At 37.7% G+C, this 107,150-nt stretch overlaps 3 protein-coding genes across 5 annotated transcripts; 1 reads left to right on the forward strand and 2 right to left on the reverse strand.

The window, feature by feature from the left end:
• Positions 1-1,231: 1,231 nt before the first annotated feature.
• On the reverse strand, positions 1,232-5,188 carry ATP5MJ (ATP synthase membrane subunit j). The gene is made up of 4 exons (XM_052783328.1): positions 5,071-5,188; positions 3,323-3,446; positions 2,316-2,336; positions 1,232-1,431 (listed from the first exon to the last, which is right to left on the reverse strand). The coding sequence occupies exons 2-4, from the start codon at positions 3,444-3,446 to the stop codon at positions 1,406-1,408; spliced, it is 171 nt and encodes a 56-aa protein (XP_052639288.1). The 5' UTR covers positions 5,071-5,188; the 3' UTR covers positions 1,232-1,405.
• Positions 5,189-6,563: 1,375 nt separating this feature from the next.
• On the forward strand, positions 6,564-100,154 carry TDRD9 (tudor domain containing 9). 3 transcript variants are annotated; one of them, XM_052783330.1, is made up of 36 exons: positions 6,564-6,772; positions 28,779-28,885; positions 35,799-35,896; positions 36,315-36,536; positions 39,015-39,137; positions 50,044-50,124; positions 54,096-54,260; positions 59,132-59,235; positions 60,599-60,657; positions 64,991-65,045; positions 65,193-65,277; positions 65,962-66,019; positions 66,647-66,751; positions 69,177-69,274; positions 69,658-69,789; positions 70,491-70,653; positions 70,737-70,800; positions 71,284-71,347; positions 73,934-73,978; positions 74,917-74,970; positions 77,081-77,197; positions 78,172-78,279; positions 80,133-80,233; positions 80,967-81,140; positions 82,413-82,524; positions 83,961-84,173; positions 85,932-86,021; positions 87,983-88,243; positions 88,706-88,855; positions 89,932-90,002; positions 90,392-90,501; positions 90,651-90,747; positions 91,415-91,553; positions 92,669-92,778; positions 95,693-95,765; positions 99,336-100,154. In XM_052783330.1, the coding sequence occupies exons 1-36, from the start codon at positions 6,606-6,608 to the stop codon at positions 99,429-99,431; spliced, it is 4,071 nt and encodes a 1,356-aa protein (XP_052639290.1). In that variant the 5' UTR covers positions 6,564-6,605; the 3' UTR covers positions 99,432-100,154. The 3 variants fall into 3 exon arrangements, with proteins under 3 accessions (XP_052639290.1, XP_052639292.1, XP_052639291.1); XM_052783332.1 differs by having other exon boundaries at positions 87,983-88,081; XM_052783331.1 differs by having other exon boundaries at positions 70,491-70,539.
• On the reverse strand, positions 12,202-16,588 carry RD3L (RD3 like). Its single transcript, XM_052783333.1, is given in 5 exon segments — positions 12,202-13,435; positions 14,316-14,674; positions 14,676-14,706; positions 15,301-15,390; positions 16,289-16,588. Coding segments are annotated over 5 exon segments (885 nt in total). The 5' UTR covers positions 16,396-16,588; the 3' UTR covers positions 12,202-13,137.
• Positions 100,155-107,150: the final 6,996 nt, after the last annotated feature.

Below are 107,150 nucleotides of genomic sequence, written 5' to 3' on the forward strand. Positions count from 1 at the left end.
TACTCACAGTAGGTATAGCTATTAAGCTTAAGCAGAAGTATAAATTTTGAAGAAATTAAAGGCAACACAGTGTTTGGCATGTTTGCCATCAGCAGGTAAGGTTCTCAAGTTCCTGAGTATTCAAATACAAGATTTAAGTTATGGCCAGATACTGCAGTCAGAGAGATTGAAAAGCAAAACTTTAATCAAGCTGAAAGATTTAAGATGTTTCAGTGAAGTAGTTAAAAAGATGTACGTAAGCATCAAGTCATTAAAATGACTTAAACCTCTTAAATCTTCTCAAAAGCAGATTAGGCTAAATTTAAACAAAACATGACATGAAGTCCAGTTTTGGTTTTATACCCTATGTATCCTTGGTACTGAATTCAGTACGTACAGTTCCAAAAACTGATTTTTGTAAGATAGTATAGGTTCCCAGAGTCTCCAAAGTACAATACTAGCTATGGAGTTATTTTAACAGCTATCTGCAAAAACCACTAATGACCCATCCTAGTAATACATATATTACTTCTAATTTATCAGGAAGAGGAAAATTCTTTGAAGTCAGTTAAATGTTTGTTTATGCTCGTATTAACTGCTGCCACAGTGCGTGATTTTGTTATTCCCTTTAAATTCTGAGATTTTCATAAGCTCAAATGGCAGATGAGGGCCCATGTACTATCAATTTTCTCATACAATATGCACGTTATTACTTACTCCTTTGCAAAATTTGTGACTAAAGGAAGAGCCTTTCAGAATAATTCTTTAGCTCTACTGAATATGAAGGACAAAAAAAGATAGTTGCCAATAATGTACTTTTTAAAAACCTCTGTAAATATTTTGCATTGTGTTTTAATAACAATACAGCTTTTGCTTTTAAACCTTGCAGAACTAAGAACTCTTCAAAAAAAGTAAGGCTTTAAAAACAACTTTTTGTACCCTTAATTATTGCACTGCAAGTTGACAAAAAGCTGAGAATTAAGTCCTCACACTTGGCATACTATTAAATGACATTTTAGAAGGAAATGGAGTATTTCAAAAGTTCTAGCCAAAAAAAGATATAATTGGGGAAAAAAAAAAAAGAGGCTTAATGCTATTGTAAGAAATACTGGCTAATTCTATTAAGAAGTTTAGTTACAGAAAGTTGGTCTTTTTGAAAGTACTATTGAAAAAGTTTAACATGGAACTTGGAAGAACTGTAGAAAACAAAATATCTGTGTTCTAAAAATTAGGTTAACAATACACTCCAGCATACTTTGTCCAACATGTTTAATTCCTTGTTGCTCACTCGATTTATTCTTTCTCTAATTACAGCAGATGGATCAGGTACAGTTTTAGAATTGACTTCCCTATGGTTATAACTTGCTTCATTTACAGTAAAGATGACGAACCACCAAATTCATACTCCCAAGAAGAGAAGGTGTCTTTAATGATGGCCAGCACCAGAGGACTCTGAAACAAAGACACAATTTAGACTGTTCAAACAGTAGAGCAAATCAACTCAGGAACATAGCTCAGAACCTAGTACAGACAACTGTATCTACACCTGAGCAAAAGAACTGGCAGATTCAGCTCCCCTGTCAAATAAAACAAAACCCTGAAACTACATACATAAACTTGGCCAATACTAAAAATCCTCTTTCGCAAGTTTTAAAAGCACTATCATAGGCAAACATCCATTCTTCCTCAGTTTTGGTATGGTTCTTTCTAAATTAAAGTTTATGCTATTATCCTTAGGTCTACTGGGCAGTATTTTCACTAATTACACATTTTAAAATGTAAATAATGTTTGCATATACAAAGTCAACTGGGAGCAAATGGGCTATCATGGTGCAGAAAGTTAACTGAGATTGAGCAGCTCATGATAAACTAAATTCCAATGTGATGTCAGAAGAAACTGTCCATAGATATCTGAACACTACTTTATAGAGGATATAAAAATACAAATTCAAAATACAAGTTTAAACTTCTTAGTTTCTTAACAGCTAAAATAGAAGCTACTCTTGAGATCATGCTGATTTTAGTAATTCCATTAAATGATTGTTACTATTATTTAAAAGAATTCCTCCCCTCCACAATCAAGGCACACAACTTCCATTCTACTCCTGAAACCTATGCAAAGGACAACTTAAGACAAGAGGTAGCATCTGTGCAGATTCACAGATGTTTCTAGGTTATAAAACCATCAATACAACGCAAACTACATATTTTGAAGTAGTCTTTAAACATTTTCTAAATCCATAACTTAAACCCCAAACTTACGTAAAATATGCTGAGCTCATTTTTATGGCACTCATTTAAAAAATACAACAGATTATTAGATATTTAATACTTACTATCTGCCACTGCTTTTTTGCCTGGGAAAAAAAAAAAAAGAAAAAACAAGCTGAACAATGACAGTGTAAAAAAATACTTCCTATTTATTTTTTGCAGATAAACTTCAATTAGATTATAATACTTGTGATTTACTAACTTAGCTTGAACAAGGTTTAAAAACTGTACAATATGTACTTTCCATGGTACATGTCAGTAAATGTTGTCTTGATTTTTTAAAAGTTGTTTGTTTTTAATTAACCAAGACTCCAAGCATTTAGAAATTGTACCCATCAAGACTCCTACTGTAATTCAAAAGAAACATATAAAGAATGGTACTGTTTTACGTAATATATGGATATACATACATACAACATACAGATGTAAACTGAAGCGCTAAGAATACAGTTTGCTTTAAAATCTTCCCTTGTAAGTAAAACAGCTTATTTTATATTCCCATTGTAATTGTTCTCTTAAAATACTGATTCACAGTGATCAGACAAAAATAGATGGAAAACATTCTTCACAAGGAAGACAGTCATAAGAGGTTGTGCAATCTACACCCTTGGAAATATTTATTTGAATTATGAAAAAGCTTTTAAAAACCTGTATTTTTTTGCACACCTTGAGCAAAAACTCAAAAATATAAGGATTCTAAAAAAACTTCTAATCAAAATATGTTCTAGTTCAGAACAGTCTTAATTCCCCTTCAGGACAAATCTACAGGAGAAGCCTCTGGCTATACGTTGCAAGTTAGATGCGTGTTTTTAAAACCAATTCCTATGTTACCTAATCTTCATAATGTAGGCAGAATTACACTGGTATTTGAGTATTTTTGTTAGTATAACCTTCTACACTGAGCATATTAAAACTTGTAAATTTTATGGCAAAGACCTGGCCTTAAGTAAGAGTGTTCATTTCTTATTTGCTCGATGTTTTCAATGACTGATTTCTAACCATTAAGGATATTCTTACCTATAAACCTTATCTATAAAGTAACAGCTAATGAAGACTATAATGTGTAACTTACCACCATATGAAATTTTGTAATAGACATAAGCTGTTAATGCTACACCAACCCATATTTCTTGATACACAGTTGTGAAGTAGAATTTCATGGCTCTCAATGACTTTGGAAGCATGGTCTGCACCATCTGAAAAGTATAAGAAGTTTTACAATGGTTAGTTTTGGAACTGTATTCTTACCTGCTATGTTTTTAATATATATACACAGATATATGTATTTATATATATACACACTCCTGATATATATCAGCAGCAGTTTACAGGTTAAAAAAAAAATCCCCAAACATGCAGAAGTACTTATTCCAAAGCAAAGCAATAAAAATTCAGAGTTAAGGTTACTATTTATGGGCTAAGACAATAAAAAATAATAAATTACAGCTGATAAAAGGGTTCAAAGATGACTCAATAGAGCATTTACGGAGCAGCAATAGCTAGGCTCCTCTCTCCCTATCAGTGACAGCTCTTTTTAATGTTTCCAAATTGTCTCAGGAGGAAAGTCTCATTCCAGACAAGCTAGAGAGGCTCCTTCCTTGCACTACCAAGTTAGTTTCCCTCCCTTCCCCACAGCTAAGATGTCTCTCCCAACATGGTAATTTCTACTCAAAATAGCAAAATAAATGATGTTAAGCTACTGACTTCATAATTTATTATGAATATTTTACTTTCAAAGTATGCCCCAAGAGCAAGAAGCCTGTCGATGTTTTTCTCTTTTCTATACAGCTTTGTTAGACAAACAGAGAACTGCAAGATGTTTTAAAATAAAGCTTACCCTACCTCCCATACAACGTTAGTACAAATCTGCACCACATTGCACTGAAATACTACGTGTTATACTGTCTTACATACAGCGCTTCACCCCAATAAAGTCACTATTTACACTTATTACAACCCAATAAAGTCAACTATGTACACACATAGATGGTATATGGTAAATCAGAGTCCCAGGAAACAAAAGCAGATTTAAACTTCTATGAGGTGATGCTTACTCACTTATTTGCCATTACTAAATGTAAAGCATCCTTTGGCAAGCATCAAAGAGAAAAGGATGCATGGGTAGCCAATGCCAAAACAACTGGAAAAATCTAGGTAATTCTTGAAAAATGAAAGCATTTTCATGGTAATTAATGTGTAATTATAGACAAACCCACATGTATCTTTGTTTATGGACAGACATTTCAATCAAATTTATTATTGTGGACATTTCCTGAAACAGTGTTGTGCTTTCACCAGTACTATTAAAAACACTGCAACTGCCCCAAAATTTCCAGTATTTGTAGTTTCAGATGAACAGTACCATAATAGCAGTCATTCTGCTATAACAGAATATCAAGACATACTAACAAACAAGGAGATTGAGCAGAAAGGAAGGAAAGGATTTTCCCACCGCTACGCAGAGAACAAGCAATATTATTTCCAATTAACACCCTGCTAAAACCCGGCCGAGGCCTTTCCCCAAGGCTTCGGCGGGGACGACGTCGTTGTGGCCTTTTTTCCGAAATCTAGCCGGAACAACGCCGGATTTGCTTTCTCACAGACCTCCCCGCCACGACCCCACCTCAGCCCTGGGTACCTGACCACAGCCCCATCCGCACTGGGCGGGGGGGGAGGGTAGGTAACGGCAGAGCTCGAGCGCCGATGGCCGACGCCTTCCCCCGTCCCCCCTTTTCCCCAGGCTGAACCAAACTGCCTCCCCGAGACACCTCGAGCGATGCCTGCCAACAACCGGCGGGGCTCGCTTGGGCCGAAACCCACCGTTACAGACGGGAGCGCGCGGCCCGTCAGCGAAGGTCACCGAGCAGGGAGGGACTCCGCTACCGCCGCGGGGGATGCTGGGAAAGGAGGCGCCACCGAGGGAAGACAGCGCACCAAGAGAGGCGCCGCCGCCTAGCGCCCCCTACGGCGGCGGAGGACGAGAGCGCCTTCCCCTGCCCCGCGGCCGCGCCCGACGCCCTGGAGCGCGCGGGGGAAGCACCGGCAGCCGCCGCCGCCGCCTCGCTCCACGTACCGAGTCCCGTCGTTACCGAAATCCGGAATAAAACTCCTTAACACCAATGTGAAGTTAAGAAGCAGGCACTTCGTTTCTTGCAGCGCTGGGGACACGGGGGATCGCTCCTCCAAAGGCGTGTCCGACTTAGTATCAAAATCCATCCGTTTTTATAGACTTTTTCTGTCAGGTCATTGTTACGCAAGTTCTTTACATAAAAATGCATACTATGCTCGCTCTTAAATTTAACCTTTATAATGATTGGTCCTTTGATTAGATAACCTTATCAATATTCTTATTTAAAAACAATCCTTGGTCAATTTCACTTAGCTCTACTGATTGGAATCTTCGATACTCAGATCAAGATGGGAAGGGTAAGGGGGTTTCCAAGCAGCATAAGTCCGTGACAGTTTCCTTACTTTCTTAAACCAAAACATAGAAAAACCAGTAACTTCCTGGTAAGGTTTCCATGGTTAGCTATTTCAAACTTTAATATTAAGGTTCCTATAGTCACACATAACACAGTTCCTGAAGTTTCTATGGCTACATTTCAAACTTAACAATCCTATACATTATGCTTCACAATTTTACTTCTTAATCACACCTAACTCTTCTTTGTGATTAAATTTTGATTTATCAGAATATTTGCAACACCGTCATGTCCCTGCGCCCCCTCAGCCGCTCCGGGGCCGTGCCGGGCCCTCACAGAGTTCATGTAGAAATCCAGACGCAGTCCCAGGGTCCCTCTCACCCCAGCGTTTCGCCGTATCTGCACCTCACTCCTCCTACCCGAGAAGGGAACACGGCAAGTCCAACGCCAGGACAATACCAGGAAGAGCCTGCCGAGTATTTCTGTACTGTGTCCCTTATAGAATACCTTGTCCTGGCGGACCGGCAGGCACCCGCTGTGCCAGGTTCAGGAGGGCTGAGGCATCTACGTGCCTGTAGGCCACTTCCTCCAGGTGACACCAAGGCCTGGGATTCCAGAGCAGCTCGGCCATTGTTCTGTGGGTGTGAGGGGGGGAAACTGACTACCCCACGCCCCTCCTGGCCGAGGACGGAGGGAGCCTTATCCTGGCAAGAGCACAGGAGGGAGCCGGCGGGGCGGGTGGCCCAGCTCGCCGCTCGGGCGCCCACCCGCCAACGAGAGCGGTGGCCGCCCCTCAGCTGTGGCTACAGCAGGGGGCGCCTGGCCCTTGGGTCACGTGCCAGGGGCGGGGCCGGGCCGAGGGCGGGAAGAGGGGCGGTGTAGGCGCGCGGTGGGAGTCGGGGTGCGAAGCACGGGCCCCGTGCAGCCGCCATCATGCTGCGGCAGCTCACCGCGGAGCAGATTAGGGATTGGTTCACCATCGGGAAAGCCGTGACTGCCGTCGAGTTCTTGGGCGAGGAGGCGCAGGCCGGTGCCCCGCGTAGTCCCCCCTGGCGCCCCCCCGGCCCCCTCGCCGCACGGGAGCCATTAACGGCTGCCAGGTGAGTGCCAGGCGCTGAGCCTCTGCTCTTGGTGGCCAGGAGATGTTCCTCACAGCCGGGGTGAAGGGCCGTCTGTGAGGGCACCAGTGGTGTCCCTTCTCTCATGTGCGCAGCTGTGGCCCCCAGGGTCTGGACTGTCCACCCCCCCCCCCCTTCTCCACTCTGCGTGGGCCCAGGGTGGTGCAGTTGTTGGCTTCCAGCCTAACACCCTCGGTAATGTTTGTGGCTGTAGTTCAGGTGTGCGTAGATGTGTTTTTGTGGGTTTAATACTTAAGTTATTTTCTGATTTGCTACTTAGGTCTATTGTCTTGATCATAGCTAGACATGCTATGTGTGGGATTTGCTTTCTCTGAAGTGCATTAGCGCTGGCATGAAATTCTGGCAAGTGCTGGTGAAAAACTGGAACAGTCTTAGAGAAGACGTGGTTTATTCTGATTTAGGTGTGTAGCTTAGGAATTTTGGCAGTGGCAAGTGATAAATGAGATTCAGGAGTAAACTTATTTGTTCATTAGGGAACAATATTTTCACAGAGTGTGTTTCTATGTATTTAACTTTTAAGTCAATGAGCAACACTGATGATTTGGGCTGATCTTTTTTGCCCTCATAGTCCCTTAGCACTATTACTAGCTTTTCTCATGTTGTTTTCATTGACAGATCCTTGAATGTTGAATAATTATTTTACAGTACATAAATTATTTGGTAAGTAGTTTCATATGTTATTTGTAACTAAGCGCTTTTCATTTATACCAAAGTTCGTAAGCAAATAAACTTAGTAATAAGTGGGTGTTACCTACCCTATACCTTTGTTAGTAAGTTTAATTTGGTATTTAATGCTACAAATTTGTGAAAAACTGACTTATTTCTTACCTGTTTTCTCCCTTCTTATGTTCCTCTCCAGTCAGCAGTCTTCCAGCAGTTGAGATACTGAGTCACTTACAGCAGATGTTTGCAGTTATTTTCAAACTGAATCTTTCTGTTTGTTTCCCTATAGGAACTTTTGTTTTCTGTGAGCAGCAGTTTACAGTCTGTTTTCCTGAATCGACTGCTATGTGTTTTCTAACTAAACTGTGCATGTTTATTGCTCTTGTGACCTATCTGAAGCATTTACCAGGGTAAAGCTAGTTCAGGGTATATTGGCATGTCACTCCTTGGATGTGTGTTAATCTCAGATGGCAGACTTTACAGCCAAGGAGGAGAACTGTATGTGTATTTGCATAGCAGCCAGGTACATTTGGTTTTCAGTAGTGTCTGGATCTTGAAAACAAAAAAATACTTTCTTCTGGATGCTGCCCAAACTGGAATGTGTTGGGCAGTGCATAGTAATCTTAGTATTTAGATCAGATTTGGTTAGTGTATCCGTGGTTGCTATAGAAAAGTGTTGTGTATACAATTCCATACACTACAGTCTTTTTCAAAATTAGCTGGAGGTACAGTCTAGAGTGAGTGTCATTTTTTTCCTGTGTGATGTATAGCAGTATGGTTAGGAACTCTCTTAAAGGGTGTACATAGGATTCTAAGAAAGAATGAACCTTTTGCATAACATCTTAACAGCAGATATTCTGAGAGTTCAGGAGAGACTGTTGTCAGTTTCTGTCTTTGCTTCAAGGAAAGGACAAAACTGCCACATCAGAATATCTATCCCCTCTCATCCTTTAATGTAAAAGTGCTGCTATTAGGAAGCTCTGAATCTCTAACTGAGAGCTACTGGTTATGCAAGTAGTTAAAATTTTCCAGAAGTGACCAGACAGAATTTTATAGTTTTTTAAGGTTATTTACTATGAATGTAATTCCTAAACCCAGTATGTGCAAGATGTCTGGGATTTCTCAGCCTTTATTTAGGTGCCAATAACATTTTAGTATTTGGGAAGGGTTTGACAACAGATTCTTGAACCTAACTGAGCGCTAAACCACTGAAATCTACTAAATAACACAGGAGAAATTAGCAAGATTCATCAAGCCTCCTGTGCCTAGGTAGAGGCAAATCTTTATCTTTGGTTAGACAAATGCCTCTTTCCCCTCAAAAGCCTTAGCAGATAACCTAATTGTGGGGTTTGATAATTGTGTTAACAGAGAAAAGTTATTTTTTACAGGTTCTTTTTTTTTTTTTTTTTCCTTCTTTCCCATCTGAGAAAGAGAGAGGGGGGATATGCCTCCTAAATAGCCATTTATGTAAGTGTGGACAGAATTTGTCATCATTAGACGTGTAAAATCTTTGAGCAGCGATGATAGGTGCATGTGTGTCGTGCAGCAAAATGAAGAGAACCTCTTCAAGAAGGTGTGTTTGCTTAGCTGTATTTTGTTTCCATATATGCTTCTGTTTCACAGTTCTGGGGGTGTGCTTACATTTAGAGAGTTTTTGCAGAACTTGAAGAATCTTGAGAAGGTTTAGATTCAAGTAGGAAATGCTTAGAATTTATTCACTGGCTTCTTAAGAAGGAGTTTGAAGAGCTGAAAACAAAAGAATTTCTCTCCTTTTGTTGAGGCTGCTTGTAGCATAATAGTCTATTTTAATATTTCCTTCAAAACTATTGGTTTGTTTCTTGCGAAAATCAAACCCAGAGTTATTTCAAATTTTTCAAGTACTTATTTATATTTATTTCAAGCAGAATATATGATTATTGATGGAGACTGTCTTCCTACTTCTTTTGTCTAAATTTAGGTGTAAGAATGTGTAGGATTAATACCAAATTGGTAATGGTAATAACAGGTGTGTTATTGCACACAAGTGTGTGTAATAACTAATATTTTACAAAAATGTTACTGAGACTGTCTAATGGGATCTAAAAGCCTTATGTCTCCCTTAAAAAGAGATGTAGAATGTATTCTCCTCCTTTACTGATGATGCCTCATTTTGCAAGGCTTTTAAGATTGTCTTGTTATCTGAACTACCTCTAGAATAGCAGTTTTAGTAATTGAGCTTGTTGGGGAAAGATAATAGTTCTCAGAAATTGTGGTTGTAATTTTGATCCTTAAATAGCTCATTGATTAACTTTTTAATTCCTCTGATTATTTTTAACTGAATGAAAAGAAATTTAGACCCTTAAATCTTTCCTCATTATCAAAACAATTGTGGGTCACATTAAAACACTTAAATGCTTAAGTGTGCAAAAAGTCATTATTTTTCTCTTTGATTTCTTGCATTTCCTAAGCGTAGCTTTCACCAAGTTAGCCCTTTTTTATAGCCAGCTTATTTGGCTAAAAACATTGCATGCTGTTTTTTCTACGTGACACCTCTGCAGGTGGGAGACATTGCTGCCCTTTGAAATTATTACCACTCACCTTTCTGTTATCGGAGTGATTTGTGTCAGCTGCCTCCCTATGTCAGAAATACCAACTGGGTTAGTGTAAGGAACAATATAATTTCAGATAACCTCATGCAAATCATGTAGGCCATAAATAAAAAGTGCTTAAAGAAACAGTTGAGTTCTCAGTAATTTTCGGCAGGGACACATGATGACTGACTGGCCTACAGCTATGTTACTGCTAGCAGATATAGTTGAAATCTGAGTGTAAGCTAAATTCCAGAAAATAGCTTCTCTTAGCTGGTGGACTGAGGTACAGATTCTCTCTGTAGTATGTTGTGGTAAACCTAGCAGATTTCTTTAAAATATGTTTAGCTTTTTTTAGTTTGTCTTCTTGCTCTTACGCCTTTGCTTTTTCTATGCTTTTCTCTGCTTTTTAACTGGAGAGTATGTAATACTTTTCATCAGATGAAAGTGCTCATATTCCATAAAGTTACCTCTCATCTCTGTATTTGAAAAACAGATGAAGTGAGGTCTTAGTGGATGGCATTTTTTCAGCCTTTGGATAATTTTTTTTCTGTACCTGCTCCAGTTCCCAGTTTGGTTTCTCCCTCTCCCCCCAAGTGTGGACACTAGAACTGGATGCAGTAACGTAGTATCAGTTTTATCAATAAAACATGCATATAAAAGTAGGTAAGCCTTTTTGTGCATTTCCTTAGTATTGCCTTGGGATTTAACATTGAATTGGCTACAATGCCTAGATATTTTTTTTAACTATTATTCAGTGACTGCCTTTTACCATATGTTGTAGTTGATTGTCCTTGTTTCTGGACTTAGAAGACTGCATTTGCTTATATTAAAGTGAAATTGAAGTGAAATTTATGAAGAATGGGTAAGTTGTATCTGTGGTCATCTTGTGGGGTTGTGGTTTGGTTTTGTTGTTTGGTTTTTTTCCCCACTTGTTTTTGATGATCATAAAGGTAAGTGGACCTTGCATGTTTACTGGCCTGCCATTTTCCATAAACTAAAATTTGGAAGCTAAAATTTAATGCTTTTTTCACCCATTCTTCAATAGAAAGCTGTGAGGGTACCATTTAAAGAAACTAATTTATGTGAATTGCTGTTGCAGGAGTCTTGTACATTTGACCAAATACAAATTATTTTCTGAAACCAGCATTGTGCATGTTAATTCTCAATGTAAGATTAATTCTGCTAATGCCTTTTATATGCTCAGTACCCGTTACTCTCTTTCCTATGGAAAAGGTACTTGAAGTTTAACTCCTTGGGGAGCTTTATAACTGATGAAAAACCTTTCTTTCAAACGATTCCTGCCCTCATGCAGGGATCCATGTCTGGATTGTTTAGACATGCATGAAAAGAATCTGATACTCTTTATTCTGCATCAGTAGGGCAGAGTACGTTGAGATCAACACTTCTGTTATTTATCCGCAAACTGACAACTGCACAAAAGGAGGGCAAAGAGTTTATAACAGCTCTGAGTGCAGATACAATGCGTTTGCACAGGCTTGTGAAGTTTTGTGTGTTTAGTTAAAGGGAAGTAGAGGGCGCAGTTACTTTTGGTATTGAGTTGCAATTTTTTATTACTCTAAACCTGTAGGAACTGATTCACTCTAGTCCTCCAGTGTTTTGCAAGTTAGGTGTATGCAAGAGTTCTGATTGTTTCACGTTCTGTGTATATTATGTTCCACTCTTCTACATGAAATGTACTCTAGATTATAAGTTTCCAAAGGTTTTTCAAAATAGTATTTTTATCTTTTATGAAAATATTGTGCCATTTATTTCACCCAATTTATATTGCATTATTAGTAACTTCTTTGTTGGGTGGGGGACACAACTGTGGAGCATAAGGAAGTATCTTTCAGTTTTATGTTACCAACTTGAGGAAATCTGATTGTCTTCTTCAGTATGTTTGAACAAAATATCAGAGGAAGCAGTTTTCATCTGTGTTTGCAAAATAGTCCATTTTGTGAATTGGGCCATGTGAGTCTTGCCCATTTTTTATGATGTAGCAGACATTAAAAGGAAATCTGGAGATGAAGAGGTTACATAACATATGTAAAAATTTGTTACATGCAGTGATTGGAGCCCAATTGGAAATGTAGCAAACTGAGTTCTAGCATATGTTTTCACTGATTTTCTGCTCTAATTGTCTGCTGTGACCGTAACCGCTACATATCCACTTAGTCTTGTAAAACTTTATTATGAACCCACAGTGACAGATGATGGCTACTGAAAAACATGAAATTTGGTTAAATTTAAAATGATCGCCTGTTGCTTTGGAAATGAATGATCTGTTGATGCTATTGCTATTCTAGAAAAGTACTGCCTGGTTTGATCAAAACGTTTCAGTTTAATGCAGAGTCTGGGTTTTAGGATAGCTTCCAGTAAGTCAAATGACAAAGTACAACTATTTGAAATAAAATAATTCATTAATTTCTTGAAGATTAGAGAGCTGGTTGTTAAATGCTGTTAAATATCTGATGTTTTCATTTAGTTGTCTGCCTTCACAGTACTTCAGGAGGTGCAGAGCAAAGTTTGGAAAAAATACAGAAACAGTACATGCAGCGTGTTACAATTTCTGACATTGTTTTCATTTTAGAACTTATTCTTGAAGTTGAGAAATAACTATTCACCTCCAAAAAGTATTTACGAGTTTATTTGGTATAACTGATATTATATTAAACCATTTATCTTACACGGTATAAAGTTCCCATAGAGCTTAAAACGTATGTAACAAGTACAGAAGTTTTGCCTAACACTTTGTGGATTGATTCTATTTCAAAATATGGAAAGCAGTCTTTCTTGTTTAAATATGTCTAGCTGTATATGGCTAAAAAAAAATGCTTAACAGTTTTTTCAGAAACATCTTATGTTTTGGTTAAAAGGTGCCTTCAAACACAACATCTTTAAGGAACTATAAAGATAAAAGGAGAGTTCTTATTTAAAGTTTGTTTACTGCATACTAGCTATGATCAAGGATTTTAATTTCTGAACTTGGAAAAAAGGGGAGCATGTCACATTTCTTATTCCTATGTTTGTGGATGGCAATGACAAAAAGGGAATGCAAACAGCTACATAGCTTTTTGAAAGAAACAAACCAACTTAACTTGATGGGTAGTAATAGGGTAGATTCCAGATTCTATGAGAGAAGGTGGGAAACATGCTTTGTGTGTTTTTGTCGACATAACTTGAGACTGTGGGGATTTCATCTTTGTCCGATTTGTTAGAACTGTCTCCACGCAGGCTGAAATGTTCAGAGCAATTTGTATTCCATGCATCTACCAGTTGATCTTGTTGGTTTTCTCTCTCAGTGGTAGTAAGAAAATCTTTTAAAACTTGCTTGAATATGTAGACTATTTCCCAGGGTAAAACATCATTTTCTGCCAAAACTTCACGAAATCTAGAAACAAACAAAAATTGAAATCTAATCATCAGCACTGAAAACTCTTCTGTTTCTTCTCTCGCCTTTTGAGGGGAGGGGAAGGAGGAGGAAATGACTGCCTTCTGGTGTCATTTATTCCTTGCTGCCACATTTCCCCACACACATCCCCCCAAATATTATTTAACAATGCACTGGATGTGGTCCAGCTATTATGAGGATTGAAAGCTATTGTTATTTGGTATGGGGTTTTTTTGTTTTTTTTTTTTTTTAAATTGGCCCATCTGGGTAACTTGATTTAAACTGACTTTGCCCTTAGGTATATTCTGGGCTTTAGAAGGCACATAGGCTTGGTCTGACGTTTCTACGTGTCCCTAGAAAATGTATTAAAAATACAGGCATAGGAGAATTTTTCTTTGTAAAATGGGGGGTGTTGTTTGTTTGTTTGTTTTTAAAAAACAGGATTTTTTTTTCTCTTTTTTTTTTTACAGTAATTTGCTAGTTTTAGAAGCTTTCAGGTATTTTGGACAGTGAAGCTGGGTTTCTGCGTAACAGTACATTGCATTAGTGCTTTAATTTGATTTTTGGTTATTGGGTTACTAATTTATAAATACTGGGGATAAATAACAGAGGAAAAACTGAATGTATTGAGAGGTCACATGTTTAAACATGTGAGACTTCCCTTGTTTTGGATTAGACCAGGAAAATTCTGATTAAAAACTTCCTTCAAGTACAACATATTAAAGACGTAATTTCTAAAACACGTGTAAAAATGTGTTCCAGTTGTTGGTCATTGTTATTTTGGAAGGAAAATCAGAGCCAAATATAAGCTTGCATTAGGTAGAAGAAACATCTTACTTATGATAGAGTGCTCAAAGTTAGAGAAATATGAAACAATTACCTGCTGAGAACAGTTCCTGTTTGGCAAGGCTGGATTTGTGAACACAGAACTTCAAGCTGCCGTTGCTCAGTAGCTGGAATTGTTGCTTGAGGGTTTTGGTAGTTCTTCAGCCAGTTGTAATCCATGCCAGTCTTCTGGACTTTCTGTTCATTTTCAATCTCTTGCACTAATCTTTCACGCTCTTTCAGGTGCCATTTCAATTCCCTCAGTAGGGTTTTTGTAACTACCTCTGATCCAGGATATCTTGTGGGTTTGTAGGAATCATTTTTTGACCATTTCATCCAGCCAAAAAGTGGCATTTTTAAGCTGTAAGGTGGGGGGGGAAGTAGATTTTGCTTATTTCTGTCCGACTAATAGTTAGTTATACCTGTAGACTTCCTTCCTAGCAGCTGAATGTTTAAAGACTTTATTAGTGATCCTAAAATATTTTGCAGTACAATATAGGTAGTGATAACAATAATCGCCAAGCCATAATTAAATCTGTCAAGCCTTACATTTTATAATATTTTTCGTCTTTTTTCTGAGTTAATATAACTGTGTGAAGTTTACAGCATTTAAAAGTGCCTATCTATCATCTCGGAAATATTTCATTTTTTATCCTGGTAGTACATATGGTTTAAAAAAAAAAGCCACAAACCAACCAAAAAAAAACCTAAAAAAGCCTCACAAAAACCCTCAAAACCAACCAAACAAGAAACTCCCCCAAAACAACAACAGCAACAAAAAAAAACCCCAACAAAACACAAAACCCCAAACCTTGAAAATTTGAAGTTACCTGTACTTTTGAAAGTGATTAAATAAAGTTAAGTGCTGGAACTCTGTGATCTGTTTTTAAAACTTCAGTATCAATTTTTATTTTAAATAAATTCTTGTTTACATAATATGGAAATAGAAATCTGGTGCAGTAGGCTTTTAAATTGCAGTTTGTTACAGATCATGCAGACACAAGCATACTTAATTGGAATAAAATAATATAAATTACCTTTTGCAGTTGTCTGTGAACAGTGTTGTTTCTGGTGAGTTTGCTTGAAGGTCTCTTATTCTAGCATATCCTGTTTCCAGGCTGTTACTACTGCTGGAAGAAAACAAGGGTTTTTCTCTTTTTTTTTTTTTTTTTTTTCATTTACTCAAACTGTGCTTAGAAAAATGACTTTCTCTACTGAATATGACAGTTTTAAGTTTTTCTGCTTTTAAGGTTCTTTTTCATCCTCTGTACCAGAGAGAATTAGTAATCCATTTAACCTAACATGGTCTTTCAAATACTTTCTACAAAGTCCATTAAGATCTCCTACCTTTGAATTGAGTTCTGCCGATGGCAGCAATTTAAAAAAAGATGGTAACAATTTCAAATGCTTGTTGCTAAATCCATCCAAAGGTATTGTTGGTAGTGAGATGAATAATGATAGTCTGAAGCAACTACAGATGTGCTTCTAGCTAAAGTTAAGGCTGTCGTATGATGTGATGCTTGGCTGTGTGTAGCTGTAGGTCACAGTTTAGAGCTGTATTTTTATGCCTGTAGAGTGCTAAAAATAACTATGTTGCTTTTATCATCAAACTAAACTTTAAAGCTATTGAGATGCTAGAATACTTTTCTGCCATTAGAGGGGGATCAGGCTGTTCTACTGTCATTTTTAAACAGCTAAGAATAGTCTTTCTCTAGTAAAGATTATCTAAAGCCTTTGTTAAGTGAGTGTTGACAGAAAAGAGCTATTTGACAGTTACTCAGGATTTTGTTGCTATATTAAATACTTCTTCCAGATGAATTTCATCAATCTCATGGTACTACACTTTTTCATTACTATGCATAGCTGTTAGCATTTTTAATTAACATTTCAAATGTGTTTAAAGTAGCCAGTCTGTAACACCTATGGTGTGCCATGAAAGACACATTAATCTAATTAAAGGAATAGAATGATAAGGAGATGGAAATTGAGGTCAAACTGATCTAAAAAGCCCAGAATTGTAAGTCTTACCATAGACTTTGCTTCCCTCTCAACTGGCTGTCAGTTGCCTGCTCCCTCTTTCCTTGATGAGTATTTTGAGCATATCCATTTTTAAGATTCATTTTCAGGGATGGCATTGTGCACACTAAAGGTCGCTGAAGCAGCCATTTTCTGTTCCAGTTATCTGGTCTCTTCCTATTAATCTAAACAGTAGTCATGGTATACGAAATGCCTTCTCTTCTGCTCTTTCTTGTTCTAATGACTGTCTTTGCTCCTGTAAGTATTTTTCATTCCTACTTTTTTGCCTCCACTGGTATGTTGAACTGTTGGGAGAACAAGGGTTCTGTAAATCTGTTCTAGATGTCATACAACATAAAGGATGACGTGTATGGCTGTTATTAAAGCTGATATTACTTATACATTGGAAAAATTCAAATGTCAGTATTAATCCTCTTCAACTGGAAGGTTTTCACATTGCATTGTATGTGGTACTATGAAAAAGGAAGGGAGCTAGGTTTATGGTGACAGAACTGTCCTGACAGATTTTCAGATGAAATTAAAATGCTCCTTGCCACCTCCTTTACAGCACAGTTAACATGTCACCACTTTTTTTTCCACTGTATCAAATCTGAAAGTAAACTGCTGTACAGTATAAAAGCATTGTAGTGTCTTTGCAAATTAGAGATGCATACTGGAAGGTGTGCAAATTAATTGAGAAACCTACAACAGGATTTTTTTTGTTTTTTACCTAATCTTTGGTTGCATCATCAAATTTTGTGAAGCAGGATACTGAGAATGATATTTATCTTTCCATTGGTAGGAGAACATTAAAGCTGAAGATTTGTATTGCTTCTACTTTTGTATGCATTTCAGATCTGTATTCAGGAAGAGATGATTGCTCATGTGAGGCTGGTATTGGGAACTGGAACTTAAAAGTAGAGCAGTATTTTATGCAGTTGCTAGCCAGTGTTTAATCCTGGAAGCTTTGTGGAGAGTTAAAATTCCATCCAACTGTCCCTAAATGTACTCGTGGTTCTGCAGTGCTGTGTCAGGATGGAAGTTTTGGCTTGACTTTGGCTGATAGTGGGTCTGTTCCCTGAAGGCATTACTGAGTTTACCTTTATTAGTAACTAGAGTTATTGTTATGATGTAACTGGGGGAGGGAAGGCTATATTTTGATTCCTCTCATTAATTTTTAGGCAGTTCCTAAAATTACAATAATAAAATTAAAAATGCTGTGAAGTCTTTACTAATTTATCTTTAGGTTTCTTGCTCCTCCCACCCCTCCCCCCCTTCTTTGACTCGTTATTGAGGAAAAAATGTTTTGGTCTCCTTAACATTCATCTAGCAATCTTGCGTTTTCTTTCAGTCTGTAAATTTTCAGAGATGCTGTGTTTTTAAAAGTGGTTTATGGTCTTAAGCTTCTGAATCTCTCGTCTGTGGCATTTCATCTCATTACTCACGTAAATTTTCTAAAAGTTTCAGTCCTACCACTTTTGCTTTCTTACTGTAGCATACCAAAACAATATTTTTATAGTTTCAGTTTCCCTTTTCTGAATTTTTTCTTTGCTGGTTTTAGTGACTAAAACACATAATACTAGAGTGAGACCATAGCATTAGTTATATAATGATGAATAATTTTTGTCTTTTTTAACAAGCCATAATTTACTCTGCCACTGCAGCAGAGCATTGTTTGCTAATTGCTTTTTTCCTGTAAATTAACCCTAATTGTCTTTGTGTGTAATATAAAATGGAAATTGAAGATTCTTCGAACTTCTTTAAAAAACTTTCCTTCAACCTCCTTTAACTTTGTTTTTCTGATTTTTGAGGCAAGTAATGTAATGAATTCCTTAAGCATCTGTTGTTTCTATAACTTAATAATTTTCTTTGAACTGCAGTGAATGACACCTCCTCTTATGTAGGTAGATCAGAAGGGGTCTCTTTTCAAATAAGCATTTCTTATGCTTTCTCTTTAATATAACCACTCCTTTTTCTGTAACATATTTTAGGCTTGTTTTCTGGTGCTGTTCTCAAATTGAACTGAGGGAGCAGCAAGAGTTGCTGGAGCCAAAGTGCAGATTTCGTTTCATAAATCAATTCAGACAGTTTTAGTGGTCTTTACTTTCTTGCTATGGCAGGTCCAGGTTCATCAGCAAAGAGCCTTATTCCAAAAAAATAGCCTTACAAGAACACATGCTAATTGAAAATTGGTTGGATAGATAAGGAGATAAGGGTGGCAGCCAGTGGATAAAATTGGATCTCTTTCCTTGCATCCCTGTGTAAGACACACAGGTTATTTCTTTCTATTTTAAAATGGTTATGTACAGAACAGACTTTTTAAAACCTCAGTGATAGCTTATTTTTATCCTGTGGACTACTTGGTGCCAAAAAAAAAAAAGTGTTCCAAAGTGTCAGTGTCGTCATCTTTCTCCTGTAGTCGTTATTCTCCACCCAATCCCAAGTAAACGGGAGGTTCACACCAAACAGTTCTTACTTTTTGAACTAGTTGTCAATTCTGCCATTTGACATGATGTTTCTCAGTCGGTTAGGAGAATGTGTAACCTGGTTTGTGGAGGTGTTAGACAAGGGAAGGAGAAAAGAGGAACATCTCATTTTTTCCTCTTTCTTAAGAGAGTACAAAATACTTTTTCTAGCAATTCCATAAGCAGTAACTAAATGATTGTATTGCATTGTGTGTATGGTTTCCACTGCAGATTACTCTAGCTATGTAAGTAAAATACTCGTGTACTTTTCAGAAGCCTTTTTCTGAAATAACAGTAGAAATTGAGGCCTGTGGAGAAGCTCTGAATACATCTAGCATGGCCATGCATTGGCTTGTCTCCTGTGCCTTCAGACCATATGAAGAATAAATGCTTCACTGTAAGCGTGGTTGAATAGAACTAGGCAATCTAAAATAGAGGTTTGTGTGACAGAGCTTGTGTGTAAGGAGGTTGTTAAACTTTTGCATCAGTTCAGGTGAGTGAAGACAACCACACATGAAATGATAGAGCAATCTAAATGCATCTCTGCAATAGTGACTGCTTTGTTGTGGCGAGGATTTCTTACAGGTTATGGTGAATATGTTTGGTTTCCCCATGGCTTTTAGCTGTGCTGGTTTCATGACATTTGGCTTACAAATACAGAAGTGAGGAATCATTGAGGTATCTTAACTTACATTCCCATAGTTATATGAGTACACAAAGTAAGCATAATTTAAATGAAATTACTCTAGAATAGATTAATATGGAGGGGTGTGGGCATTTTTCCCTACTGCCTTCAGTAAATGTAGACACAGCCTCTAATTTAGAAGGTGATCTTCTTAATGACTGACTCTATGGATCACCAGTCAATAACGAGCATGCCCTGGTGTGTGTGGCAGAACAGTTCCTACTGGGGCCATGTGCTCTGTTTATTATTCTCTTTTACTCTTAAAAAAAATTAAGTATGAGGTGCCATTCCATTTACTGCTTGATTCGTTCTAGTTAGTAGGAAGCATGTTTAGGGAGTCTGTTACTGGTTCTTACTTGATTGAGGGGAAAGGAGCATCAATCTAGTGTGGTATTAGTACATGTCATCTTTAAAGGATTCCTTCTAAGATAGTGCTGCATCCATGGTGGCAGCTACATTCTGGGTGTGTTTTGTATTGGAGATGCATCTGAACCCAACACTTGCTGTGAGAACCCTCAGTTTCAAAGTGGTTTTGTTCAGCCACCTGTGTGGCTTGGTGTAAAGGTGTGGAAGTCCTGTTAGTGGCTCTAATCTTTAACCTGAAAATGTCTGGTACTCAAAATGTCTCATCTGTTCTAGGAATTCCTCTTTTGCCTCTTCCTGTTTGACAGACATCACAATTATGAGGGGGAACTTTATGATTAAGATATTCTGGAATCAAATAACTGGTGTGAGGCTGCAAAGGTTTAACATTTACTTAAATAGAAGTATTGCTTGCTTTTAAATTTCTTCAGGGTTAAAACTTCTGGACCTCTCCTTGTCAATGGTCTTACAGCTTTGTACCTTACCAACTAGGAGCCCTCTGCTCTATGTTGAAGGCATAGCACAACTACAGAGTAAGAATATTTACATATACTTGTGATGTAAGTACAACAGACAACTTGCAGATTTAAATAGCTGAAACTTACCACAGGGAAACAGAATGAGTCAACGTGGGGTGTGTGTTCTGAGGGTGCTGAAAATACCTGGATTTTAGCTTTGTTGATACAATAGCAAAGCATAAGTCCAGAGGAGTACTTGAAGAGTAACAGTGAGGTGGTTTTGTGGATGTTTACAGGAAACTTCCTCTAGTATAAGCAGTAGCTTTAGAGAAAAGTTGATCCTTACTTGAAAATCATCATAACTAACCTTAATACCAGCTACTTTAGAAGATGGGACTGTTAATGACATGGTAGTGTTTCTTAGTTAAAAAGAGGTGACAGAAGATGTTTATTTTATCCTGTCTGATGCTTTCTGAAATCTTTTGAAAGCTTTTTAAAAAAAAACTAAGTAAAATAATCTCTTTAGCACAGGAAAGTTAGATATTTGCATGAGGTGTGCTTAAGTTTTACATTCTGATTATGATCTTTCAATGCTACTGTAATAAATAATTTGCTGTCATGCAGGAGGCATATTCTTGAAACAGACTTACCATTCTTGCAAAATATGAAATTCTCACAAAGAAAAGTTCTATGGGCATCAGCTGTTTTCTCGGTGTAGTGTTTTCTTGTGAACGAGGATTGTTGTGTAACCATATTCTGGGAGAAAAAAGCTGCAAATCCAAGTCAGCTCTGAGTACAACAAGAAGACTTTAGTCCTAACATATGTGTCTTAACATCACATACGCAAAGGAACTTCATAACTGACAACCAGGTCCTGTAATAAAAAAGCAATCCAGTTAAACCTGGGGCTACTACTATGCCTATCTGTAAGAACTACAAATTGAATATTTATTTGTGCTGATTGAGTGTGCTGTTGGACAGCATTTTTTTTGACAGAAAGCCAACTGAGAAGTTGCTGGTGCTGCACAGCTCTCCTGTCTTGTTATGCCATGTGCTTTTGAACTGCCTCACTGAAGTGATGCTAGGTAAAAGTGAAACCTTTGAAAAACACTTCCATTTAACCAAATATTGCACTGATGATGTGAGCAACAATGTGTGACCAATGGTGAGAACAGGTAGAGGAGAAGCTTCTTATTCTTTACTTTGGAAGATTTTATGGCATCTGTACCATCCGAGATGCTATTGACTCTTGGAATTGAAAGAGGCAAGAAGTATAGTGCTTTTTATAGTGAGACTGATAATGACACACCAAGAAATTATCATCATCATTCTTACTTGACCAAAAGTGTTTATAGCAGGTCATAACCATTGCTAGCTAGCTAACATTTCAACACATTGGCATAGTGGTGTATGTTCTGTATTTCTTTGTTAGCATCTGCGGGTAATACAGTCACATACTATGGTTTGCTGGCTTGGATTTTGTGTGAAGGGCTGATACTTTATTCTTGTGAGTTAAGCCCAGTAGGCAGCTAAGCACCACGCAGCCCCTCGCTTACTCCTCGCTCACCCCCAGTGGGATGGTGGTAGAGGAATGGAAGAGTAAAAGCAAGAAAACTTGGGGTTGAGATAAAAACTGTTTGAAGAAGTGGAAGAAGAGAGAAAGAAAACAAGTGATGCAAAGGCAGTCATGCACCATCTCCCACGAGCAGACTGATGCCCAGCCAGTTCCTGAGCAATAGATGGCAAACCTAACTGAAACTTCCCTCTTTTCCCTTTTTATTGCTGAGCATGGCAGTATAGGGCATGGAATACCACTTCGGTTAGTTTGGGTTATCTGCCTGGTTTTGCCCCCGCTCAACCTCTTGCGCATCCCCCAGTCTATTCACAGAGGGACTGCAGTGTGAGAAACAGAGAAGGCCTTGATGCTGTGCAAACACTGCTCAGCAATAACTAAAATATTCGTTTTAGGAGTATTGTTTTGGTCACAAATCTAAAACAGTGTCATGGAGCTGCTATGAAGAAAATTAACTCTATCCCAGCCAGCCCCAGAACAGTTACATAGAAGGGTTACCAATGCTACCAGGCATCTGAGAAAAGCGAGATTTCATTTTTGTAGCTATCCGTAGCTAGCAGGTTGGATGATTTGCTTCCATTTACAAACACAGCCCAGCTCTTTGGATTTAATGATCAACTTTGCAGTGCGTTTTTTCTTTTGATTTGACAGAACAACTCGTAGCTGTTTTGGGCTGCAGACAGATGGTGAGTCTACCTCCTCTGATCGCTTCAGACAGCATTTGACTACTGCTTTCACTTTTTAACAACTATGAATAAAGCTTGCTATGAGCCTAAACAAGAGGCCTCTTGGTAAGAATCCTTGTTTCGTCCTTTGCTGTGACAGCTAACAACAGTAATAATTCTCTTTTAACAGTGTTAACTGACAAAGTTGTGTAAGCTATCATTGTACTTCTGTTGCTGTGATGAATAAAATCAGGACATACTTGAAGCTCATTTATTCCAGTTGGACTGTCTGTAGCATTAATTTCTCTGGTGCTGGTGACACTTCACTAATAGGTAGGGGAGTTACAGGTGTCAGTTTGAAATTGAGGGGATCTTGCGTTTGATACTGGTCTTCATGGGCATTTTTTAATTCAGTGCAGTCTCTTACTTGTATTTTATTCAGATATTTATTTAAGCTGGATTTTACCAAGTTGATAACCAAATGCTTTTGTTTCCATCTTCTTGTTATGGGGATTTTTTTTTTTTTTTTTGCTTTTGCTGTTTGGCCAAGTTCCTTACCTTTGTGGTTAGAAGGAAGGGATGAATTTTGAAGTTTTAAGGGGTGTAGACGCTTTGTGAATGTTGCTAAAGGATAAGAAACAATGCTTGATAGAGGAACTGTGCTTTTGGTTTAAGTTAATAAATATGAACACCCATCTAACTGCTAATTCATAACTAACTATAACAACATTAATTTACAAAATTAACTGTTTCATGTGTGGTGGAGAGGTAGTTGCTGTGTGGCTTGTCACCATCTGCCACAGGTAATAGCTGCCCTCTTCCAAACATCCCTATTTGAGCTATGGCTGCAGAAAGGGGAGCTCATCAACAGCTCATTTCCAAGAAGGGTCCAGTTCTTTGAAGCCCAGCAGTAAATCTAAGTCTCCCCCACTGGCATAAAATCCCAGAGCAGTAGACAGTAAATTTGAGGATTTGGGCTGTTTTATTTTGGCATTTGTGGTTGTTACTTTTCTTGGTTTTTAACTGTGGGCAAGGTGGAAGATGGAAGGTTCTTACAGAGCTGTTAGTTTGACATAGAAGAAATATTTCTGAGATACTGAGTTTACACAATCTATCCTGAGTTTATACAATCTATCCAAATCCAAAAGTTTGCTTCTGAGTTTTTCAGGATTTTGCACAGTAGTTTTAGTGCACTCCCTCTCTCTCTCTCCTCCTCCCCAGCTAGTTAAGGTTTTGAAACAGGAGCTCTGAATAACTGCTGAGAGGAAGAGCAGTGTAAGCCGTTAGGATGCCTATATATGAAGACTTTATCACTAAATCTAGCTAATTACATTTTAGAACAGCTCTCGAGTGGAAAAAAGCATGTACCTCGTTGATTCTTAGATTCTTAAAATAATCTGTAAATCACTTTGTAAAATCTGTATTTTAGTATTTAATAGATTTCACTTATTCTGAATTCTATTAATAGTCTTCTATTTTTGCAACTGAAACATTATGAGTTTTGAATGACAGTACATTATTTCTTTAAAGTTAGTGTATTTCTGCAGGTAACACCAGTCTTCTAAAAGTATGGAACGCCAACTGCCAGTTAGAAGGAAAGTAATTTTTAGTATGTCCTTCAATAAACCCAGTGGAAGGTTATTTACTGTCATTGCAAATGTTCAGTTATGTAAAGTGTCACATTATTTTAGTTTCAGAAGAGAGGCTTTGAAACAGTCTACTGTATATATCGTACTAAAATTGTACAGCAAAATATAGCTCTGTATGCTGTAAGTCTAAGTGTTTTTTCAAGCGATTTCCCCCCTCCAAAGACCTCTAAGTAGGTGGACAGCTTGTGTGTGTGATAGAAGACATGACTTAGGGCAGTCTTTCTCTTGTGATCTGTGAAATGAGTGACAGTAGTTTTATGTTCAGCTCCCAGCCCCATGTGAACAGGGGTTTTTGTGTCAAATGATGCAGAACATAAGTAAGCAAAAAGTACATCTATAAGACTTTTCTAAAACACAGCCCTAGAACGCTTGGATTTTTCAGTTGTTTGTCTCTAAGATGGAAATGTTCTTGGAGTTATATGGCCTTGAATAGGAACTTCTACCTCAAAATTAAATGTGAATAGAAAGTTATCTGAAATTGGATAAGCAAGCATCTTAATCCTTGGAATTTCATTACATACTTGAATATTTTCTTTATACAATCAGGTTTGCTGCGTAAGCAGTGTTAGTTTTTTCAGAGAGTAAGGCTCTGTGTATCTGTTCATTTAATAAAGCTTTTTTTGAGCATCACTTCTAGAGACTGTGTTCAGTGTATGCATTGGCATTGTAGTATATGTCACTGAAAAGAGCCAGACAAATTACCTGTCACAGTTGTGGTTGAGATTGGGCAATTGATTCTATTTTTGATAACTAAGTGTATGCAGAAATGCTTGGTTAATATTTCAGATGCTCAAATACAAAAATTTACTGAATGTACTCTGTTATGATGGTCTTGTTGACTTATTAGAGGTCATTCTGTAGCTTGAGGAAAAGTAAGACCTTTCTCTAGCTGAATTTATTTAAAGAAAGGCACCCTCAGTGTATTTGAAAGTATTTACAATTGGATGTGTCAACAATTTCTGGTGTTAAACTGTGTTTCCCTTCTAGTAATTCCCCTGAAGTGGCAGCTGTATTTAATTTTGTTTATGAAACTGAATTTTCCTTTAAACCCAAATAAATATTTAAAAAGATTTTGTCCCAATTAAATGCTCAAAATTAGTTTAAGTAGTCACACATACCAAGATCAGTCACACTTCAGAAAAATGTTATAGTAGTTAAACCACATGGTAAAGAATAAGGAAAGTATCCTGTTATCTCCTAAGAAAAGTGTTGATTCTCTTCCAAAAAGAGGTGTGCTGTGTACTACCTTTTTGCCTGGACAGAAAGCCTCCTACTGGCTGCTGCTTGTCAGGCTCAAAGCTCCCATTCTTATGAGAGTATTTTCCGAAATAGGTAGGTCTTGAGATGTGTACACCTTCATAGGTAGCTGACGTATTGTTTTACAGATGCTAGGACATACCAAGAGTTACTTGTTGATTGATTGTGTTCTCAGCACTTTAAAATTTTGTCTGCCTTTGTCCATTTACTGTGGACATAATGTCATATGTTTGCAGGTTCAGCCACAGAAATCTGGCCATTTTTGAGGATGAAATGTGCCCTTGATTTGAGTGAGATCAAACTGTCACCTTTTTTTAAATGAGGGGGAAGGAATAAAAACCAGAACATCTAACGTCTCTGGCATTTCCTTAAATTGATAACTTTAAATTTTCAGTAATTGTGTTAGAGTCACAAAAATGCTTTTTACAGCCTCTTAATTTGGTAAAATTCTGAATGTGTTTCATATATGCAGCTGAAAAGCTGTTGTTTGCCAATGTTGTAATGTTTTGGAGAGATCAAAAGGCCTGGGGGAGTCTAAAAGTAGGTGAGTGCAGAGGCTGGAATCTGGAAAGCCTGAAGAATATATGCTATAACAGGGCAGGTGTACTCAAATGTGGGTTTTCACTGTGTCAGACGGAACAGTAATGGGGAAGAGAACTGGTGGATCGGACAGACACACACTTCGTAAGTAGAATCCAGAGAAGTCCCTTCATTAGTGTCCTTTCCTAGCCTGGAATGGATTTGAATTTTATGAATCTTGTCATTCCTTTGCTGTCAGCAAATGTCTGTTGAAACTCATTAGAAAAAATATTGTATCCCTTTCTGTTTGTCCAGGTATATATAGGATCATACCTCGTACTGATGGCTTATTAATGATTATTTGAAAGGATTGTATCATTCGGATGGCTTAAGAGAGTGCCAAAGGGCTTCATAATGATTTTTTTTTTCCTATTTTGCTTAAAAAATAACATTATTCTGTAGGCTTTTAATTTTATTAAAGCTGCAAAGTTCAGCATTAAAACATTGAGAAATGATGTAATGAAGGTTATTCGTTCATTTCATATGCCCATATGTAGTTTTTCAATTGCATATTATTTTCCCCAAGACTGTAGCCTGATTCAGTGCATCGAGTGAGCAATGTTCATTCTTAATGACTGGCTATTAAATATTTCTTCTTTATTCATTGTGTAGCCTGAGGTTTATTTACTGCATGCTGTTTTCTGAAGATAGAAAACCTAATTTCTGAAAGAAAATATCCAGATGTCCAAACAAAAATTGATGTATTTTCACAAATCACCAAGGTCATACTGTCCTTGTTTTCCTGGAGCTGTACAAGCAAAGGTCATAAGCACATCCATACTTCCATGAGCCCTTTTTGAAATGCTTAATACTCCATCTCCAGGAGCATTTAGTTGAATATATCTGGTATTATATAAAACTGTTTCTTAGCTGACTTCAGCTGCTGCTTAAATACTGATGCTTCTGCAAGGTCTTTACAGCAAATGAGGAACACGGTCCTACCCCTCAATAGAAGCTTTTTGTTGAAGTAATTTCCTTGCTATTGCTCAGGGCTCTGACAGTCAAGTAACACCTGCTCCTCCATGACAGCATTTACTGTCTTAATCAGATGGTTTTTTTCCTTGTGGAAGACTGAAGGACAAGTTGTATTTACTGCATAACCAGGTTTTGTTGTCAGAAGATGCGTGTCCAGTGCACTCAGTGAGGCTGCAGTCTTATGGAAATGAAAAATAATTGGTTATATCACTAAAATCTGTAGCATACAATGCTGCCAAATTGAGATTGTGTGGCCAAGCTTAATTACGTTATTTTCAACTGCTGAATGCTTGACTTTGATACCTTCATTGTATTTTTGGGTTTTACTTGTGTTAAATATACATTCAGTGAAATAACCTACTTAAACAGCCTGACATGATGTGTATGAACTTTTCTGAATTGTACCTTGGATTCAGGCCTGTTGTGGAGTGTTCCCTGTCCCAGCTGTTTCGGAAGGGTTTGAGTGATAAAAGTGTTGTAGTCTGCTTGCTGAAAGTAGGCAGCTGTTTCTCATGTACTGATTATGCAAATGCATGCAATCCTGTTGAACCCTGTGTTAACAGGATACTTGAGATCCAGGGAAAAATTGCCTTAGCTCTATGCCTAAAATATTGTTAAAATAGGATAAGAAGCCATTTCTTTGACAGCAGGAGGTGATAAATACTTGGTGTTTCCTGTAGGAGGAAATAATGACTGATCTGAATGAGTAGTCTGTAGCAGAGCCAAGCTGGCAAAGGGTTTGCCTTTTCAGTGAAGGTGGGTGCTCTGTGGCATCAAGATACTGTGAATTACTCTATGAGGAGAGCTGTGTGACACAGTGCCATGTTAAAAATCTCTTGTTTTCAGCTTAATTGTTTTTCGAGTCTGTTGCTTATTATTTGGGTCAAGAAATAGACACGTCTGCAGCAGTATCCTTTGATGAAATGTCTCAAATATACACCAGCAGAGAAACAGATTTGCTCTGCATTAGCAAATTATTGCATAGCAAAAGCTTGCACTGGGCCCAGAGTTTAAATTTGTGCAAAACCATAGTTTTGACTTCTAGTTTGTATTTCGTGTTAAAAAAAAAAACCCAAAACAAAAAACAGTGCTTTTGATGTATCTAAAACTCTTCTACGTTTAAGTTCATTCATGATTTAATAATCATACAATCATTGTATGTATGCTACTTTATTCTCCAGTGAAATCCATGTGGTTTTCTTCACATTCTTTGTGTAGAAGAGAATTTTTTTAATCCCATTTCATTCTATTTATGTTGTGGGTAGACTTTGTCTTGTGTGTAATAAATTTCCATAAAATTCACTGATTGGGTGATTGTGGTGTTTTGGTTTTGTGTTTTGTTTTTGTTTTTTTTTTTTTCCACTGGTCGCCATCATCTCTTGGCTCGAAGACAAAAGTTCTTTCCTTAATGCTGCGAGATGATTGTGTTTACTCCTGCCTACTTCCCCTGTCCCCAGGAAATCATGCAAGAATTACACGTATTCTCTTAATTGTATTCTGTCAAGAATTGGTGAAACAAAGCTATTTCATCTTTGTTCAGAAGAAATTGTAGACTTCCATTAGGTGAGAAATTACTTGGTATTAAAAACTTAAAAGGATGATATTTTGGGAGCTCAATTCTTTTTTTCATCTAAGCAAAAAGATTTAATGTGGCACTTCCCTTAGGTTAGTATCTAACTGCAGAGATAAAATTTATTTCTGAAGTTTGCTTATTGAAGTAGTTCCTGCATGACATGGAGACTCTGAACTTACTGTATAATACTGTTATTACCAGATATATCTGTGATTTAGATTAGGAAACATTTACTGATTTGTCATTTCTTTCCTCTCCAGGCTGCCTATCACCAAAAGTGTTGGAACTGAATATGCTAAAAAATACAGACAAGTGGAGGAACAAGAGCTAGATGTAGTGGGAAATGATCAGCTTGTCTCTAAACCAGGTAAAAAAAAAAAAAAAAAAAAAAAAAGAAAAAAGAAAAAAAATATTTGCTTCCTGTTATAAACTCAGATACACCTGTCCTTTTCTTCCCTGTGGTCTTTCCTCCTATCTCCTCCCCTAAACAAAACTATGAAACCTTATTGTGTATTTCTTGTTTGTTTAATGCTGTATGTGTGTTTGTTTTGTATAAGGTATGGTCTTAAAAAGTAAACACCTTATTTTCTGGAAGCCACAATATGTAGTGCTGTTGCATAGATATATGTGCATACATCTGGTTTATTGCATTGATATGACTGAAATATATCTGCAAGGAAAAGATACCACGCATTGGATTCATGTCTTTCTCTATTCTGTTTTCCCATTTTCTATCCATGTTATTTCTGTGTATACTTGATTGTTGCTTTGAACTGCCTTTAGAGAGAAATTTGATTGCACTTCTTTCCTAGGAGCTCTGGTAAAAGTAGTGTGAGGCTGGCTCACTTGTCAGGACAGCTCAGCTTCAAACTCTTCCTGTGCCTCTTAATTTTCAAATTTATTAATGTAGCTGATTTCCCAAGTAAAGGACATTTATGTGTTTTGTCTGTTCTGTGTGTCATTCTCTGTAATACTTTTTTTATCCCTTTGCGGATATACCAAAAAATTGAGAAATTCTCTAGAAATTACTGTTCTTCAATGCTTCTGCAAATTGTATGACCTCTGGAACTCTGGTAGGTGATGAAGCCATTTGTTTGGCCTGTCATCAGGTGACAGGCAGTAGGGGCAGTTGACCTGTCCAGCATGTGCAGTGCATCTGACCATCTGTCCTAACCACAAAATACTGTCTCTTGTTCACTTGACATTACATAAAACTTGTGGGAGAGGAGGAGGTATTGAAAGGTGAAAATGGGGGAATAAAGGGACTGAAAGAAGCTTCGAATGTTGTAGTTCAGGAATGTGGTGTTCCCTAGTTTTTCATGTGCTCTACTAGCAAAGGAAGGACAGCAACAAGTTGACTAAGCATAAGTTCCTTAGATGTTTCTTTAGAAGTATAGTGGTATCAGTTAATTCAAGGAAATACTGTAGATCATTTAATGTCCTTCAGGAATTAAATCAGAATTCTGCCTAAGGTAGGCCAGCAACTTTAGCAGCATGGGTTGCCTGCTTAATTTTGAATGGAACTGATGCTAGCAGTGTTCCTCCTGTAAACGAAACAGGGTTATAACTTAGGCTTTTTAGGAAATATTTCTGCATAGTCACCCTGATACTTTTTTATAAATACCTGTTTTCCCTTGGTCTACCCTAAAATGTTTGTCCTTGAAATTTATACCTTCTAATATTTATTCTTGCTTTCCAGTTGTAACGTACTTAAACGGCATCTAGTTAGCAAACAACCTTAAAAAATTACTAAAATATTAGCATATACATGTTCTCTTATTATTAATCTATTAGATGTTTTCATATGTCGCTTTTTTCCTTCTCTTCCTACTCTGTGTCATGGTCTGGAGTCTCATTTGCTTCAGGAGTGGTTCCATGTGGTGTTGATGCCTGCCTTCTCTTGTCAGTGCTCTGCTCCCAGCTCTATGCGATCTAGTGGGGGACTCTTAGCAGACTGGATAGTGACGGGACTGGAAGAATCCTACAGCATTCTGAGACTGAGCTGCCAAATCCCACCAAGGTGCAGAATAACACAAAAACTTCAGAAAATCCTGGTTCTTATTGCTGTCAACTTTGATTTACAGACAGATTCAAGAATATTATGTTAGGATAATATAATAAAGATGATCAGTGAGTGAGCATGAGATTTGTAATGTTAATTTTATGGATTATGAATATATATGTTAATGAGACTGCTATTCTCAAATGGTAATATGTTCATCATGCAGATTTCAACAGCTCCAAGACCCGTTTGTAACTATCAGCTATATCAATCTGGAAGTGCATGTTCTATTTAAGAACATGAAAATTGTCATAAACAATCAATGATTTATTTAGACCAGGCCCTACCACTCTAGCTGTGTTGAGTAGAAATGTAGTCAAGAAATAAGCTGCACAACATGGAAATGAGAAGCTGATTTGCCCTGAAGGTTTCAGAGTTGGTAGCCCTTCTGTTGTTTCTTTCTTTCTGAATTGCTGTTCTAACTGTGGTTGATATCTTCTGTATAAATTGACAGCCCATTTTAAATCTTGCAGAGTTACTGAAACGGTTGTGGTGTTTGCTTGTGCCTTGGTGTTTTATGGAGTTCTGTTGAGTTTAAATTTTGTGCTTTCCAATTTCTTTGAAAGAGCATATGCTTTTATGCCAAGAGGACAAATAGAAATGCCTAACCTGCTTCTCTGTCAGGAAGACAGATCATCAGGGAACCACATTTAGCATTCTGGTTTCTACGGAACATGGTAGAAATGATACTGCTGTGAAGATGATGTTGAAGTGATTGAATAAAAGCAGAAGAAAATACTTTGTCACAACTGTTAGCCAAAACAAGTAGAGCATTAGCAGTTCTTCTTCCCTGGGCCACTGGGCTAGTTCCACAGTAGGTACTGGCTGTTCCAGAGTTAGACTTAGATGCACCTTTGATTCAGTGAGGTTGCAGGATATTGTGCAGAGGGAAACCTTCCAGAACTATGTGTATGGAACGCTTGCCTACTTTAATCATCCTATGGAAAACAGACTTTATTTTTTTTTTTTTTAAATCTGGGTATTCTAAACTGTATGCACTAAGAGTTTTGCTCTTAAGAAAACTTCTAAAATCCTTAATAAATTCCCCTCTTTTTTTAAAGGATGCCTGTATAATTGTTTTCATGCAGCTTTGTGGATGGCAGGCTTTTTTCCTCTTTTATCTTCATTATTTTCACACCATTAAATGGATCTCTTCTGGGGATCTTCTAGGTCCTGGGTGAAGTAATTTCTTACAGAGAAGCAGCAATTTAAACATTGTTTCTGACTAGGCTTCTGACATATAAAAAAACTTAAGTTGTAGAGTTCCTTAAATGTTTTAGATTCAGAACAGATGCATGCCAGGAAAATAAATGATAGCACAGATCTTCACCCCAAAACCTTTTGAATTCAAAATATGTGCAAGTTGAAGAGGTTTGCAATGGAGAACAGAAGACTCGGCAGCAAAGACTAATTACTTGTGGTATTTTCTTAGGAATTTTAATGTTACCTGGGGGCATCCTTCAGCAGTCAGCACTTCAAGACACACAAAACTGTTAGCCAGATTTCCCCAGTCAGGAAGGATAATTGCTTTGCCCAGGCTCTGGATTAAGCTCTTCAGGGCTCAGCCAGCAGCAACTTCATGTACTTTGCGTTATGACTGAAATAGCATGAGTTACTGTGAAGTCCTTATGCTTTGTGGCTCAGTGTAGGAGCCTGGTTGTTTGCTGTGGCTTTCCTTTCTCATGAGCTTGCTTGCTAACTGTAATCACTTTGTGTGTTTGCAGCTCAGCAGAAGAATGCTTAGTGACACAGTAAGCATCTCATTTGACTCTCCTAACCAGTACTTTCAAGTAAATTTTTTTCATGCATCTCATTTTAAATTTGCTTAGTGGCAGATACCAAGATCCAGCTGTACAATCTTTTCTTCCAGAACTGGTGAATGCAAAAATGTAATCTTGTGTTAAAGGATCTGTTCAAATTCAATTCAGCAAACAGGTACCAGAAGGAATACATCTGCTATATGGGCTACAATAACTGAGATATTGGAAAATTGCTCTTTACATGGGCAGTAGACTGTTTTAGTCATGGCAGTCAACATACCTCTACAGAACTTCAATAATAATTGAAAAGGAAGTGAGCAGGCAAATTCATCTTTCCCATAACTGAGTTTTCACTTTCTTTTTGCACTGACTGAATAGAGAAATTAATTTAATTATTTAGTCTGGATTGACATTAATGCTTCTTATGCACAGAAATACTTTGTCATAAAACAGTGTGGTGGGCAGTTGTATGCTTCCTCAATTTACTGTTTTCAGGTTGGAAGTGTCCTGCGTTCTCTATATGTCAGAATCCAAGGTGTATGTTTGAGCATGATATCTTATAAAGGTGTACACTGGTTGGATTTGTCCCAGTCTTAATAATGTTTTCCAGAAAGTATAAGGAATTGAAAAAGTGAAACTTTGTGCCTTTATTGCTGATAAGTCTGTAGTCCTGTAGCTCCCTGAATCTGTAGATGCCTCTGTATTTGCAGAAGTGATCTGTTTTTTGAAAGACCAGTTCTCATTTTGGGAGTAATTACATAAACAGATGTAAAAAAACCCAAACAAACAAAAAACCCCCCCCAAACCAAACAACAGTTGAAGGTAGTTACACTGTGTGGTATAGAGTCCACAGCTGAATGGTTTTTTAAATGAGTAGAATAACCTTGGAACTTTCATAGGGGTGTATTTTAAAGTATTTCTATTTTGCAGTGAGTCTTCATTGTTCAGAAAAACAGCTTTCATTTAAAAAAAAAAAAAAAAAGCAAAAGTTTAAGGTCGTGTAAGATGGTTACCCAAGTTCCCAATCCCAGTTTTGTTTTTTCACTAATGATCATACTGGATTTCAGAAAAAGTTTGTCATCCGTTTGTTAGAGTGGGCCTTTTCATGGCTGCTTGGGTCATGTCAGTGTTCATCTGAAGTTGCTGGTTTACTCTGAGGCCCAAGACTGTACTGTCTGCTCTAGATAGATGTCTCACAGTTGTCATGGTATTAGTTCCCCAGGCAAACTCGGTAATTTTTCTTTCAGTTTAAGCACAGAGTATATGTCTTGAAGAGAAAAAAACCAAACTATACAGTTTTTAGTACTTGCAGCATCTACTAATATAGTTATGTGGCTGCCAGTTCTCAAACTCTGTATATTGATGGTGGCTGACCTTGGATGACCATTTACTTTTGGTATAATTTTTTCCAAACTTCTGTGCTTAGGAGAAGGTAAGATATTGCTGTCCTAGAACTGTCATATAAAAAGCAAAAAAAAAAAAAAAAAAGTTATGTTTCATCAGTGAAAAAAATGAGATATACAAAATTGATTAAATTGATCTGATTATTCAGCAGGTACATGAATACTGGTGGTTGTTTATTTGTTTCTGGTTTGTTCCTTTGTATTTTTTAAATAAAATTCTTAATTTTAGGTTAATGATTTCTTATTAATACACTGGGTTTTTCCTGAGTTAGAGAATCTTATAATGTGAATCCTACTATATAAGTTTTTTTTGTCCCCCCCTGCCTTTTTTTATCAGCACTGTTGTAGAATTGCTGCTGTTCTCTGTGTGTATACTTCTAACACATTTTTCAAAATTGCAGTTGTTGCATGGAAAACCTGATAGAGGTGGGAAGGCTATGTTGCTTTAGCAGGAATATGCTGACACTGGGTTCTTTTCCCTAGCAGCTTGAGATTTCTTCCAGCATTGGTCAAATGATGCAGAGCTACTGATGTCTCAGCAGTGACATGTTTGTGCCAGAGGGAAGCCAGTCAGCCTTTGTACAGTGTTGTTGTGACAGAATGCTACATATGAATTTTCCTGGGGAATATATTTAGAAACTTGACCAGAAGTATTTTAAAGAGGACTGTTAATATTTTCAAGGGATGCTGCTATTAAGTTCTGTTTTGTATGTGTTTAGTGGTGCTAAGTAAATCACTGTGCAGTGATCACCTATAACTTGCATTACACAGAATCTAGGTAAAGAACCTTTCTTGTTGGAGAGTGTGGCTTTAGGAGAATGCTGGGTTTTAGTGCTTTATGAAACTGTCTTAATGAACTGTCTAGCTTTTGGGGGGTTGTTTTAATGTGGGAATAAGTCATTTTGTATTCCTTGACACTTGAAGACAATTTGGGGGATTGGAGCACATTCAGGTATGGTACAGAGACAAAAAAAGCTGTTCTGCCTGTTGCTGCTTCACTGCTATGTGAGATTGTTAGTAACCTTTCCAAAGAAAGGGATCTGTAACTGTGCAGTCAGGTATTTAGGCTATAGCCTTTATTTTACAGTAAATATTGCCTTTGTAAAAAGAATACTAGATTTCTTTCCCACTACTCTATGTATTTCTTAGAGAAATAACATGACATTAAAAAAAGTGAAGTCTTAAGTTTTTATTATCTGTATGCAAATAAGTAAATTTCACCATAGTACCTGGTGAAATGCATTTGAAATAGAAAGCATTTCTGCCTTTGATTTCAGTATAGTGGGTTTTTTTAGCCAAATTGTTTAATTGTAACTTGCAAAGTTGTTGGTTACCAAACAAGTTGTCCTGGTTTTCCCATTCTACACCTGCCTCCGCACCTGTTCAGTCACTCTTTTGTTTTTCATGGTTGAACTGACAGCAGACTACAGAGCAGAAACTCACGGTAGCACTGTATGATTTTTGTTCTGTATTACCCAGTGATAATGGTGACTAACTGCTGCCAAGAGACTGCGGAATCTAGTATCACCTTGAAAGGTCATCGTGATACTTACCAGACTTGTTTTAATTGCCAAGTGGTAGAAATATAGTGGTGGTCTTATCAAATTATGGGTTATTTTGTACTGTGGATTCAGTAGGCTTTAAGGGAAACAACACGTGGGTACATGAATAAGGCATGTTTTTTCAGTATTGTCAAAAAAGTTCTTGGGAATGGGTAGTTTTGGCAGTTGTAATGCAAACTGTGCAAAAATACTATTTTTTTAATTAAAAGAAAAGCATATAGAATTATGGAATTGTATGCATCTTTGACACTGGTGGTGGCTTATACACAGAAACAATGATTTTCAGAGCTGCTGCCAGTAAAACAGCAGTTGCATAAACACAGAAAATCTCTTCAATCTACTAATATTAAAAAGTATTAATTCTATTAATACTCATAAATGTGTGATTAAAATTTGAAAAAAGTTAGGTTTCCAAACACTGTGATCATATTCTCCTGCTGGTCGTTCCCTTTCTCTATTGAAATAACTTACTCTTGGTTATTTTTATGCCTAGATACTTCATTGTCTCAGTGTGAATCAAGTGATTGGACTTCTATACCAATAACTAACTGTAAATGTGTGGATATGCCTATAGCCAAACACAGGGAAGAGGTAATTTTGTTGTATTTTCTCTCATTACGGAATAAAGCTGAAAATCATGTTTTGTCTTGTTGGGGTTTTTGTTTTGGTGTTTTGTTCCTGTTTTAAGCATTGTACAAAACCTTTGTTCATTCTACAAAACCATTGTATAAAAATTCTTAGAGGAAGAAACATTGCCGTTACACTTTCTGTTTATAGGTATTTATGTAAAATATGTAAATGAATGCATGCCCATGTTCTTTTCTGTGATCTCCTAATGTGTTTTAGGAGTCCAGTTATCTACAGATGCCTAGGAGATGATGGAAAATATGGCACAACATTTTACAGAGATTTGATTTGTGGCCTGGAAGCTATTGATATTTCAAATCTATCTGAAATCTTTTTTGGCTTGTTTTGTAGACTTATGAGTTTTCTTGAAAAATTGTTTCAGATAGTGTCTCTGATACAAAGCAATTCAGTTGTGATTGTACAAGGAGCAACTGGCAGTGGTAAGAGCACACAGATTCCACAATATATTTTGGATTATTGCATTCAGCAATCTATCTACTGCAACATTGCTGTTACCCAGCCTCGGAAAATTGGTGCCAGCAGCATTGCCAGGTGGATTAGCAAGGAACGCTCATGGACACTAGGTGGATTGGTAGGATACCAGGTATAAGAAAATTTCAAAGTGTATTTAAAAATACATTTTAAAGTACTGTATCATCTTTCTTGATTACTTTTAAGTGTATCTAGTGTACTGAAGGAAATGTTAGAGAACCTGCTTTTAAGGTGGAATTGCAGGTTTCTAGCCGTCTGCTGTTAAACATTCATAATTAAATGTTTAAGCTTTTAAAGTTGAACAACTATAAATGCTAGTGAGACTCCAACAGACATATTTAATTGCCTGCATTCTGATAATTGGACACATCTATATTATTAATCATTGAAATTGTTGCAGGAGAACTATATTCTGTCATTTTCCCTTTAAAATTCTTGATTAACATACTTCATTTGTTTGACATTACTACATTTACCTGTCACTTATGTCAAAACTTCCGTGCATTTATGGCCACATTGTTTCGTGAACGTCCAGTTGTTTCTTCTTAATGTGGAAAAACTTGAACTAGTTTTTCCTCTTAAATCTACCTCCTTTCCTTTTGTCCAACTTGGTTTCAAACTCAGTTCTATCCCTCTGTTTATAAACTTGATGCCACTTTCATCTTTTGACATGGATACTGGTGCTTTAATCAGCTCATTGTCAGTGACCACAATAAACTGCTGTGATCATTGTTTCACTGGTAGTTTGACAATAGCTGTCTCTGGACTAGCTTCTCTGAGTCCTAAGGCCAGTGGGTTCACACTGGTGGTGGGAGGATGTTCATGGAGAGTCATCTGCTTCTGGAGTTCTTTGCTGGGAGGAATACATGTTGATTTCTTCTTCCTCTCTTCATTCTTTTTCTTGTTTCTTCCTTTCTTTCTTTGACTTAGGGTCATATGTATATATGTTTTCTAACATGCATTTACAGCTTTCTTTTTCTTCATTGGTCTGCAGCTCCAGGTTATGTCCAAATGTACTACATATAGTGCCATTTATGTATGTTAGATGTCTTCTCTTTGTTACCCATAAAAAGAATTTTGTCCAGTTCCAGGTCTGAGGGGTTTTTATTTTTAACTGACCATTACAGACTTGTTTATAGCATGCGGTCTACAGTGCCAAGCTTCCACCCCATGTGTTGTCCCACATCTGCTTTCTGCTGTGTGACATCCCGTCTCTCCACTTCCCAAGGTCTCTGCTACTCTACCAGGCCTCTATATCTCTACACTACACTAAATTGCTGTTACAACTAGACCAAGTAAAGCAAAGGTGAAGGCAGGTCAAGAAAAGGTCAAAGAGAGACAGCCTGACATGCCTTAGTCCTGAGGCCTTGCAAACTCAGTACAAAGCTTACAGCCTGTTACTAGTAATAGCAGTGTTATACTACAGGGCTATGCAGATACATCAGCTTCATTTTCCCTTCAAAACAATCTTTATTGTCTTCCATACTGAATGCTGTTCTTTGTCTAAGTACCAAATCTTAGTGGTTTCTTTTGCTATGTCTACAACAAATACCGTAGTAGGAAAAAAATATTTTTCCCTTTTTTTTTTTTAACGAAACTCTGAAGTTTAATTTTTCCACAGGTAGATTGGAAGACAAAGTAAAAATACTCTTTATGCTCGTTCACTAAATTTCAGTTCTGAGAGGTGAACACTCCAGATAATTCCATGAGAAGTATGATCTGACATTATCTCAAATTTTAACTAAGCCGGTATTAATAATCTTCAGGTATCATTTTGTAGAATTACTATGGGTTATGTATGTTGTTTTTTTCATAAAGTCTTTTATATAATTTGATACCTTGAATTAATGAGTCATAAAATTGCTAAATCGATTCATTATGCTAATGAGTCTTAAAGACATAAAATGGTGGTGTGCTTCCAAACTGTCTTCAAGACAGTATATGTGGATGTGCTGTGCTTGTTTTACAAGCACTTGCGTGAGCTGAGCAGAAATGGAAGTAGAACAGTTGAGTGTAGACTCATCTGCTCTAGGCTGTTGGAAAAGCTGAAAGTGAAAAGATAATCATGGCTCTCCCTGCCTGCCTTGGTAGGTAGCACCTGAGATAGCTAATGTAACAGAAGTATTTTAGAAATCAAAACACCATTTACCATAAGGTTGTAGAACTTTCAGGAATAAGTTGCCTGGTCTTGGTGATATCTTATGCCTCTTTCCTTTTCTCCTGTCCAGTAAGCAAACTATATTTTGGCAAAATCTTTTTCTTGCTCTGTATATTAGTGGAAAGATACATGTATGTACCTTCAAAAGCTTTTGAAGAATTCTTAGACTAGAGCCCCCAGCAAGGAATTTTGATCCTTCACTCTATAAACTTCAGGGTTTTGAATTTTTTTTTCAATTTCTCCCAAATAAAATGTTTGTGGTTGACTGGTTCTGGGCTTTAAGAACACAACTGTGCAGAGGCATTGACAAGTTTGAGTGAATAATTTTGATGAGTTTGCACTATATTTCATTCTGAAGTTCTTCCAGATGCATGTTCCTGTGAATATGGTAAATATCTATTCCTATCTATGTTATTTTTCTCACTGTGTTAGGTAAGTTTAGAGAACATTTCCACAAAGGAGACAAGGTTGCTGTACATGACAACTGGAGTTCTTCTTGAGAAAGTAGTTTGTGCCAAAAGCCTAGCTGAATTCACACACATTTTCATCGATGAAGTAAGTTGGTGGAAATAAGCTTAAACTTCATATTAAGAAAACCTTCTTCTCTTTTGTCTTTCTGACCGTGCTAGAGAAAGAAAAATGCAGACATCTACTTGTAAAGATGCTTTGTATAAGTTGTCTGAACTAACACTTCTTGAAATACGCTTGTCTTGGTGATCCTTTGAGCAACAAAGTTCAGAACTGAGGGTGTGGGGAGGATTTTGGGGAGTGCTTAGCTTTTGATATGAGTGGCTTGAAATGTTTTCTGAAATCCGCCTGATGTGAAGACTCAAGAGACTGTTATAAACAATTATATTAATTGTTAATAATTGAGGCCTGTATGTGTAATCTACTGACTGTGGTGATGTCCTTTTTTTGTGTTTTGTATCTTTGTATCCCTTGATTTATGTTCGCCTAGGCAAGTTTAAACCCTTTAGTATGTAAGAAAACCTTGAGCTTTGTTAACAGTAGGCACAAAGAGATGAGAAACCTTGAGTTCTGCTGAGCTTCGTGATTAAAACTGGCCAGGGTCAGCTAACTGGGAGGAAAGAGATAAACCACCTGGGATGACCCACACTGCGCATGCCTTAAGAGAAAGGTCAAATAGCGGACACCGTGAGGAAGACTAGCGAAGACCACCAGAGGACGTCCGAAAGACCACCAGAGGCCTTAACACGCATGCGTAACGAACATTATAATATGTTAATGACTTCTCGGAAAAAGGATGAATATGTAACGTGTTTCTCGGAAATCTAATGCATATACATGAATGCTCTGTATTTAGTCTGTACACTAAAGCCTAACGGTGTGCACGATAGGTGGAGCGATCCCCCGTGCAACCAGCGCTGCTAATAAAGAATACCTACTTAATAGTTAAAATTAACTATTGAGTCAATGTCCTTTGAATCAATCTGGCGACCCAGATGGGACTTTCTCTGCTCGGCTGCAGGACCCGCTGAGAACAGGACTCCCTAGGGTACCCCCGGGATTTTCCCGGAGGGGCTCCTCGCCTCACTCGGATCACTGCGGGAGCAGACAAGAACACCATCGGAAAGAATAAAAGGTATTCTTTAAATTATTAGTTGGGGACCGGTCATTTGGGCTGTCCATAAGTCATAAGATTTACTTATGCAGGATGGCGTATGCCAGGTAGTTGATGCTCTTGGTATACCTTTGGTTTTGGTTTAATACGTGTCTGGACATTTTTGTTGCAGTATACTCTGTATGCTGTTGTGCACTTTGCGTGCTTTTGGTTTAGTGCCCATACATGTATTTTGGTTTCTGGTTTAGCTTTGTTTCAGACCTTTTGGCTAACTGAATGTGGTAAACGACTATTGGATTGGAAACGGATTACGGAGATCATCGTGAGTTTTGAGTCAAAATTGTGATAAAATCGAGTAAAAAAAAAAAAAAAAAAAAAAAAAAAAACAAAAAAAAAACGGTGAATTGAATGCTTGGGTGAGTGAGAGGCAGCTGCAAAGTGTGTGTGAAATTCCGATCCGCAGACTCGTATCTCCGTAGGAGGTACGACCGGAGGTGAATGAAGTGTGATTGATTTACTGATGATTTGGGACGTGAACTTATACATTACTATTATAGTTATAACTTTGAGCTTGGTTATTTTATTAACCTTGTGTTGTTGTTGTTGGAAGAAGTTCCCTGTCTGGTGTATTCTATAAATGTGGGTATTTGAATGGTGTCTTCTGCATCCAGGAAATGAGTGTAAACCCGTATATATCCTAGAGTGTATGTGGTGTAAACAAAAGCTACAAATAGATTGTGGAAAGGATATTGAATGCCCTAAGTGTCGGGTCTGGGCTTCCTGGGACAAAAGAGAGAGAGTCACGTATATAGCAGGAATAATTTGTGGTTGGGAAGGTAAAAATCAGAGCAAGTAATATGGGAGGTAGACAGAGCGGTGGAATACTGAAAAAGAGCCCCTTAGGTTGTATCCTAGCACATTGGAAGGAAATTGGGGGACCCCCAGGTGGGAATGTGGATAGAAAAACTCTGATAAAATATTGTAATCAATGGTGGCCCTTATATAAATTAGATGATGATGAAAAATGGCCCTTGAATGGGACACTAAACTACAATACTCTGTTGCAATTGATGCTATTTTTGAGACGAGAGGGAAAATGGGATGAAGTAATGTATGCAGATATGTTTTTCACTTTAAGAAATCATTCAGACTGGCAGAAGAAATGTGGCATTAATTTGGCCCCACAAGACCCTCTCGTGCTAGCGATAGAAAAAGAGCAAAGAAAGAGTACGGGAAAAATGAAAAGATGTTGCTCAGCATGTAGTATAGGACAAAGGTGTATAAAATTAAAGAAAAATGAAGAAAGGATGGAAGAGGACCTCGATCTCTCTCTTTCTGTATTACCTCCACCATCCTCAGAGGGAAATTCCATTGAGGATGCGGGTGCGGAGGAACCTGAGGAAAATACAAAAACAAAAGATTTAGGTTTCACACCTATAACGGCCCGTACTCGAAGTAAGATGGGCCCTATTATTCAGGCTCCTCTGAGACAAGCGGTGGGGGTTACTGGCCCCACTAGAATTAAGATACCATTTACAATGAATGATTTGGATTCATGGAGAGAAGTAGTAAAGGAATACCGAGACGACCCCGAAGGAGTTGCCAAAAGATTCGAGCTGATTGTTAAAAATCAAGACCCAGATTGGAAGGACATCGATTTAATGCTGGATGCCTTAACTGAGACTGAAAAACAATTAATAATAAAGAATGCACGAACTCAAGTGCAAATTCAAATAACTGCTGGGGTTTTACCCGGTGTAGTAGATAACCACATACCGAGAACCGACCCCAATTGGGACCCTAATGATAACCATGATTACCGATTATTGAAAAAATATCAAGAATGGATAAAAATTGGTATCGAGAATGCAGTACCGAAAGCAGTTAACTGGTCAAGCCTGTACGCAGTAAAACAAGGTCAGACTGAAACTCCCACAGAGTTTCTTGACCGGTTAAGAGCAGCAATGCGGAAATATACTACATTAGACCCTGTTTCTGAGGTAGGGAAACAGCAGCTAGTCTCTTTGTTCTTGGGACAATCCTCAGAGGATATAAGAAGGAAACTTCAGAAATTAAAAGGGACAGAGATAAGGGATTTAGAAAAGTTGATAGAAGAGGCCTGGAGAACGTATCGGAATAGAGAAGGGGAGGAGAGACGAAAAATGGGAACAGCTATTGCCGCAGCTACAGTAGCCGCGCTGGGAAGACAGGATAACTCCCTTCGTGGGAGGGGTCGGGGAACTGGAAGGAGGGGAGGCTCGCGCCAGCCCCTAAGGTCAGATCAATGTGCTTATTGTAAAGAAATAGGTCACTGGAAAGGACAATGTCCCAAGCTGAGTGGAGCACAGGCTGTTGTAGCCAATATCACCTCTGGTCAATGAGGGGGACCGGGGGAATCCACCCTAGCGGATCCACTGGTTAAAATTAAGCTAGGGAAAATAGAACAAGAGGTGGATTTTCTTGTAGATACGGGGGCGTCCTATTCAGTGTTAAATCAAAAGCTGATACCGGAGGATGAAGAGTTTGTGACTGTAATGGGAGCTACTGGCCAGCAGAAAAAGGCTTATTTTCTAAAACCGCTTAAATATAAATTAGGTAAACAAATGGGAATACATAAATTTCTGTATTTGCCCGGATCTCCGAAATCCTTGTTGGGCCGCGATTTGCTAGAACAATTGGAAGCAGAAATTGTTTTTGAAGAAGGAAAAATGAAATTGAAAATCAAGGAGGACCAGCTAATTAACATTCTAAGTTTAGCATTAATACAAACTAAACCAAAATTTGAAGTGCCTCCAGAAATCGTTGATCAGGTATATCCTGGAGTCTGGGCCTCCGAGGTTCCGGGAAAGGCTAAAAATGCAGCCCCCATAGTAATTAAACTAAAACCAGGAGCAGAGCCAGTAAAAATTAAACAATACCCCCTGAAATTGGATGACAGAAAAGGAATAAAGGAAATAATCGATAGGTTCCTACAGTATAAAATATTAATTGAATGTGAATCAGAATACAATACCCCCATACTGCCAGTTAAAAAGGCAGATGGAAAAAGTTATAGGTTAGTCCAAGATCTGAGAGCTGTAAATAAGATTACTGAAGATATACATCCAGTAGTTGCAAACCCATACACTTTGTTAACAAAACTAAAAGATAACCAAGTTTGGTTTACCGTACTGGATTTGAAGGATGCCTTTTTTTGCCTGACCCTAGCCACAGAAAGCCAGAATTTGTTTGCTTTTGAATGGGAAAATCCTGAAACTGGAAGAAGAACTCAGTTAACATGGACAGTATTACCACAAGGGTTTAAAAATAGTCCCACTATTTTTGGAAATCAACTGGCAAAAGAACTTGAAACTTGGGTACCTCCGGATAATGAAGGGGTTTTGTTACAGTATGTAGATGATCTCTTAATAGCTACTGAAACCAGAGAAAGTTGTATTCAATGGACTGTGAATCTTCTTAATTTTTTGGGTTTGAGTGGATATCGAGTCTCTCAACAGAAAGCTCAATTAGTCCAGCAACACGTGACCTACTTGGGACTCGTAATCTCGGGAGGACAACGGGAACTTGGGACTGAACGAAAAGAGGCCATTTGCCAAACTTCGGAACCCCAGACGGTGAAAGAGCTGCGGACCTTCTTAGGGATGACAGGTTGGTGTCGCCTTTGGATACATAATTATGGATTATTGGTAAAGCCATTATATGAGCTGATAAAGAAAAACCAGTCAAAATTAATTTGGACTGGAGAAACACGAAATGCATTTAAACAGCTCAAACGAGAGTTAATGAGAGCTCCTGCTCTTGGACTGCCGGATGTTTCAAAACCATTTTGGCTGTTTTCTCATGAAAGACAAGGAATAGCCTTGGGAGTACTAGCACAAAGACTTGGTCCCTATAAACGGGCAGTAGCTTATTTCTCCAAACAACTGGACGAGGTGAGCAGAGGATGGCCTGGTTGCCTTCGAGCTGTCGCAGCAGTTGTTATCAATATTCAAGAAGCCCGAAAGTTTACCATGGGACAGAAAATAACAGTGCTGGTCTCTCATACAGTTTCAACGGTCTTGGAACAAAAAGGAAGCCATTGGCTCTCGCCCCAGAGATTCTTAAAGTACCAAGCAGTATTGATAGAACAAGATGATGTAGAAATTGTGGTTACTAACATTGTCAATCCAGCCTCTTTTCTTAGTGGGACTCTGAATGAACCAGTGATACATGATTGCATAGAAACAGTAGAAGCTATATATTCCAGTCGACCAGACCTCAAAGAAGAACCTCTGGAGGATGCTGAAAACTCCTGGTATACCGACGGGAGTAGTTTTATAAAGCAGGGACAACGTAAAGCAGGATACGCAATCACAACCACCCAACAGGTAATTGAATCTAAGTCTTTACCTCCTGGGACTTCAGCCCAGAAGGCGGAGATAATTGCCCTCACCCGAGCATTGGAATTGGCAAAAGGTAAAAAGATTAACATTTGGACAGATTCTAAATATGCATTTGGAGTAGTTCATGCTCACGGTGCAATTTGGAAAGAACGAGGATTGCTAACTGCTCAAGGAAAACAAATAAAACATGCAGAAGAAATCTTAAAGCTATTAGAGGCTGTAAAGCAACCAGAAAAGGTAGCGATCATGCATTGTCGAGGACATCAGAAAGGAAACACAGATCCAGAAATTGGAAATCGACTGGCAGATTATGGGGCTAGGCGGGTGGCAGAAGAAGCGAAAGCAGAAACATTATCCTTAATACCAGACGGTAAAATCCAAACTGTAAGTACAAATCAAAAACCAAATTATTCAAAAGAAGATCTAAAATTAATTGAAGATCTGGAAGGTAAACTAGAGTCAGATGGATGGGTTCGTTTAGCGGATAATCGTATAGTAATACCATCCAATTTAATATGGACAACAGTTTTAACTGAACACAATAAGACGCATTGGGGAGCAGATACTTTGTACAAGAGCTTAAATCAGAAATTAATAGGACGCAATCTGTATACAATGGTGAAACAAATATCTCAACAGTGTGAAATTTGTTTACGTAATGACCCTAATGTGGCGAATAAAGTAAAGTTAGGAATAATTGGTAAAGGGAATTATCCAGGACAACAGTGGCAAATTGATTTTTCGGAACTCCCAAGAAAAGGGGGGTACCGATACTTGTTAGTCATGGCTGACACATTTTCAGGCTGGCCAGAGGCCTTCCCCTGCCGAACAAACAAAGCAAGGGAAGTAACTAAGATATTGTTGAATGAAATCATTCCTCGTTTTGGAATTCCAGCAACAATATCTTCCGATCGAGGCCCTCATTTTTGTGCCAAAGTAGTACAGCAGGTGAGCAAAACTTTGAAGATAGATTGGCAACTACATACCCCATATAGGCCTCAAGCAAGCGGACAGGTTGAAAAAATGAATCATTTAATTAAACAACAAATAGCGAAAATTGGTCAGGAGGCCAATCTAACCTGGCCCCAATCTCTCCCCCTGGCGTTACTTAGAATAAGAGTAAAACCAAAAACCAAGGAAAACCTAAGTCCCTTTGAAATATTGTACGGAAGACCATATCAGTTCCAATTTACAGGGGAGGATTTAACCCAACTAGGTACAGGACATTTGTATGACTATATGATATCCCTCCAAAAACAATTAGAAAATATAAATAAACAGATTTTGGGAACCAGGGCTAGAGGATTAGATCAACCAATTCATCCCTTTAAACCAGGTGACTATGTATATGTAAAGATCTTTTCAGGACAACCCCTGGAGGAGAGATGGGATGGCCCCTATCAAGTGTTACTGACGACCTTCACTGCCATTAAGATCAAGGAACAGCCGGCTTGGATTCACTATTCGAGAGTGAAGAAAGCACCTGAGAGGCCATGGACGGTCACCTCTACAGGACCCACAGGTCTGCGATTTTCCAGATCATGATAATAACTGAGTTATTACTTGGTCCAAATGAAGCTCGGTGGAACTCGAACTCACATTTCTCCTTGACACAAAACGTTTCCCAAATTCTGAACAGAACTGATTGTTGGATATGTACTCACATGCCAGAATATGGTGGAAAAGGGATCTCGCTGATTGGCATCCCGATACCAAGTAACCACTCCTGGGCCACTCTTTGGGAAAGTACCACATGGTATACTGGCAATGACGAAGTTCAGAAATTAGAAATAACTAGTCCTAAGGCCCAGGAGCCTTATTGCACGTGTGTACAGAGGTGTAATCCACCTAAAGGACTCGGAAAACTTGACTGCGTTAATGGGACGTATGTAGGGAATCACACAGTTTGTAATAAAACTATAGATATTGGAACTTCAACTTCCGTTAATACTACAGCATGGCCAGTGCCAGAGGGAAAAGGATGGTACTGGCTATGCAATGACACTGCCCGGAAAGTTTTACCAAAGAATTGGATGGGAACATGTACTCTGGGAGCTGTAGTACCGAATATGACTATACACAGTTCTCCACCAAAAGGATGGGTGCGAACACACTTTCACAGGTTTAGACGAGAAGTTGAAAATCCTTTAGTAAGGAGACCTACTGCCTTTCACAGCTTTGTCCGATGGTTCCTTCCATGGTTGGGAGTAAGTGAACTAGAAAAAGCCATAGTTAATATTTCAGCAGTAATAGAGAATCTTGAAAATAAAACAATTGATGTAATAAAAGCCCAACAATTGGAGATATCCAGTTTATCTCAAATTGTACAACAAAATAGAATGGCATTAGATCTATTATTGGCCTCTCAGGGTGGAGTATGCACAGTTATAAACACGAGTTGTTGCATGTATGTGGATCAAAGTGGAAGGATATCCACTGACTTAGAAGAAATTTGGAAACAGACCAAAATACTACATGAAATAGCAAAGGATGACACTTCATGGGGATTTCAGGAATTATGGGATAAATTAACCTCATGGCTACCGAACTTTAAATGGTTAAAGCAAATATTCATAACATTTATAATTCTCATAGCCTTAGGGATAATAGTATGCGTAATGCTTAAGTGTTTCATGTGGTGTAGCCAGAACACCACCGAGAGCTATGAGAATTGGAAGCGGAATAAAATTAAACATCAAGTAGAAACTGGGAAATATTTCGCTCGGTCTCTTGAAAATAACGGAATTATATGATTGCAAAAGAATTTGCAAAGGTATAAAGAAAAGGGGGGAATGATGTGAAGACTCAAGAGACTGTTATAAACAATTATATTAATTGTTAATAATTGAGGCCTGTATGTGTAATCTACTGACTGTGGTGATGTCCTTTTTTTGTGTTTTGTATCTTTGTATCCCTTGATTTATGTTCGCCTAGGCAAGTTTAAACCCTTTAGTATGTAAGAAAACCTTGAGCTTTGTTAACAGTAGGCACAAAGAGATGAGAAACCTTGAGTTCTGCTGAGCTTCGTGATTAAAACTGGCCAGGGTCAGCTAACTGGGAGGAAAGAGATAAACCACCTGGGATGACCCACACTGCGCATGCCTTAAGAGAAAGGTCAAATAGCGGACACCGTGAGGAAGACTAGCGAAGACCACCAGAGGACGTCCGAAAGACCACCAGAGGCCTTAACACGCATGCGTAACGAACATTATAATATGTTAATGACTTCTCGGAAAAAGGATGAATATGTAACGTGTTTCTCGGAAATCTAATGCATATACATGAATGCTCTGTATTTAGTCTGTACACTAAAGCCTAACGGTGTGCACGATAGGTGGAGCGATCCCCCGTGCAACCAGCGCTGCTAATAAAGAATACCTACTTAATAGTTAAAATTAACTATTGAGTCAATGTCCTTTGAATCACGCCGTGTGGATTTCAAGAACGTGTCTGGCTAGGCCTATTAGGAGGAGGCAGCTAGTTTTTACTCACTTGGTTATTATTGCCCTTAGAGTCTTTACTCTTCATCAATGTCCTGAAAAATAAAATAGTTCTGAAAGTTCTCTGTCTTCTGGCTGGATTTACAGTCCACTCATGTAGATTCATTATTATTGCTGTCACTTCACTAAAAAGCTGAAGAAAATATACTTGTAGTTTTTTTGTAATTCGTATATTTTTACATGTGTTTATGCTTATTTTCTGTGGTAAGTGGTATTTGACTGTTAAACATAGTCAGATGTCAGATTGAGCTTTCACAAACCATGAATGTAAATCACATGTAAGATGTAGGACTTAAATATTGGGATGTAGTGATACTGAAGAGGACTTGCAGGTTTCTGGTATGTGCTGTTGTGGTTTTTTGTTTTGTTTATCTGGTTTTTTTTTTAATGCTGTTTTTCATTTTTATTCTGTTATGCTATTGGACCTGAGAGTGACTGATTGTTGGATATTTGAGGAGCAGGGAGACAGTACTTGGTATACCATTAGACTATTACAATAATAATGAAGGCTGTCATCACTGCACTTGAAATGGCACATTGAAAACCTGGAAAAGATGGAGTAAATAGTTACACTTTTGTATGAAGAAACTTAAGGACTTCATTCAAACAGATGAAGGAACCAAAAAACCGCAAGTCCTAAAGAGTTGTACCACTTGCCTTCTTGGGAAGGATTTGAGACCACCCTAATATATTAGCAGAGTCTTGCAAACCTTAACATTTTAAAGCTAAGGATAAGGAAATGCAGATTAGATGTAAGATGCAAAAGTTTAATGATAGAAGATGCATACATAGAGAAGTGTTAGATTGTTCCTTTAGTTTTAAAATTTATTAATTAGATATGAAAATTAATGAGTGAAGTTTTCTGGCCCCTTATGCAGGAGAACAGATTTATGCAGAGATTCTTCAAACCTTGTTTGCTTGGGTACTGTAATTCGAACTGATGGTATCAGCTTGTACCAATTCTTTCAGCAGCTGCTAGCTTTCAAGACTGTGTGTGTTTTTGGCTTCCCCAGCTGAAATTCTAGTCCCTCTTGTTCCCCATATGCTGCTTTTTTCCCCATATCTACCTCACAGATTGTCATCTTGACTCAGTAGTAACCATTTTAACAACAACATGTTCTCCACTGCATTCTTAATTGCAGGTCCCAGCCTGCTTAAGGTACTGCAGGTGTTTAGGAACATACCTAAACAAACCTAGGTCTGAAAATCATGACTTCTCACAGCAAGACTTTGCTGTCAGCCTGAAAACTGCCTTAGCTAAATTGTTTTTGTAACGGGGCAGTATTGAATGGAAGTATAACTTTGTGTTATGCTAGAAAATGCTAATTGCCTTAGAGGGGATGAATGCTGACCTTTGAAGGCTGAGCTCCAGAAAAGGCTGCTGCACTTAATATATTTAAACTGTAATTCAAGAAAGAGATATGATGATCGTTGATAATGTTGAGAAGGAAGTATTGAACTGCAAGGAGCGGTCAGAACAGTCAGGTGCTAGGATATATAAAGAATTGGGTGGAAAATAATGTTTTGGAAAGCAGTTGTATATTTTGATCATAGCTAGAAGCCACTGGGAACAAGGGATGTCTGTTCATTTTGCGGAGCTTTTAGAGAAGCCAGCATACTCCCTGCCTGGATCATTTGTGATCTTACCTGTACAACTGACTTACCCAACTTCAGTATCACTTCAACTGTTATTGTCAACTCTAGCAGAACTAGTGGCTAGAGCTCATGATTGGTTTTCTGGTCATTATTCTACAATTTTCATGACTTAATAGTGGCATATGATTTTCACAAAGGCTGCTGTAGTCATCTGAGCAGCTGTGTTGGGATTTTAAAATGTGATTAACATGCATAGTCTTAAAAGGTGTGTTTTCTTCTATGAAAATGTATTGTTGTTCCAAGTTACAAAAATAAAACATGAAATTGAGTAGCAAAGGAAGAGATTGTAAAAAAGAAGAGCATGAATTAATGAAAATTAAATTGTGGATAATGTCTTCCAGGTGCATGAGCGCACAGAAGAAATGGATTTCTTGCTCTTGGTGATCCGTAAACTGTTGCGTACAAATTCACAGTCTGTAAAGGTAGGTTCAGAGTATATTCTGCTACTTTTTTGTGCAAGAATAAATTTTTACACATTTTTTAATCTACAAAGGCCATGTTTTAAAGAACTTACCATAAATGTGTCATTATTTTTTACTAAAATATTATTTAGTTTGCAGTTCTTCATAAGGAAGCAAGCTGAAGGGCATTCTTTTCCTGGGTGCTATAATGTGTTCTGAGAGACTTTTTTTTCCTCATGTTAAAATGCATTAGTTTCTAAAGTCTGCTTAAGGCTAAAAAATGCGAGATGGATATTTGACTAGAATTATGTATTGGGTATTGAGGGCAGTGCTTATCCTTGGTTAAATAAGGTAGCATTAACTCTTGGAAATACTGAGCTTTTTTTTTTTTAAATGGGACAACATGCTTGGAAAAATAGCAAAAAAACCCCAGAAATGCTGTATTGTAATTTCTAGGCAGAACTTATAGCAAAACATGGTAGAGATTTTTCTCTGCATGTTAGGAAATTGTGCTTTGTACTAAAGCAGAGTTTGCAGACGTTTAGCATGCCGTATTTAGTCTTTGTGTTCTCAAAGTAATGAACTCTTGAATTGTAAGAAATTAAATACAAGTGATAAGAGTTAGGCTAACTCCCTGTATTTCTGTGCAGCTATTTGAGACTGCAGAAATTTTGTGAGACTGTACGTGTCCCTTAAGTGCTTCAGTTAATTGTTCAGTTACTGTGAACTGTTCTGTTCAAAGCAGACATAACTTGAGTCTATGTTGGCTGTTTTTGTTGCTATTGGAAGGGAATCTGTGTTCTTCTGTACAATCGACCACATTGATTCAAAGTTGGGTAACTTGGTCTTCAGATCATCCAAGTGTGCTCTCACTGGAAGTGCCCTTCCAGTTGGCATAGGGCATGTCTGTGCACTTCACATCTTTTATTTTTTATCCATTTTCTTGCTGATAAGAAAACTCACTTGTCTTTAAATTCAGAGACAGTGGTGTGAAGCTATTCAGGCTTTCTTAGCACTTGGCTCTGGCTACCAGGAATACCAAATAATTTGATCGTACTCAGGTCGTGAAAAGTTTGCCCTTGATGCTAAGATTATCTGTTTGGTGTGAATGGCAGGAAGCCCTACAGGTCCTATCATCTTTTCTGTTAGAAAATATTTTTCTTTTATAGGTTCCTGAAATTTTTTTTTCTATATAATTCTGATTAAATCTCTCAAAATTGTCACTGGAAAACTTTATTTCCTTTATATCCTTCTCTGCAGTTGTTTTTACAGATGACAGTTTCATATTGTATAAATCTGAGACAGTCTTACATTTGGGGGTGGGGGTAGTGTCCCTTTGAATGTTTTTCATGGTGGGGGGGGAGGAACCCTTGATCTCAATTGCTGTGTTTTAGCAGAGCAGAACAGGTAATTCAGTTTGAACCTATACATAAGCGCAGTGTCTCCTACTTCAACCATTTTCAGCCCCTTTTGAAAAACTGTAAAGGAGGGAGCTTTGATCATGTGGCAAATTCATTTAGAAAATGCAAGATTGTCTTCCCAGTGCCCCTGGATTAATGAAACAAAAGGGTGCAAGGAGGCCTGTTTAAGGGAAAAAAATGTATTTATAATTCAGCGTGATGTGAAAAACATATGAGGTGTTTGTCTCCTAATCTGGACATTGCAGAGCTCAGAAGTAGCAGGTAATTCAACATAGCATCAACTAACAGGATGGGAAGAGTGATTCCGACATATGGAGGACAAGATCTACCTGTTGTGGTTCACCTACCAACTGTGCTGAGTTTTTTGGCAGATGGATGGTGTATTGCTTTTAGATCACGGAGCAGACATTTCATTTACTGTTCTAAGGTTGATTGCTGGGATGGGGTTGTTGCAAGAAAACCTATGACTGTGAGAATGGCTCTACTGGGTCAGACCGGATAGTGCAATTTTCAGTAGTGACTAGTAACAGCTGCTTTGGTAGGAAAATAAGAACAGGATAGAGTCGTGTTTCCGGGTTCTAGCACATTGCCATTCAGGGACATCTGAAGTGAGAAGTTGTTACTGTGCATGTTTTTGGTATCGTCTAGTGGGGCTTTAGACATATCCATGCTGCACGAGTGGTTTTGGACTGCTTGATCTTGAAGAACTGTCCAATTACCCTCTGTTCCAATGTATTCCTCTGCCATGTTGGTGATACATGCTTGCTGAATTTCTGCTTTTTGGAGTAGATCGAACTCTTGGTTTAGTAATGTGATCCTTCAGGCACTCTGTTAGGAACCTATGGTTTTCCTTCCAGTTTGGAAGGACTCCACGCAGATTACAGAGTGCAAATTACAAAGGTTGTCTAGTGGAAGAGGTAATTTAATATTCCTTGCCTGTAACTGCAGTTAGGATAATTTAGATTGGATTTTGTTTCAGTAGCCTTCAGGCAAGGTTACATTTAGCCTATTTTCCTAGCATAGGTGAGCCATTATCTATTGAGCCATGAGGCAGTTCATGCTGTGGTGGGACAGCTTTGTATAATATTTGCAGAATTATGTCTTTTCAGATTTCTTCTCCTTTCAGGATCATGTTAAATGACTTCATGATTTAGTCTGCTCTTTCCTTGTATTTCTTGTGCTTTTACATGTGCTTTGGAGCACATTCCAAATAGAGGGGTTATAGCCATAGCCATTAAGTTACTTCATTCTTCTCCCTTCCCCCGTTCTGCACGTATCATGCTGTCTAACCAGGGAGAAAACAACAAAGCTTTAAATTCTGAATTTCATAATTGAAAGAAAAGGTGTCACCAGGTAGCAAATGTGATTTCTGTTGTTCTGTTTAGGTGAATGCAGCTTAAGAATCTTGGCAGAGTCAGCAAACGGAGTGAGGAGCTTAGTGTGATCCTGGAGAGTTTTAAGTTGCATAAATTAATTGAAACTGAGAGAGAACTTTTGACACATTTCAAAATCATTACAGTAATTTTTAAGGCTGGGTTGTAATTACAGTTACTGCTCGTATGGGAGTAGTCCTATATTTTGATGGACTTAAAGGCACTGATATCTAATCTAACAGGTTAGTAAAAGAGGAGTTGAAAATACTTGGCGTACACTTTTTTTCTGTTGAAGACCACGTTGAGATCATAAGCTTAAAGAGTACTATATGTTTTCAAGTTGAACTTTTACCACAGGAAAAAGTTTTTCACGTTGTCTGCCCTAGTGTCGTGGTTTAACCCCAGCCAGCAACTAAACACCACGCAGCCGCTCACTCACTCCCCCCCACCCAGTGGGATGGGGGAGAAAATCAGGAAAAGAAGCAAAACCCGTGGGTTGAGATAAGAACGGTTTAATAGAACAGAAAAAGAAGAAACTAATAATGATAATGATAACACTAATAAAATGACAACAGAAATAATGAAAGGATTGGAATGTACAAATGATGCGCAGTGCAATTGCTCACCACCCACCGACCGACACCCAGCCAGTCCCCGAGCGGTGAATCCCTGCCCCCCCACTTCCCCGTTCCTATACTGGATGGGACGTCCCATGGTATGGAATACCCCGTTGGCCAGTTTGGGTCAGGTGCCCTGGCTGTGTCCTGTGCCAACTTCTTGTGCCCCTCCAGCTTTCTCACTGGCTGGGCATGAGAAGCTGAAAAATCCTTGACATTAGTCTAAACACTACTGAGCAACAACTGAAAACATCAGTGTTATCAACATTCTTCACATACTGAACTCAAAACACAGCACTGTACCAGCTACTAGGAAGACAGTTAACTCTATCCCAGCTGAAACCAGGACACCTAGGCATCTAGCCCTGAGTGGTTCTCTTACAGGTGCTTACCCTTCTCCACATGCTATGTAGGGAATCTTAAGCATTTAGCTTTGATTGTCTTAAACATGCCTAGGATGCATACCTGTAGTAACCAAAATTAGACTATTTTAGCATAAAGAATAAGTGGAGATTTCAGCATAGCATGGCATTTTGTGTTAAAATTAACGTTTTACATTTACTGTGCAATTTTTTTAATAGGTAATACTGATGTCTGCTTCCATCAACTGTAAAGAATTTGCTGATTATTTTGCACTTCCAGTTTATAATGGTCTGAATCCAGCCTGTGTATTTAAGGTGGAAGGCAAACCTTATGCAATAGAAGAATATTATCTTGATGATTTGAAGCACGCTGTTCATTTCAAGGTATTGTAAATATAACTTTAATTCTTTGGACATTGTGAGAAAGAAACTGGAATAGTCAATTGAAAGCTGTGTAATAAAATTACAAATAACCAATTTTACGTTATAGTTCTAGATAAGATTTAATACATGGTGATGAAACGGGAGTCTCCTTAGCAGCAGCCTAGTTTTTCTTTCATGTGACAGAAATGGAATGTAAAGGGCTGGTAATTTTAAGTAGTATGTGGCATTTTGTTCAGTAGTTTGCATCCAAGATGAACAATGTAAAAGTCTGTGCAGAAAGTAACATACGAGGATTTGTAGATCTCTAAATACAGCTGACAAACTTGGGGAATATTTCCTGGGTTGGTTCATGTTGCTGTTATGTATCAAAGGCAGAAAAAGCCAGGAATGGAAGAGAGTCATGAGAAAAGAAGCATTTATGATTAGAAGTTTGATATTAGCCAAGTTGGCTTCACTTACCAGCTGAGGCTCACGTGCTTCCTGTTTTTTCCTTTTTTTTTTTTTCTTTTTAATAGTCCCAGAGCTGTTACGCGGTAGTTTTGAACATATTTCTGTTGTAGCCACGTAGGCCACCATGGCAAATGTATTTTCATTACTCAAAATTACATATTAGAATACTAGATATTCACGAAATCCCTGGTGGCTATTTAACAGCTTGTGTGGCTGCACTGGAGAATTGCTGCTGTAGTGCCTAAGAAGGGTAGTAATTGCTGAAGATTCATTTGCTGTCTCAATCTTTAGCTTATAAACTGCACAGAATATTTGTTTGTAGAGCTTCTGACATGCTATTGTATAGCATGTATCTACACAGACAACAGATAATGAAGGAATAAATGTAGGTTTGAATTAATCTGGTATCTGTGGTTTTATAATAGAAGTTTGTTTTACAGTTGAAAAACAGCTGTGTAGGAATTTAATTCAGTGTCTGAACTCTTTCTGTATTATGGTCCAAGGTGAAATAAACAGGTTAAAGCAAAGTAGAACAAATGCACTCAAGCTTTAATAGTGACAACCACTCTAAAAATAACTGGAGCATGGAAGTAATTATTGGTCAATTCTGATAATTCAGAACACTGTTATAATGTTAATACAATGAAGAAAACACGGGATGCACTTAAAAAGTAGCAGTATGTGAACATACTGTTACGATTTAGCTTTTATCCCTCAATTCTGCAGAAACTGAATTAGAGAAAAAAGCAAACAGGTAGTTTATGGGAAACCCGGAAGAAAATAATTGCTTATGCTGTACACAGCACAGGCATTGGTTATGCCTCAACACAGGCAAGCTAAAATAAAAGGCTGTCAACTGTTGAAGTTTTAATGCAGCCAGAAAAATAAACTAAATGCGTATAGCAGTTGGCCCGTCAGTTTTTATATGTTAGTATGGCAGCTCAGATAGGTAATATGGAGGAGATTATGTAATACATGACTTTTTGTAAAAGATTTTTGATGATAGATGACAACAAAAAGATAGTCAAGAAATTCAGTAAGAAGTCTACTTAAGTCAAGTTGCATTTGTCAGCTGCTGCACTTTGAGCTGAATGTCAGCTGCTGCACCTTTCACCTCAAAGATCATTAACAAAAGGAACTGCTTTCACTACTTATGCCTTTTTATATTTTTTACTTACTCTGCATATATGAGCATTTAGCGTTCATTTTTTTAAAGTTTTCATCTGTTTCTTTTTGTTCTGTTGTCCTAGCTATAGCCGTTCTGTTGTTCAGGAGGAGGAGAAGAGTATGATTGTCCAAGAAGTTATTTGTACCTTAGGGCAACAATAGGAGCACATAAGTGCTCTTGATTTTTCTTTTTTTTTTTTTTTTTAATATGTATGAAAAAAAGAAGAAATTGAATTAGAAAGCACTGGTGTTTGGTTTTGCATCTTGTTTCTTATGGTGCTATGTGTGGAGATTTTCTCTGAATAGTAGTTTTATTTAAAAAAATACTTAAGTCGTCTTAGACCTACCATGTTTATGTAACATCCTAATGAAAATGGAAGCAGAGCCTGAGTGTTAAGGCAGTTAATGAGTTAATGCTGCCATGTGGAAGCAGGGGCACATCTTTCATCATGCTAAAATCAAAATCAATTAGCTGCTTGAGGTACAGACTTCGGGCTTTAGTTTTTAGTATTTTATTTTTGCCTATAAAAGCCTGTAAAATTCACATAAAAGAAAACAGAAGTTAAAAGAAAAAACAGTCTTTGCTTTTTAGATAAACAGAATTTTTCCAAGTTTACTTTTGATTTTAAAATTAATAACTGTAATATCAGATTACATAAATTATAACTCTTTCCTTAAAGCATCTTGATTGAAATTAGTTTAGTCCTTTAACTGTCTCATTTTCTGTGAGGTATGAACCTTTGTCCCTTCTCAAAAAACCTTAAAATAATTACTGTATAAATGTAGAATTCTTTTACGAATCCTACAGAGCTCTTGGCTTTAACATGTCACTCACTTCTGTAAGTGATAATGTTTTAAAACTATGCTTGAAAATAAAAATTTTTTTTGAGCAGTTCTGACTTGGATAATTTGAGAATTCATTGATGCCAGTTGTGATTTGGAAGATAAATAGAAATGCTGTGTGGTTGGGTTTTGGAGGGTTGGGTTTTTTGTTGTTTTTTGGGTGTGGTTTTTTTTTTTTCCCCTGTGTGCCTGTTTGCAGTAATTCCTTTGCTATGGCTAGGTAGACATCTAGCTGAATCAAAGATAAAGCTTGCCACTTGAATTGCTTCATTTGGAGGAAGGAATAAAAATAAGAGGGAAGGAGGGGAGAAGCACCCTTTGGTGTAGCACTGGCTTACCCTTGCCCAAATATTGGGTTATTTATAGGTGCTGCTGTTTAATTTTTGAGTATAGGTTTATAAAAAGTAGTTTCTTTTTCTTTTGGCATAATGGCCTTTGTAAGCACATTGTTCTGGATATTTAACTGGATCGTTATTTTGTCATATCAGCACCCTCTAAGTCCCAAGGAATCGGTGAAACACAGGTTTTGATGAAAAATGCATGAAGGCTGTATCTATAGGCAAATCTAAAGCTAGTTGTGTAAATGCTTACCTATTGCTATAGTATAGTATTGGAGATATCAAATGCAAATTAATTGTATAGTTAATTCTGTGAGCAAATTGAAGAACTGTAAGCAACTAGGGGACTTAGATGTTAGTCTTAGTAAGTCTGTGAAATGCCATGTCTCTACTTCTTTCCTGAGGCAAGAGAGAGAGTCCCATTTTTGGCTTTCAAGTGTTAAAAACTCCTTCATATACCTGGAACTGAAGTCAAGACTCCAGATGAAAGGTAGTGACCTGCTGTCAAAAGCTATTCCAGTTCTGTTGTATTACTTCAGTCAGCTCTGACTGGGCTTTTGGATTTGCTGTTTGGCACATCGTTACCTTTTATTAGGAGTGATGTGGCAGTCTTGTCGTGTTAAAGAACACTAAAGGTACAATTGGTAACAAAATTGAAAAGACAAATTTGACAGTTATTTAAGCAGGGATAATCTAAACCCAAAAATCTTATGTTAGAGCAGCCCAGAAAAGATAAATTCCTTAGATTATCGCATAAATTAGGAAAAAAAAGTACTACTTCTCAAAACTTAATTTAATTTTCACTGTTGCTTTAATTATTGTACTGTTCCTTAAAAGTAAAAATGAGAAGTCCAAGCCTAAATAAAGCTGTATTTGAATAATAAAATACTATTGTAGTGTATCAAGCAGCAGGTGAAGGCAGCTGATAGGCTAGGACTAATATTTGGTTGAGCATAAACATAAAAATAGAGGCTTGTTAGCTAGCGAGAAAATACATGATTTCTTAAAGCATACACACACACTATCACTTGAACCTATTGGTTTTCTTGGGAAAATCTTGGATGACTTAAACTGTCAGATTTCAGCATAAAAGTAAATAAAATATTTCACTTGAGGGTAGAGGGAGGAAAGAGAAAAGAACTTCAAAGGCATAATAAGAAGAAGAAAAGTGCAGTTTGAATGTAGGTTTTCTAATAATGTGAAGTATGTAGAGGGCAGATTACACTGTAATACAAGTCTAGAAAAGTTAGAGATAGTGGTTAGTCCAGTAAAGAGTTTCCACTAGAATGAGGAGAAATCCTGAGAATTGAAAGGTGAGCAATTACCAAAAGCCATTTTCCCTACAAGAGAAAAATGTGTAATATTATAGACCATTCCCAGAGCATGTCTAGTTCATTAAGCATTTTCTTTTTAAACCTGACACGTGATGAAGTTACAGTCTTTGCTCTGAAGACTTGATGGTTTGTGTTCTTAAATATTGAAGCCCTGAGTTTGTGACAGAATGCTAGAAAACAGTGTACATAGAATCGTTGTGGTTATATTGTGTACAACAGAACCACAGGTCTTTGCCAGGGTATGACCTAAAATACAAGATCCATTAAATGCAAAGACAATTTAAAAGAGAAATATGTGAAAAAAAAATGTGATTTATTTGGCAATCGGGTAGAGACCTGCATTATAGCACCTGTGAGAAGGATTGTGCCTGCCTTATACAAATTCCTCTCCTTGTCATCCTGTTAACCTCCATCCAGCCCGCCATGGGTTGTAGTTAGTCTGATGTGCTTAACACTTCTGGATAAGGAGTATGTCCTGCAGATATTAGGGGACTGAGTGTGGCCTAGTGATTATCTTAAGTAGGTAAATATCAGAAGTATTTCATTAGCATTAGAATGGTAGGGTGCTTGAAGGAAAATGTCTGTTCAGAAGGTAATGAATGCTCCAGATTAAGTTACTTCTTTGTACAGCTTGTGTGCTGGATCAATTTTAATCAAAAAGCACTTGACAAATCGACACATGTAGGTGATCTACAGTCTTTTAGCCTGTGTTAACCTTAATACTTTCTTCTCCACACAGCTTCCTTCTCAAAGAATTGAGGAACCCGTGATAGTAAGGGATTTGTATGAAGTAGCAGTGGCTTTGATTCAGTCATTTGATGAGTTGGAGATGAAGTGCAATAGGTAAGATAAAGTTCAAGATCTGGCATCAGTGGTTCTTTGGGGAAATGAGACTCTAATTAAGGAACAGCAGCAGCCCATGTATTATAGCTAATAGTGGTAACTTAATTTTCTATGCATCTCTGCTTTTATTTTATATATTCGTGTGATTTCTACTCACGGTAGTCATACTAAGACTGCTTGTAAGTCTTACTGAATGCCCTGTGTTCTTGAAATACACTTCATGCCCTAGAGTGTAAGTGACCCTTCAAGCCAGCCATGTCATATGGAAACTAGATTCTTTGCTGCAGACCAGAGCTGAATATTATTTATATGAAGAAGAAAATCAGAACTATTACTTTGTTTTGTGAACTAAAACATACATTAGGCCATGAAAAAAGAACACAAACAAGGCATTAATTTTCACTGGCTGTTTAACTAATGCCTTACTGTCTTTTGAAATAAGTAAATACTGATTGGTGTTACTCTCTGTGTTTTGTAAATTGTTGTTTAGTATCTGAAAATGTAGTAAAGTTGCTTCTACAACTTTGGTCTAACACTGAGTGCATATTTAGTTCAGGAATGGTTTTTGTTCCCGTATATTCTAATTATTTATAACAGTATGCTGAAGAAAATTTTTTTAAGCTTTTTTTTTTCAAACTTAGTATTACGTAAACTTTGAAATTTTAAGAAAGCATTACTTAAGCTCACCTGAGCAGTTAGTAAGTGAACCACTGAAGTACAAGTGTTGGCGTTTTACTGTAGTTTAGAATAGCCAAATGAAACTACCTTTTACTAATAAGGTACATTTTATAAGCAAACATGAAGGCATTAGCATTTCAGCTTTCAAATACTAAAAGGGCTATTACAAACATCCATTGTTATATACCTTCCATTAAAAACCTATACTTTCCGTTCATTATATAGTTTGAGAGTAGATATTTTCAAGATGCCTGAAAAAAATTTACATCAGGAATGATTACAACAAAAAATGAGTTCTATATTATGTTAAGGTGATTTTAGCTTCTTGACTCATAACAGATTAATCAAAGATGTCTCCCTCTAAGTTTGTCATGAACATGTTTAGTATACTACGTTTTAATTTTAACCTAATTTTGATTAATTTCATTGCTAAATATGAATGTTTCTGTTTTGACATAATTTTGAAGACAAAACTAAACCTAATGATCTAGTTCCAGTGTTTATATACTGTGTTTTTCAGAAAGCGTAGTTGTGAATAGAGTTTTGAATTCCATTTCTTCAGGAAGTTTAAATAATACATGTTACAAAAAGTATGCAGTTCTGCTTGTTCTTTCAGAATAAAATAACTTGAGGCAATAAAGTAGACTGAGGTTGTAAAACTAATGAAACTGCATATTCTTGTTAGGGAGAAAAGAAACTTGAGTGTTACATCAGAACGTGGAAGTGTGCTGGTATTTTTACCAGGTGAGTATATATCTTATTAACTTTCTTCTTCCTTATTTGTCATCTAATGAGCTTTCTTCTGGCACTTCATCCAGGGATTTGTTAGACACATTTAACTGTGGTTGATTGGTCTATTTCGGTATTTTTCTTGCAAACCTATTTAAATATGGCAATAATTGGAAGAGCTGTGAGTCACAGATTAAGACTTTGTACTTTTTAGAAATGAAATTACAATAGTAAAATTAATTCTACAGTTAATCCACAGAAATTCATTTGCTCAATTTTTTAGATTGGTTATTAAATATTGTATGAAGTTCCTGTGATTCTTTTAGAGATATTTTCTTATCGGCATGTAGTGTAGTCTTTATTTAGATTCTTGTTGTAAAAGTTATAATTCACCTTTTCCTTTCCATGTACATTGGTTGGTGTACTAGGAATGCTCAAAAGCATGCACGATGACATAGCAATTAATGGTCAGAGAACTGGTTATATATAGTTTTAGTCGTCTTTAAACAGTAAACCTAGGTTATCTTACACTGCCTCTAACATCTAGTTAAGAGGTTCAAGTAAGAATGACAGCCAAAGCAAAAGCATACACTAACTGTTGTGTAACTATGCTGCAGACTAGGTTTCCTGAGCATCACAAACCTGTTACTTGGTGGTTTCAAGTATTCTTCATGGACATGAAAGTTTGCTAGTTGAAAACTTTGAAAAGACTTGGTTACATTCTAGTGGAGAGTCACCTTGGAGTCAGGAGCAGCTGTTTCCTTGGGCACAGAGGTCTATCCCTACCAGGACTTTCTAACTCTCTGTAAAATCTTTATCAATGTCATTTCCCTGCTGCGTTGAGCTTAGCACTAGGGCTGGAAACACAGCACACCAGCACAAAAATATAGTGCACTTGCGGAGTAGCTTTTAGTGGAGGGTGCTCCCCACTAGCTAAAAGGCATTTGAGTGGCCTTTCTTGGAGTTACACTTTCTATAAAATCAATGGGTAGAAGGAATTACTTCATCATGTCAATGTAGGACCCATTCCAGTTTGCCATTAATGAAGTAGGGAGACCATCACTCTTGCCTTTGGCCTCTCATGTTGGTGATTGTCTGCTGTGCTTTCAGACTTCCTCAGGCCCTCTGAGTCTTCGTTTCAGACTGAAATTACTCTTCAGCACTTTCAATTCCCAGATCTTTTTTTATCTTTCACTTTGAGGTGTTTTTTTACTGTGCTGCTATCCTTCATGGCTTATAACTGCAACTGATAAAATGAAACTTCTTGTTAAAATACATCTGGTAAATTCATGAAAACCTGTGTAGATAGTGCTTTCTGAATGAGTTGGTACTCAGGTTTGTTTTTTATTGTTGTTGTTCAGTGTTTGACCTTGGCCTGTTTTATAACTGGATACTCAAGACTGATCTTGAACACAGGATTAGCAAATACCTCTTGAAATTTTCTTCACAAATAGTCTGTATACAGAAAAGGAGAAAAGGGAAGGAGAGCTTTCAGTTTACAAGAGGGCAGCTGAGACAGAGATTTGGGTAAAAATAACCTCCACATTTAGGACACTGATTTGAGATGCCTAGATTTTTTGAGTGCTTACAATTATAAAGCATTCTGTATGTTCAAAATAACACTCCCATTGACATTTCAAGCTGAGTAGGCATTAGCAGCCAGAAAGAGTAGTGCTGTGCTGAGGAGTATTGTTAAGTGATTTTTGCCCACTGTCTTGGTGGAACTCAGTGATGGGGCAGAGTCCACTTCTGTAGAGCAGCTGCAGCTGTCTTGAGTAGGATGCCATGTTTTCCCTTCCTGTTGTAATTGCCTGTCTTGTTCAGTGCTTAATATTTTATGTTACGGAGTTGCATTCTTTACAGATAAATATCCTTCAGTACTCAGCTCTCATTTGACTCCAGAGCTAGTCCGTCCCTAGGTAGTAGGTGATACAAAGTGCCATATTAAACTGTGTAGTGACTTTTTTTTTTAACATATAAGTATGTTCCCAGTGGGCTGCATTAAGTTTGCACAACCAGTCTTAATTCTGGCATTTTTTCATTTGAGTGCTTGACATGGCAACTTTAATGTTTCTTGAGCATGTATGTTGATGTATAGTTCTTCAGACTTTTTAAAGAATAGATTGGGAAAGAGGTCAGACTGTGTTGACTGGATCATCACTAAGCTACACTTTCAAGTATATGACTTGCTTCTGCCAGACTAGCTGATGGGCTAAATGAAAGCAACAGTACGTTGTCATCTTCTTCAGGAGCTTGTAGAAGATGGGGATGTCCTGATTTCTCTGTGCTTTGCATGTGCTTGCTGACGGCAGGAATTGCATAGCTTAAAGCTTTAGGGTTTTCATTCTGCTGTTGCTGTCCTAAGCTTTTATCTGTTCTACTCATGTCAATCTATTTGTTTTGTATTTTCTTTTGCACTTCTTCATGCCTGGCTCTGCTTGCTGTCCTGTTTTGTTACTAGTTACTGTTTAATTCCAAGATTGGTCTCTCCTGGTGGCAGCCTTTTGTTCTGTAGGTGTCATGATCAACCCTTGTCACTTCCAGAACAGGGCAGCTGACACTGCCTGCTGTGTCTAGTCAGTAATTACTAGACTGATTAATAATTACTATTAATATTGGTTATGCAGAGTCTGCTTCTACCAATCATGGGTCAAGCTTCTTTTAATTGTTTTTAAACATAAATTGGATTCAAGCCTTGATGTCTTACTCAGATATGCAACCAGACAGAATGGCAAGTAGGAAGCATTAGACAGCTATATAGTGGAGCAGTACCTAGTGGGATCGAGTATGTCTGGCAGGCTGTGTCCAAACAAACCATGTCATGGTGTTCTTGTGTTTTCTCTGTATCTTTAATTACATGCTCTAGTTCATGAACAGATGCATTATTTCTATATTGTAATAATCTTAAAAAGTGGTACTATTTTTATATTTCCCAGTCTGCATGTTTTCCTCTAGAGTGCTGAAGGTGTTTTGCTCAGAGCTTTAATTGCTTCATTATTGTGCTAGTCTTTAGTTTGTTATATGGCCAGTTATTTGCATTCTCAAGCACTCTTACCTAATTTGAGCTGTGATGTAAATTAAGCTTCCTGCCTGTCTTTTTTAGGTTGTAATGACATTGCTTTCCTCTGTAGTAGCCTCACACAAAAAACACCTCCGAAACTTTTAAATTTCCCTCTGATTGCCTACCCCCCCCCCTTTTTTTTTTTCTTCCTTCAACTCACCTGTTCTCCCCCCAACCCTGACTTCTTTTATCTCCCTTACCTGTAGCCACTTCCCCTCATTTTCCAGTTTCAGGCTTTCTAACTCCAGTAGTTGACTAATCTCCATTTTCTCCTGCAATTTCTTTTCCCAGCCAGCCTTGTATTACCACCATATTGGTTTCTTGTTGAATCTGTTTCTTCTTTCCTTGCACCAGTTTCTTGCTTTCTGGCCTTTTTTCCTTGCTTAACTCGATCATGATTTCCAGCCCGTAACATATCCTTCTTTCCTCTCTTTCCTGATTTAAGTTATTCTTCTCTCTTATCTTCCCTGAAAATATTTCTCTTCCTCCACTGGCATTTGTCTTCCTTCTTACTTCTGAAGTCATCTAAAGAATGCAAGAACTTTCACATCCACGTGCTCAAACTGCATTTAGCCTCACTGAAAATTGCAGCAATCCTGTACTGTAGTTACAGAATAATTTCATTTTTAATATCCATCCAGGAAAACCCAGTGTTGGACAGATTTTTGAAGATGGGGCTTTTGGAATTGAAGTTTCAATAAGAAGTAAACTAGGCTTCTCAGAAAGGTTTATGCCTGTGGAGTTATTCAGGAAGACAGCAAAAATCCCTTAATTGTAAGATTTCCCCTGGCAGACATGAAATCCATGCCCCAGAGAATGGGCACTGGAACTGCCAAAGTTAAGATGGCTAAGGTAGACATAGCTTTTTTTTTTTTCCCCATTTTTTCCCCCCCTTGGCCCTGCTCTTGGAAACAGCTTGTTTTGGCTGAAATACCCAAATTTATCCTAAACCAGACATTCAGCATCTGGTGAGCGTTGTTAGTTGTAAGGGCTGATATGGGGCTAGTAATGGGATGGCTAATAATGGGACACTGATAGATGGCCTTTATATCTGATATTGCCACTTTAGTAAGTGTAAAATTATGCAAAATGACTCTTGAAAAATTGACTCAGTGTTTCAGTGATTCATTATTTCATTTACTGTTCAACTCTTCTGCTGTTTTATTATATGGTGAAAAAGAGGCAATAATGAAAGTCAATTAAGAATTTAAGTAGACATGAGAATTGGTTTTTAGAATTGTTAGTGATCACTAAAAAGAAAACAAACTCTTGGTTATTTTTCCCTAGGTTTGAGTGAAATAAGCTACATGCACTCATGTCTCTCAAATATGTGTAACAAAAGGTAAGTTAGACCACATTTGTTTCAGTTAATTAAACTTGAATCCTTCAGCTGAATGAGTTCTAAGTACATAATATGATTTAGCACAGAGGTGTAATTAATTTTTGTATTCTTGCTTCAGTAAATATTTCACTAATATATTTTCTTTAGGTGGCAAGTGTACCCACTTCACTCACGTGTGACGTTAGAGGAACAAAGTAATGTATTTTTGGCTACAGTTCCTGGCTACAGAAAAGTAAATATTGTTGAATAATTGCTTTAAGTGTGTGAAACCTTTTGCTAGAGTAATAATAGCAAATAATAATGTATATAAATTAACATTAGCTGTGCCAACTGAAACCATTTTGTGTGGGCAAAGCAGTTTTGTTTTTTCGAGATGTAAACTGATTGCTTTTCTTACCAAGCTGTTGCTTTAACTAGTGTTTAGACCTCAAGAGAAGTAACAGGAAGGTGTCCTTAAATTATTGCGTGACACACTTTTTGTCCTTCAGAGTAGTTTGTGCATGTTGATTCTTGCATCTGCGTGACAGTGGCATGCTGCTGGTGGCACTGCATAGCAAAGTAGTCCCCCAATATGGGGGTCTTGCCTGCTTTACAACCCACATTTTGGCTAGTATCTTGGTTTCCTGTATCACTACTAACAGTGTGATGTTTTGTTATGACAGGCATAAGGAAATATTTCCATTCTTCCCCTATATTGTCATATGCTATACTACTTTATTATGCTTTTCTGATCTTAGGACAAGAAAATACAAGTTTTCTTGTGTTGTATTGCTTTTTATAATATGCAGAGCAGAAATACTATGTTGCTGTTACACTTATATGTCTTCATAGCAAGTTGGATTTTTCATGTAGAAACATTAATCCAAGTAATTTTTGCTTCATGCATTCATTGCTCATTTTTTGCTTCAAAACTCAGGTTATTTTATCTACAAACATAGCTGAGAGCTCTGTAACAGTTCCTGATGTTAAGTATGGTAAGTCATCTAAATCTTGTAATTGTGTATACACTGTATTTGTAATGTTTTCCTTACTTATGCTAGCCTAAATCTCCACAACATGTCACCGTTTCACAAAGCATTGCTGCTGGAGTTTGATTTTGACAGTTGTTGAATTCTTTCTTTCACAACAGGGAACAGTTTTTAAATCTAAATATATGAACAAATAATAGAGCTACTGAGTGGGGTGTTGGTTTTAATCTTTACTGGAGGGGGGCAGAAATAATTTTAAATACAGTAACAAGCAGAACAAGACCTCATGTCATGAGTACCTTGAGCTCTTTATTCACATTCTGACTATATTTTGTAATAATTGCATCAGATTACGCATATTCTGATACAGAATGTCTAAATCAAGAAATTATTGCCTTTTAATGCTTGTCATCTGCACTGACTGTTTATTAAATTTATGTTAAAATCTATTTGCAGTTCTGTTAATATTCAGAGTAACTTGGTCTGGTTGTTTCTAGTGTTCTCTTGATCTGTTCTCAAATAATTGAAACTTCCCTTTTCTTGTAACAGAAAAACAGCCGTTGTTTTTTCTACTACCATGAGGATAAATTGTTTCATAATAATACTAACTTTTTTTTTCCCCCTTAATTACAGTGATAGATTTCTGTTTAACTAGAACTTTGGTTTGTGATGAGGAAACTAATTACCAAAGTTTGAGACTTTGCTGGGCATCTAAAACAAGCTGTCATCAAAGAAGAGGTAAGATGACAGTAGGTAATGGAAAGGAATTTTAGAAGCTAACTCTTGTGGAGAATTCTATGTTGCTTTTCATTTTACTAACAGCAAAAAACATGGATTATTTTTGCCATGAATAGTTTATATAAAACCATAATTCCTTACCGTGTCAGGATATTAAAATGTGATTAAACAACTATGCCTGAATGTTTTATTTTGTTCAAGTATTTTTCCAGAGGAATGGTTTGTATTTTATTGAAAAATAGTAAAATTCATGGACCATAAAGCTTATGAGGATTCTTTGTTATTTAATAGTAATTTTTTTAATCATGGGCCATTTTTAAAAAAGGGAGATAGGTACTGCTAGGTATTTATTAACTACTTGTGAGTTTCAGCAGTAAAAGAAACTTTCATGTCTGTTTGTTACCCTTAAATCAGATGAAATATCCACAGCAGTGTCTCTAGTGTAGACCAGTGTTTGTAGCACATTAAGATTTCATATCAGCTTTTCTAGTAAGACAGTACTCTTAAATATCAATATCTTTTAATTTCACTCAAAAAGAGTACTAAACAAACAGTGACATCTTTAGATATAAAAATATCCTCACTTTTAAATATTATGAGGACTTCACAATTACAGCTTGTGGTGGGTTGACCTTGGCTGGACACCAGGTGCTCCCTGAAGCTGCTCTATCAATCCTCCCTCCTCAACTGGACAGGGGGAGAAATGTGACAACAAAAGGCTCATGGGTCGAGTTAAGGACAGGGAGAGATCACTCAACCAATTACTGTCACAGTCAAAACAGACTCAACTTGGGCAAACTAATTTATTGCCAATCAAGTCAGAGTAGGGCAATGAGAAATAAAACCAAAAGTTAAAACACTTTCCCCCCATCCCTCCCTTCTTCCTAGGCACAGCTTCACTCCCCAGTTCCCTACCTCCTCCCCCCGAGCGGCTCTGGGGACAGGGAATGGGGGTTGCAATCAGTTCATCACAGTTGTCTCTGCTGCTCCTTCCTCTTCAGGGGGAGGACTCCTCACACTCTTCCCCTGCTCCAGCATGGAGTCCCTCCCATGAGAGACAGTCCTCCATGAACTTCTCCAACATAGGCCCTTCCTGCAGGCTGCAGTTCTTCAGGATCAGACTGCTCCAGCGTGGGTCCCCCATGGGGCCACAGGTCCTGCCAGGAGCCTGCCCCAGCGCGGGCTTCCCAGGGGGTCACAGCCTCCCTCGGGCATCCCCCTGCTCTGGCGTGGGGTTCTCCCTGGGCTGCAGGTGGATAATCTGCTCCACTGTGGACCTCCATGGGCTGCAGGGGGACAGCCTGCCTTGCCATGGTCTTCACCATGGGCTGCAGGGGAATCTCTGCTCTGGTGCCTGGAACACCTCTTCCCCCTCCTCCTTCACTGACCTGCATGCAGGGTTGTTGCTCTCACATGTTCTCACTCTTCTGGTTGCTGTTGTGCAGCAGTTTTTTTCCCCTTCTTAAATATGTTATCCCAGAGGCGCTACCACTGTTGCTGATGGGCTCAGCCTTGGGCAGTGGTGGGTTCGTCTTGGACCCAGCTGGCATTGGCTCTGTCGGACATAGGGGAAGCTCCTTGCAGCTTCTCACAGAAGCCACCCCTGTTGCCCCCCTGCTACCAAAAGCTTGCCATGCAGGCCCAATACCAGCCAATATACAATCAGTAGAAGCAGCATTTTGTATAGCAGACCTGGACTTGTCATGTGTGTGACTTCAAAATATTGCCTAATTGTCCAGTGGAGTAACCCACTGAGTGGAGTACCCTTTAGTTTGTTGAAGTGAATGGGTGTTTGGATTTGTGAAGATAGACTTTCTGAATCAGTGTTTTCTATAAATAGTAGATCATAAAGATGTTTTGCTGTTCATCATGGTATCTTAAAAGTTGTTTATACGGAAGGTTTTTGCTGGCTATAGAGTCAAATAGGAAATCTGAATATACTCATGTAAGGAAACAAACACAAAACGTATTTACTCTGCATATAGAATCATCAGTTTGGGGGTATTCTAAAACTTGCATTGATGTATTTATCTATATTAAATTTAGATTTGGTAGGACGTGCCTTCTCCTGGTTTTGAGGAAGTGTATTTTAGTGCAGGATTTGTCATGTCTTTTCAACTGAGAAAGGTGGATGCTGATTTGAGGGCAATTATGTGAAAGAGGTATTTGAGTGAAATACTTAAACTCTTTTGTTAGTCACTGCTACTATGAAAGCAAAATTATTTCATCTGATCCTTATGTAGGAAAGGACAGAGAGAATGTCTCCACTGGGCCTGTCTGCTGCAAGAGAGCAAAACACTGGTCAGCTTGCAGCATCAGCTGTCATGAGCTGCTCAGCTGCCCAGGAGGCTTGTAGATGGGTGGGTTTTGAAAAGCCTGAAACTTGGGCAGTTTACAAATTGGTGATTTGTTCTTTTATGTGAAGGTCGTGCTGGACGTGTTTCCAAAGGGTATTGTTATAGGCTTGTACACAAGGACTTCTGGACAGACTTTATTCCAGAGAAGTCAGTACCTGAGATACTGGTAAGACTTTTGGGGAACATTAAGATTATTTTTTTTAATGCATGTGGTCATAGCAGAGATAATAAAAAGTAGTTTTGCTTTACTTTTCCTGAAGACAGTGTACGATTTGAAGTTACTAATAACCATAACACTGAATAGAATTCAAGTTGATAAATAATTGACAAAGACCATTCCACATAGTTTTCTTCATAGAAGGAGATGCATTATGGCAGTAAAATGGATGTGGATTAGAAATAAGCAATCTGTTCGAAAGAAAAATATCCTTGGTTACACAAAATTAATTTCAGGTTTTACTAAATTGTAAACTTGAACTTTTTTTTCATAAAACATTTTGTCACACTTCCCATGGGGGGCAAGTAACAATAACATTGTCTTCCCTTCAGTGTTGTCCTTTGGGAACTACAGTCTTAAAAATAAAAAAGCTTGATATGGGGGGACCAAAAGCCTTGCTGGCAACAGCTCTTTCTCCACCCGATGTAGGTGACATTGAACGTACCATATTTCAACTGAAAGAGGTAGGCATTATTTTAATGTTAAAGGTAATAAAAACATACTGTAGAAGCATTTTTCTTGGTGTTTAAGGTAGTAGTAGCCTTAATTGGAACCTGAAGTAGGAACTGTCTAGAGAATCTTTTCTCATATTTGACTCGTTTGGTTACCGTCCATTTTGCATAATTTCTGCAGTTACTTCATTAAAACAGGATTATAATTTCATCAGGGAGTAATGATACTGTTTATGAACTGGCATCTGTGGTGAGAAAGAACAGAAAACAAGTAAGAGAACTTAAAGTCTCTAAGTGAGATTGTTTATTGATAAGTAGCAAAATCACCCTCTTACACCTTATGATCTATAGGGGGTCAGCCTGAAGATCCCCCTTCTGACCTGTACAAGGAAGTTGGTGATTTTGCTTTTCAATTATAAAGTTGATATGGAGTAGAACACTCATTGCATTAAACTTTTTCTTTTCCAAAGTGCATAAGAGATTATATTTGTATCATTTGTAGCTTGCTTTTATATCTAGTATAAGTAGTAGAAGGTTTGGTTTCAAAATACTAGGCTTTTAAAATTTATTTAAGAACTTTAACTTAATTACAGTTTTGATACTAATTGAAGTTGCTTTGAGATAATTGCTTGCTTCTTGTCTTGTTTTCTTACAAACTGGTCTTATATTTACTTTGTCAACTTTTACAAGTGACTAAATTTTAATTTCTTTAGCTGGGAGCACTTACAACTGGTGTGCAAACAGAAGATGACCCACATGATGGTGAGCTGACTTTCTTAGGAAGGGTATTGGCACAGTTGCCAGTGGATTTGCATCTTGGAAAATTGATAGTCCTTGGGCATGTCTTCGGGTGCTTAGAAGAATGCCTTATTATAGGTAACTGAAAAAAGAACATGTGAGAACATTTCTCTAAAAACAAGTGATTTGCAAGTTTTCATTTTGATTTGTTTTTATTGCAGCTGCAGCACTCTCTTTGCGGAATTTTTTTGCAGTACCTTTCAAGCAGCATGTTGATGGATACAGGTATTACCCTAGATATTTTACAACTTCCTGTCTACATTTGGGGGCAGAGGGCTAAGTTGAACAGTAAATATAATTTTCCATGTCATGAGTCTAATTTTCTGTCAAAATGCCAAGCAGTGCAAAAAGCAGCTTTTCCAGGGCAGCTGAGATACTGAAATTTATTTCTATGTGAACTAATTAGTATCACAGAGCTAATTCATCCTTTTCTGAGTACAAGACCTGATTGTTCAGCTTTGCCTTTCTGATGTGAACATGTGGCAGTGTCGATTAAAATGTTCTTTTTAAAATTGCAAGGATTATTTTTTTATTATCCTGCCCACACAGTTTACCTTAAGCAAGGAGATGTGAATAAGAACAAATAATTATTGACATTGTTTATTAAAAGTCCTGGAAGGTGTTAATAGTCTAGGATTCTGAGCTGTATAATACATTCAATGTTTGAAAAAAAATATTGTTCATAATTCTTTTTGTTTGTATTGCCAGGAACAAACTGTTTTTTGCTGGGAATAGTAAGAGTGACTGTATTGCAATTGTGAATGCATTTAAGGTAAATCTTTTTTCCGGCTTATTTTCCAGTGAAATCCGATAGACCAAGATGGAGCTTCTCACCTTTGTAGGATCAGTGCAGCATTTGTGCTTTGAAGTTTTTAAAAACTTTACGTTACTCCTAGCTACTTAATGATACTTTTTGAAGGCTGTGTCCTACTGTATAACGCTATCAGTTCCGATTGTTTCTATTGTAATAACCAAAAATAAAATGCCAGAGACGCAGTGATATTGTTAGCTGCCTTTTAACTGAGGGCAGTTTGGACTGGTAAATTCTAGTACAGAGATTGGTGTCCTTTCTCCAGGCTTCATAGCTTTGACTTTGTAATACTTTATTCTGTCCAAAGGTGATTCTTCTGTACACTTGGGTGTTTGGTAGCACAGTACCATGGACAGAGGTCAATCCCAGCAGTACAAATGGAGCTGGTACAGCATAGGAAAGACTTCTGCTAGAGGAACTTACTATTTAAAATCCAACATTTTACATTGTGGATGGTCTGACATGTTATATAATATTCTGGAGACTCCAAAATCTTCAGCTGCAGATTTAATTTATTCCATTTTGTGTATGTTAGCCTTTTTTTCACTTTGGTGAAAGCTGACTTTTCTGTACTCTGTCAGAATTTTTGAAGCACACATGGGCAAGTATGCCACACGTACCCACTGATCCTGAGCTTCAAGCATCATCTTTTCTGAATTCCCCTTATGCTGTTGCATACTATATTTCCCTTGTGTCCTGTTAATCTGAAGGTGATATTCTATAAGCCAGTATGTTGTCCTGTAGAATAAACGCAAACATACAAACAGAGCTTCCTGTACAGTATCTGTATGTGTGAGTGATATGAAAGCTTTGTTTTGAATGGCTGAGTATCAGAAAAGAACAGGGAAAGAACTTGTTTTCAGACTCACTGGTTCAGATTAGATTTCTTCCAGGGTACGCTGAAGTTCTGTCAATTGTTAGCGTGGCTTTTTTAAGCCCTTGCTTATGAAAAGGTTTCAGTGAATTGCAAAAGGTCAAAAGCTTTGGTAGTAGAAAGAGGAGAATCCAGGGAAGTAAACCAGGCTGATTAGCCTTTAAGTGATATGATTTAAAGAAGTGAGAGTTTTTAAAAGAAAAAATAATGTCAAATAAGTGGAGTTTATTTTTCTGACATATTATATAAGGCTTGGGTATGGAAGTGGTGGATGTCAAAAGCATTATTTAAAATCAGTCCATCAGCCTCAATCAAGGTAGGGAAGTGCAGTCTGGCTATTCAACTATGCTAATAGTCAGTGTCCACAGTAAGTTGGAAAATTGTATTATGAGGTGGCTTGCTATCAAACTAGAAGAAATTGATTCTGCAGGCATCTGTCATAGATTTGCTGCCTAATAATGAAATTATTTTCATTAATATTCCGGGTATGTTAATTTCTCTTCTAGCCCTGTTTTCTGGGAGGCATCTGTGTCAGAACTGTATCTGAATTAGTCAGTTCACTTACTTTTGTCCCAAAGCAAAGAGAAAGGAAAGGTTCTGAAAGTAGCCTGCTCTATTGGAGCATCAAATCAAAGCATCCAAGTTGTTTTATTTATGAATGTCTGCATGTGCTTTAATACTCAGTCCATCTCCTCTCAGAAAACTAGGTGGATAGCCTGTTGTATGTTGCTGTATTATCGGGTGGCTATTGTACCTCTCCCAACACAAATCAGGACTTAGTCCTTTAAAGCCTTGGAACATAACATGCTCAGTCTGCTTTTGGAATGTGCCAAAACCCAGAAATTCACTGATCTAAATGCTGTTTGCAATGTAGTTGCAGGAGCTGATGGCAAGTTTGAGGCAGTATGTGTAATTACAGTTCATCCAATAGCATTTAAACTCTTTTTCAGTCTGTAGGTGCGGCATTGCATGCCATAACCTCTAAGCTGACTTGAAGGCAGAATAGTTATCTTCCTACAGCAATTGTTCTTTAGCATGTCGTGGTACAACATTTATAACCCTGCCACGCTTTCAGCCCTCCAGTAGTGCATTCTTAGAATTACATTTTGCAGCTACACCACTTTGTGTGCTCACATACGAGCAAAGGAAGACCCAGAGTTCTTGCCCACCCTCAACAAAACAGAGTAAGGTTATTCATAAGAGTGCAAGTATTTATATCTGCTTAGGAACCAACCAGGCGAGCATCATATTAGACTAGAATCATGAAATAGTTAAGGCTGGAAAGGACCTTGGGAGGTCTGTAGTCCAGTCTCCTGCTGAGAGCAGGTTCAACCATGAGGTCAGTCAAGGTTACTCAGGGTTTTATAGACAAGATCCTCAAAAACCTGATCTAAGTTGGCCCTGCTGTGTGGGATGTTGGAACAATTGGTCTGAATAAGTCTCCTCCAACCTTAATTACTGCGATTCACATTTCCTTGTACTTTTTTGTGCTTAAATATTTGTAGTCTGTTTTAGCCCAAGGGCATTTGTGGTTTTTAAATTGGTGTTAAAAAATTATCTTCAGTATAGGTATGGAAAAAACTTAATAGTTTTAAATGTCACATTAATGTTTGTAATAATTATTACTAGAGTGCTACAGTTTATGCCTGAATACTATACCATTTCTTTCTTAGGCATGGCAGGCCTGCAGACAAAAAGGGGAGCTGAGACATCCCAAGGTTAGTTAAACTTTTATTTCTTCTTTTCTTTTCAAGTTCGGTGACTTCAGTGCTGGAGTATTTTATATTTTTAGTAAGGATTTTTTGCTAGCAATCTTTCTTTATAATAGTTACGATTTTTCATAAGTAAATAGAAGCATAGTCTTTGAGAGAACATGAGTCTTTGAATCCAGTGCTGACTACTTGAAGGCAATCTCTTATGTAGTCCCTTTCACAGATGGATCAACAGTGGGCAGAGGGTTTGAAATCCAAGCTGAGAAGGGAAATTGACCTATAGTTGAAAGAAATATTTTTAATATGCATAGGTGTCTTTTTTATTTTCTTAAAAAAACACACAAATCTCCCCCCCCCCCCAAAAACCCTGAAAGATGGAAGTTTTTTGCGTCAACCACAAAAAAAACAGTAGTATGCATATAATTGCCTCCAGTCTTTCTTTTATGTGTATGAGATAAAACTTTTTTATTTCTCTGCCTCTTTCAGAGCATAATATGATTTATGGACACCAGTGCGTAACATACACAGAGTTATAATGAGTAGCAAAGATGGCCAGAATCTGTCTGATAAAGTTATGCATCCAGATAAAGAAGTTCTGGTTTTTTGGAAGAACTGTCCATCTTAAAGTAGATTCTGTAGTAGCAACACAGAGGAGTTCGATTTGTGGGTTTATATGAAAAATTTAGATGGCCCACAGCTGCACTGGTGGTAACCAAAGTATAGTTTATTAGTCAAATATGTAATTGTCTTATATTTTCATACATGTCATAATACTCGATTGATATGGATGCAAAGAAAGCTGTGAAATGAGATCAAATTATTCCATCACTATATATAACTATTATTTCTGTCTACACAGAAGAATATGAGAGAGAGCTTACTAGCAGTAGAAGAAACAAGTTTCTAACAATTTTTGCGTTTACACTTTTCACTTTCTTTTCCAGGAAGAGCTTGAGTGGGGTCGATCAAATTGTATCCATATCAAGAAGGTCAGAGAGGTAAGATGAAATGGATAATAATTTTTATAAGCAGAAGGATTTAATTTTTCTTATTTTCTACAAATGTTAAGATCTTGGATAAGCCTACTGTATTATTATGTATTTATCAATATATATATAGATTTATATTTTCTTTAAATAAACTGACTTTTTAGGTTTTGTTTCTTTGGGGGAGGAGAGATGGTATTATTAAAGTTGTTGGAAAATATTGGGACTCCCAAGTACAATTTAAGACAGATCAGACAGAAGTGTTATTGCCTATGGTCATAGTCAGCAAAGATTCGGGCAGCATTTCCCTCCTCTACTCCTCTTTTTCCTCTCAAGTGGTTCTAGAGACCCCATTTATATACCCTTTCAAAGAAAGGAATGAAGTGAGGAAAATCATTGTAATGTTAACAAAGCCAGATGTGCTTTCTTGTGAAGAATGGACTTCAGATAATCATTTATATGTTAATAAGGCCAAGTACCCATGCTTGGGAAAGATGGACTCTTTAAGTAGCTTAACTGCCACAATTGAGCTATAGAGAGATGGCCCTTGGTGGAGCCTGTAGGAGTGGCACATCCAGTATTATTTTAGCTCGGAAGTGGGGGTTGGAAACAGTCAGACTGCTAGCTCTTAGACGAAAGGAATTTTCCTTTTGTTAGGATAAACAAAGTGGTGTTAAATTATTAACTGTTTAACATTTTTTTGAGACCTCCAATATTATTTGCTAATTCTGTAGGTCCCTCAGATACACTGGTTGTGGTGTGACTGCTGTCTGTTGTTAAGTAACTTTTGTTTTATAGTTAGGATAATTTTAAGCAAATGCAGTTATATAATGAGGACTGGACTTGAAAATTTATGGGGCTTTGTTGCTAACATTACTGCAGCAATAAATGAAAACTTTGCATCACAAAGGGCTTCGAGCTTAATGTGGTATGTTGAGAAGGGAAATAAGTAAAACTCATCAATAACTGTGATTGGCAAAGCATGGCCATGCCCATTACTCCAGCAGGTCATATGTTTGGTATGAGTAATGTAGGGCCTGTGTTCTAAAAGCATAGGGGAATAGAAAGGTTTTCATAGTAAGCAACCATCTGGATAAGAATTGTCAATAGTTTTTTAGCTTGTATAGCTGATACCGAGTTAAAAAAGATAAAAGCAAATTGTGTAAAACTGGAGAGCTGAAGTATCAGTCTTACATGTTAGCCGCCTGGGTAGTTGGTGTTCTCTTGGCCCAGTTTCAGATAACGCAAGAAGAGGTTGTGCATGACATAATGGTTAAGGAGTTTAGAATGGACACCTACACTAATATTTATTACGAAGATTTGGTTTTCTTTTTATTTGCCACACGTTCAGATACTAATTTCATAATTCCTTCTGTGGAAGTGGATTTGCAGAACTGAGGCAGCAACACAGACTGGTTTCTGATTATGGTAGTTGTCCTGCGAGGAAAATAACAGGAGTTTTACTATCCTAAAACTGCCAGCAGCAGAAAGGAGAATGTAGATAGGAAGCAGCTAAGCAGACTGTACTTTTCTACATTTGCTCCAGAATCAGTTGGGACAGTGAAGGCATTCACTGTGTGGTTGGAGGACCAGTGGCTGTTTATGGAAGCTTCTTGGAAATGCTTAGGATTGAAAGCTTAACAGACCATGTTCTGCTGTAGGGCATAACTTTGGTCTCACTTAAAGTCATCACGGTTGTCTGCTGAACTGAGTGTGCAGCATGTGTGGTCACTGCTAGTTAGGTGCAGAAGTCCGGGTTGTTAGCATGTTTTTTACCTTTTAAGATAAAAACCCAAAATTTAAATGGCAAATCAGTATATCGTCTTGTAAAAGGTTATTTCAGTTCTTTTTCTAGTTTTGTTCTATATCACATATGCATAATTTGCGTTGTGACTACAAAGTTCTACTTTATAAAGAGATGTCAAGAAAACTGCTTAAGTCACAGTACTGAAATTATTTTCTGAAGCAGAGATGCTAAGCAGTATATTAGGTGAAGTGCATACTAGTCGCCTAAAAAGGAAAGGGAGTTTGCCCACTGATTTAGACTTTTACTAATAGATTTTATTTTAATTTGCGGACAGTTTTGATCTGTTTAATATGTAACTTAGAGTTCAAATTTCAGGTGGCACAGTTATTTCACAACTTGGAAAAGCGAGTCAGAGCATTTAACATGTGTGTTAATGCTCAACCATCTGCTATGGATCAGGAATGTGTATACAAACAGCGCTTCATTTTGCAGGTAATGCTTTGACTTTTCAGGGGAGAGCAATTATTTACAAAATTTATAACTGGATTTTTCTATACTAGTATTGATGAACTAGTATTACACCAGTGTTTCAAAAATTCCTGTAGATTTTGAGATTGCAGATTAAAAAAAAGTAATTCTTTTTGACAACTTAGAAGGACAACTAATGTTACTTTTAATGGTTCAGAATTCAGACTAGTTTGGTCCTCTGGCTGTCCCTTCACTTCTGACAGTTCATCAAAATAAAATCAAGTCATACTGAGATGAATTAAACTGTGTATCTAGACTAATCTTTGTTAAAGTCATAAAAATACTCTAAAGAATGATGGTTTATGTTGGAAGCCCAAGAACTAACAGTTTTGAAAATTATGTTTGCCCTAGTTCTGAGTGCTCTATTTGGACCACCACTGGCTTGGTTAGTTATTGAGAGTGGGGGGAATTATAGATGTCTTTCAGCTGTTGTAAGTTTGTCAAATTTCCAATTAAATTTCTTGTCTTATTTGGACTGATTAGTAGTGATTTTATTTTCACAGATCTATTTATTGTTTCAGTGGCAACTGGTTTAACTGTGTAAGCAGTAAACTTTTCAGAGCTGAATTGTTAAATACTGTAAGATGTAACACGAAAACTGAATAACTTTCACGTAGCTATTTTATGTAAATTTATTTAAAATTGAGGCTGCTCTTGAAATCAAGGCTAACAATTATAGTTTTCTTAGAGCAAGTCTGCATACAAAAATATTAAAATGATGTAAAATTGTTGCAGAAGCTGAACTTTTTTCATGAAAGTATGTTTTTAAGGATTTGCATGAGTTAATGTTTAGTACACAATTACATAATTCCTGGAAGGAGACAGGAAAAAATCTTCATATGAAGATCTGTTGGTATCTCTTTATGTTGCTAGTGTATCTCTTTTCAAGAAACTGAATGTAATCTGCTGCATTTTACAAGATACTTTCTTGATTTCAGGTTGTAATAGCTGGTGCTTTCTATCCAAACTACTTTACTTTTGGAAAATGTGATGAAGAAATTGCTGTGAGACACCTTGCCGGCAAAGATCCAAAAACCACTGTAATGGTATGTTAAGAAGGTGAATGACTTAACGAATCAAGTAATAAAAATATATAGTGTTTGGGTGGTATTGTCAAGTTTTGTTCTGTCTTGGGCAAGGACAGAAGTAATTATCTACTCTAATCCTCACTTGGTAAGTTGTGTTCTCTCCTGTCTTGCTTTCTTTTAACATAACAAACATTGTGTGGGTGGGCAATTTTAGGAATTCCTACTGAGAACTACCTCTATGCATTGATTGCTAGTCTTCCACAGGCAAACAACTTGCGTAAAACTAATAAAAGATTTGAAAAACACAACAGGGCTATCAAGGGTACTTTTTAATGAGCAGGAGAAAGCTATTCTGTTGGTTTGTAGAGTTAGTTTTCTAGCTAGTTTATCTCATGGAAGTTGTGAAATGCATGATTATCTTGTTGGCTTGGTCATACATGTTAAAGTCGTAATCCATTATACTTAACTATATACCATCTATAGAATCCACTATACCTTAACTTTATACAATCCAATATATTTAACTAGAATGTTATTCTTAACAGAATGCCTTTGAAAAGGTGTTCCAACTCCAGTAACTTCATCAATTTGTAGTGGCTTTAGGATTAAAATCCAAAAAGAACAAAATCATTTAATAATTCAGTTTAGAAGAGACCTTATGATGTCATCTAGTCTGATGATATGGTTAAAGGAGGATTAACAGTGAATTCAGACCATGTTGCTTAGGTGTTCATCCACTTGATTTTGGAAGAAGCTCTGAGGATGGAGATTCTGCAACTTCCCACGGGATCCCACCTACCAGTTCCCTGAATAAACCAAATGGTGCTGTCCTAGACTTCAGGATCTGTATTCTGCTACTTGTCTTCCTCATTTTCCTCAGGATCTTGAGCTTCCCTCTTTCCTGGTTGCTGGTTGTTCTGGGCCGGGCTGCTGTTGATTATCACTTCCATAACAAGTTCTACATTGTTTGGTAGTAGCAGATCCAGAAGAGCCCTGTTTGGCTCATGACCTATGTTAAGAAGTTACTTTCGACACCTTTCAGAAATCTAGGAGCATGTGTGCTGCCCTGCTAGCAGGTTATCAGGGAGCTTATTGTCTCCCTCTAAGATGAAGGGTCTGTGGAGACCTCTGCAAGTTGCCTAAAGATTATCTGCTTCATCCTGACTGATGCTCTTTTACAAATTCCCACCTCAGTGTTACCCTTACTGAACTCTTCTCTTACCCTGACCCACAAGAGCTGGGCTGTCCCATTGTCTGCTCCATGTAAGAGCACCTTACATTTGAGCTACTCCTCCAAAGAGGGAAGACCAGGAGGTTGCTCTTTGTCTGTCATCCCTAAGAAGCATGTATCCATCCATAAGTGCTCTCCAGTTGTGCAAGCTGTCCCACCATACCTCAGTAATTCAATACGTGGTAGTTCTGCCAGGATGTGCAGGGCTGTAGCTCCTTCTGTTTCCCAGGCTATGCACACTGCCTAGGATGTAGTTCCCAATGGTGGACAAGGAAGCATAGCAATCCATTGCTTTTCTGTTACAAGCAAAAAGAGGTATACTAGACAGCTTCTAAGAAAAATTATCAAAGAAATCTATATAATTATAAATGAAGCTGCTTCATGTATAGTTAGCGAAAGAAAACATTTATCTACTGGTTTGAGGCAGTAGGGCAGCATTAGCACCAAAACTCTTAATTTTATTGTCTTTTGAGATTTTTTTAATTTAATATAGTATATAGCATTTTTGGAATTTGTTGGGGTTTAGATTGTATATCACAATTGCAGCTCAAGTGAAGGAGGATGCTAACTGCTTAGTTGAACTTAATATTGCATTATTAAAATAATTGAATGTATCCACATTTAACTTTTTTCTTAACAGCTGAAGAATATTCCTCCCTATGGATATCTGTACCATAAACAGTTGCAGTCACTGTTTAGACAGTGTGGGCAGGTAAAATCTATTGCCTATGATGGATCAAAGTAAGTATAAAATATTTTAAGTATCCTTTCTCATGTTCTCAATTATGAATCTAGTAATTGGTTTCTTGTCAGTGGTGCACTTACAAAATGAGTTTATTTCTTCTCACCTCCTTGGAATCAGTAATTTATTTTTAATGTATAACGTGATTTTGAAGTTTGATATGCATTGGTTGGAGTAACATTAGGTAAACTAGCTGAGTTAGAGACTGCCTTTTGTTTTGTCTCTTCTGTTGTCTAACAGTGGACCTTAACTGCAGCTGATCTGTATTTATTTCTAACTTGTATACTGAATTTAGCTCATTCATGCAGTCAGATGGCTTTGTACAAAATGCATGTGACTGGCTGTTTTAGTTAATCATCTGGTTAACTTTACTACAACTGTCCAAAGTTGCATTCATGTAGCCCTTTTATTCCTTTTCCAGTCTTTAATTATTTTCTTTTTCACACGTATTTTCACATCCTTTTTATTTGTATTAAATATGCTCAGTAAATTTGGTACGTGATTTTTGAGAATGTTAAAAAGTTTTCTTATAACCATCATGATAATTACAAGTTTTAAGGTGCATAAGAGCAGGAGGTAAAACCTGTGAGGAACCTACTTTTTCTGTTTGCTGGCCTGCTAAGATAGACACAGGGAGAAGAAATGATGGCTTTTGTGAATTTTTTTTTTTGGTTGGGTTTTGATTCCTCGTCAAGTATTTATTGCCATTTTACTTGGTGGTTTTTTGGACAGGGCTTTTGTGGAGTTTTCCCGTAACCCAATGGAGGGCTTTAAGATTCTTCCTGCAGTGTGCCTATCAGTCAAGATGTCACAGCTGAAAATTCCTCTTGAGCTGAATGTTCATTTTCCAGATCATATCGAAAAGCAATTGCAAGGTGTGACAGCTGCAAGTGTGAAATCTCTAAGGTAATTGTATTGTATATGGAAAATGGGTTTCTTCGCAGTGAAATGAGGTTTACTGGATTCAGTGGGAATTTCCTTGGAAGTGTCACCAAGACATGTTAGGTTCAAAAAACAGATGTATAAACTTTGTATAAGTAGAATGTTTTTGCAGGACTAGAAATACCATGATTATCTGTCTTTAATATTTCTTTATAGCTAAAGGTGTTTTACTGTTTAAGAGAACTCCAAGTATACACTGTCTTTTTTTTTTTTTTTGAGGTTCTAGTCCATTTGCCTTTGGTATATGGGAATATGGATGTACACAGTAATTTCTGTTCATGCTACAGACAATGTAGGGATTGCTAGAACCAAAATAAGGAATAGTATTTGGGGACATGAGAAAGGGAGGGAGGAGGAATAGAACAGCAGAAACTGGGGGGTAATGTGACAACATAAGGTGGGGAGGCATAATAGAAAATACTGGTGAGGAATGCAATGTAGTGAGTCTCTTTGGTCTGCACCTACTTTTGCTAGAAAAATCTGGCATGTGGGTTTCGTTGTTACATGCTATTTGTGACTCTGAGCTTCAGGTCATACAAGCAACTTGCTAAAACAGTAATCTGCCTAGCTCCTGATTGGTCCGCAGCCATTTTAATATTTTAAAGAAAGAAATCTAAAATAGGAAGGCAGGAATGAACTGGAAAGGTTGAAGTGCAGGTGAATACTTCACTTACAGTTGACTGTACTTGTTTTTTAATAAACATTTTAGCAGGTTCACTGTGCCCCAAACAGCACTTAAAATCTTTGTGAAAACTAATTCTTGAGGGACTCAAGAAAGATGTCTCCTAGGCTGAAAGCCTAATTTTAGAGTTCTTAACTTTTGTCAAGTAAAAGGAATATTATACATTAAAAAAAAAAAAATGCTGAATTTTAATTTGTGCTGTAGTGTGCTCAATTTATTTTTAAAAAATAAGCTTAGAAGGTATGCCATAGCAAAGAGCCTCACTAACCTTAATTCTTTGGATTTGTAATAAATTGATGGCACAGTTGTGTCTTCGTATGTATCTTCCTGTGTTTGGTCATAATGGAATTCAAACAGTTTCTCTGTAGTATTTTGGTCCTGCATGGTCATTTTATGTTCTAATTGAATTCACATATTTCTATATAGAAGTCATTAAATACAGAAATGTGCCCTAGGGGGACACCTTGCGAAGCAAATGAAAGCAAAAAAATTGAACTCTTGAGTTTTCATTTGTGAGTGAAGTATTTAGCATCTTTATTCCGTATACTTTTTAGAGTAAATGTGGACTGTCAGAAGCAGACAGTGGAGCCTGTGGAAATTTCATTTGGTACTTTACAACAGTCAAAGATAATCCCAAATCATGTTCTGTCTATCAAGATAACAGAGGTAAGGATGTCCTACCTCTGAAGTAGGTCATATCCAATAATCAGTACCTAGATAACTTTGCAGAGATGAATATCTGACAAGCTTAAATGAAAAGAATGGGTGCCAATAATGTTTTTAGCACAGAGGTATCCGTAAAAGGTATGGAGAATATTCTTGGTCTAATTTTAGTAATTCTTTGTTAAACAGTACTTGCATGTCCAAATAAATTTCAAACATTGAAATTTATGTGCACTTGACAAAATTGGTGGGATTTGCTGGCAGTAAATGTTAGCTGGAAGTAGGCATAAATGTAAAGAGGATTAATGGGAGAGGTAAAATATTTGTGTACACTACAGAAATGAGAATCAGTACGTATTTGGGCTATTTACCTGGTTATTATTAACTGGCAGTTTTCTTCAGAAACTATAGATGTGAGAAATCAGATGATTTAACAGTACTGCATGCTCATTTGTAAAAATATTGCATGCGTAAAAGACAGCGTGTTAGGGGAAAATTATATGTATATATAAAAGTTTCTGAATTCTGAAGCTAAGAATTTTAAAATTTTAATTTATTATTAATAAATTAAGTGTTAACTATCATCTCAACAAATTGAGTCGTCATAGTAAGCAATATATATGCTGCTGAAATAATAAAAATAATAATAAAAAAAAAATCCAAATCACTGAGCTAGTGGAAATTATAGGCTGAAGTACTAAACCAGCTTTTGATAGTAGTGACGTGTTTCGCACGTGCAGAATAGAATATTTTCTTCATTTTATTCAGCTAAGTCTCTTGTATCAAAAATGTTCATGGATTTGATCAGATAAATTCCAATCACTTAGCGCTATCTATGCTACTTCAGTTTAATACATAAGCTTTAATGATCGTATGTATTGTAAATATAGATTCCTTTTTTATCATGAGCATTCGATACAAGATCAGAAATGGTATATGAGTTCAGTAAACCATTTGTAAAGATTACTTATTTTATTCAGTGTGATTTAAACAGTGGTGTGTTCTTTTCAGTTTCCTAAACGATGGCTAATTGTAACAGTAACAATGCCAATTTGCTGATAGATGTAGCTAATTGGTATTCTTTCACTAATAAGAAAAGTGCACCAGATCTGTATGTATCTGTCTCATCAACTGTATACCTTATTTTCTGTATGTTGATTTGGTTTAGAAAAATGGAAGCAGTCTTTTCTTAACTTTCTGTATTTTAGTAATGCTTATATCAGGGTCTCTTTAGATGAAAAGTGTATTGCAGTTGCACGGCAAATAAACATTTTAACATCTCATTACAAGAGGGAAATGCTTCACTGCATTATTGCAGTATGAGAACATTGGGTATGTCGGGAGTAGGAGTGCTTTTCATGTATTTTGCTCAGATGTGCTTTGTGTTTGGTGTAGAAGAATAATATGAAACCTGATTTGTCTAATTTTTATACTTTCAGATAGTAGAAGTTGGACACTTCTGGGGTTACAGGATAGATGAAAAAAATAGGACTGTACTCGAGGCTCTAACTGCTGAAATTAACTACCAGAACCTGATGGATTTGCCAGTGTCTCCACATCCAGAGTTGGTTTGTCTGGCACCATTCACTCATGTGGAAAACAGAGAATACTATAGAGCTCGTATTCTTTATGTTTGTGGAGATTTTGCTGAGGTACAGTAATATGTTATGTCATACTGAATTGGTAGGACGTAATTGGGTTAACAATCTTGGAGCTATGCTTTTTTATTTTACAAAGCGCTATGTTCATGGTATAAATGTTCCAGTAAAGAAATCTGTAGAACTGGAACTAAAATAAAATCTTAATGGAATGTTGCCAGAATAGATGAATTAATTTTTTTCCAGAACACGGGAATATTTTAGTATTAAATTGAGACGCTGTTGCTGTTACAATAGTGTCTTGTGTGCTGAAGCAGAGCGAAGCAAAATAAAGACGAAAACCTCCAGTAACTTAGAAAACATGGTAAGGAATGCCTAGATCAGAGTCCACTGCTGTATTGCTGGCAGCAGCCCCATCACTTCCTCTTCATAAATATATTCAGATCCATCTGAAAAGTAAGTTTCTTGCCACCACTGTATTGACAGTTTCCAGTCATTCATGGCCAATTCATCTAAGCTTGTTCTTCTGCTAGTGTTTCTTTCCCTGGTTTACATAGGTTTTCTTCTTTTCCTTCTCTTCCCCTCTCCTTCAGTTTCTTGTGTTTCTTTTTCTGCCTGGACTTTGTTTTGCTAACTGAAGCAAGCTGCACACTTTCTCATCTCACGTACTACATTGACTTTCTGTTCACCTGGTCTCCATCTCACTCTATTTTGTTTTGACCTCAGTTTTCTGAAGCAGAATTATGCATGCTCCCGTACTTACAGGTCTGCCTTTGCTTATGCAGTGATGCTAGTGTTCCTCTTACAACACAGTGTTTCTCCTCTGCATTCAAAAATATTTAATGTGGCACATGCCACATTTGCCTTTTCATAGCTTTTTTGCATGGGCCACCTCTTGTCATCCTATATTCAGTTCCGTCTCCTTGGTAATGTCCAACTAATTAGAATTTATGAATAATAATGTAGGGTTTATAGCAGAAATTGTTAAAAATTTCAAAGTGTATGATCTTTTACTTCATACCATTTGGTTTTCCCCATTCCTGTTGAGTTCTCAGGTCCATCCAATGGGGTCTTTTTTGTATCAGTGTTTATGTTGCCGAGTTCTGTATCATCAGCAAATTCATCAGAACGTTTTGGCTTTTTGTACTGAGATCAGTAATGGAAATTAGTGCCACAGTTCAAGATTGATATTTGTTTTTCAGGCCAATACTTTTCTTTCCAGCAGTTAAGGACAGATTTTTCTATTTTTGTAAGATTGGCCTTTGCACAGCCCATTCCTCCTTTGAATTTCTTGATTCATCAACATAGCTGGGTGTCACCACTATAGAGTTAATACTGAACATTGTCTGCTGTTTAAAGTAATGGAAAACTAGTCAGTAACAGTGCTAACCTCATCACTTCCTCTTTTGCATTTATAAACAGTCACCGGATCAATGTTAGCATTTGCTTATCTAAAAGCAGTTATTAGGTAGTATCACTCACTGTTAAGAAGTAAGGTTATACAGATTTAATTGTGGGGAGAGAATTAAAGCCTTTCAGAGAAATTTGCCTTTTCTAGATTTAGCATATTATTTGCATTACCTGTGGATGTTTAAGCCAAGGGATAAAATAATAGACATGATAAAATTTGACCTATTATTTTTGATGTGACTTCATTTGCATGTTTTCCAGACTCTGAATTTGCTTCCTTTTCACTTGATAAGATTGTGTTGTACTGTAATTATTAAGCTTAGGTTATCGCTTTCCTTGCCACTAAAAGTAGCACTTTTAATGTTGTGGAATCTCTACAGATACTCTTGATTCTTTTTCCAGGTTTTTTTTGTGGATTATGGCAACAGATCAAAAGTGCCTTTAAAGAAATTAAAAGAGATTCCAAGCTGTCTTCGAGAGCTTCCTTTCCAGGTAGGGATGATGCTATTTGCTGCTGCTTAATAGACATTTTCATGCCTGGTCTGGCAAACAGAAGTGTATTTCAAATCATAATGCTTTTCAGAATAATAATAATGAAGTGACAGGTATTTTGCTAATGGGAGCACCTACAAATCACCTTCACTAATAGGTGGATAAATGTTTTCCACAGGCACGTGTGCACAGAGCAGTAATTCTTGTACGTAACTGAATTGTATTGTATTTAATTGTAGAGAAATGTTACCCAGCCTTTTGTTTTCAGGGGCACTTGCTAGAGAGGAAAAAAGAAAGAAAAAGAAAAAAAAAAAAGCCTGAAATTGCTGCCTGACTGGATGTAAAAAACTGTGCTTATATTCATTATTTTTTTAATTGAATGTTTGAACAAGTCCTGTTTCTTTGGGGACAACATAGTGGGATCTATCTCCCATGTGTAATCACAGGAACAGTGGAAGGAGAGAGGAAATTGCTCTAACAGCTGCCTTTGCTGCTTGTTGCTTTTGGTTATCAGTTTCTTTGCTGTCCATCAGTTCTAGGAGAAGTAGACCTTCTCCCTAGAAGGAGAAAGTTCCTCTATTGTCTGCTTATATGTAAAGCTCAGGAGTAACAGGCTGAGCAGTAGGTCAGCTTTGTTTTATTCTAAAGAACCTCTGAGCAAATGACAGAGGCTTATACAGCCTAGAAAACAGCCCAGAGAGGAGAAAATATCAATGACTATTTTAATCTATTGTTCTCTGCTTAAACCTAGCTGCTCCTGCTTACAGATAAGTGGCAGCATGCTGTCTCTTGTCTGCATGGCACAGCTCTTCAGTGGCAAGTATCTTGCATACAGTTACTGTGCAGAGTATTTTTGCTCCATCAAAGCTCCTGCTCTGCTACACTATTAGTTACAGGACAAATACATAGGAGATAACCTGATATAAATTTTGCAAAGCTAGAAGTCACTGTTTTCCTTTGTGCTGCTTTGCTGCTGTTCGAACTACTAGCTTTACTTGGATCTTTTCAGAGAGGACTCTCTTGATAAATTATTAGTGACCTGTAACACAAATCTGAGGGACTTTATAGCTAGTTTTTCAGAAGAATAATTCTTTTGAGCTATATTTACAAATAAAATAACTAGACTTTCAAGTGAAATTCAGCTTTTCAGTCCTCATTCAGATATTTTTAAGCTAGTCAAAACAGGTGTATCAAACTGACTTTATTCTCTGAGTTGTTTAATGATGAAAATGAGAAATGAACCAGCAGAAATATAGTTCTATTTTATTTATCTTTTCTTAGTATTAGATCTTGACAGGGTTAATTTTGTTTGGTTTTCTTTTATAATTGATTTAAAAAAAAAAAAAACCAAGTAGAATTAATTTTGGCAAGAAGCTTCCTTTTTTGTGTTTTGTTCAGTTGTATTAAAGGGAAATGTATTTCCACTTCACGCCTATCTTTTAATGACCGGCTAGGAAAAAAATAGGGTATCTGTTGTAAATTCATTCAAAGACATAATTACAGATAGTGATTGTGGAAGGGGGTTAAATGAGAACTTAGTTACTCTTGCCTGCCAGGGACAAAATAGCTGCAGTGGTCTTGCCAAGTTTTCTGTTACCTTAGTTGAAAAGAACTGTGGATTGTAAAGTTTTTTTCCAGAGAAGACATCTCTACACTCCTAAGATTTTAATGTGGATGGTGTATTAATACCAAATTATCTTTTATTTATGCTCTGTTTGCTCTGATACATTAGCAGCTATGTACAATATTGAAGTGATATGAGATGTAATGTGTAGCTGTGTTGGCAATGACAGAATAGGAATTATGCCAGTAGCTTTACAGCAGTCCTAGGAATTAACATAAGCCACTGCAATAGTTACGAAGTCATTTATAGTTATTAATTCAAGCAGTTTGAGAAAATGAAAGATTTTTGTGCTGCTGATTCTCTACTCAGACAAGTGTTTTCAATGTTTTTGCTCTAGGCTTTAGAATTCAAGATGTGCAAGATGCGTCCATCTGCAAAATCTATTGTATGTGGGGAATGGTGGAGTTACAGTGCTAGCCAGAGATTTGCCTCACTAGTAAATGGCTATACTCTTCTAGTAAAGGTGTATTCACTTGTGCATAGTGTTCTGCATGTGGATGTTTTCCGTTACTCAACGTGCAAAAAGCTTGTGAATATTCGAGATGTGCTTATTGAAGAATGTTATGCTGAACTAGCAGAAGAATCATACGAATCACAAGTATGTATTGAGTAAGCTGCTTCTACTTTTCTTATGCTAATTTATTTCAGCTCAGGCTATCTGAAGTCCTGAGAAGTTGAGCTGAAGTCTTGACTAATGCCATGGATTTGGCAAGATTAATACTTGAATGGGACAATATATTTTTATGTCTGTGCATAATTCATGTTGAGCTGTTAGCCAAAGCATTGCTGCTTTGAGACACCTTTTGGAAGAGATGTTTCCTAGGAGATAATTGCATCAGTTGAACTGCTCCACTGTTTTTTGAAACTTTGAAAAAATGTAACTCTTTCATAGTTGTAACTGTCTTCCGCTTTTATGTTTTATGTAATCTGAAAGGTGATGAGAACATTGTTTTTTGTATTCGTATGCGAATATGCATGTTCTTTGTGTAGGACCTTTTTTGTAAAATTTTTGAAAAACATAGCTGTTTCATGGTTTTAACACTCTTCCATTATTATGTAGCAAAGCCATGATTTGCTCAAGGGATTATTTTTGGACCAAGTAAAGAAAGAAGAGAAAATGCCTGTATCTTCAAGAGAGGAAGAAAAGCATCTCATTGAAAGATTGTTAAACTGTTTTTCTGACAATAAATCTGATGCACCAACCCATAAGGTAACTTGAGTGGTGGTTTTGGTATGTCGTTATATGACCCTGCTTCTCACATTGTTAGAATGGAGATGAAGACTGAAAGTATCTTTAATAACCAAACCATGTTTGATGCCTTTCATAGTACATTCTACTTTCTGTTGGTAGAAAGCCATAATGGGACCACCATTGCAGACTAGACTATTGCAGCTTTTAACAGAGTTTTGAAGTATAGCCTAAGAGCTAAGTGAACCAATTCTTCTAACACATTCTAAGGCAGCACTTCGAACCATTGCAGAATGCAGATAAAATTGAAAAACTGAACACAGTGTTTCCACACATGGTAGTCTTCATCATATAAGCTACAGCAAAAAGCAAGATTAAAACCCTATCAATTTTTCAGAAAATTTAAACATGGTTTTTACTATACAGTGTTTTGTTCTTCCTCAGCTAGTGATAGGTAAGCAGCTAGGATAGGTGATGCAGTGAACACTTCAGTAACTGATAACAATGAAACAGTGGGTGTTTCTTCCAATTCCAAATCCAGACTTTATTCTTACTTACATATTTTGAGATATATAGTCACTATTAAGCTGGAATATAAAACATGAAAACGTGTGTCCTGTTCTCCATTCTGATTACAAGTTAAACCTTGTCTACATTATAATTCTTTTCCTATTTCAGACCTGACAAAATTTCAGGCTTTCAAGCACCTAATCAAGCTCAGTTTACCCACAGGAGTAATCCTGTTTAACTACTCACTTTCATAAAGTGAGATATTTTCAAGGTCAAAGACCTGCTTGTGTAAACAAATATGACCTGATTTTGTGAGGTGCTCTATGAAGTCTGAACTTGTGTGTTTTAAGCCAGGGGAAGGTTGTGAATCCCCAGCACCTGTGACAATACATTATTTTTGTTTAGGTGCCTCAACAAGCAACATTTGCTTTAGATGGGTGAAATGAATGTGCTGTTTATCAATTTATCAATTCAGTGTTGCTCAATACATGCTGAAATGTGTTTTGGTTTTCATTTATAAAGGATTTTGATTTAGAGAGATCCAGGTGCTGGCTAACTAGAATATCATTTGTTCTTTCTTTTTGAAGGTAACAGTTTTTGGCCCATTCAGTCCTTATGAGGTGAAATGCTACAGTATGACTAGAGTATCCCAGTTCAGGTAGGCGAAGACTTATACTGTGAAGTATAAGCACATTCTCAGCTATTATTTTTGATAAATAGGCAAACCCCATCCTAGTTACTCTTAGAGATTTTTACAGAATTTTTATTCATAGAAAAGACTGAAGTAATCAGACCTGAATTGCATTAATATGCACACTATCGCTATGTAAAATTGTAAGAATAGTTTTGTTAAAGGTGTTTTAATGTCTTACAGAGAGATTATTTATTAACCATCATCTACATCTGCTAAATGGTATTCAGGTAATCTTCAGCCAGTAACTGCTAGCCATTGAGGTTGCATTGTGAATTTAAAATAATTTGGTTTTTTACATGTTTGGATGGTTTTTGTTCTTTTATTGTTGAAAATATTTCTTACTTCCTCCCCAGAAGTGCTTTCATACAAAAGGAAAGCGTAAACTCTGTTGTTGTCCATGATACTCCAGAAGATCCCTTTCAGCAGTTGTTGGTTGCTGCTTCTTTATCAGCAAATGCATCTGGTAATGCCTAATAAAAATGTTTGGACAGTTTCTCTAGACTTTTGTTTTTATATGAATAGTTCTATGCTACATCTCTTTGATGTTTCATTTTCATTAGATACTCCTTAAATTGATTTTTTTCTTTTTTTTCTTTTCTTTTTTGGTGACAGGATCTACTGTGATTTTAGAGGAAACATCTTTGATGCCCCCTATTCCTGGCCTGCTTGCACTCCTCAGTATGCTGTTTGCTCCTGCTATAGAACTCAGGTATTCATGTGTTTTTAAAAGTGGTATTTTTGTTTTTAGGACCCTCACAAATTGGTGACAGATTTTTTTTTTCCCCCTGCTTTCAGCATTTAGTATATTTTCTTCCTGTTCATGTAATTCTTGTATCTTTTATCAGTTTTAGTGTAGTATGTAGCTAAGTTGTTTCATGTACTTAGGAATCAGTGCCGCAGGCTACACCCTCACGATAAGGCAATATGTTTCCTCACAATCGTGCTGGAAGCCTAGGAAGATGAACTGTAGAACTGGGCAAGTTTTAAATCTATGTGAGGAGAGGAACTTGAGTGATTTCTGTAAAAGCTGAGTTCTGGCAGTTGCATTACTGTCGTGTTTTGTTTAAATTCTTGTATCTGTAGACTGTCATTTCAACATAGTGAAGCTAGCTTTCCTTAGTTAAAATTTCATTCTGCATATGTATGATTTTCTTTTTAAGTTTTATAAGTATATGTTTTCATAACCAGAACTTGTTTCATCACTATATTTAAAAAAAACAGTATGACTAGGTATGAATGCCTCTCAACTGTGTTAGCTTCTTTAAAACACCTGTATCTTGCTTGGCATGGCTTAGACAAATTCATTTAAGTCTCTCTTCGTAGGAGTTTAGTTTCTTCATGTCTAGGAGAGACTGTTTTCTTTCTTTTTCATATAGGGTTGATAAAAATCGAAGGTATTTTACTGGTGTTCTGTGTGGTTTGGGTTGGAGTCAGACTTGTGGTGCTCCACTGCTTCCAGAAAATGACATAGAGCTGACATTTGATGTGCGTTTTGGAGTGGAAGACATATCAGAGGTAAAACGTGCATAAGAATTTTTGCTGTGGTAGGAACTAAATAGAATTCAGTGCATCAGAGCTTGTTAACTCCTAGAGTTAATAAGAAAACTTGTTTTAAGTTGTGGGTTTGGGGTTTTTTTTAGTGTACTACCTGTCCATAACCTTGGATTCTTGTCAGGAAAAAAGTAACCCCCCCATACACTTTGAACAAAGTAAAATATTATAGAACAATACATCATATACTTTTCGAAACAAAACCATCGTGTTTGCACTAATCAGATGTCAATACTTGTTAGTTATGTTCTTAGGATTATCGTGGGTTTTATTGATCAGCTTGGCATCACTCCTTTGCAATCTTCAGTTTGATTTTATAGTTCTGATAAGTCATCTGTATCAAGCTACTTCTCTCAGAGCAGATCAACCAACCAAACAACAAAACCCCCTGTATTCCTCGTTAGAGCCTTTTTGCAACTTGTAGACTCTAGAGATCTGTCAGAGGGAAGTATGTACATATACTCTGTTATGCAGGACAGTAAGCTGTATTTGACCTGTGCTTTAGGTTTGATATGTACTTCAGACAGTGAAGGACCTCACATGCCATGATTAGTTCTATGTACCGAGCAGGTATGTTAGGTGATGACCAGTGTTTCTAGAGGCTTTTTAAGGACATAGTAGACATGCTGGTACACATATCTGTGAGCTATTGTTTTCTGAAAGAACTGACTTGGAGTGTGTGATGTCTGTATTTGTGGCACCTTAGCCAGAATGGGTAACACCAAGCTGTTGTACATGTGAAAATTATGGACAGATAGAGGAAATCCTTAAAACTTGTACAGAAGGAATTCTGTGTTGGAAAAAAACCATGCAAGTGGCAGCCCGTATGTTTTATGGCATAGCTGAGTAACCTTGAAGATTGTGATATCAAGTGGCTGAACATTAATCTCTGTGACCAGCAGAGATGCGTCTGGAGAAAGAAGTGTTTCTGAAGCTTCAGATGTTTTTGCTTATGTTAATAATATTCCAGTTGAAGTTCAGTGGTATGGGTGCCATGACCACCTTCATGTCAGTATAATATAATACAGAACTAGTGCTAGTTTAGAGTGCTTTATATTTTGTCACTGGTATTTTTACAGATAAACATCCTAAGGACAGCCATTAATAAGCTGCTCTGTGAATGTGCAGTGTGTTCTGGACAAGAAAGAATGACACAGCTGCAGGAAAACATTCGTCAGAAACTTCTATGGTAATAATTCTGTAGAAATAAGATCTGTTTCACAGTCTCAGCAAAACCAAAATGATTGCTTGAAGTGTAGCTCAGATTAGGCTTTGGGGAAATAATATATGTTCTTGTTTAATGATGCATTTCATTTACTTTGTTTGTTTATAAAGCTGTATACTCAATAACTTTAGACTTCTTGTGGAAGCACTGGTTCTTCAGGGAAGCCTGATCGCTTAAGAGTCATAGAACCTAGGCTGTAAAACCTGTTCTACAGGATACCAGTTCTGATGTATCTTTTGCTTTGCACACCCAGGACAAAGCTAATAGTCCCGTGGCATAAGAGTGCAGAAGGATTTAGAATTCTTTCTCCCTATATGTTAAATTTGAATTCTGTGTGTTGCCTTTCCTCCGTGTAGGATAGGTGTTGGCCAAGTTAACTGCTGGAAGTCCCAGGTTAACTTATGAATTGAACTAAGGTCACTTCCCTTTTTTTTTTTTGTTTTTTTTTGTTTGTTTTTTTGTTTTTCTCCAGCAGGCCTCCCTGCTGCTCATAACTGAAGCAGTGGTTCTGAAAAGACTATTGTGAGTCAGTGCAGCCAGTCTTGAGAATTTCTTCAGCTTGCAGTGTGTGGGAAGTGTTTGGAGGAGCTAGTTCAATGAAGTATCCCTGTAACACCTCCTTCTAATGTCTGCCACTGCTGAGCATGCTGTGAAAAATCTTCCCTTGTTTGTAAATGTAGTGTGTATTTTATTGTTGTCTGTATCATCAGTAGACTTTTCTCATCCTTACCTGGCTTCGTACTGAACAGATTTTAAAAAGAGCTCTGGCTCAGCCATGAATTAAGAGTGCTGTTATGCTCTCTAGTATTGGCATCATCTCTAGGAAACGTGACCTTTTTAGCGAATAGATCTTTTCTAAAGTAACTGTATGCCAGTGAGGCAGTTCCTTATGCTGATAAAGATCAGAAGCTTTTAAGCTTAGCTGCCCTTACCCTAGGTTATCAAAATGATTATCAGAGCAGCTGTTTATGCTGAGTTTTCAGGTGCTTCTGGTTTTTGAATATACCTGCTCAGTTGATTTATTTTTTTTCCCATCTGTGAAAAAACTATTACATTGACTTCACTTGAAAGCAAGTACCCATACTTCATATTTCCAAAACTTGAAAGATAATTCATTGTGGTGCATTTTGTAATAAATTAACAAGTGCAGGGAGAGTCAGCCTCACCTTTTGAGGCACTGGAAATGAAATTAAAAGAGCATAAACAATTGCCAGAAGATGTGGAGATACCTATTATATGTTAGCTGACCAGCAGACATGTTGGATATGACAAGGGAGAAAGGTGATTATTTTTGTTTTGGGTGCCACACTGTGCGTGTCACCAGTGGGTCAGCTGCTCTCCTCTCTGAGATACGGCAGCTTCCAGCCAGCTGTTGCAGTGGGTTGTGTGTGCCTCCAGAACATGGTGGTACAGCTTCACAAAGGCTGTACCTCAGAGATGCATGCTGCTTGCACTTTCAACTCGAGGAGCACCAGCGCAGGCTGATGGCAAGCTGTCCGCGTTTCACATCTGCAAAACTCTGGGTAAAATACCAGCTGTTGAGCATACTTCTGATGCAATATTTAATTTCCTGTTCATGTCCACATACCTCAGGCCAGTTGGTGTCTGCATTGCCTTTGGACACTGCCATGTAGTACCATGTGTAGACTTCAAAGCTGAGTGAAGTTTGCTTGCATGATTCGTGTGGTAATAAGTGTAGGGAGAAGTCAAGGAAAGTGGATAGGCAGAAAGAAGCAAAACTACAAAACCTCTCTGGAAGTGACTGTGACAAAAACAGGAGCTCATGCTTGGACATCAACACTTACATGCTGAATTCAAGGCACAAAAGTGTCGCTGCTGTTTCTTTAGACGTCAATACTTGCTACTGTTTCAGCACCTTTTTTGGGTTGATTTTTCAGACATCTCCAGCTAGTTTGGAGGGGAAGGAGCAGCCTGCACAGATCCTTGGTGCAGGTCCTCAGGTTGACGTGTTCCCCAGTTCAGTCAGTGCTGACTGCCCGACTTGGTCATACTCATCAGCCTTCTGGGCTTTTTTTTCTTTAGGATTTTATACCTATCTGTCATAGCGTTTTCTCTCTTGCAGTCTTAGTGCTTTTACTGATTCTGTTCCAATGATCCTACAGCTAACTTTTCTAAATTTTTTTTCCTACCATTTTGAAGGAAGAGACAATCTGGTTGTTGTCATGATGTTGTCTTTTCCTTTGTGCGAAATCTCTTTGTTTTTAATATTTTTTTTTATTGTACTTTGGTTTATGTCTTGGAAAAAAACTGACCTTTTTTTAATAAGTAAATATGTAAAAACATAGCCTGAACAGTCTTTCATAACTTTTTTCCATTTTTTGAAAGCTAATTGTATTTACAACATGTCACCACTACTTAAGACTAAAATCAGTGTTTGAAAAACACATCTAGACAGAATTAATTAAAGTCTACTACTATTGTACTTTGCACAGCTTGAGGAAATAACTGGAGCAGACAGACAATCTATAGTAATTGAGTTGTCATGCAAAACAAAATACACTAAAAATAGCTGTATTATATATTCTAGTGAATAAGCATGCATAAAACTTACAGAATAAATGACAGTTGCAAATTCTAGTACTTTGTAAATTAAAAAAAAACAACATTATTTTCTTTAAAAGAAAATACATTGTGATACACTTAACATCCCTGTGAAAATTTGTATTTTGACTTCTTACACTAGAGGGGCAAAGTACAGAGAAGTGAACAAATCAGACTAGATTAACAAGGAAATTTAAGGTTCCCTTCAGCACAGACACCTCATAAATGCTGAGTTGTATCTAATATAAAAATTCCTTTGTCTTTATAATTAATCAAATATAAGTGTATTTCTTAAGGCTATTTTATGTAATTTCAGTTTAATCTGCAAATCAAAACCTCGAGATATAATTGTTCCTACATGGTATGAGAAGCCATATGCGTGGAATCAGGTAAGGGTATAAAGATAATTCCCCCGCTCCCTTAACAAGAGTAGTTAGAGTACCCCAGTATGGTTAGTTAAGAGTGGTCAAAGGGAGAACTTCCTTTGGAAGGATGTCTTTTTGAGTATTGAATTTAAAAACAGTGAAAGCACCATAGAGTTGAGTTTTAAGGGATAGGAACTGTTGTATATATATCATTCTCTTTTGATATCCTATTTTTGTAGAGTTTATTTGGTTTGTTGGGTGTTTTGTTTTTTAATTTTGTGTATACCAATAAATACTTTGTGAACACTTCATGATTTTTAAGTAAAGAGAGATCGTAAAGGCAACTTTACATTTGTTGGAATTTAAAATTTTGTATTCGTCTTTCTATTAAGCAGCTGTGGCCTAAAAGAAAGAGACTGATATATGTTCCTTGTTTAGGGTTTATCTGAATGCAGTGCATTTTAGTTTTCTTTTGGGTTGCTGTGCTTTCAGGTGGCTTTTCCTTTTATGCAGGCAGAAACATGGCTTGCTTTAGTATGAATGTGGTGGGATCAGAGAGGAGGGCAGTTTTCTCGAAACAAACAGAGAAGGACTGGTGGGAGATGTGGTGGTTGGAGGCCATCTCAGGCTTAGCGACCATGAAATGATAGAATTTTCTATTCTTGGTGAGGTAAGGAAGGGGGTCAGCAAACCCACTATTATGGACTTCCAGAGGGCAAACTTTGGCCTGTTCAGGACACTGGTTGAGAGAGTCCCTTGGGAGACAGTCCTAAAGGGCAAAGGGTTCCAAGAAGGCTGGACATTCTTCAAGAAGGGAAGTCTTAAAGGCTCAGGAGCAGGCTATTCCCATGCACTGCAAGACGAACCGCCAGGGAAGATGACCGGCCTGGCTGAACAAGGAGGTTTTGCTGGGACTCAGAGGGGAAAAAAAAAAAAAGGGGGGGGGGTTCCCATCTTTGGAAGAAAGGGCAGGCAACTCAGGAGGAGTACAGGGATCTTGTTAGGTCATGCAGAGAGGAAATTAGAAAGGCAAAAGCTCAGCTAGAACTCAGTGTGGCCACTGTCATAAAAGACAACAAAAGATGTTTTTATGAATATGTTAACAATAAAAAGAGAGCCAAGGAGAATATCTATCCTTTGCTGGATGCAGAGGGGAACTTTGCCACCAAAGATGAGGAAATGGCTGAGGTACTTAATGCCTTCTTTGCCTCAGTCTTTAATAGTGAGACCAGTTATCCTCAGGGTACTCAGCCCCCTGAGCTGGAAGACAGGGATGGAGAGCAGAATATACCCCCCATAATCAAGGAGGAAATAGTTAATGACCTGCTATGCCACCTGGACACTCACAAGTCTATGGGACCAGATGGGATTCATCTGAGAGTACTGAGGGAGCTGGCAGAGGACCTTGCCAAGCCACTCTCCATCATTTGTTAGCAGTCCTGGTCAACAGGGGAGGTCCCAGATGACTGGAGGCTTGCCAGTGTGATGCCCATTTACAAGAAGGGTCGGACGGAGGATCTGGGGAACTACAAGCCTGTCAGCCTGACCTTGGTACCGGGGAAGATTATGGAGCAGTTCATCTTGAGTGCGCTCACATGGCATGTGCTGGACAACCAGGGGATCAGGCCCAGCCAGCACGGGTTCATGAAAGGCAGGTCCTGCTGGACCAACCTGATCTCCTTCTATGACCAGGTGACCCACTTAGTGGATGAGTGGAACTCTGTAGATGTTGTCTACCTGGATGTTAGTAAGGCCTTTGACGCTGTCTCTCATGGCATACTCCTTGAGAAGCTGGTGTCTCATGGCTTAGACAAGTGTACTCTTCGCTGGGTAAAAAACTGGCTGGATGGCTGAGCCCAGAGGGTTGTGGTGAATGGATTTAAATCCAGTTGGCAGTGGGCCACAGGTGGTGTTCCCCTGGGCTCAGTATTGGGACCAGTTCTGTTTAATATCTTTATCAATGATCTGGATGAGGGGATTGAGTGCACCCTCAGTAAGCTTGCAGATGACACCAAGTTGGGTGGGAGTGTTGATCTGCTCGAGGGTAGGAAGGCTCTACAGAGGGATCTGGACAGGCTGGATCAATGGGCCAAGGCCAATCGTATGAAGTTCCACAAGGCCAAGTGCTGGGTCCTGCACTTGGATCACAACAACCGCACGCAGCACTACAGGCTTGGGGAAGAATGGCTGGAAAGTTGCCCGGCAGAAAAAGACCTGGGGGTGTTGGTCGACAGCCAGCTGAGTATGAGCCAGCAGTGTGCCCAGGTGGCCAAGAAGGCCAACGGCATCCTGGCCTGTATCAGAAATAGTGTGGCCAGCAGGAGCAGGGAAGTGATTGTTCCCCTGTACTTGGAATGGTGAGGCTGCACCTCGAGTACTTGTGTTCAGTTTTGGGCCCCTCACTACAGGTGCTGGAGCGTGTCCAAAGAAGGGCAACAAAGCTGGTGAGGGGCCTGGAGCACAAGTCTTATGAGGAGCGGCTGAGGGATCTGGGGTGGTTCAATCTGGAGAAAAGGAGGCTGAAGGGAGACCTCATTGTTCTCTACAACTACCTGAGAGGAGGTTGTAGTGAGGTGGGTGTTGGTCTCTTCTCCCAAGTAACAAGTGATAGGATGAGAGGAAATGGCCTGAATTTGTGCCAGGGGAGGTTTAGATTTGATATTAGGAAAAATTTCTTTACCAAAAGGGTTGTCAGGCATCGCAACAGGCTGCCCAGGGAAGTGGTTGAGTTGCCATCCCTGGAGGTATTCAAAAAGTATGTAGATAAGGCACTTCAGGACATGGTTTAGTGGGCACGTTGACAGTTGGACTTGATGATCTTAAAGGTCTTTTCCAACCTAAACGATTCTATGATTCATAAAGCTGAAAAGCCTGGCTTCCTACTCTGTTAGAAATCTTAACGTTTCTTTCTGTAAGGGCCTCTGCAGGCCACTAGTTTTCCTGACAAACAAGTGCATTTTCTTAATTAAAAGGGGGTGAGGAATTACTGAGTGTAGGAGTAAGATTTCTACACGCACCCTTCCTGTGCCTCTCCCACCACGAGGCATAAAAATGAGGAGTTCAGGTCTCCCTTCTTGAAAAGATTGGCAACAGTGAATGAGCACCAAGGGCACATACTTCTAGTAGGCGTTCACTGAGGGGGTAGAATATGTCGTGATATACTGCCTTAAGCCAAAGTGTTTCTGTTTTCATTATTTCAAATTCAGTTATCCTTGGTATGAAGATTATCTCCTGTTCAGTTATATTGGTGTTCAGCTTTCATAACAAGTTAATGTATAGGCCTTGGATCAGGATTTCCCCCACTGTATCTGAAATGAAGTCTGAAGAATCTCAGGACATCTTTCGTATATATCACATAAAATACTACCTGTAATGCTTTGGAATTGATTGCGGAATAGTATTCTGACTCAGGCAAACCATGAGATACAGCATTTTATAGTACTGGCTCTTATGTTGAAATGTGTAGAATGGAACTGAAATTCCTGTATTATTTGAAACTGTTAAAACTCTTCAAGACTGTTTTCCTTAACTATGTTATATAGGAAAACATTATTAAGAAAGCGTTCTGACTGTCATTTTGCTTCTTTTGATTAGGTGGATTCTCAGCATATCGTTGACCAGTCTGAAAAGCAGCATGAAAGACAAAATGGTCTTTATCAGCTACATAAGCTTGTTGTGTTGAATGTTTAAGTATTTCTAGAAATCTTTCAGAGGTCGAGTTATTGCAACTAGTCTAAAAATTATTTCTGTCTTCTATGTAACTCTTGGGTGCTTGTTTTGCAAGACTGTTCCTTAAGATTAGTGTAGGTGTACTGAAATACAGTTTGGAATATGTTAATGGTTTTTTTAAGAAGTTAAGGTTTGGGGACCTAGAGCAGACAAGTTTATAAAACAAACTGACATAAAGCAGGATGCAATTTTCATTTTAATAATACTTCTGAGCAGGTTTATCACAAGGTACATGAAAGCAAATCTAGGTTTAGTTGTTCATTTTCTGTCTAAAAGCTCATAAGCCATGGGGCATGATTTGTCTTTAACTGCAAGTTGCATTTTCTTTGTCATTAGTCTTTCAAAAAGCCATATGACAAAGGTGTTTGGGGCTTTTCTTAACCAAAAACTAGAAGTCAAAGGAAACTGATGTAGATTATGTTCTGATCCAAACTGTAATTTCATATACTGGATAAAATTTTTCATTAATTTTTCATACATATATAATTTCTTTTCCTGTATGGCAGAAGAATGCTTTTGAATTACTGATTCGTGGCACCTTTGTTTCATCCTTTCCTCTTATTTTTGCCCTAATTGGTCCTAAAATTAGTCCTAAAAATGAGGTCAGTGGTTTCAGAATAAAATGCAGAAGTGAAATAAAATGTATTTGTCTCTTCTCTTGTGCGGTCATGCTTAATAAAAGCTAAATTTAGTTATTAATGGTATGTGATTGCATTCATGAAATACATGAATACAAAAACAGTATGTGGAAAAGTATTAATCTTTTCACTGTTCACTCAACGATTTGAAGATCATGTAATATCCAGTCATCTTCTGAAGAACAGACAGAATCAATGGTCACCATAAAAAAAGTGGCAGATTTGAGGAAAATAAGAGGATGCTTAAACTAAGAAATTATTATAAGCTGTACTTAAACAGAGGGGCAACTGTATAATAGGCAATTTCAGTGGCTTATTGTAAGCATTACTTCCTTAGACCCATTTTACTTATCCTTGTGAATTATAAAACATCATACTTTATACAGTGAGATAGGTTTAATAGAAAAATTGCATCTCAAGTGGCTTAGACAACACTATTTCTCAGCTGAGTGTTGTATGCAAATTAAGTGTTGCAGTTAAACATCTCTGGGGGCAAATGAAACAGGCAGAATGCCAAATCTTTGCTTTGCCTATTAATGATGGGAATTTCTGTAGGAAAAGGTAGCTCGGTAATATCAAAAGGCATGATATAAATAATGTAACTTACTGTGATTCCTCATAAGCAATGCTGAAATTGAGAGTTGAGAGGAACAGAATATATTTTCCATATTGTGGGTTTGTTGGTGGTTTTATTTTTAATCCTATGGATAACGTGTCCTGGTGTGTTCCTGTGCCTGTGCTGCCATCTGGTGAGGGGCTACTGATGTGCTGCTTGTTCCCCTGTGAAGGTTTACGGCATGTTGTCATGCTTTCAGTAAAGAAGAGGTACTCCGTGATGGCTCATGTCATAATAAAACTGAAAGGTTTCTACTCTTGTCCTTATGATGAGAGGAGTAGATAATGCTAACTCCCCCACAGTCCAATAACCCATAACCTGCTATTGGTCAACTGAGAAATGAGAACTGTGTATTAACTCTTAAAAGCTCCTGATTTTGTCCTGGGTACGTAATACACCTGCAGATGTGACACATGACAGATTATCCTTGAAGGAAACAGAACATCTTACAGGTTAGCCTTGCTGGCAAATGTTATTTATTGCCAGATGAAAATGTAGTACTAAAATTTTAAAAGCAGCAGTTGTATATTATTGTTTGAATTAGGTTTCAGCAGCATTGCAAAGTCACTTAAACAAGTTTAAGGTAAACAGCTTCAGGATTTCTCCCTTCAAGGTTAATAATATGTAGCATTGGAGAAAGAAGTACTGTAAAATAGTAGTGTCTTTGGATGGCTACAGACCTGCTCCCAGTCAGCCTTGTGCCTTCCAGTGGTTATTTCCATAGGAAAAAAAGGCCATGACTGCTTGTCAAGATCCCTTTTACCTCCAGGTGCTCACCAACATCTAGCAGTATGAGATTTCACTTACCGCAGTTTGAGTGATCATCCACACTTATGTATTTCTTCCATCACTGAGTCCAAGGTAGAAATATTTGAATCTATAAAATGTCAGATTAATCCTCTTGAATGCCTCCAATAGTAACAATAGTGACAAATTGTATTGATAGGTGCCTCTCAAGTCTGAAAACATGTGCATTCACTATTATTCATAATTTCCCCCCCAGCTACAATGAAATCAGGTAGCAGTGTTAAATCAAAAGGAATTTTTTTGCCATTGCATGTAATTTATTTTTGAATTTACTGCCACAGGCTGTGCTAGAAACCAAATATATAAACAAATCCAAAAAAAGACTCGGAACTCCAGGGAAGGTAGATCCTTCAATAGCTGTTAAAATTGAGGAACTCAAACTCCCTACCCTACTGAAATCCAGAACCTGAGAAAATATACTGAAAGAATGCCTGGTTTTATCCTTTCCCAAGCGTTTCCTTTTGGCAGATGTAAGGGTGAATATTCTTTGCATATCCTTTTAAAGATGGTGTAACAGATCAGACTAATAATTCTATCTGTGACTGAAACATTCTGGAACCAGCAATAGTAGAATTACATAGCGTGGATGATCACTAATAGAATGAGATGTCATTTAACTAAATCTACACTAATGTCCTGGTTTTGGCTGGGATAGAGTTAATTTTCTTCCTAGTAGCTGGTATAGTGTTGCGTGGTGCTTAGTTATGGGCTGGGGTTAAACAACAACAACTAAAGAGAGTTGCTCAGGATATGTAGTCTGTGTTTCTTGTCTTACTCTCTTCTATTGCCTCATAACTCTGCTTATATAGGATTCTGCAGTTAAAAGGAGGTGGACGCACAGCTGGTGTTCTCTGCCCTCAGGTCTTCTGTAGGAGGTGAAGGACTTCAGGGTGCAGGTGTACCATGCAAATACAGATATGCCTGGCCAAAAGGATTCCAACTACAACATAAGGTGTATGCACCTCTGTAGCTGGATGTGATTATAGACAAATACATTCTAAAAAAACCCTCTAGTTGCTAATGTGATCAATGACTTCTCATTTCTTCTGTAAATTAGTATCTGAAAAGAACTTCAATTAATTATGAATAATTTGAGCTGATAATAGATTTGGTAAATAGCACAGATACTCTTTTGGTTTACACTGAAATCTTGCGTTTTTCCTAGATTACTACGTACACTGGTTACATCTAGATTAGAACAAATAAATGAGGTTCACAGAAGACTTTTGTCTGCCAGCCTATTCATTCAGTCTTCAGATCAGTAAATAATAATAATAGTAGTACTAATAATAATAAAAAGGATAGTGTTAAAAAATGATGGAGCATGTGAAGTGCAATACCTTTTGGAACTACAGTTCAAGAGATACACTATATGAAGCCTTGACTCTGGAGGAAATTTGAGAAGCCTAAAGTGGAGAGATAAATGTGTGTGCTGTATCTGAGAGAGTTTATCAATCTCTCTTTGTGAGGCTGTCACAACAGACAGTGATGTGGAATTTGTTGGGCTGGAACGATTTCAGCCTTAGTTTGAAGTCTGTCGTTCTTGCCCCAAGAGATAGTGATAACGTTACTATCCCTCAATGACAATAAAATATGTTCATAATCTCTTTGAGTTCTTTTAAGCTATTATGAACACACAGTGTTGGGTCAGCCCAAGCCAGCTGATTGCATTCAGCATCAATACCCTTCTTCAGTTAATATACCTTCAATGCCAATTAATATACCTCAGAGGTAGGATTCATCATCTTACTGAATTTAGCTATCTAAAAGACAGGCATGTGGTCTCAACTAATTAGTTTAATAATTAGTAGTTAGTAAGTTAACAACTTAATAGTAACCAGAATTTTCTGAAAGGCATAGTATATGTCCAGCATTCACAATGGTTGACCATGAGCTAAAAAAATACTTGAGTTTTTTGTTTGGTTGGTTTTGGTATTTCAAGTTCTGCTGTGTTTGATCTGCTGACAGAGAATACCTAGGTCAGGGTATATGCTGTGCCATCAGTTCTTCTCAGCCAATTACAGTGACAAGGGGCACAAGGATGGGAAGCAGATGCTGTTAAGTTGCATACAAATGCTGCAGTGGTTACCAGACTGCAGAAACTTGCACAACTGGGTTGTGCAAGTTTAACTCCCCTTTCTTTGAGGGATGGGTGGGACCAAAACTCTTCTGTCAGAGCAGAGACCCACTGAGATGGCAATGGCATTGAGGTATTTCGAGGTTAAAAGGTGCTGAATCCACAAGAACTGGGTGGCTACCATAGGCGTCACGTCTCAGAGAAACAATCAGTAATGGTAAAAGCCCCAGTGCAAATGCTAAGAAAAATCCTGATGCGAAATACTAGCGGAACTACTAGGTAGACTACTCTACAAGAAGGGCTGCTTACCTCTGGTTTTTTTTCAGGATTCAGTTGGTTAATCCTTGCCTTTTTTTAGTTCTGCCTGAAATCTGAAGGGTTAGGTTCTGTGCGTCACTGATCACCATTTTGAGACAGGGAAATCACATCTCAAAGCTGGCTGTATTGGCTAAGTCACCACGTAGGTCTGTGGGTGTTTGGCCAAGAAACTATCCTGTCTCAGCCTTGGAAGCATAGCTCTAGAAAAACCACTGATGACACAAAACATGCTAATCCAGACATGGCAAGTCTAGAGCAGCACTCAGATGACTTGGGAGAAGTTTCTGCAGTTACCTCTCCTTCACCTGCGGGGTGTGAGTTAGGAACAGATCCTGCACCTGGTACTCAAGAGTACAGTCTGGCTCTAGGCTGTAGGCACTGTAAGGGTGCAGGCTGAATATGGTTTTAGGCAAAGTAAGGTAAGTGGTTTGGCATCAAGAACTAAAATACAATTGGAAGAAGGCAGACAGGGTACATGAACACTGAAGTGCAGCATGAGTCCCAGGCCTTGCAGAGACTGCAGGCAAGATAAACTGCTGATGTTTTTAAGGGCATTAGAAAATGAAACAAAATGAATAATAAAAAACATCCTGACATACAAGTAGAAAAAGGGAACAAATGCTGGGATGAGTTAATAAAGCATGTGCACGCAATCAGCCCCACAGAGGACATGGAGTATGCTATAACCAGTACACCAGCTTGTTGGCAGGAGGTGGAGGCCAGGGAGAGAGCGCTGTGTGCTGATGAGGTTAAAACAGTTCTCTATTCTTGAGTACCTGTGGCACAAGAAGAAAGTCTGAAGGGATATATAGATTATCAGTTGAAGAGAAAAAACATCTGTCAAATACAATGTAGCTTTTGAATAACAAGTCAGAAATATCTTTCTTCTTAGATTTTTCTTACCTGTCCTGTTATCCAAGCTGCATTAGCAAACCTACGTGCATTGAGGTGGTTTGGAGAAGATGCTGTCCTCAACAGGAGTCTGTTTTCTTTCACTGAGGCCTACTACACTGGTCCTCTTCTGCTGATCCCACCTTGATGATTTTCAGGGTTGTCTTTTCCGCAGCCTGCCCAGCCCACGTTTCGCTGAGTCTCATCCACTCCAAAGAGCCCTGTCTGCTCTGTCCTCAGGCGTGGTGATGTCACCTTGCAGATGTTCTTGTTCCTTGCTCTGGGAAAATCACTTCTAAGGAACGGGGAGGCATTGTTCCTTTTCTTCTGTTTATAGCTGTCTTAATCACACCACTGTTGCATTATTTTTTCCTATGTGGTGTTCATTATGCTGGCTCAGTAGTTTTTTAGCTCATCCATTTTGCACTCTGTTCAAACTCAGTTGAAATGCCAGCATAAATAACTCAATGTACTGGCTGAATTTAAGTTACAGTAACAATTAATAGAACAATATGACAGTTGTCACATCAAGGTGTTATTAACAATGGGGAAGGGGGAAGAAACGTGGAAATGCATCTTTCTCCAGAATTTAAGATCAGCTCAGTTTCATCTCAGTAAGTCTGTTTTTCCCTTATTGTTGCTTTAAGATCTTGTTTGTTTGGCAAGTCATTTTTCAACCTTAGCATATCTCAGAAATTCTCTGGAACCTCACTGTTTCTAATGTTTCACTGTTTCTAATGTTTCACTATTTGTTGTTATCCTTTCTACAGATAACAAAGTGAGAAAGCGCAAAATAGGAGTGGTGGATTGTCAAATGTGGTGTTTCCCTTTCTCTTGGCTGGCCTTCCTGAGCCAGGCTTCTTGGCTGTATCCAAGGAAATAAGTTCCTTCCTAAGAAATGCAATAAGAGCAACGTTGTTGAATTCAAGTTCCCTTCTGCCTTTGTGAGGAGTAAGACCTACTTAAAAGTTTAGTGAGGGAGACAGAAATGTGAGAGTGCCAATTAACACAGCCTGCATTCTTGGCTGCTTACAGTGTCCAACAGCATCAGAGCCTTGCACAGCATCAAAGATGGCCTTAAATTTGCAACCAGGTGTTCTGGGGAAGTTCACAATTCCATATTTTGTTGAGGGTTAGAAAGAACCATCCTACCCTTCCCATGGGCCCTTAAAGTACTGTACGTTAAAAACTAGCTGGGTTCTAGATTGGCTGGAGCTCTTAAAAATTATGTTTAATTGTAACTGTTAGGGTGCTTGCTACAGTCCTCAGTATTGGGTGTGTCTAGTTGGAATTCAGTCTTTTGTTAGTTGATATTTTGGTAGCCACTACCACAATTCAGAGTTGTATAAATAAAAGACCAGAGCCTTTGTTGATGGATCCCCATGTTCTTCTATCAGGTAACATGGGAACCTGGACCACATGGTCCAGATTCCTGTACACTGCCCCACCCCTGCTTGAATCACAAAAATTCCTGCCTCACATCTCTCTTTCCTGACACTGAAAGGTAGAAAACCACATTGCAGCTACAGCTTTATAGTGTAGGCCTATAGAAGTTTCCCTTAGCCTCTAACTTTCTTTATAATAACTATGAGAGACAAGACATCAAAGGTCATTTTTCTGTAAATGCCTGCTAGCGCTAACAGCCTCTCCAGGCCAGAAGTTCCTCTTTAGTCCAATCCCATAAATCACTAATCCACAAATATACAACACATCCCCTATTTACCCCCAGCACTAAATAAAAGAGAGTAAGAGAACTGAAGACCATGTCCATTACCTCAGGATACTTGGCTATTTTGGCCAAGTCTTCTACTGTCATGTTACATGAATTGAGCAGTGGTGCATATTCTGGGATTGCATAGATCTTGCGTTTAGAGAGACTATAAAGAACAAAGTTTTATCATAAAAAATCTATTGTAAACTATAGCCATTGAACTACTTCTTACAGCAGGTTATGTGGCCCTAAGTCATAAGCTCCCTATGTTTCAGAACAGTTTGTGGTAGCTTTTAATTTACTTCAGACAAAAACTACTTCAGATTACATTAAAACTAGTTACTGAAATTATCCTGAACTGGGAAAACTTTTATCAAAAGGTAGCCAGCTCAAGTTGACTGCACATCAATACTTAATGTGAGGTAAATACAAGAATTATGTAATACCATGCTTGCTAAAAGATCTAAATTAAGTATAACTGGATTTATAGTTGTCAAGCAATCGCATGAGACTACTTTGTTGTAGCAGAAAAATACAGAGGAAAAAACTTAAGGACTGTCTCAGTTCAAATAAATTGAAAAACAGTAACTTGAAATTTGGCAGCAATAAAACTAAGACAAAA

This window comes from Harpia harpyja, chromosome 3, assembly GCF_026419915.1.
Source record: "Harpia harpyja isolate bHarHar1 chromosome 3, bHarHar1 primary haplotype, whole genome shotgun sequence".
Taxonomy (NCBI): domain Eukaryota; kingdom Metazoa; phylum Chordata; class Aves; order Accipitriformes; family Accipitridae; genus Harpia; species Harpia harpyja.

What these genes read in the sequence shown, in the direction of transcription:
- TDRD9 (XM_052783330.1), top strand. Translation starts at nt 6,606, where the DNA reads ATGCTGCGGCAGCTCACCGCGGAGCAGATTAGGGATTGGTTCACCATC. An exon ending in TTGGAGATGAAGTGCAATAG is followed by an intron (nt 59,236 to 60,598) that starts GTAAGATAAAGT and finishes TATTCTTGTTAG; the next exon opens with GGAGAAAAGAAACTTGAGTG. An exon ending in CTGATGCACCAACCCATAAG is followed by an intron (nt 88,856 to 89,931) that starts GTAACTTGAGTG and finishes TTCTTTTTGAAG; the next exon opens with GTAACAGTTTTTGGCCCATT.
- ATP5MJ (XM_052783328.1), bottom strand. Translation starts at nt 3,446, where the DNA reads ATGGTGCAGACCATGCTTCCAAAGTCATTGAGAGCCATGAAATTCTAC. An exon ending in TTACAAAATTTCATATGGTG is followed by an intron (nt 2,337 to 3,322) that starts GTAAGTTACACA and finishes TTTTTTTCCCAG; the next exon opens with GCAAAAAAGCAGTGGCAGAT. An exon ending in CAAAAAAGCAGTGGCAGATA is followed by an intron (nt 1,432 to 2,315) that starts GTAAGTATTAAA and finishes TCTTTGTTTCAG; the next exon opens with AGTCCTCTGGTGCTGGCCAT.